At 49.6% G+C, this 138,134-nt stretch overlaps 4 protein-coding genes and 2 long non-coding RNA genes across 20 annotated transcripts in view; 5 read left to right on the top strand and 1 right to left on the bottom strand.

Moving 5' to 3' along the window:
* Window positions 1-8,861, top strand: part of SGK2 (serum/glucocorticoid regulated kinase 2) — a 16,837-nt gene extending 7,976 nt beyond the window's left edge. For all 5 annotated transcript variants that reach the window (XM_083801748.1, XM_083801750.1, XM_083801746.1 and 2 more), the window contains 12 exons: window positions 356-413; window positions 890-939; window positions 1,480-1,537; window positions 2,137-2,220; window positions 2,520-2,651; window positions 3,482-3,594; window positions 4,137-4,173; window positions 4,739-4,825; window positions 6,064-6,159; window positions 6,443-6,598; window positions 6,994-7,083; window positions 7,306-8,861. In XM_083801748.1, the coding sequence (XP_083657874.1) occupies window positions 356-413; window positions 890-939; window positions 1,480-1,537; window positions 2,137-2,220; window positions 2,520-2,651; window positions 3,482-3,594; window positions 4,137-4,173; window positions 4,739-4,825; window positions 6,064-6,159; window positions 6,443-6,598; window positions 6,994-7,083; window positions 7,306-7,461 (1,117 nt within the window). In that variant the 3' untranslated portion in view covers window positions 7,462-8,861. The remainder of the gene's footprint in view (window positions 1-355; window positions 414-889; window positions 940-1,479; window positions 1,538-2,136; window positions 2,221-2,519; window positions 2,652-3,481; window positions 3,595-4,136; window positions 4,174-4,738; window positions 4,826-6,063; window positions 6,160-6,442; window positions 6,599-6,993; window positions 7,084-7,305) is intronic.
* Window positions 8,862-9,145: 284 nt separating this feature from the next.
* On the top strand, window positions 9,146-20,253 carry IFT52 (intraflagellar transport 52). 3 transcript variants are annotated; one of them, XM_083801753.1, is made up of 14 exons: window positions 9,146-9,481; window positions 10,103-10,190; window positions 10,457-10,586; window positions 11,529-11,604; window positions 11,692-11,763; window positions 12,643-12,769; window positions 13,690-13,845; window positions 14,676-14,762; window positions 15,403-15,471; window positions 16,166-16,320; window positions 17,335-17,422; window positions 18,583-18,691; window positions 19,214-19,359; window positions 19,939-20,253. In XM_083801753.1, the coding sequence occupies exons 1-14, from the start codon at window positions 9,357-9,359 to the stop codon at window positions 19,984-19,986; spliced, it is 1,476 nt and encodes a 491-aa protein (XP_083657879.1). In that variant the 5' UTR covers window positions 9,146-9,356; the 3' UTR covers window positions 19,987-20,253. The 3 variants fall into 3 exon arrangements, with proteins under 3 accessions (XP_083657879.1, XP_083657878.1, XP_083657877.1); XM_083801752.1 differs by lacking the exon at window positions 13,690-13,845 and having other exon boundaries at window positions 9,157-9,481; XM_083801751.1 differs by lacking the exons at window positions 9,146-9,481; window positions 13,690-13,845 and adding an exon at window positions 9,584-9,884.
* A 2,531-nt stretch (window positions 20,254-22,784) lies between these two features.
* LOC310882675 (uncharacterized protein) lies at window positions 22,785-24,675 on the bottom strand. 2 transcript variants are annotated; one of them, XM_083801754.1, is made up of 2 exons: window positions 24,524-24,675; window positions 22,785-23,864 (listed from the first exon to the last, which is right to left on the bottom strand). In XM_083801754.1, the coding sequence occupies exon 2, from the start codon at window positions 23,832-23,834 to the stop codon at window positions 23,052-23,054; it is 783 nt and encodes a 260-aa protein (XP_083657880.1). In that variant the 5' UTR covers window positions 23,835-23,864; window positions 24,524-24,675; the 3' UTR covers window positions 22,785-23,051. The 2 variants fall into 2 exon arrangements, with proteins under 2 accessions (XP_083657880.1, XP_083657881.1); XM_083801755.1 differs by lacking the exon at window positions 24,524-24,675 and adding an exon at window positions 24,010-24,507.
* A 60-nt stretch (window positions 24,676-24,735) lies between these two features.
* MYBL2 (MYB proto-oncogene like 2) lies at window positions 24,736-40,516 on the top strand. 4 transcript variants are annotated; one of them, XM_083801743.1, is made up of 14 exons: window positions 24,736-24,888; window positions 25,577-25,670; window positions 26,809-26,880; window positions 27,258-27,350; window positions 29,320-29,540; window positions 29,689-29,845; window positions 30,619-30,888; window positions 31,701-32,087; window positions 33,747-33,886; window positions 34,600-34,699; window positions 35,342-35,455; window positions 36,027-36,143; window positions 37,542-37,688; window positions 39,738-40,516. In XM_083801743.1, the coding sequence occupies exons 1-14, from the start codon at window positions 24,869-24,871 to the stop codon at window positions 39,864-39,866; spliced, it is 2,061 nt and encodes a 686-aa protein (XP_083657869.1). In that variant the 5' UTR covers window positions 24,736-24,868; the 3' UTR covers window positions 39,867-40,516. The 4 variants fall into 4 exon arrangements, with proteins under 4 accessions (XP_083657869.1, XP_083657871.1, XP_083657868.1 ...); XM_083801742.1 differs by lacking the exon at window positions 24,736-24,888 and adding an exon at window positions 24,952-25,092; XM_083801745.1 differs by lacking the exon at window positions 26,809-26,880.
* Window positions 40,517-72,629: 32,113 nt separating this feature from the next.
* LOC310882378 lies at window positions 72,630-126,688 on the top strand. Of its 4 annotated transcripts, none has more exons than XR_014572924.1 (5): window positions 72,630-72,765; window positions 117,561-117,649; window positions 122,081-122,228; window positions 123,223-123,326; window positions 124,306-126,688. It is a non-coding gene; the product is annotated as an uncharacterized lncRNA (long non-coding RNA). The 4 variants fall into 4 exon arrangements; XR_014572925.1 differs by lacking the exon at window positions 72,630-72,765 and adding an exon at window positions 114,376-114,665; XR_014572926.1 differs by lacking the exons at window positions 72,630-72,765; window positions 117,561-117,649 and adding an exon at window positions 121,315-121,849.
* LOC310882379 lies at window positions 95,053-107,350 on the top strand. Of its 2 annotated transcripts, XR_014572928.1 has the most exons (4): window positions 95,071-95,189; window positions 95,535-95,662; window positions 101,544-103,488; window positions 103,729-107,350. It is a non-coding gene; the product is annotated as an uncharacterized lncRNA (long non-coding RNA). The 2 variants fall into 2 exon arrangements; XR_014572929.1 differs by lacking the exon at window positions 101,544-103,488 and having other exon boundaries at window positions 95,053-95,189; window positions 103,729-107,344.
* Window positions 126,689-138,134: the final 11,446 nt, after the last annotated feature.

Below are 138,134 nucleotides of genomic sequence, written 5' to 3'. Positions count from 1 at the left end.
GCAGCCCCGTCCAGCCCTCACCCTGTGCTGCTGCTGGGCTTCGTGTGTCAGTGCCCTGAGCATGGCGTTTGGGAAGGCTGTGCTTGTTTGAGCCCCCTGTGCACCCAAGAAGCTTTTCTCCCCGACCTCCTGTTGGCATGCCCAGTGTGCCCCATGTCCCCTGCCCCCCAGCACGTGTGCCCCTACCCCTGGGGGCAGCCGTGCTGCTGGGGGATATCTGGGGAGCTCAGCTGGGATCTTCTCTGATAAGGGGAGCATGCACTGGTCCCTGGTAGGTTAATGGTGGGAAGCTGCCTTTTATTTTATTTTTTTTAAGTTCTTGTTGTCAATACTTCCTTGCTCTTCTCTTCCCCAGTGCTGAACGAGTTGCTTTTTTAATGGATCGTTCCCGGAGCCCAGACACCAGCGCTCAGGTGAGATCGTGGGTCTGAGCTGGCAAGTCATCCTCACTGGGATGAAGAGGGGGCTGGCCCTGTGGGAGAGGCAAGGAGGAGAGCCTGTGTTAGCATGCTGGGAGGTCTAGTCCTCTCTTGTCCCTGTGGGTGATGCTGGGTGGAGAAAAAGTAGAAGAGGTCCTATACAGATCTTGGGAAAGGCGTAATGCTCCCAGAGTCTGGGGAGAGGAAGCTTCCTGGGGACTGGGAACAGGAGGAAGGCTACGTGCATGTGTGCATAGGTACCGAACTCCTCACTGGAAGAGGGAGGCTGTGATACTGCTGTAGTGCGTAGTTCTCTCCTCCCTTTCCCCTCAATTAGCTTAACGAAGCACCCATCCCATCTCTCACTGATGGGTGTTTCTTGAGGGTGGGGGATGCTGTGCTGAGGCCAGGCAAGCACAACCAGCGGCGTGCTCCTTGTGACTAATACCAAACACCCCTGTCCTCTCCAGCCTCCAACGCCAACTGACAACATCAACCTCGGACCTTCTGCTAACCCAAAGTAAGCTCCCTGCAGCAGCCAGGTAGGGTGTGGAGCTTGCTGTGAAGAGATCTGGCAGGGGAAAGCAGTCAGCTCCTGTGCCTCGGGTGGGTGGCGGTCACGAAGGACCGAACAACTGCATTAACTCAGCCTTTAACCCCGTGGGTAACACCAACCTGCTGGCTTCTGACACATCCAGCTGCAGGTCATCCTTGTATTACAATCGTTCTTCAGTCCTCTGTCCCGTCCCTCTCTTCTGAGGGATACTAGGGGAAGACTTTTCTTATTTCTGTTTGCTCCCTCACTAACTTTTTCTCTGGAAATGGGGATAAACTGTCTTAGCAGGTGGGTTGCTGAGAGGTTCCTTGTCCTTTTCTCAGCGCACTGGCATATGCGGTGTGAGTCCCCAGCTGGCTGGCCGTGAGGATCACCTGCCCAGTGCCCTTTAATCCCTTTCACAAAAGCTCCTGTTTCCCAGAAGGACCACTGCTCCCACAGAAGTGTTGCTGTTGCATGTTTTTTCTCCCAGAAACATTAACTTGCTTCGCTCTTGCTCAACAGTGCCAAGCCAACAGACTTTGACTTCCTGAAGGTTATTGGCAAAGGAAGCTTTGGAAAGGTAAGTGGGTTTGTGCCGGTGGGCTGGAGCTCTCTGCAGGCAGCTTGGAAGATGTCCTAGCTGAAGGAATTTGTCCTTCGCTTGCACCTCTCCTGAGGAACGTGGCCATGTTCGGAGGGGGACTGAGACCAGATGGGACCTGAGAGAGGTTTTCATTGTCCGTTCGTACTTGGAGCTGTCCTGCCATCTCTCTAGACAGAAGCATGGGGGTGTTTCATGCTCAAGGCGGTGATAGCGACCAGCAGTACTTCTTGATTTTTAAAGTCTCAGATGCTTTCAGTTAATAGAGGATGCCCAGACAAGGCTGTGCTTTGTAAAATGGTAGTGATCGTCTTTAAATGAGTCTCTCTGAATGCTCCCAAACCACTTTCTTTTGGGTGTGTAAGAGATATTCAGGGATGCTGCGTACCTCTTTCTAGCAATGTGAAAGTCCTGAGTGTGGGGAGCCAGTGGGCTAGAGCCTGGGCTTCAAGCCTTTGTACCTGACCCTCCAAAGTCATAGTCTCAGTATAATCACTGACAAGAGCGTTCAGCTGGTGAGGAAACACTAACAGCAGCAGAAGATGAGACTCAAACCTGCGTCTGTGACTCTGTTCCAGGTTCTCCTGGCCAAACGCAAGTGTGATGGGACTTTTTATGCTGTGAAAGTCTTGCATAAGAAAACCATCCTGAAGAAAAAGGAGGTATGTCTGCTATCCCCAGCTGCTTCCGCAGGCAGTGGTCAGTGTGTGAGCAATCCTGGTAATGTAATCGAGGCAAGCATTCATGTAGACAGCTCACATGTTAACCATGGATTTCTCTGTGCCATGGGAATATGGAGAAAGGACTGAGATGAATCCATCTGAGAGCAGAGTGCTTCCCTTCCTGGGGCTGGAGATGATCCATAGGGCTCTCAGCTCCTTTCAAAACAGGGGTGAGCCTGTGCAGCAGGCTGGACTGGAGTTTTGCCTGAAAATCTAATGTCTTGCGTGCTTTTTGCTAGCAAAACCACATCATGGCAGAACGCAATGTGCTCCTGAAAAATGTCAAGCACCCCTTCCTTGTGGGACTCCATTACTCCTTCCAGACCTCGGAGAAGCTTTACTTTGTCCTTGACTATGTAAATGGGGGGGAGGTGAGTACAAGCTTTATTTTTAATCTTCTATTTGGTCCTTCCCAGGCATTCTGCTTTACTGCCTACAACTCTTTCTTGTCAGAAGATAATGATGTTGAAGCATAATATTACTTTGCTGGAAAGCACCAGCTAGCAGCAGTACAACTTACCTCACTTATAAGCTAAGTGAAGATGTTGATGAATAGGACCTGTGCCAGCTAATTTTCATGGCAAGGATGCTGAGAAAAGTGTTAGGGACACTTTAATATCCCCTGGAGAATATGGTAAATGCTGATGTTGGTGATCTTCATGGAAAACTCACTTGTGGCCCAGCTCTAGACCCCAGTCTTGTGCTTAGGTGATGCCTCTGCACTGTGTCAGGCTTCTCTTTCTGACCTGCACAAGCTGCTCTCCTCAGCTGCCTCTTTCTGTGCTACCAGAAACTGGCTGGGAGATGCTGTTAACATGGATGCCTTGTTTATATAGGGGGCCCTAATCCATACAGGGGTCTCTGGGTGGTTCAGCTCTGTATGGGTACTACTCTTCATTGCCCCAGTACAGCTATAATGTGCTTTGTAGCAAGCAAAGAGTCTGAACTAGACCAGGAGATGGCCAGGTTTGGGGCAAAGAGCTCTTAAGTGAGATGGTGATATAAGAAGAGGGCAAATGAAGCTGTTTCTGGAAAGGTGCTTAGAGAGCTAAATAAGACAGCATGATTTGGGCTTATTTGGTGCTGTTCATGTGCCACTTGCTGCAAATCAGCTTTCACTTGAGCAGCTGGCTTCCAGGCTTGCTCCAGATACCCTTCAGCTTCTAGAGAAGACATGATCAACCCACTCATTTGTTTTTAGCTCTTCTTCCACTTGCAAAGAGAGCGCTGCTTCCGTGAACCCCGGGCACGATTCTATGCCGCGGAAGTTGCCAGCGCGATTGGGTACCTGCATTCCTTAAACATCATCTACAGGTGAGGCATGTGCCTCTGCTGGGGGGAGCAGGGGCGGTGAGCCTGCCAGCCAGGCTGAGTGCAGGGCTGCAGGGGGAAAGGAGGTCTTGGGGAACTGCAAACACCGGGACTGGGGTAGCTGAAGTTTCCTATCGGACAAAAAGGTGCGCTGCTGGCATTTTACCCTGCAAGAGGTGTGCTGACTGCATGGGGCCTGCTGGGCAGTAAGCACTTCTAGACCGATACTGGGGAGGAGAGAAAATGGTTGGGTGAGAAGATCTACAACACACCTTCTTAAAGAAGTAAGAAACTCAGTGACAGCTTCTGCATGAATGCACGGAGAAATACAGGCTCACAGCTCACCCTGTGTGATGAGAGCAGCCTTTCAGCATTAACATGTGCATGTTAATATCCAACAGTGATGGGAGGTTGCACTTTGGGAAGGTCCTGGTGAGATGGACTGTGAAGTCTTGGTAGCTCCTGTTCTCAGCTGATGTTGTATCAGATCAGGCTTCTCTAAACATCTAGCCAGATCTGCTCAAGCACCCCTTCTTGTCTTGCAGGGATTTAAAACCTGAGAACATCCTTCTGGATTGCCAGGTATGCTCAGCTCTTATGCTGCCTTCCTTTTTGTTTTTAGAAGTGTTTGGATCATAAACAGAGGGCTACAGTCCTGCAAGCCAAGCTATTTCTCCACTGCATGGGTCTTGTGTGTATGTACCACTGTGTTTCTGTGCAGATCTTGTGACTGGGAGCGAGCATTCCCCCCACACAACTGTGTGCAGATCTCTGCCTGTACCCAAGAGCTGGGACCTGGCTTGTTGGGTCTGGAGCTGGGGTGCTAGGAGCAAGTCACTGCTTCTCTGCTGGTGACCCTATGCAAACTGGCTCTGGGATAAAGCAGTGTCAGAGCACAGCAGTGCTGAATGTCTCTCCAGCTATGTAGTTGTAGAGAAACCTGTGTGGGAAAAAGTCTGGATTTATTTTATGTATTTTCTCTATAGGCTCAGGTATGTGCATGGTAGGATGCCCAGAAGGTGAGGGAGGGGAGATGTGTATTTTGGTGCCCCAGTTCATTCATTAGATGCTGTGTTAAGGCCAGTGCCTGGAAATGCTGTTTCTTTTTTAGAAAGAGTGGGCTGGGCTGAAATTCCTCTCTTCTCAGGGCCATGTAGTATTGACAGACTTTGGACTCTGCAAAGAAGGAATGGAGCAAGAGGAGACTACTTCCACATTTTGTGGCACTCCTGAGGTATGGCCTGTGCTGCAGCTTCCCTGTGACCTGGGGGCTGGAAGCCTTCTGGATCCCATAAAGACCCCGTGGCTGCCCAGCATCTCTGAAAACATGAGCTGTGAGAGCTGGCCAGCCCTCAGTTCCTGAGGTTGTCAGCCTGAAGCTGGAGTAGAGATGAGGCCTTTCCTACTCAGCAGGGACTGTTCTACCTCTAATGGCTGGCTAGTACTTTGAATTTGCTGCATTATCAGGACAGGGATCCCTGCTCTTGGAATGGCACCAGGGCTGCTCCAGGTGGTTGTGGAGACAACCTTGACCCTGGGAGCCTGGCCCGTGGCAGCTGCAAGCAGGCTGTTTACCTGCACCGATACCCGGAGCTGCAAAACATGGAACATGCTGGTACTGACACACACAGGCCTTGCTGTACCCTTCGGTGTGTCCTGGGTACTCAGGAGCTGCAAAAATCTCATGTCCTGAGTTGAGGATCTGGCTGTGGGGAATGCCCCCTTGCTGGGGAGAACTTTTCCTGCTCCTTACTGAGCTGGGGATTCTGGCAGCACTTTGCTCTAGGTATTATCCCTGTCCTGCTGCCCTTCAGATGTCTTGAAGAAGGGTCTGTAACCAAGACACTTTGGTATTCAAGCTCAGTAGAAGGGGCAGGGATTTGCTGGTGGCAGACCTTGGTTTACAGTTGGGACAAACTTATGCAATAGTACAGCATGAACCAAGTGGGACTGTCTGAGCTTTGTTTATTTTTTTTCCTGCCTGAGATAGGGAGCCTGATAGCACTTGGACTAATGCATGAGAGCAGGATTGATGTGCTGCTTGCTCTGCAGGTCACTTAAATTCTTGCCTGTCGCTCCTGGGCAGCGGTTATCAGTAGTGTCACTGCTTTGGACAAACCTACTGGGTCTGAAAATTGCACATTTCTCAAAATTACATGAGCCCGTTACAAATGTAATATGTCAGTGCAGGACAGGTTTGCTGGTTGAGTTGGGGTCAATGGCCAATCCTTGTACAAGCCTTTCCTAGGAAGGGAGCACTCCAGCCCAGAAAAACTCTTGTGGTTGTAGGGGGTAGGTGCCTTTCAAACACGTTATTATGAGGGATGTGGAGAGTCTATCACAGCCTAGTAGGAGATGCAGTGCAGTTGTGTGCTTCCTAGTGTATTTGACTGCAACCAGGTTTGTATGCTTATGAAGGCAAAGCCCTTCCTTTATAATTTGACCCCAATATTTACTCCTGATTCTCCCCAGTACTTAGCTCCCGAGGTGCTAAAGAAGCAGCCGTATGACAGGACAGTAGACTGGTGGTGCCTGGGAGCTGTCCTCTATGAGATGCTCTTTGGACTGGTAAGTTTGGGAGCTGTCTATTTTATTCTACGAGGTAGAGAACTTAAGTTATTTTCAAGCCTTATGATGTGACATCAGCCTGGTGTGCCTATGGTACCTGATATGGACAACTGAATTCTGAATGAAATTACCTGGTTCAACACCTGGATCAATCATACCCTTGCCCTTGGAACAGCTAGATGGCAGGTTTCCGTCTTCTCCCTGTGGGACTCATTTGGACCTGTCCTTGGTGGTTCCTTATGCTTGTGTTTTGTCTGGCTGCTTCTCTTCTCTTTCATATTAGCCACCTTTTTATAGTCGGGATGTGTCTCAGATGTATGACAACATTCTGCACAAGCCACTCCAGATCCAAGGAAGCAAGACTGTGGCAGCTTGTGACATCCTCCAGGGACTTCTCCATAAGGACCAGAAGAGGAGGCTGGGTGCCAAAACAGACTTTGTAGGTGGCCTCTCTTATGACTGAGGGGAGGATGGATAGGAAGCCTTTCTACTGAGTCTCTTTCATGCTAAGAGCACTGCCTTGGGAAAAGCTTTCTATGCACATTGATAAATTTCCAGCCCCCTAAAAGGGGGCATGTGAGGTTGACTCCTTTCCAAAGGGAAATGCTGTGGTTCCAGATGTGGTGGCAAGCTAGGACATGACATGTAATGGTATCATCCCTTCAAGGGATTACAGGGCCATGACCCTTATGCATTAAGGACTTGTTACATCACTCCTACATGGACACGTTAGCTCCAAATCTTGTTTCCAAAACTTACTGCTATGAAAGCAGGTGGCAGTTGCTGGAAAAGAAAGGTTTATAGACTGACGCTCCCTCCCCTCTTTCTATACAGCTTGAGATAAAGAACCATGTATTCTTCAGCCCAATAAACTGGGATGACTTGTACAACAAGAGGATTACCCCTCCATTCAACCCCAATGTGGTAAGTGGGTATTTCTGTTGGTATCTACTTTAAATACAAAAGGAATTGGGCCTGTGAAGTCTGAGGCACTTCTCTTACATCGACACTGAGGGATGCTGAAGTGTAGGTTATGCACTGCAAATGTGGTGGTGGTGACTGGAAGAGCGGCTGTGTTAGATTGCATACAGGTAGGAGGTTGGGGTCTGATCACTCAGTGATGTGCCTCTCTGCTCCCTGGTTTAGGCTGGTCCAGCTGATCTGCGACACTTTGATCCAGAGTTCACCCAAGAAGCGATCTCTGCCTCCATCACCCACACGCCTGACTTGGCAGCCAGCAGCTCCAGTGCCTCAGATGCTTTTTTAGGATTTTCTTATGCACCAACTGAAGAGGACTTCTAAGTTTTATAAAGGCTTTGAGAAGCCAGATTTTAACTGAATGGGTTTTATTCTTATTTTTTTTTCCTTTTTGAAAGGAATGGCACTGTCCTTTGCTCATGGTTTATGGGAAGGGGGACTAATACACTAACTGGCTGGGATGGAACAGAGCTCTTAATTTGTGCTGATTGGATTTCCCTCTATATGTGTGTTTCCCTGGCAGGGAAAGTGGGACACCAGTTATTATTATTTTCCCCTGAGTGTCTTGTACTACTTGGCAGAATTGTATTCACTGTGGTTGTATTTATGGTTGAGGTATGTATCGTCATTCACATCACAGCCATATCTGCGTGTGGAACTAAGGCTGCCCAGCTATGTATGACTGCTTTGCTTTCCTATAACAAAGGGAAACTCTTCACCCTACGTGCAGCACTGGCTTCCGTCAAGTGGAAGTGCTTATTTAAGTGGTTGGGGAACAAGTAGTCTGGTTGCTAGTGGCCAGGCTGGAGTTAAACTGGGGTAGTTCAGTAGGTATGCCACCCAAGCCATTAAAAATCTGGTAGCAGCAGAGGTGTGTGTTAGATTTTAATGCTCTGGAGCAGAAATGGTGGATTCAGTGGGTGCTGCTGAAGAAGCAGAGCTGCCCCAGCAGCTGGGATGAGCACTGCTACTTGTGGAAGGAAGCCATTTTCTCATCCTGGGCTCAGACGCTGTTCATCTTTTACCGCTCCAAAGGTGGCTTATACGTTTGTAAACTCTGAAGTGGGCTGTAGCCTTTCATAAGAGCCAGTTTTTGCCACTGATCATTGGCTCTCCCTCTGATTCAGGACTGGGGTGCTGTATGTAAAAATCCCAGATAAAAATTGATGTAAAAGGGGCTGTGTTGCTTGCCAAAATAAAGATTTGGTAGGGGGGAGTGGAGGGTGGGAATCCTTTCACAGCATGTGCTTGACTTCTCTGAGGAACACAAACACTGACGTGAGCGGGGGGGAACATGGGGCGGTGGGTGCTGGATGGTGGAGCCCTGCAGGAGAGCTGCTTCTCTCCTCTCCACACCACTGCAATGTTGGCTTCCATGCTCCCGGGGTGCTCTGAAACTGCCTGTCACAGTTGATCATAGATGTAGAAGAGTTATTTATTCTGCCTTAATTTAAATGCTGGTGTACTTATTGAATGTCACTTCCTTGTCTTTTTTTTTTTTTCTGTCCAAGTCTTTGTCCTCCTGTGGGGAGGAGGAAGGGGGACAAGAAATTGTAACTTATGTACAATGCAGGGATAAACAAGGGCATTTCTAAAATTGGGGTAATGCTCACACCGTTGGAAAGCTTGTCTTGAAACTTTTTTTTTTAAGTACCAGCCTCTACCTTGTACATGCTGGAGTCATTAGAAAAATGACATGGTTTATATTAAAGTGCATACTCTGATGTGTTTCCCTCTCTTGGGCCTGTGTGTAAACAAATGCTGGGGTGTGAGGAGAGGAGGGAGGCAGGTGGGTGGGTGCTGTGGAGTGGTTAATTTTTAATTATAAGTCCTTATTTGGGCTCGGGGGGCAGCCCCTCGGGGTGCGCAAGCCTCCCTGACGGGGCTGCCTCCCCGTCCCGGCTTGCCCGGCGCCAGAGCTCCCCTCAGCGGGCGGCGGGGCGGAGCGCGGCTCCCCCCGGCCCGCCGCAGTAGTACGGCCCCGCCCCCTGGTTTCCCGAGGAACGGAGCAAACCACCGCAACGACCCCCAGCGCGGGGGGGGGGGGCGGCGCGTGCGCGTTGCTGGGCGGCGGGGAACTGCCGGGCCTGGGGCGGCCCCGCTGCGGCTGCGGCCCCTGCCCCCTGCCCCGGCCGGCGGGGCGCGGAGGGTGGCTCCGCTCGGCCGCTGCTCCCGGCCGCTCCTCCCGGCCTTCCCGCAGCTTAACCCCGGGTCGCCGTATGGAGAAGGGCCCGCGGAGCGGGAACGCCATCGTCTTCAACGCGTCCAAGGGGGAGGCCTTCACTCTCACCGGCAGCTACAAGGCCTGGCGCAAAAGGCTGCGGGGGAGCTGGAGGATCCTGAGGTGAGGGCGGCGGGGCCGCCCCGGTGGGGGCCGCGAGGCCTCCGAGGGTTTCCTCCGGCCGCGGGTCTCCTCCCGAGGGCGCCCCGTAGCCCGGTGCCCGCTTATCGCGCCGGCGGCAGGCTGGGGCAGGAGCTTTGCGGCCGCACCCGGCGCCCGGCTGCCTTCGTGTGGAGCTCTCGGGTGGCCCAGCCGTGGGAGGGAGGCCTTGGCTTGCGCGGGGGGCATTGCAGAGGCACGGTTTAGAGGTTGGGATAAAAGGAGATCGGCCCTTGGGCATGTGGTTATCGCCCGTCTGTCCGCGACGGAGTAAGTCCAGAGGGAAAAGGAAGAAGGAGGAGACCTACGTGGTACAAATTTTAGCAGCAGTTGTGGCAGTCTGTACCAGTTCTGGAGCAAAAAAAAAGTATATCTTTAGAGGTTCTTTGCGATTTGATAGGTTCAGATTTCTAAGGATTATTGTCGCTCGAGTTATCAGTTTTAAACCAAGATAAAAGGATGTGAGGCGACTGAAGTAATTTGCTTTATGTTTGTTTGCTGGTTCTTTAAAAAAAAAAAAAAGAAAAAGTTATGGTTCAGGACCATATCCCCAAATAACGTGTTTTCTTACTGATCTATTTGTAGCTTAAAAGATGAGATCACATCTGAGAAACTGTTTGGGGTAAAACTGTGGATAACGGCTGGTCCAAGAGAAAAGTTCAGTGCTGCTGAGGTAAGAAGTCAGTGATTGTTTGCAAGTTTGTTGTATTTAAGATTGGCTTAATGTGAAATAGAAAAGAACAGCAAAGAAGACTTTACAATATTACTACTTTATCCGAATTTACACAAATTAAGATTTGAATGCTTTTCTCATAGGATCATTCAAGTTCATGGCAAATAGTCAGAATCCTTTACCTTCCTTCATCCCAGCACAACTTCTTGCAGTCTTGCTTTTAGCTTCTTTCATGTATGTTTTTCTGGATGTTTGTTGTCTTTTAGTTTTTGGTTCTGAAGAAATTCCTGGAGGATGGTGGAGCCATCCTGGTGATGCTAAGAGAAGGCGGAGAGTCCCGATCTGGCACCAATATTAACTTTTTGTTAGAAGAATATGGAATCGTTTTCAATAATGGTAATGGGGCTTACTGATACCTTTTATTCTTACATTTTCAGCAAAATCAAAAGGGCAGGTTCAGTCTTTGTAGGTATGAGCCTTGCAGATCCCTCTCACAAAGTATGTTTTTTATCTTTTTGAGATACTGTCTTCCGAAATCAGTATGTACATGGAAGCCTAGTAATGAAACACACCAAGAGGTTTCCATTGGCGTGGAAACTTGACAGCAACAAGTGGCTTGGTGGCAACTCAGTCATCTCTGTGCCTTTGCTATATTTGACAACGTTGATGGTATTTACTAAAATAAAATTACTACTAATGACATTTATTGGTTGAAAGGCCTTTCACTTTAGAAATTTGTTTCCACACGTTTTAATGAGTTCTCCATGCTCACCCTAAATCAACAGTGGCACTTTCCTTTAGCAGACCAGTAAAATGCCATTTATTAGGTTTTGTACAGCCAAAGTATATAAATCAGATGTGTGTCTCAGTGTACATGAAATATTTTTAGGCTCTTTGGTGGTATTTGGTCCCTTAGACTCTGTTTTTTGTTTGTTTGAATCAACACTATGAGCTTCGTGCTTTTGAAAGGTAGATAAAAATAGATAGATTAAAAAATAATTTGAACTTGACAAACTTGATATGTATTCTTTTAATTTGATCTTTTTTTTTTTTAATGTGTAGAAATGTGGAAGACATGGAGATGTTTATTTTTCATATTTTTATTTGAACTTGCAAATGTATTCCTGTTCTAACCCCTTAAGTGCAAAAGGAAGTGGTAGTGAAGGCTGATCTGAATGCTGGTCTGAATTCTTTTGAGAGCTGCATGCCAGTGTTGTGGTTTTAGAAGCAAACATCCAGGGAAGCCAAGAACTATACTCATTTTACATTGCTGTGTCTGGCATATTGATCAGTGAAGATGTAAATTTACTATTTTTTATTTATTTTTTTTAATCCAAGATGCTGTTGTACGAAACGTATACTACAAGTACCACCACCCAAAAGAAGCTCTTATCTCTGATGGAGTTCTGAATAGGTAAATATTTTGGCTATATGGACCTTTACAATGAACTCTGTTAATCCATCGTTTGTTCACTAGGTTCTGCTTTTCAATATGTTTTAGGGGAATCAGTGAAGCTGCAAGAAAAACAGCACTTGAGACAACAGATGAAGATGGAAGCGGACACGACTTGCAGTGAGTGTTTTCCTTTCAGGTAGCTGGTGTGAAAAGATTTAGCCTAATTCAATTAGCAGACTCGTAATCTAGCAGGAGTTTATTTCAGTTGTGTTGAAGTTTTCTAATGTGTTTATGTCAGCTTCTTGCTCCTCAAGGTTATATCTGGAAAGGAGACTGTTTAGTAACTCTTGATAGCCACTTAAGGAGCAGGAGTGATAGATTTTGGGGTGATTTTACTCTCCTGACTAGATCCTTTTTTTTTTTCCCCTCATCTGTAGATTTGAATTTTATTAAACAGCATAAATGTGAATAAGCTCTAGATAGTGGGTGGTCTGGCTGTAGACAAAGGAACCCTACAATTTTTAGAGAGTTTTACTCCAGGGTAAGATAGACATCTGTTATAATTTTTAACTTTCTGTCCGTACTGCTCTATTCTGCAGAGAAGTGAGGAGGCATTGAGAAGAATACAGTTTTTCCATAAATAATTTCATATGTTTGTATTCTTTCTTGCTGCTGGTTTATAGACTAATAAGTAACTGTGTGGTTGTTTACAAGGAAAAATGTAAGTGTAAAATATAATTTAATATAGTTTTGTTTCAGAATATATATTTGTCTGTGAGTTAAGTAGCCCTGCGCTTCTCTCGGATACAGGAGTAGGCAAACAGAAACCAAAAGCAATCTTTGTTATGTGAGACGAGTTGTCAACCTGGGAATGCCTGTAGAAGGAGACTAAAATGTCATTTTAATGATCTGAATTTTTCAAAGCATGGCTTTTGACATTCTACCACCAGTGTACAATTAAACTGCTCAGTTTAGGCAGATAAACTGAGTCTTATAAATATGTCCAGCCTACCTGATACGTGCAGGTACTTCAGGATGTTTTGTATTTCTTTGCAGAGCTCTCACTTTTGTGTATCCGTTTGGTGCCACGTTGAATGTGATGAAGCCAGCGGTGGCTGTTTTGTCAACAGGATCTGTCTGCTTCCCGCTCAACAGGCCTATTCTTGCTTTCTATCAGCATGAGGTATGATTCTTCATGAAACGAACCATGTATTCTGCCCCCGCTCCCCGCAAAAATTGTGATTTTTTTTTCTGGGAGCACTAGGGAAGACTATTTGGATGCCAGAGTGGTATTTTTCGTTCTTCTGTAATGTTTCATTGTTTGTTTTTTTCATAGTTTTAGTGACTGTTTGATGAGATTATTAGTTTCATTAATACCAAGTTAACAAAGAGGATCTGTCCTTTGTTAGCTTATTAAAAATAAATAAAATTTGAAAACTAAGTAGTAGTTAATGGGTACAACAAATTAATATTGCTCCTGGATATAATTATACTAGCACACATTTTACTGTGCAGATGAGTTGCTAACACTACTGTGTTTTTTGATATCTTAGGCAGGAAGGTGATTTTTTTTTTCTGAGGATGCCTTTATTCATTCTTCATTGTTGTTGCTGAAATGCACCCTGTAAATCAAAGACCATGCAGCAGCGTGAAGTGAATTTACAAGTACGCTTACCGTTTGCATTTTATCTGCAGTTGTCAGAAGATAAAATCCCTCTCCACACACAATATTTGTACATAGATCGAATGGGCCTGTAGGCTCATGCCTAACCTTGCACCCATGATAATCTTGAAATGATTTGCATTACTGTAAAAAAGCTGTCTTTGTAATGTAAGTCATCTAGGTTATGTAAAGCCATAACTTTAGAAGTGTTACTAAAAAAAACTTTAGAAGTGTTAGAAGAAAGTGTTTTCTTCTGAGAATTGTAACAACTACATTAGTCTGAAAGTCAAATCCACACAACTCGTTTGTACCTTCAAGAGGTCTTTTGCATGGGTTGATCACTGAAATGGAAACCATTACACATCATGCAGGTAGTTCTTCCTGTAATAAAATACTATGATGTGAACATCAAATAGATGGCATCATTTTTCCTTGTCTAGTTTGTGGAAGTTGTAGACAAAAAGGTAGAAGATGAAGCCAGAGACAGAGGTTCTCTTTCAGGCAGAGCCGAGAAACTTGTCAGAAGGAAAACAAAATCTCTTGGAGCAAAGAAGAGATACGGTAAAGAACAGCAACAGAAAGTGAAGGAGTGGAAAGGAAGAGCAGAGGATGCTGTCCAGTTATGCTGTTGTGGATAAAGTGTGTAGAATTCAAGTTAAAACTTTGTTTGCGAAACATGGAGTAAGAAACATCAGAAATTGTTAGACAGGCTGGAGCTCTGTTTGAGGTATCTTCGAACTCATTACAGTGGTCTTTATGGTTATATTATGCTGCGAGTTTCACAGTTGGTGCGGGGAGCATACAGGCTTTTTTGTTCTGTTGAAAACTTACTATTTTTTATATGTGTCCTTGTGGAAGGATTAAGGGATAATCTGGTTAGAGAAGAATTCCAAAGATGTTTCATGAATGCATTTTCATGCATGTTTGATTTAGCTAAATGAAAATATAACAACCAGAATATTTTGCATTTTCATATTAGAAATAGTGAAATTACCAAACTCTTCTCTCATTAACTGATGTGCATATGTGCTATATTGATGTGCACGTGTCATTGTCCTTCAGGTTTGCATTCATTTACTTAATTCTTTTTTGCTTCATGGAAAAAAAGTATTTTTTTCTGCAAAAATAACTTCTGTGCGGCTACTGTTGATGATACTGGGATTTTGTTGATTGCCAGCCAGTTGTCTTTCTAATCTTATGAAATGCAGATCAGTATTTTTTGTAATTTGATGAGCCTTAAGAGCATATGCTCTTTTAATAATGCTGTGCTCTTGTGAGCGTGCCACGTTTGAAACTGCCTTTGGCACTACTTATTCCAAAATTTCTTATTTCTTTAAATTGCTTTGTAATTGGATGCCATTAACAATTGCCTCGAAAACTATGATTTGGAAGGATTTTTTTGCTATATTGTATTCTTTATTGATAGAGTCAAGGTGGAAAGATGGCAGCATTGGGATCTTGCCACATGTTCAGTGATCAATATTTAGATAAAGAAGAAAACGGTAAGATCATGGTAAGTTTAAAAAAAAAAAAAGTTTTCACAGCAGTTCTAAAGAAATCCAAGCTTACCAGGTTCCTCTTAAAGCTTAGAGCAAGACAGCTATGAAATTGATTCAGTGCGGAGATTCTGACCCTGTGCTAACATCCTGGGGACTTGGTCAGAGCACAAGTAACAGGAGGACTTTTTAAAGACACAGCTTTTGTTATAGGACTCTGAAAAACTTTTCCTATTTCTGTTCACCACTTTATTGTTATTAAAATGGTCAGTAGATCTTTTGATTTATTTATTTGTTACTTTTTCATAGTTTCTTTAGTGCTTGATTATTGCGTTATGATTAATAAACCTTTGTGTGTATAGCTCCTGATACGTGGCGATCACAATGCACTTTCCAAAGTGCACTGTATACCATTATGTGTAAGAAGGGTGTTCTCCTGAAAGCATACATCTCACACAAAGTGTGCTCGTTGTCATGACTCATTGCTTCCCTAAGTAAATACATATAAAGTTTGTATTTTATCCCGAGATATTATTTGACTTATTACCCATTTTTTCTTTTTCACTGTATTTAATTTATTAAATTAAATTACGAGTGTTTAAGTATTATAGTAGATTACTCAGACCTTCCTGAAATTAAAGTTTTACCCTTCCCCAGGACGTGCTTTTCCAATGGCTCACAACATCAGATATCCATTTAAACCAGATGGATGTGGAGGACCCTGAGGTAAGAGAGATCCGTCACATGGAAGTAAATAATAGTGTAAGCCAGCAGCACCTGTTTTGCCAAAACATGCATTTAGAGAAAAATGTCTAACAGCTAGGTGAATACTGTTGTTGTTACACACCCCTTATTCAAGGTATGAGGTTGAGTAGACAGATGGACTGGGCATAAAATATAAATTGAAAAAATGTGTGTGTTAGACTTAGATTGGTGCTTATTCGTACAGTTTCAATTGTGAAAGGCTCTTCCCAATTTGCCTGTGTTTATGAGATTATTTGCTGTTCCAGGTTAGTAAGTATGCACTTGAGTTTATATCAAATTTAGTTTAGGTTAGTTTTTTTTTTTTTACTGGCATATGCAAATGTTATTTTTCTTTGGAAATACGAAAAAGTGTATACTCTTTATGCATAAAAAGAACAAGTCTTGCACAGTTGACTAGTAAGGTGTCTTTTTTTACTTTAACAAGAATTAACAGAAATTCAGACGCTCCATTCATGTGGCAAGTGGCTCTACAGCTAATACAGCAGAATTTGCAGTTTCCTGATCTAGTAATCTGCACTGCAAAGGGTCATACCTGGCAAAGAGTGAAATAATTACTTATGGATGAGATTTTAGGTGAGGTATAAACTAGAAAGAGGCTATGTAAATGGATTGCTCTTTTTAAATCATAATGGTGTGTGTCTGTGCGTATGTTCAGATTTCAGACTATACCATGCTCCCAGATACAGCTGCGCTGTCTGAACAACTGCGAGTCTGTCTGCAAGAAGGAGATGAGAACCCAAGAGACTTCACAAAGCTGTTTGATACATCCCTTTATCAGCTGGATACAACTGCCCTCCCTGCAGTTATCAAGTCAGCAGCTGTGAATTTTTTATTTAATTATTCTTGCATTCTGTATTCTGCATTTTCTGCTTGTGTGTACTGTGTCTGCTTAGGAGCAGAAGAGACTGAGCTGTAGGCAGCATTCTGAATATGGATATACCAGGGGTTTGAGCATGACATTGGTTTGCTTCTTCTCTTAGCTGTAGTTTCTGATGTTCTTTTTTTCCTTTTTCTTACTATTGCTGACTCAGTGAACTGATATTTTTAGTAGAACTGTCTGCAGCGACGTTGGGTACTTTCTGGAGTGATAACTGAGAGCTAGTAGTTTTTCCACGTATGTATTACTTGGCATTGACTGAAGCTGAGTTTCATTCACCTTTGCATTTCCCAATAATTCCGGCTTGAGATTTATCTGTTGCTGAGTTTTATCAGTTTTGTAGCACTAGCAGCTTTGTCCCTTATAACTCATGTTATCTAGGTCACGTATGAGCACGTTGAATAATAGCAGGCTTAACACAGATTTCATGAAACTCCACTCTTGCAGACACTTTCTTCCTGCTCCATATTTCTTGTATTTTCAGTAGATGCGAATTCATCGCGAGATGTTTCTTCTGATCCCATAACACATAATTTTTTAATGGCTTTTGGTTAGGGACTTTCTGTAAAACTTCTTTGAAATCCCCAATCAGCTTTTTTTGAACTGGATTACTTTTTCCTCATGCACGTTCATCTCTTTAAAAGTTGTTTGAAGAATCGAGAGGTGTGACTTCCTTCTTTTTCCTCATCTGATATATCCAGCTATCATTAATGTCTTCTCAGTCGTAATTTTAACTAACTTGTTTGCTTTAGAAGTCAGTTATTACCGATATGTAGTTCTCTGGGGTCCTTCAAAAATTATACGTCCCAGTTTTATGCTATTACTTTGTGCAAAATGTTGACCCTGGTATTTTGTAAAAATTAACTTCTATAGCCTTTAATGCGTGCAAATGGAAACGGATGGTGTGTTATTTCTCCTGTCATGCTGTGTCGTCTTCTGTGCTGCAGAGCTTATGAACAGCTGAATGTGAAGCATGAACCTCTCCAACTTATTCAGCCTCAGTTTGAGACTCCACTACCCGTCCTCCAGCCAGCTGTAAGTAAAATCTCCATGCTGATAAAGGATATGGAGAGTCTTTGTTTAATGTAAAAACTCTCATTTCCGTATTTCTTTTAAACAAGAGAGGGAGAGAAATGCTGTAGTAATAATTAATGACTTCGGAGATGAATACATTGCAAAATCTTTTAAGGAGTTCTTAATTATGCTTTTCAAGTTCTGTTGCTAAGAATTCAAATGTAGCATCTGGTACCATAGCTTAACTTTCCTAGAGAGCTCAGAATGCCTTGCATGTATAATCCCTTCAGCCAACTAGCTGCTCCCAGTCCTGTGAGCCACTGGGGTTTGGCTTTTACCTTTTACTGTGAAAACAGAAGGTGGCATTTCAGAAAGCGATGTATTGTGAGCAATACACTGACTGCTGCCAGGGGAGGTGCCAGTCTGTCCTGCTATTCTTCGATCTTCTGCATCTGTTCAAGAAGCAGAAAGTGAAATAGCTTTTTTACAGCAAAGGCTGGCCAACCTTTTACCAGCAGAGATTAGTGCTGGCAGCAACGGGAGCTAGTGCAGTGTCGAACTTTTCTCAAAATGCAGGTATCTGCCTTTTGCCATCATGGCTCCAACCTTTTTTGGCTTGGCCACTGAGGAAACGTTACTGTGATGCTGACAGCTGCAGGGATGCAACTGAAAGTAGTGTCTCGTGCTGCTTTTTTAAAATGTGTTCATTTAGAAATAAAGTACTCTTTTAAGCACCTGTAAGCCCTGTTAATTGCACAGTTACACTTGTGGCATAAGTGGTGACTGCATAAAAAAGAAAATACCCTTACCAGAATTAATGTAGATACGTTTCAATGTGAGTTGTTATGGCCTGCTTAGTGCCTTGACTATCTGAATACTAAACTGAATCACCCGTATCTCCTGGGACAAAATTAAAAACAAACCGTGCAAATGCAGTATGTCTAGTTGTGATGCTAGGTGATAACTCTGGCATACTCATGACTAAATTCTTTTGGAATATTCAGTTATTTTTATGAAATACAAACGGAATTTTTAAAAGGTTGTACCTTTGTACTCTGGGCTTTGGAGTTGCTTTTGACTTTATAATAGGTTTCTTGAAGTCCAGTCTAAAACTGTTATCTTAGAGATTTGTGAAGTATAAGAAAAATAATTGGCAATAAATTGTGCTGATTCTCTTCAAGGTTTTTCCACCTGCTTTCAGAGAGTTGCCTCCTCCCCCTCTGGAGCTGTTTGACTTGGATGAAACCTTTTCATCTGAGAAAGCTCGTCTTGCAGAGATTACAAACAAATGTAAGCGGAGCAAACTGATTGTTTACACACACAGTTTTTGGAGGGAAATAGGTGTTTCATGGAAATCCACAGTTGTAATTCTGGGCCAAGATTGCTCTGAGCCTTGGAAGTTGATACATGGTTTACTGGTCTTGAAAACATCGGTTAGCAGCAGTGCAGTTTCATTTTCCTTTCTGTCTATTGTTTTCCTCGTTTAAGTAGACATATGACTTGGAAGGCGTGCTGTTAGAGAGTTGCTGGCTTCCTTTTCAGTTATTTTGGGGAATGCTTTTTGAAGTTAGCAGTGCAATATCTCGTACTATCGGTAAGTACCTGTTAAGATTATGCTTAACACACCTTAAATTGAAACAAGAAGAGAAAGTACTAGCTGCAGAAATACATCACGGCTAGCCCTCTGAACTTACTTGTAAGATTCCCCAGGATACGAAAAATGAACGGAGATTGGTATTTAGTATATTTTTGCCCAGGCAGCATGGGTATGTGTGATGTTCACCTGCCTCCTTTCTTGGGATGCTTTTTTAGGTACTGATGATGACCTGGAGTTTTATATACGAAAATGTGGCGATATCCTAGGAGTAACAAGTAAACTCCCAAAGGAGAAGCAAGATGCCAAAAATATACTGGAGCATATCTTCTTCCAAGTGGTTGAGTTTAAGAAACTGAATCAGGTATTTTTAATAACAGAATTACAAGTGAATTATTAGTAGCATCAGCCAGCACTGAAGCTGATGCGTCTTCGTAGCACCTGTGCTTGTTACGCTCAGGCGGCACAGCAGTGTGTTGAGGCATTTGATGTATGATAAAGTAAGCCAGTGAAGTTTGATCCAGAACGCTTATGTCTGGTAATCTGTATAGAATGCTCAATTTATTAAGTCTCCCATTTATTTTAATCGGGGGATTAATACATGCAAGTGTAGTTTGGGTAATTTCAGCTAAATACAGTTCAATTTAATTGTGCAGTATGATAAAGCAATGTGGCCTCACCGATGTTTGCAGTGCTTGCTGATGCTACAATGTAGATGTGAAAGCAGCATTGTTACTCCCAGGGAGCATTGTGTCAGGCAGTCAGTTTGATGCTTCTGTTTGGCAGGTCACATGTTTCTGCTGAGTATTCCCAGCTTCTCAAATAGTCTATTTAAGGTGAAAATCTGAATTTTTATAGTTACACTTATTGTATACAAATTATTATATACAATTTCTATAGTTAAAATTCTTCTGGTTTTGTTTCTGCTTTTCCCTTCCCTAAGGAACACGATACTGACACAAGTGAAGCTGGATTCCAGAATGGGAACTGAGAACTGGCTTTCCTCAGATTGAGATAGATCTAGTACAAACATGCTTATCACCTTTCTTCAACCTCTGTGTTCAGTGCATTGATTGGACTGTCTCGGTAGTTCACGGAAAGTTTGGATCAGTTCTGTGTGGTAGTTTGGACAACTAATGCCTTTTGAGGAGGTGTTTGTATTTTACAAGCACTTTCCAAATAATTCCTTATTTTTCTACTTCTTTATTTAAACTGTAATTTTGTAATATATATATATATAAAAATCTTGTGCTAAGAACATAGTTTTGGTCCTTCTTTTATTTATTTTTTTTTTGTAGCAGGGCTTACTGTGGGTTCTTTTGGCGTACATGTAGCCATTAGTTGCACTGTGGGGAAAGTTTGTTGGTTTGACTTGTGAACTGGAGAAGAAAATACAGCCATAAATTCAGGAGATGCTGAAAAGATGCTGCTCTGTCACCCTGTGGCAGTCACCTTTTGGCTTTCTGCCAAAGTCAACCAAGGGGGGGTGGGTTTGTTACTGTAGGAGGAAAATATTTCTTGCCAGGGAGGGGAGGACTTGAAATTCAGCACTGATGACATTGCTGCACATCACTGCCTCATGCAAGATTGGAAAAACATCGTGAAAAGGAGGGACAGTGTTTGCATTAAAAAGACTTTAAGATTTGACAGCTCACTATTACAAAAGTGTGATACTGTGCAGAAAACTCAGGAATATTTTTACTTAAAATTATTCCCAGAGACAGTGAGCCAGGTATTGCATAAAAATGGAAACTCAAGTGAAATTCATTGACCATGCCATGTTGAAGCTCAGTGCACGGCAAAAATAGAGCCAAGGGTATGAATGGTGAGAGGAACACATTTGGTGTTAATAATATTGACAAGTCTCTTTGTTGCTAAGGTTTTTTTTCTATCAGCACTGCGAGATTGCCCTTTGGCATCCAAAAAAAATTGTATTTAATCTGAACCCAAACTGTGAAACTTGAATTTTTCCTCCACTCAGGCTTTCCATGCAACTTTTGTGAGACTGTGCCTTATATTGCTCTGCCATGTTTTTTAATGTCAAAGCTGCTTTTTTTTTTTTCCCAGAAGATATGTACATCTTTTTTTCCCCTTAAAACCCACACTTACATTTTACATTCTTTCATGTTTTGGATGCAAACGTGGTACAGACATTCCTAGAGCAGGTTCCGCAAAGCATCTACTCAGTCATTAATGAGATGTGCCAATGTAATATTGACAGAAGTGGTTGTATCTCTGCATACTTTGCAGACATTCCTTTGTCAAAACAGCATGTTTGAAATTTTTCATTTCTTCCTCTTTCATTTATTTTTCTTTAGTGACATGGTTGTGCTTTTCACACACAGCAGCACTTCGTACATTCCAGCTACAGATTTACATAATAAGCTTTATCTTTCCCCTACAGTATCAATACCAGCCAGTCAACCGGCACAGACTGCAGTTGAACCAAACAACTGTGTGATCTTCTTGCTAATTATAGATCTGGTTTGTACTGTTCTTTGGTGTTTAGACTTCAAACTGTAAATACATTCTCTCTCTGTGTCCCTTTTCAGAGTTGTTTTGTCACCTGTTCCTGATGTCGTAACATGTTTTTTTAGAAAAAAGTCATCTGAGCAGCCAGAGAAGACAAGCAGCTCCCTGTTTACTGTTTGTCTGTTGTGCTGTTCTAACAGTGAAGTAGAACAGCATTTTTCAGTGAATGAAGGTTTTTTGGGGGGGCCAAAATCTCTAGCGTGAAATATGTGCAGAGGCAATAGCTAGCTGCCTTCTCTCTTTCAAAACCGTCCCTTTGGCCCTCTGGAGGTGTTTAAACTGTTATTCTGAAAACAGAAGTGCTTGCTTTGCTCATGAAAATATGACACACACTCCTTGCTGAGTGACAGAATTTTGAAGGAGTTTAAACAGGTGAAGGCTGTCAAGAAGTGAAGTTGGGCCAAGGGTGAGTTAGGCACCCAGCTCGCCACAGGCTTAACATATTAATGAAATTATCGCTGCACTTCAGAGAAGTTGGGTGCAAGTTACTTTCCCCTTTTTCCTGTATTCTCTCATGGAGTGTTTTATCACTTCGCCTTTAATTTATCCCTGAAAGAAGAGGGAAGAAGAAGAAACTGTATATTGTTTTCTTCAGCAACCTCTAAATGCCCCGGAAAGCTGGTTTTGACAAGAAATTCTCCATGTCTCCTGTAAGCAGCTAGCGGAGAAGGGAAAAAAAAGAAAGAAGTGGACGTGTAAGGTGGGGGCAAGAACACCTTTGGGAGGGGGGCGATGGGTGCGCTTCTTCCCCGGGGACGTGGAAGCGACCGAGCGCGGGCACAGCAGCTCCGGGCTCGCCGGGCTGTGCTTCTCCCCGCGTGCCAGAAGAGGGATCCCCAGCCCCGCCGCCGCCTCCCTCGCCCGAGCTCCCCGCGGGCAGCGGCCGGCCCCGGGCCGGGCTGCGGGGCCGGGCCCCGGCCGCCGCTCCCCTCCTTGTCCGGCCGCCCCCGGGCCCGGCAGCCAGGTAACGGCGGGGGCGCGCGGGCGGGCTCGGCCCCGGGCCCGGCCATTTTGTGGGCGCCGCGCCCCTCCTCGGCCGCCGGGCCCGGCCTTGGGGCGGGGAGGGAAGCGGCCGGGCCGCGGCCCGCTGGGGGAAGGAGGAAGCGATGGAGCCGGGCCCAGGGCCCTCGGCCTGCCCCGGGATAAGCCCCGCGGGCTGGGGGCGAGGGTCGGAGGGGGTCTGGGTGCGCTCGGTGCGAGGCTCGGCGGGCAGGCGGAGCTCACCGGGCACAGAGAGCCAGAGACCACGCGGAGGAGGAAACTTAAATCTTTATTGCGTTAATACAAAAGAAGGGGAGGAACGGGGAGTCAGGCTGAGCACCGGCAACAGCAGCTCGCAGGGTGCTGCCACCTGGTAGCGCCCCCAGCCCTTTCCCCTAAAATCTGGCTCCAGCTGGGGGATGCCGAGCTTCACCTCGGTGCCTCACCACCAAGCAGCAAGCCGGCCCCAGCCATGTGGCTCCCGTTGTCCAGCACAAGCTGCCCACATCCCGCAGAACTCACTGGAGCTGCCGGTGGGGCAGCTCACGGCAGCGTCTCGGGTCTGGAGCCTTGGCAGCAGCAGCAGCACAGGGCTTGGTGCGCAAACGCAGAGACGGGCTCGAGATCGCTCAGCTGGGCCTCGTGGGTGGCAGACCCGTGGGGCAGAGCAGGGCGCCTCTTGAAGGTGCAGGGCCAGGTCAGAGGAATGATGACGGAGGTCTCCAGGGATGGCGTGTCTGGCTTGGAGCACCCCAGCAACCTCAGCTCCTCGGTGCTTGTGTCAAGGGACAGGCTGGCATCCAGGGGGGCTTTTATTTCTGAGATCTCCCATCGGGGTCCTGGAGGCTTCCCAGGGGTTGGGAAGTCGCTCAGGTGCTCAGTGCTCTTGGAAAGCAGGCTCTCCAGCGGCTTGGGGTGCTTTTCTTTCTTGCATGGTGTGGAAGTGTTGTGTGATGCCACATCCATCAGGCAGCCAGCTTGGCTGGGCAGCCCAGAGAGTTCGGAGGCAGCGTGGCCATAGGGAGTCTTGCAGAAGCAGACGAGGCTGATATCGGAGCTACCCTGGGTCAGGCTCTGCAGCTCGGCCTTCACGCAGCTGCCCAGCACCTCTGGCTGCTTCAGGACACACAGAGAGCTGCCTTTTGTCACGCTCTCCAAGTCCACCAGAAGCTCCCAGGTGCTTGGTCTTGAGGCAGTGCCGGAGTCCGCGTAGTAACTGCGGACAGGAGAAGAGTGGGTACAGCCGGGGGCCGCCGCCACAAACCCATTTTCCAGGATTTCCTTTACGGTCAGGATGCTGGCGGTGCGCCTCTTGGTGGACAGCATGGTGCGGCGTCCCGCCGGTGCCGGGTGTCGCTGTTAGAATAAAGCGTTCGTGTTCGCTAGGGAGCTGCAGGACAGCCGTGGGGCTGCGTCACTGCTCCCACTGCCAAACCCATCCCCTGGTCCCACTGAGGGGCTGTGGTGGGTCGGGGCAGGTGGGCACCCGGCCTGTCCTTACCTCGTGGTGTGACACCACCGCACCACAGCCCGTTTATCGGGTCCGTAACTGTGTCAGCCATGGGGGAGCGGCTCACCCTGGCCCTATGTCCTCCTCCTCACCGGGCTGGGGTTGGGGGAAGCACCCCCAGAGCTGCTTTTTAGCAGCTTCAGCCTGTGTGGCGCTGCTCTTAGCGGCCTTTTCTCGGGTGGAGGGGCCTCCGTAAGCCTCCCCATGCGCTGGAGGTGCTGGGCCGGGGGCGAAGGGCACTTTGTGGGGCCAGGGCAGCGCTGAGCCCCCCGGCAGGGCGCAGGGCGCTGCGTGACCGCGCCACCCGCTGAGGGGACGGAGGCGGTCAGAAGTCACCCTCTGCACCAGCCGCTTTAAAAACTGAGGCGGAAAGCGCCCGAATTGGCTTTAAGGAGGTCAGCCTAGAGAAGAAGCCGCCTCCGAGCGGCTAAAGCCCTCCGCCCGCAAGCACTGCCGGCAACCCGCCGCGGAGAAAAACGCCCGGGAAATACAAAGCGCCACTTGCCTTCAGCGCAGCCTCCCTCGATCCGGGCCTGCCGCCCTCGCCTCTTAACGATTTTATACCCCTGCTAATTAATTAATTAATTAATTAACCCCCCCCCCAGCGGGTGCCGTTCGGTTTCTGCCCGCCCGGGGGCGCGGACACGCGTGGGGGGGGGGGGGGCGGGGGGCGCCCTCCCGCGCGCGCCTCTTTGTGAGGCGGCGGCGCGCAGGCGCGGCCCGGCCCCGCGCGGGGGGGGGCCGCCGTTGGCGCGAGATAGGAAAAAAAAAAAAAAAAGAGGGAAAAAGGGGAGAGAAAAAAAAAAAAAAAGTAAAAACCGAGAGCCGCCGGGCCCGGCCCGAGCCCGCCATGGCGCGCCGCAGCCGCGGGTGAGTGGTGTCCCCCCGCCGTGTCCCTGTCCTTGCCCCCCCCCCCCCCCCCCGCCCCGTGTCCCTGTGGGGGCCGCCTTCCCGCCGGGCTCGGGGAGCGGCCTGCCGCTGCTGGCACGGGCGGATGGACGGGCGGACGGAGCCGCCGACGGACAGAGGGACCGGGCCCCCCCCCGCCCGCCCGGGGTCCCTCGGCGGCGCGGCGTGGGTCTATGAGGGGGAATTGGGGGGGGGGGGAGCTGGGTGAGGGGGAATGGGGGGAGTTGGGGGGGATGGGGGGGGATGAGGGGGGGATGTGAGGTAAATGGGGGGAGTGTGAGGTAAATGGGGGGAATGAGGGGCAAATGTGAGGTAAAGAGGGGATCTGGGCCCGGGTTTTGCCCCCCTGTTGGCAGCACGGTGACAGCGGCTGCCTGCTGCTGCCTCCCCCCCCCCCCCAGGAGCGGAGCGGTGCCAGCCCCTGGGCACGGCCCTCACGCAGGGACAGGGGCTGGGAGAAGCCCCCCGCCTCCTTGGTGAGTGGCAAAGCGCGGGCTGGGGTCTGCAGGGTCCCCTCCGCCGCCTGGGGAAGGCCTGAGGTGACAGGGCTCGGCTCGGGGGGGGGTCTGGAAGGGGGTCTGGGGCTCTGCGTGCTGTGGCCGCTCCGTCCGCTGCGGTTCTCTGAGCAGCGCCCTGTTTGTTTCGGCAGCGAGGACCAAGATGAGCTGCACTGCCAGGACACCGACTCGGACGTGCCGGAGCAGCGGGACGGCAGGTGCAAAGTCAAGTGGACGCAAGAAGAGGTGAGTGAGAGCCTGGCGCTCGCCGAGGGCAGGTGTTTGGGGCAGGCTGCTGGCGTGGCTCCTGCAGCTGTACTCCTCCACCCCAGTCCTCGCCCGCTGGCTGCAGCCCCAGCTCGCGTTGTCTCGCTGCTGGAGAAGGCTGTGTGCCTGAGGTCTTAGTGAGAAGAAGCTCAGGTGAGTTTGAAGTACAGCCTGGAGAGCAAGGGCTCTCACTGCTTCCACACCTCAGCCTTGAGTGAGGCGTGTGCTGCCTGTAGCTCTCTAGTGGGGCCCTGGAGGATGGCTGAGGTCTTAAGCGAGCTGACTCACACAGTGGATGTGCCCTCCCTTTTCTGCAGCTAAAGCAGGGAATATTGAGACTGTTAGGGTCGTGGCTTAGTTGTTCTGGCTGAAAGCCTGAAACTGTTTGGGGTGTTTTCTGCCCTCCTCCCACTTCCTCCATAATCCTTGTGTTTTGTGTGAAAACTACAAAATGTTCTATCTCCTTTGGAGGCTGAACATGTGTGAGAGTGGTCTTTGTGCAGAGATCAAAGCCTTAGGCTCCTGTTGGACAGGGAATTATTTCTTACCTTTGCCCAGCCAGAACACACAGGGAAGGAAGCCTGTAGCAGGCTTTGTGTGAGCGGTAAGAGTAGGCAAACCTGGGCTGTGACAGGGTGTACGAGAGAGAAGATGTAGAGACTCTCAGCGCAGGAAAGCAGTAGGCTGTCTGGCCAGTGGTGATGCACTTCCAGCGGTTGGTTTTCTTGGCCAGGCAAAAACAGTGTCTGAGTTGGGAGATGGGCTGCCTGGTCAGGGGCATACCGGGGCTGGATAAGCCCTGGCCATGTAGTTTGAGCCAAACTGCCCTGGGATGGAGATGAGATGGGCCTGGGTGTGGCCACAGCGACTGAGCTCATGTTTTGTGCTCAGCTCTTGTTGTGCACACACTCGTTCAGAGCCCTGAACCAAACAGCTGGGCTCCATGCACCAAGGTGCCGCGAAAGGGCAGTGAGAGCCACATTCCTCCCCGTAATGCAGACGTACACACCTTGACAGTTAAAAATACCGAGATTGTTCTTGATGCTGTCAGCCCAGGAGTGCCTGTGGCATGTTTTGCCTCAGTGTATGTGAAAGTGGATGTCTTTGTTCTTTGCAGGATGAGCAGCTGAAGATGTTAGTAAGACATTATGGGCAGAATGACTGGAAGTTCCTGGCCAGTCACTTTCCTGTAAGTGACCCCTTGCCCGGTTGGGAATCGTAGTGTTTGCATGTTGTTTCTTGTGCTCAGGGCGCTGGTTCTCTGTGTGCAATGCCTTTTGCAGTGGGACTCTGTGCTGTGGCTGCTACTGTCAAAGAAATCGGTGCTCCTTCAGGGCAGGGAGACATTTCTTGCTTAGAGGACTTTCAAGGGCACGTCTGTTGGAGCTGGGACGAGAAACTGAGGTTCCTGTCCCTGTCTTCCATGCCTAGTGCCCTAGTCATAGTATGCGTTCTCTGTGCATTTGCAGGTTTTCCAGGGGGCAGGCTGCGTGTGTGGGGAATGCTGTTACAGGGGCTTGCGGAGCCTCCAGTCTGATGCATGGCTACTCTGATTCCTTTCCCCAGAACCGCAGCGACCAGCAGTGCCAGTACCGGTGGCTGAGGGTGTTGAATCCAGACTTGGTTAAGGGCCCTTGGACCAAAGAGGAGGACCAAAAGGTAAGTCCAGGAAGGACAGGGTCTGAGCTGGGACCCTCCGTGGAGAGGGCGGAGGTGTCAGACCCGCAAGTCTTCCTTGAAAACAGTGGGCGGTTCTTCCAGTGGTGGTACCCACAGGAGCAGTACTCTGAGCTGTTCTGAGCAGCTGTGGCCGTGATGAGCAGAAGCAGCCTCTTCTAGGCCTCTTCAGCTAAATCATAGAATGGCTCGGGTTGGAAGGGACCTCAGAGATCATCTAACTCCAACCCCCTGCTGTGGGCAGGGACACCACCCGCTGCATCAGGTTGGCCACGGCCCCACCAGCCTGGCCTTGAACACCCCCAGGGGTGGGGCACCCACAGCCTCTCTGGGCAGCCTGTGCCAGGGCCTCACCGCCCTCTGAGTGAAGAGGCTCCTCCTAAACTCTCTGTTTCACGCTGTGCTGCTGTAGTAGGCTGGCAAGGGAGAGAGCAGAAAAGGGAATTAATTCATCCGGCTGCTGGTAGATTTCTGCCTGACCTGGCCATGTTGGGCCTGAGAGACAATAAAACTGGCTTTTTGTGTACCACAGTAGACAGCCTAAAGTGGATCTCTGATACGGGCCAGGTGAATTGTGACTTCTGAGAGTGTTCCTCCCTGCTGATTCGGGAGTGAACTGGGAGTGGCTAGCTTAGACACACATCGTCTTTATGTGCCTGAGAAAATTTGAAAATAATTCCTAGTCATGTGCTTCCTGATGCAAGATTTCTTGGTTTATCAGTTTTCCTGCAACGCTTCTGCTCTCCCATTTCTTTCTGTTTTGCTCCTGCTACAGGCTGTTGTGGTCCGTTCTGCAGCCCGGGCTTCCTATCCACGTGTTACATCAAACGCTTCTTGAGGAAGCTTATCACGATGCCCTCCCACCTTCCGACAGCAGAGCAGCTGCTGCCTGCTCTCCCCTTGCCCTGTCGTGTCCCAGCTGCCACGCAACTTATTCTTGATGCCCCCCTACCATCGTGGCAGGGCTGGGCTCCAGCTTTCTCCTGCTCAACCTGAAACAGCCTAAAGCTTTTCTCTGCAGCCTCTCCAGCTCCTTGGACTGTGCCGCATCTCGGTATCTTTGGCCTGTTTGTCTGCCCCGGACAGTCAGTCTGCAGCAGGGTTGTTAGTTACGAACCCTGTGGGTGTGATCCGTGAGCCGCCTGCTACCAGCACCTCTCAGCTAAGCTCAGCTGGGCAGGGTGAAAATGCCCCTTTAGAGCCGTCTGGCCTCCTCTGTAAGATTTTGGCAGGCTCGGCGTTGCAGGCAGCAGGTTATGTCGTAGCGATTTGCCCTGACTGTTGCCTGGATATATTTCAGGGCAATCAGAACAGGTTCCCCTCCCAGAAACGTTTGCAGTGAACCTCAGGCAGAAGTGACAAAGCCCTAGGTGAAGGGGAAGTAGCAAAGTGGATGGCTTTTAAGTGAATATTGCCCATTTCTGCTTTGGAGCTTGCACTGCGTGTCCCGATGTTAGCGGAGCATGTAGCTGTGGGCCCTGGCATGTCCTGAGGGTGGCACCCTCTGTTACAGGGGGGCTGTGCCACGCTGTCCCTGCAGGCAGAGCAGTGCGGAGCTGATGGGGACTCCCTCCACGCGGCCAAGGTCTCGGGAGGAGGGAGGGCAGAGTAGCCTTGGAGCATGCGTGTGGGACTTGACGCTTGCTCTGCACCCACTGCACCTGCCCTTCTCCATCCCAGTTCTCTGCGAGCTGTCGCCTGCGGTCATAGGCGTCGTGTGGCAAAGGGGCTGCACGAAAACAGCCTCCTTCAGAAACACGGCTAGATTTTGCTCACAGAAGTGTTCACCTGACTATCAGTGCTGGATCCCTCCAGCTTTTTTCCTAAGGGGTCCTCCTCTGTCTGCCCTTACCCGGTCCCCATACAGGTGAAAAGCAAAGCCTGAAGATGACTGTATTGACCCTCCCCTCCTTTGTTCCATTCCCTTATTTCCCTCCTGCTCTTTTCAAAGGTAATTGAACTGGTTAAAAAATATGGCACCAAACAGTGGACTCTGATAGCCAAGCACCTGAAAGGGCGGTTAGGGAAGCAGTGCCGGGAACGCTGGCACAACCACCTGAACCCTGAGGTGAAGAAGTCCTCGTGGACAGAGGAGGAGGATCGCATCATCTTTGAGGCCCACAAGGTCCTGGGGAATCGCTGGGCTGAGATTGCCAAGCTGCTGCCTGGCAGGTAGGACCTCTTTGCTCACTGGTACCTTCACAGCTGGGTGGCTGGTGGAGATTCACGTGCTGGGCTCACCGGCTGGGGCTGGGGAGCTCTTAGGTGTGCTTTAAAGCTGTGCTTAACGGTGGTTTGTTTTCTTCTGCTCGCTTTGCAGGACCGACAATGCTGTGAAGAATCACTGGAACTCCACCATCAAGCGGAAGGTGGACACGGGCGGCTTCCTCAACGAAACGAAGGAGTCCAAGCCTCTGTACTTGCTGGTGGAGGTGGATGACAAGGAGAGCCAAAGTGGATCGAGAGCTGGGAGCCAGGTACTCCAGCAGCACGTGGGCACTCGGGTCTGTCCTCAGCTCCGCTGATGTGCGTCAGAGCAGTTCAGCCACCCTTCCGCTGCCTCTAAAGCTGCCTTCACCACAGCCCGGTGTCTGTGTAGAGTCCGTGCCTTCCCCCAGCCTTCTCCAAGACACTGACTCTTGACAGATCTCCCCCTCCGGGAGCTAGAGGTATAACGTGTGCCCGAGCGTGTTATCCAAGCGGAGGACGGCAGGCTGCTAGTGCTGTCGTTATCTTGCCACCCCCAGCGTCAAGGCTGTTGGAGAGGCTGAAGATTTTTTTTTTTGGCTCCATTGCGCTGTTGCTGGTGGGAGAGGCTGCTCCAGACAGTGCAGTGAGGGGGGCGTGGAGAAGAGGGGTTGTGTTCCCTTCCTCTAAAGCAGAGAGCTGGGATTACACATAACTATTTGTGTGAAGAAAGCATGCAGTTTTTAAAGGTGGGCTCTCGGGAAGTAGGAAATGCAGAACTACTGCTACCTGTTCAGCCTTCATTTGACTTCCCCCTGAGATGCTGTTGAGAGGAATATTCAATTAAACACTTCTGTGCTTATTAAAGTGGATAGAGTCCTGTTTCAGGTGGTGTATGGGACAGAGCGCTGAGGGAGAACAGGGATGTGAGACGAGCCAAATGGTTGGTGTGAAAGCAGGAGGAGATGAATGGCTCCCAGGATCTGTGCTCTCGTCCCCAGGCCTTGACCTTGTTTGCTCGCTTCCTGCTAACGGCTGGGCTTTCTTTCTTGTTTGTGAGAAGAGCGTCCTGCCCAACTGGCCGGTCGATGTCTCTGAAATAAAGGAAGAGGACGTCAGCGACGAGGAGGTGACGGGCGTGCAGGAGCTGCCCTCGGAGCTGCCAGCTGCTGACCTGGCAGAGCACAACGGCGAGGGGACCCCAGATGACATGGTGCCTGAGGAGGACCCGGCGTGCGTCCCGTCACCGTACAAGTGGGTTGTCGAAGCTACCAACTACTTGTGCCCGACGTCTGTGCCCGCCTTCAGTGAAGCTCTGGACATGATTGAATCTGTAAGTAACACACCCTTGCTCCTCTGGCTAATGGAGGGGGGCTGTGGTAGGGCCTGATTTCCACAACGTTCCCATTGAGTGAACTTACTGCGTCCCCTTGCTCGTCGCCATGGGCGTCCTGAGCAGGGCTGGGTGGATTCCTTTAGGCCCGCCTTCAGCTCGATGGCAGCAAAATGCTCTGGTGATGTATAAAAGGGCAGTGTCCCTGCAGCCGGGTTTATGAGATGATTATCAGGGAAGGATTCACTTTTCAGGTGTAAAGGAGATCAAAGACTGTGCCCGAGGCTTAATGGCCCATTTGTGGGTCCTTAGAGGCCTGCCTGTAGGGTAGTTTGGGTATTGATGGGGCTGAGCTGTGACGGGGTCTGGCTATTTTTAATCTGGTTCCAGCAGCGTGCTTTGCAGCAGGGCCCTGTCTGCACGGTATTGCTGTGACCAAGCCTGTAGTTTGGTGTCAGTTGTGTCATTCAGCCCCTGTCCCTAGCCACTTCTGGGTTGTCCCCTGTGCGCAGATGCAGCTGTAAGTGCAGCTGTGCTGTGAACTGAGCTGAGAAACCAGCCTAGCATAAATAGAAAACCTGCCCCGTGCAAACAACGACTTTCAGCCGGATCGGTTCCCTGCCCTGGCTCTCAGCTGTGCTGATGGCAGAGGGGAGGAGGGCTTGGGCTCTCCTCTAGCCAGGCTCCTTGCAAAAGCTGCTGGGGTCTCGCACACCTGCTTATTTCGTCTCCTGGTTGATCTCCGCATCTGCACCACTCAGCTGCTCAGCCTTCCTCCCCGGGCGGTTGCTGAGGGCTTCCTCTGTGTGCAGGACCCAGACGGGTGGTGCGACCTGACCCAGTTTGACCTGCCCGAGGAGCCCTCCGCTGGCAGCAGCAGCAGCAGCAACAGCCCCGTGAGGCAGACGCCCAGCAAGCCAACGCCGTCCCTGCCCAACGTGACCGAGTACCGCCTGGACGGCCACACCATCTCCGACCTGAGCAAGAGCAGCAAGGGGGAGCTCATCCCCATCTCCCCGCACGCGGAGGTGAGCTTTGGCACGCCGCCCTCCGTGCTGAAGAGGCAGAAGAAGAGGAAGATCTCCCTCTCCCCCGTCACGGAGAACGCCCCCAGCACCAGCCTCTCCTTCCTCGACTCCTGCAACAGCATGACGCCCAAGAGCACCCCTGTCAAGACGCTGCCCTTCTCTCCATCTCAGGTACGGAGCAACGGCACAGGCCAGCCCGTGCTCCTCTGCGTGGGCTTGTTTGTGACCCAGTGAGCGTGTCAGTACTTCATCTGCTTGCCTCAGTGCTGTGTGTTCCCCTCAGCTCTGCCAGCTTTGTGACTCTGCTCCCTGGGAGGAGGCAGTGCCAGTGCACGGGGTGCGTGCGCCTGCCTGGTAAAGCAAGGTGCAGAGCTGCCTGCTGGCACCGCGTGTCTCCGGCACTGCCCTTTCCCTGGGCGCAGCAGCCCGCGTTGGCCTCAGCAGGAGCACTTGCAGCACAGGGCAAGCCCTGCTGGCCTGAGCGATGGACAGGGCCGCTGCAAGGACGGAGCAGCACTGTGCAGATCCGCGCCTGCCTGCTGCAGGGGACAGCGTGGTGCTTCTGTCTCTGGGCTGCTCTGTGCAGGGCATTACTGCCCTGGCAGGGGGGTGGCAGTGTGGCAACAGTGCGGGGGGCTGTCCCGGGGTATTTCCAGTTAAATCATCCACCTGGGCTGGGCAGCGCATGCTGGTGCACGTCTTTGAGTTGCTGTGCTTGGGAAAATGCTGCTGGGCCTTATCTTTGTTGCAAAACAAACTCAGAACGGTTCCATTTTACCATCGTTCTTACAATGTCTGCACACGTGCATGCATGGTTTCCCAAAAAACACCTTGCTGGAGCGCTGTGGCATTCAAACACCCTGACTTCTGCGTTGATGTGACGGAGTTCTGCCTGTAAAACAGGATAAGTCACCCAGCGCAGCTCCCACAGCTGCTGTCGTTCAGAACCCATCTCCCTGTGCCACTCGCTGGCTAAGCCGTTGTATTTCTGCTGTTTCTGCAGCCCTTGGTGGCACATGGGAGAGCCCCGCAGGACACTGACACCCAAGTTCAGGTGGACCTTGAATGCAGGGCCGGCAAGAACAGGGAAATCAGAGTAGGGCCTGAAATGTGCAGTTGTGCAGAGCGAGAAGCCGAGAGGCCTGGAATCAATCCGAGAAGACAAAGTGCATCTCCTGTCTCTCAGACTGAACTCCAGCCATCAGTGAACGTAACACAAACAGCTCTTCTCTCGCAGTAGGTTTTTGGGTACAAACCTCATTCCTTGTGGGAGGAAAGCTGTCATTTATTAGCTGTCACGAAATAAAATCCCAGCAGAGATGAGGCAGTCAGTGGTTTTCTTTCAGTTTAGCTTGAGGACAGCTCAGTACAAAACCTGTCAGCTTTTATGCAGCCGACAGACTGTTGTGTTACTTGGACTGACCTTGTGTTTGCTGACCTGAGCTCAGAGCAGAAGTTTGGTGTGCAGGCAGTACCCTTCCTTCTCCACTTCTCTTGGCGTTATCTGGACCAGTGCAAGCAGAGACCTCCCTCCACCTTGTAGCTGCCCAGAGTTGTATCTGCTTTTCCCTCTTGGGAACTGAATAAACTTCCTAGGTGTGAGGCACCCTCATGCACGTGCCCGCGTACAGGACGGTACCACAGTAAGTCCCGGCTCATACAAGAGTCATCCTGATTCCTTCTGGAACAGATCTGCCGGTGCCACTTGGTATGGGAGGGTTGTCCCTCTGTCAGGCTTTCCGCTTTGTTTAAGTAAAGATAATGACTGGTGATTTCATGTTAGGAAGTTTGAGACTGACTGTGCGACTCTTTCTTTCCTGTGCTGTGCAGTTCCTAAATTTTTGGACCAAACAGGATACGCTAGAACTGGAGAACCCATCTCTGACCTCCACGCCTGTGTGCAGTCAGAAGGTGATTGTCACCACCCCTCTGCACAGGGACAAGACCCCTCTGCTCCAGAAAAACTCAGCGTAAGTCCTTTCTTTCTCCTCACCCGTTCCCTGATACCTGGACATTGTCCTTTCTCACACACGAGTTTGATCCAAATCAAGCGTACCTCCCACGGTACTTGTACCGGCAGCACTGAGAGAGTGGCAGGGCGGTCTGGGGACTTCCTGAAATCAGTGTTGTACCAGCCAGGTGAGGGAGGGTGGCCTGCACAGCGAGTGTTTTTGTCTCTGCACGTCACTACACTGGCGTGTGGAGGTGCTGGCTGCGGTTCCAAACCTGGCATGACCCGGAGCAGCTCCCACATCCCGGTGGTACGACCTGGCTGCTCGAAGTGGGTGCGCCCCAGGGACTTCCACCAGTCCAGCTGTGACGGGCACCAAGCCCCGGCTGGCCCTGAGGAGCTCCGCCAGCAGAAGCGCTGCGGAGTAGTGCTGGACTGCAGGGCTCTGCGATGCCTGTGTCACAGGCGTCGTACTGCTTTCTGACAAGGGTGCTGGAGCAGCATAGCTGGTACTTCTGAAGGACATTTTCCCTACTGAAGGCTCCTTGGTGCCTGTTTGCCCTGCTTATGCCCCAGGAATGCTCCAGCCAGGCAGACGGTTCTGCCGTCACTGTGTGAGGCTCTGCAGGTGGCTCGTGTAATAAGAGGGTTTGGAAGGACGGGCTTTACTGAGTGGTTTATACCATGTTAATCCTTTTTTTCTTTTTTTTTTTCCCTATTTTCCGCTGCCAGGTTTGTCACGCCAGATCAGAAGTATGTGGTGGACAACACTCCTCACACCCCCACGCCTTTCAAAAATGCCCTGGAGAAATACGGACCAATAAGGCCTCTGGTACGTCACAGACAGGTCTGCGGCTCGCTGCTGGCGGTGCTTTGCTCCCAGGACACGTGGTGAATACAAAAGGGGTGTGGGCACAGCTGTCATCCGTGCGGTAACAGGGTACGGTCTGGTAGTGCCAGGCTGAGATGAGAGGGATGAAGGAGACCTTGTCAGTGCGAATATGGTGTGGTGGGGTAGCAGCAGGACTTCCAGCTCCTCTGCAGAGCTGCCAAAATAGCAAAAACTGCCCTTGAGTCAGGCTGCAGTGGCTGGCTGCTGATGACCTTGAGGAAGAGCAAGGAAATGCTCTGCCTTTGTGTCTGGGTCTCTGACATGGACTTAACACAGGTGCTGGGGGCTGGCAGCTTCAGTATGCCACACCTTCAGTGCCCGCTGGTCTCTTGATGGCATATTTGGGATGTAGCTGGTCAGACATTCTCCTGTGTATGGAGATCTTGTAAATCTGTTAGGCTAACAGAAATCTCGTCATGTCTTTTCCTGCTGGGAAGTAAATCCTTCGCAATGTCTGTCTTCCCACTGGGAGCTCCCGTGGGCTGCTCTGGCCCTATTGTCTGTGGAGGGAATACTAGGAAGTCTGCTCAGTGTGCGGATGTTGACTGTCCTATGCTCTGTCTTCGTGCCTCCTCACACCAGCCCCAGACTCCTCACCTGGAAGAAGACTTGAAAGAAGTTCTCCGAAGTGAGGCTGGCATCGAACTGATCATAGAGGACGACGTGAAGCCTGAGAAACAGAAGAGAAAACAAGGGGTGAGCTGGTTTAACATCCAGTATCTGCTTTCGGGCTGTCCTGTGCTGTTGAGGGGTGTCTTTGCTGGTTGAGTTCATCCTACTGTTGATGCCAAAAAGCTTTTCAGCATGTGGCTGCTACCTTTTAGTCAGTGAGGCTGCTTATGTGCCTGAAGTTAAGACCTGCTTAAAATACTGCCAGCTGTGGCCTGGTTTATGCAGAACTCATGTCTGTGCTAGGAGATGCTGTCTCCTAACGTACAGGAGAGACTCGTGAAGCATTTGTGGCAAGCTGGGCTCCCCAGAGGCTGAGGACTGGTGCACAAAGGCTCTTGGCTCGGTTGCCAAAGGTGGTGTGGCCTTCCCTTCCTGCTGGAAGGGGCTTTCCCTTCTAAATCAGTGGCTCTCGGTGCCAGCGAGGAGAGCCCTAGAAGCTGCTGTGCCCTGTGGTGGGGAAGGATGCAATACATCTTCCTGAGGTGCTGGTACAGCACAGATGTGGGGTGACGTGGGCTTGCTCTGCACCCTGGCCCTTAGGATGGGAGGTCACTGAGTTGATTCGTGCTGATGCGTGTGTTTCTGTGTCCCCCAGCTGCGCAGGAGTCCCATCAAGAAGGTCCGGAAGTCGCTGGCCCTGGATATTGTGGATGAAGATATGACACAGAACGTGCCTGCCCTCCCCAAGAATATCTGTTTCAAAAGAACCCAGGTGAGGGGTGCTGTGAGCAGAGCAGGGAGAGGTCTGGCTGAAATGGGGCTGAGAGGTGACCTTGGCTGCTGAGCTGTTTCAGCAGGGGATCTCTGGCTAGGGATCTGGGCTGGCTGGATCTGTAATTCTTGTTCAGGATCCTCCACAAGCTTTCTGGAGAGCTGTGGGGGGAGGGTGCCCGCCCGAGAGGTTAGGATGGGTTTTTAGAAGGAACTGTCCAGAAGGCAGCAAGGTGGGCTTGGTACCAGTACCGTACCGTTTCTCCTCCTTGCTTGGCTGCCTGCAGAACCTGCTGCTCTGCTTCTTGCTGCTGTCAAGCTCTGCGTGTAGGTGAGGAAGCGAGGGGCTGTTATAAATCTGTGTTCTCCAATACCAAAGCACAAGCATTTCACCGACATGCCGCGTGCCCACAACTCTAAACATATTGTGGCCCTCTCCATTCTCATCCCACCACATACATTTGAGTCTCAAGAGTCTGGTTTAGTGAGCTGATCCTGCAGACCAGTATCAGAAGGGGAAGATGATCACTTGCTCTTGGCCACTTTGGCTCCCTAAATTGAGTAGCCAAGGGAGAGGATGAACCCTTGATGCAGCACTGTTGCGAGGAAGGAGGAAGCAGATTGCTCCTCTTCCACCAGCAGCTGTTCTGTAGCATCAGGCTGTTACTGAGAGCGTTCCCAGGCATCTGTGCTGCGCTGCGTCTCAGTGCTGCTGAAGCAGAGGGCTTATTCTGCTCTTCCAGCACTTCCCTGGGCTTGGCTGTAGGCTTCTTCCCACCACCGCTGATGCTTTTGTTTGCTGACTTTAGTGACCGTGGGACCTCTAGCCCCTGAAAGCAACAGGAAGACTTTTCATTTTTTTCTCCTGACAGTAGCAACTTAACATAGGGTCTACAGGGTCCAGAGCCCAGGCATGGTGTGGGACTGTAGGTGAAATGAATCACAGCACGAAGGGGAAAGACACTAGGTGAATAGAAACCCTGGTGAAAAAGCTGCCTGCAGAAGTAGGTGTGAATTCCCTTCTCGTTTGACCACGGCCCCGCTGCTTTTCTGCCTGTGAGATGGGAGAAGCCTTACGTGCCCTCAGGCTGCCCTTGCCGAGGCTGGCCGTAGGGGGGAGAGGCACCTTCCTGCCTGGAGAAGACGAAGGCTGTATTTGAGCACAGCCGCTTGTTTCTTGCATCATAGCCATTTGTGGTTTTTTCTTTCTCTGCAAGCCCGGCATGGTTAGTAAGCTCTCCAAAGGAACCCCGTGCAAAGCAGTGGTGGCTCGGCCACCTGCCTTTGGACACGTGGATGAAGCGGTGGATTTGTTAGCTGGCCTTTTGGCCAGGCCAAATAGCAGCATTGTTGGGGCAAACCGACTTCTTTCCTCATACAGTTTTCTCTGCCTTCGCAGCCTGTGAATTTCCTGTCGAGGTCCCTGAACCTTTCCTCCTCGAGCAGGAAGAACGACTGCGGCTTGCTCAATAGAGCCTTCGTGCAAGTGCAGTCGGAGAAAATGTCCTACAGGAAAATGCCAAGCCATTTCAGACCGCCGGCACCGGTAAGCCCTGCAGCCTCTCCCGCCCGTCAGCGGGTGAGCTGGTGCTGCAGCCCTTGTCCCTCCTCGCGACCAAGCTCAGGAGGAACACCGAGCGCTCTTGCGTTGGGCGTCTGTGTGCTGTCAGGTCTCTTTGCACCCAGCTTTGGGGATGCTGAACCAGTAGCGTCACGCTACCGCTCCCTGCCCTCTCCCTGCAAGCCTGCCCTTCTGCTGGGGCTCAAAGCCCCGTGGCTCATCAGAACTGTGGCCTACGCAGCATGGTTGGCCCTGGATTTCCTCCTGGGAACCCGCATCCTGTCCCAGTCCGTCCAGGAATTTAGATGAGGAACCCAGTAGTGAAGTAAACCTTCCTCTTCCCAGTGAACGCTCCTCGTGTGGACAGCAGCAGGTTAATCTCTTGTTTCTCTGACCATAGCAGCTCTGTGAGGTGCTATATAAGTGCTAAACAAAAAGGTACTTTCCGCCCCTGTGATTTTAGGGTATTTCTGAGTTGTGGTGAAGGCTGTGTGACACAGCCAGCATAGGCTGCGTTTATCCTGCTGTTTACCTGAGCGGAGGCATTGCAGAGCTCCAGGGGATGGTGTTTTCTTGCCCCTCAAGCATCCCCTGTGCTGAGGGGCTGGTGCCCTTATGGGTATTTGACTCTGTGCGGCATAAATGGTTTCTTGTGACCTCTGTAAAACCCCAGGGTATCAGTTGCTGTACTTGCAGGCAGAGTGCAGAGGTGCATCCCCACTTTGTTTGGGTAGGGTGTCTTACATGAGAAGGGCATGATTTTTGCAGGTGTTTGCCTGGGCCAAGCCATGAGAGCTCCCTGGTAGCTCGGATGAGGATGGAAGTACGTGTTTTCCCTGGTGAGGGGTGAAACTGCAGCTGGGGGCTGGTGTGGGGCAGGTTTCAGATCCTGGGAAGGGCTCAGGTGCAGCGTTGTCTTTTCAGAACGGCCTTGGCTCTGTCTTCAGCTAAACGCAGCATCCATCCCTGGATTAGAGCTGTCTGTTGTGAAAGCTTTCTTCTGACAAATAAGTACTCCTCAGCCAGAGTAATTCCTTCCCCTTCTCAAAGTAAACCCTACTTAAACACTTCCATTTCTCCTGCTGTCCTAGGCAGGGTCGCACTGCTCGGAGTGCTAATAGATCCATATAAATAAAGCTCTGCAAGTGACTTGAGGGTGACAGTAAGGCAGCTTGTGCGGTGACAGAGTACAGGTGTGCAGTGAAATCCCGTTGCCCGAAGACAGCAGAGCTGCCCGTGGCGTTCCGGGGCTCTTGGGATTTATTGTACCACCCTAGTGCTGCCAGCAGTGGCAGTTATTTATTATTCCCACTTAGCTGTGGGCTGAACCTAAATCAGCCCCGAAGCCGTGCTGTGGCTGTGTGGGGCGTTACTGTTAGCAAGCACTGAACGTCAAGCTCTGGCTCTTTGCAGCGCACGTGAGGGGATATTTCCAGTTCAGGGCACTGTCCGTCTTCTGGCTGCATTTATCAGAGCGTTTGCAGAGGCTAGGAAAGCCAAAGCACCTCACGGGAGCCCCTCTTACACACAGTGACCGAGGCCCACCTGATTTTCAGCTCTTCCTGCGTGCTGGGAGGCCAGGCAGTGCTGAAGCTCCAGGCACCGATTACTGCTGAGGACGGACGGGCTTTCTGACCAACCTAACCCTTCAAGGTCTGGGGCTGAGCAGCTCCTGTAGGAACCGAGCTGATTGGGAATAAACCCCAAAGCTGGTCTTGAATTCCTTTCATCCCTGTGGGCTCCATGGTGAAGCTCAGTGGGGTTGTGCTTTGGGGTTTTGGTCTCAACTCGAGCAAGGGAAAGCCCTCAAGGGGTCCGTGGGTGGTTCTGCAGCGGAGCGCTTACCTGGGAAACTGCTGAATGTGGTCCCCGTGCTAGAGGTTTTTATTTTCCATTGGGTAGCAGGTAGTTTTATTTATTTTCACATGCTGTTTTAAAACAGGTGTTTGTCCCACTAGGACATAAAGAGTAGGGTGCCCAGCCCCCTCCTCTCCCTTGACCGTGTTCTACACCTGCTTTCTCTTCCCTCCGTAGATGACCAGAGCTTGGAAAGCGGTGGCCTGCGGTGGAACTCGAGACCAACTCTTCATGCAGGAGAAAGCACGCCAATTTTTGGGCATGTTGAAACAAAGTCACACATCAAGGACCTTAATCTTATCATGAAGGATTGTTCTGCTCTTTTTATTTTATTTTTTAAATTTTTTTTATGAGTGGAGGGGAGGGAACCACAGAGGGGCGAGGAAAATGAAATCCTCTGCAAGGCCGTAGCCTTTAGGGGTGAATTTTTCCCCTCTGTTCCCAGGTAGATCTGCGTTGTATTAAATGGGGCTAACTGCTGGCTAAAGTGTGGGATGCGAGTTCTGGAATCATTATGGAAAGGCAAACGAGGGAGGGGTGGAGAGCTGAGAGCAGGAGCGCTCTGCAGGACCTGGGCTCTGCAGAAGCAGAAAGCTGCGCTCCGCCTTGGAGCCGCGCGTGCACTGGGTGCCGGACGCGGACCTTGTCGGCTGCCTGGATTTCGTGCTGCCTGCTCTGGTGCTTTGGGAATGGCTTTTGTTAAGGTTCCTGCACGCCTCACATCCCACTTCTGTCTTTCTCCAGGGGATGGAGGGGTTCTCCTGTGTGCCAGGACAGGGGAGGTGTTGTGCTCTCGTGGGGGCCGTGCTTTGGGGTGACCCGCAGCTGGAGCCGGCCGCCCGCTCCCCGCAGGGCTGCTTTGTGCCGCCGTGCTGCAGGGCGGGAGCGGCGGGTGCCTCTTTCCAGGGATGTGCTCCTCTTGAAATAAACGATGGTGCTAACAACACCCTGCCTGACCCTGTCGTTCAGATTCGCTTCGACTCTGCCTTGAGGCCTCAGGACGCCCGGAGGGAGGCGGTGCTGTGCCGGGGTGGTGCCGGGTAGCACGCTGTGGACTGCAGCGTTTTGGGGGCTCCTGAGAAGGGGAGGGAGCGGAGAGGGGCAGCTCAGGGCGACTGCAGCCCTCGGGCAGCTGCTGGGTGCCGCTGGCCCAGAGGAGCCTCTGCAAACCTCGGCTCCTGGGCGGTGGTACCTGGCTCTGTGCCCCCTGGGGAGGGGGGAGGCTGGTCCAGCTGACCAAAATGCTCAAAAATTAGAAACTGGTGGGGCTTAACGCTGGAGACTGGGCCTGTGCGAGACCCGAGGGACAGTGCTGCTGCTTACATGTGGCGTTTGAGATAGGCTGAGGTCAACTGGTGAGCAGGGCTTGTTATGGAGGCGGGAAAGCCAAGATAGCAGGAAACACATTTTTGTGTGGGATCTGTTTCCTGTGGGATTTCTTCTCCCCATGTGGGGGAGAAAGGGATGGCTTCTTCTCACCCCCAGAAGTTTCATCAGTTTAGGAATATATTTTGCTGCTTTATGGGAAAGTGAAAGAGTGGACGGAGGCTGCAGGGAGCGTGGCTGGAGAACAGCACGCGGAGCACCTGGTGGAGCAGAGCCTCTTCTGTCCTCCTTCCTTCAGGGGCCGGAGCCGCGTGGGTGCAGCCGTTGCGGTGAATTTTCTTTTGATGTAGCCGGGGATGAAATGCAGCGATGAGAGCAGCACGCGACTGCAGTGGGAAGCTGCTGGAAACACTGACGAGCAGCTCACTGGTCAGACTGGCACACGAACGGCTCTGTGAGAGGGCCGCTGGGTCTCTGTTGGGATGTGCTGTCCTTTGGGAGCCAGCAGCGGCCTCGTGGCAGATGTGCCTCGGGTGGGTGGCAGCACAGCAAGGGTGTCCGCGCACCCCTTCCCCTCTTCAGCAGGGGCACTCTCCGTAGTCCCTTTGCAGGCTGGACAAACAGGGGAGCGCTGTGTACGTCTTGTTTTAGGCTGTCGTTGACGTTGGAAATAGAGAGCCAAAAAATCCTTGCTGACAAACTTGTTAATAAAACCTTGGATCCTGGGAAACAAGGGAGTGTTCAGAGCCTGGCTCATTTTTCATTTCTACAAGCTCTGGGCCAAAGCGAATTCATGAAGTCATTTTTATTTCTGTTTCTCAGTGCTGCAATGTTTGCTTTGGAAATACGGCTGGGACCACTTGTCTGAAAGCCTGGCTGTGGCTGTTTGAATTTTCTTGTTATTTTAACAGAAATCATCACAAAACCATCCATCCCTGTTTGGCTTTGGGGGGCGAGCGGAGAAGCAGCCTTTGGGCACCTCCCAGGTATTTTTTTCCTAATTGTCTTGGATGCATCCCAAGCTGATTCTTATTTTCTTTCAAGCCCTTAGCGTTGTGAATTTTGATTGAGATCATCCACAGCACTGCTCTCCGTGAGGACTGCCTTGTCCCAACGACTCTGCCGCGTGGCCAGAGCTCCGGCATCTCCGAATGGCGTTTGGCTTTCCTCTGTGGGAACAGAGGACGCTGCTCTCTGGGTTTAGAGGTCTTGCTCATTCCTGTCCTGGGTGTCTTTTAAAATAATATTAAAAAAAAAAAATTGCATTTGCTTTCCTGTGCTGACGTGAGCTGAGAGTGGGTGCTGCCAGCCGCCACTGCAGGATAAATCAGCGCACGAACCTGGCGCGTTCGTTTCAGAGCTGCCCCTAAATTAAAGGATTATGAGGCTGAGAAGTATTAACTGCTGCCCGAACGCTGTAAATCCAAATGGAGCTGGGTGTCCTGCTTTGCAGATGGCTTATTAAGAAAGATCGAGGGGCGGAAAAATAGAGAGGAAAATGAGTAAAGCTAGCATGTTTAATGAGTAAAGAGACAATTAGCTTTTAATTGGAAAATGGAGCTCCTTGCGTGGATGTTCCCAGCCCGCCTTGGCCATCCTTGGACCTGGGGCCGCTGCTGTGCAGCTGGGGAAAAAAGCCAGACTTGCTTTAATTCAGATGCTCCGGTTTATTTCCAGTAAAAACCAGTTCAACTCCCCCCTGGCTGCCTGGGCCCACCGGGGCAGCTCTGGGCAGGGTGGCTCGGAGATGGGGATTCCTCTGTCCCGCGGCGCTGGTCCCAGCAGTGTCCCCAGGGCTGCTGTCCCTTCGAAGTCTCTGCAGCAGTGCGGCCACCTTGGGCCACACAACCCTCATTCACAGAGACCTGGAGATTTAATTCAGCTTTAAACGAAAGACCAGGAGGGCAGTGTCCCAGGAGGCATGGTGCTGGAGGGGATTTCTTCCCCTCTGCAGTCCTACTGCCTGGGAAAGTGTAAAACCGCAGGGCGCTGTGGGCTTTTTTTTTTGTCAGTTTTGTATTTGCTTTGGGTTTTGCGTTCCTGACTTGAGGCAGATGCCACCCTTGTTCGAGTCTGGGCTTGGAAAAGGGATTGATTGTAGCGGGGTGAGAGGGGAATACCAGAGCTGGCGCTCCTGCGGTGACGGCAGTGCTCAGACTGCCGCCGGGACATTGTGTCCAGCCAGGACAAGCCCTGGCAAAGCTGAGGAGAGCAAAAATATCAGGGTAAGGAGAAAAAAAAGAGGGCAGTAAGACTTTTAATTGCCAGGGTCTTTTGGGCATGGACCTGGGTAGGCAGCATGGCCCGTGGATGCCGGTGGCCACCAAAGGGCTCTCAGGTCCAGGCCTCGTTCCTGCTGGCCGGGGGTGTCGCGGTTTGTCCTGTGCTGCAGCTGATGGTGCTGCAGCGAGCAGCACCTTGGGTAGGGGGGGACCCTCGGTGCAACCTGCTGCTTGCACAGAGCTCGTCCCTGCGTGCAGACAAGGAGGGAAGCAAAGGGTCTTTTTTCCTCTTTCAGGTATTACCTGTAACCAAAGGAATTAAATTTTATGCAAGTACACAGCAGGTGCGGTGCTGCCAGAGAGCCTGAACTGCGTGCTGATCTCTGCACAGCGCACATCACCCATGGAGCCTGGGCAGAGCTGAATTACCCTGGAGTTGGAGGGGGAAAAAAGATAGAATTTCCTATTGGTGGCTAAATCTGACTTGCACACCTCCAGTGCCTGCAGGAAGGGCGGCTGTGTTAGACCCCAAATGGGATCTTGCGATGGAAAAAAGCCTGGGGGTAAATGGGGGGAGCTGGGCGGGTGGGGGACTCAGCATCGCGCTGCTTCAGCCCCAGGGATCGCTCAAAGCAGCGCTGTGCCTCCCCTCCCGCCCTGCTTGGGTTATTTATTGATGTTATTTCCCACGTGCCTTTTTTTTTTTTTTTTGACACTCTAACCTGTGGGTTTAGAGGCTCAGGAAATTAAAAGGACAGTTTTAGGCTGGGAGATGCATGCTGAGGATTAGCTGAGTAGCTCCTGGATTTTGAGGGAGCTGGAGCCCACTCGAGTCAAGGCTGGCTGTAACCAGACGGGAAGCTAATTGTGCTTTGCAAAGTGCAATCTTTTTCCCCCTGTTTCTGGACCAAGGAAACTGCGATTTCTCATCTCTGCTAGTTGAGAATAATGAAAAGTTTAAAAAATGGCGCAACGTCAGGGAAAACATTTTTCTGTGGAAGCTGAAGGGATCACAGTGAAGAAACGTGTTTTCATTTGGAAAACACTAGAAAAGAGAAACTTGGGGGTATTGGAAGCCCCTGCTGTAACAAGCCTCAGCACAAGTGCCTGCAGGACGAGCTCCGTGCGGCTGCGGAGGTGAGCGCTGCCGGAGAGCCTGGCTGCCATCCGCTGGGCACTGATGGGCACGCAGCAGATCTTTGGGTCTTTAAATACATATTTTGGGTCTTTAAATACATATTTTTCTTCACAGGCAGACTGCTTTAGTGTTTATGGGGAGGGGGGTTATTTGTAAATGTGTTACCTGTGCCTTGGGCAAAGACGCGGGCAGCACCTCGCTGCTCCAGCGCCTTGTGGCACCGCCAACCGTCATCGTGGCGGTGAGCAGAGACAACTCTGTGTCCACTGCTTTCTGGATCTCAGGGGGGAACTTGGTCTGGTAAAGCTGTGTTTTTACCATCCTGCATTTGCAAAGCTGTCACGGTGGGGGCCTGGGGGCACGGGCAGCAGCGGATGGCGCTGGGGGAGTGCCTGCGCCGGGGAGACCCCGGCCGTGGGGTTAGGATCTGCAGCGCTGGAGAAATGAGGGCTGCTAGCTGTGATTGTGCAGCAGGTAACGGGCACCAAAATCGGTGTCAGATCTGCCCAAAAGCACTAGATAAAGGAGTGGGAGGGGGGAGGGAGAAAGTAATAATTTTAGATTCAATTCGGCTGATGCACTCGTCTATTCCCAGCGTTAGTGTAAATCAGGGTTTGAATTAAGCCCAAACAGCCACAGTTGCTGTCTGAATCTGCCATTTCTCAGGCCCTGCAGAAGCAGACAAACACAAAATCGATATTTCTTCTAACTGTTGCTAAGTTTTCCTTACAGATTATTTTCTGCCTAATAATCCCTGCAGCTGCTGCCCTCCAGAGCCCTCCTGCCCAGGGCCAGATCCTGCCCCACACTCCCTCCCGATTCCCAGCCCGGGGCGTGCAGGACTCCTCTCTGCTCCCAGGGCTGCAAGAAAACACCCTGCTTTAAGTCGAGGGGAGCACAGCACCCTTCCCTGCAAGGAGGAATGCCTTTTTTTCCTCCTTTCTTGATGCCAAGCTTCATTTCAGGGAAGCCTGGGAGAAGCTGGGGCTGTAAGCCACTTGTGCCGCTAGCTCCATGGGTGTGAGATGGCTCCTGCCCCACGCTGGGGAGCAAAGGGGAGAGTGACCTGAATTTCAGAGTTGCTTAGGGCAATGAGGGCAGGTATTTGCCTTCCCTTCCGACCAAATGCATCTGATGATTTGGATGGAGAGACGGATTGACCCAAGGAGCTGTGAGGCCTGAGGAGGTGAGGAAGAGCAGGCCGAGGATGCCGGCTGGTGGATGAGCACACAGCACTCTGGTGGGACGGCCTTTCCTGCTGTAGGAGCACGTGGATCAAGAATAGAATAAATACTCCAAAATCTGAGATGAAGTTGGTTGCTCCCAGCCCGGAGAAGAGGCGTAAATGGCTCTTAGTCACCTGCTAGGGAGGTGCAGCTCAGGATCTTTGAGTGCTTTCGGGTGAGGTAAGTGTTCTGCTGTAGGTGTCGGGTGGGATGATATTTTCTCCTTGTCCTGGGAACTGATAAGAGAGCCCCTGCGCCACCTCCCAGAACAGCCACCCCGTCTCGCCTCACGGGTTGCCCCGAAGGAGATGCGATACAAAGGAGGCTGCCTTTGCCTTGCTGAGGTCACTTAGACCAGGGGGTAATTCGGCTCTTTCCCTGGTTAAGACCACACTCCCTTTGCCTATGAAATGCAGATAAATCCATTTATCTAATTTATTTATATATTTGTACCCCTCCCTACAAAGGGTTTGGGGATCCACAAATGCCAAGCATGCTTGTTTATAGCTTGCTAGATTTAGGGTTGTGAGTTTTCTTCCAAAAAATATGTTCTGTTTTCTGTTTTTTATTTCATTTCAAATGTCATCCTTTTTTTTTCTTCTTCTTCCAGGGCCACCCAGGGATTTTATTCACAGAATTGGAATGAGCTGCAAAAGGGATAAAGATCATTCACTGGAGCCTTGAAAGAATTGCCTGAGCTCCATGAAACGGAGATTAGAAATAAAGCAGGGAGGTGAGGCCCAGACTGCAGCACGGACACCTTACAAATGCCTGGCTGTGGAAGTGAGAGCGCTGCCCCCCGGGCCTTCTGTGAGCATGGCAGGAGGCGGCTCACGGTGGAATCTGGAGCACAGCCTGGGGCAGGTCAAAAACGGGGGACAGCGGGTTCTGCCACGGCTTATTTTGAAGTTGGTGCATGTCCCCAGGAGGACATTGTGAGGAATGCCCTCGCCTTGCCCGAATTGCCACTCTGGCGCGGCCTCTCCCTGCCCATGGGCCTGGAGGCCGGCGAGAGGCCTGGGGCACCTCCAGAGCGAGCAGTGGTACCGGCAGCAGGGCCGTACCCTTGGGCTGCCTTCGAGCACGTCCTTCTGGTGGTTTTGGGCATAAAATGAAGGCTGACCATGATGGCTGCTGCCCTGCGTGAATGGGAGACCTCAGCAGTGGCTGGGCTTTGTGTTGGCCTTTGCCTGGTGCTGCCGGTATTTTGGGGTGGGCTGGCTGCATCTGGCTTGCTTCTGGGTCTGAGAACCCTGAGAGTTCTGAGAGGCTTTTTTTTTTTTTTTTTTTAATTCTTTTTACTTTTACAGGGTTGCTTGTGAGCAGCCCTGGCAGGGCTCTGGCTTGCCTTCCCCTTTGTGCCTGCACAGCTGTGTGCGGTTATATACGTGATGTGCCCAGGAGCCCACTGTATATGGGCTGAGGACCTGGGTCTGATGACTGCCAACGCCTGTCCTGTGTCTGGGCTGGAACCGATGGCTCTTGTTTTTCCTATCCCATCAGCTGTGTTCCTATAAAGCACTTTCCTCTGGACTGGCACTGCTGGTATTTGCCCCCTTGAACCCATGCAGAACCCGGACCTCCTGCACTTCGGCATCCAACCCCCATGCAGGTGGCGATGTCTTCTCATGGCTTGGTCCTGGCCCTGGATGTTTATTTAGGTAATTTCTGCTGCTCCAGCACAGTTTGCCTTGAGGTTAAACCAAAGAAAAGGTCTTGTTGGAGGGTGCAGGGGTGGCCAGTCCCTGTGGCTCTGGTCACAGTGGGGTGCGGTATCCTATGTCCTCTGCCAAAAGCTCTTCTGTGTTGACGAACTTAGTTAAAAGTCAAGAATTGTGTATGGCACAGCCGAGCAGCTCCGGCTTTGGGTGTCTCTGGCTTGTGCCTCTCAGCATGACGCATGGCAGAAGGCCTGGAGATCTGATTTCTTCCCTGTCCTCCTCCTCTCTACCCCCAGGCAACCGGAGGGAGGACGTGGAACTGGAGGGGAAGGCTCAGGGGAGGGTGGGTGCTGCCATGTGCTGCTCTTGGCTCCCCTCGAGGTGCTGGGCTGCAAATGTCGGAGGCTTCTGAGATCCTCCCTGGGTCCCTGGTCACAGACCTGGTGACAGATCTGCTGCTTGTCCCCAGACAATTCGCTCTGGCCTTGTGTTAGAGGCAAGGTATTCGCATGTGGTGATTATATTAGAAAAGATGCACTAAAGCATCAAATGTGTGTCTTGTTCCTTCTGTTGCTTTTTCTGGGTGTGTAGATGACCCAGAGAGGTGTTTTTAAGATAAAGTAAGGGGAGAGGACCCCTCTTTTTGCTTGATTTTGCTTGATCAGTCAATCCGTGTCTCGTGGGTGTTTTGGAGTGTTCTGTGGTCAGCTGGAGAACTGCTAGGCCTCTGATCTCTGTTGGCAGAACCAGCTGTAATGAAATACAAAGCTTTCCCCATCTCTCTCCCTTATCTCGTCTCAGGCTGGAGTTTTATCAGTGCCCTTCTGGCTCTGGGCTGGCTGCTTTCCTCTCCCACCCTCGGGGCCGTGTCTGTGGGACAAAGGTGATGCCAGGACATCAGAAGGCCGTGGGGAGGTGGAGATGACCAAAGGCCAGGTGGTGGTGGGAAGCTGGTGCGAGTGCAGCAAAGTGGCTCAGTACAGACACAGGGCTCCAGCTCTGCACCAGCCAGCAAAGGGGAGGAAGGCAAAGCTGCTGTTTCTGAGGATAAGCAGAGTCTTGGTCCTCCCTCTGAACAGACGAAAAATAAAAGTCATTTTGGGCATCACTGGTAAGGAGCCAACTAAATATGTCCTTTCTTGCCCCCATCCTCAGCTAGGGGCTGGCACACAGGGCTTCTGCAAGCATCTTGGTGGAAGTGCTTGGAAAACGCTGTCCTTGAAATCCTCAATAGCTTTGTTTAGGAATCATGCCCCAGGCGTGGTGTGCAGGCGTGTGATCCAGCTGTCCTCCCCAGCTGGAGCTGCCTCCAGTAACGCTCCGTTATCACCCAAAGTGCTCCCTTATCACCCAGACCGTGAGTAATGCGAACCAGACGCAGCACCAGCCTGCCTGGGCTCACAGGCAGCCTCGAACCACGGGGTGAAAAGTGGCCCCACACATCCTGGGGGGCTCCCCATGGGGACAGGGCTGCGTGACAGAGCCTGGTGCAGGTGGGACAACCTTCCAGGCCAGCTTTGCATCTGCCTGCTCCTGGTGGGCCTGCTCGTCCCCTGGGACTTCTCCCTTGGGTGAGGTGAGGTGGAGAGGGATGGGTGTGTTGTCAGCTCAGAAAAAAGGAAATTAATTTCCAGAAGCAAAGCTGGGAAAATATGGAATTGCAAGACTGTAAAAGCTCTGCCGCGGTTGCTGAAGCGCTTTTCTGTCATGTAGGGCTTGCTTCTGCCCACACACGCTTCTGAATAATCACAAGTTTCTTCTATAACCGTGTTTATTGCATGCTTGCCATGGTGACGTGCTGTCCTGTGCTGCAGACGTGACAGCACCCAAGCTGCAATTCAGGCCTGGGGGAGCAGCTGATTCCTGGGGGTGCTGATGGGGCATGGGAGGGAAATCCTCCGGCAGTCTTCTGCCCAGCTCCTCAGCCCCAGGCGGCGATGCAGTAGATGTACAGAAATTACTAGCACGATCATCTTGTGTGTTTTGGTAACTGAGCTAATTAATAGTGATGGGTCAACAATTTTTAGGCTTTTAGGATTAGCACCAGGTTTAGAAGAGGGTCACACGTGTCTGAGCAGCAGTGCACAGATGTAGGCAGAGAGGTTGCAGTAAGTGATGCATGATTTATTTCCTGAAGTGGTTTTTTTTTTCAGGTTTATTTCTTGTTTATGAAGGTTACAGACTTAATCCTCTTCTTTCCTAGCTGCTCCAACTTATTCAATCTCTCTTATTTAGGCCAAAATAAAGACCTTTGCTTTTTCAGGTAAATGATTACTTTGGGGTGAGTTGACCCAGCTCCCTAAGTGTCACGTTATTGTGTGAATCGCCTCCTTGATGCATTGCAGGGGGAACTGGTGGCAGCTGAGCAGTTGGTGCCATCTCATGTCCCAGCAGAGCTGCTGAGCCTCAGAGACCAGTGGTGTAAATCTCTTCTGATTTGTTTGACACTCGCTTTTCTCCTTCTTCTCCTTCCATAAGGCTGAGCAGGTTCGAAGTTTACTCACGTGACAACGTCAAAAAAGGTGAGTACACCTGTAAAACACTTGAACGTAAATCAAGGGGGACCTGCAGTAGATAATTCCTCTTATAAAAGAGTGGGGGAAATGTAACAGAGAGGGCAGGACCTAGGTGGCTCTGCATTTTCTGCAGGCCATTGCCAAGGACGTTGCTCGTCACCTGTGCTGGGCAGGGGCTGCCTGCAGAGCACGGCTGTTGCTTTGCCCCCAGGGCAGAGATGGCCAACCATTTTCTGCTGCCGCTGTGGGGATGAGGGTGGCAGCGGCATCCCAAGGCGTGGATGCTGCTGAAGCTCCGTGTGCGTTTGGGGACGGGGCTGGCCTGGGCTTCGCCAAGTGTTAGTGAAGGGTTTATTTGTGAGCTGCTTCATGGGGTTGTAGTGGAGAAGTAGGTGATGTGAGGGGAGCCGAGGACCCCCTGCTCTTCAGCTCTACCCACAGAGCAATGCATCCGCCCCTCTGTAACGGGACACTGGGAGTCGGGACAACACCTGTGGAGGAAAGCTGGTGTGTGGAATGGGATGGGATGCCTCGGCTTTGTTTTCCTTCCCCAAAGGGGTGATCTGCCAGCCGCTGCATTCCTAATGGCTTCCCGGGGCTGTTCATTAACCTGCCAAGTCGAGCAGCGAACCTGGAGCAGTGACTCCAGCCGCTTGCCAGGACGTCTCTTTCTACCCCAATAAACTTCCCGTTCGCAGAGCTCAGCTGATGGATCTACCCTGCAGAGCAGACAAGGGTATCTCCAAAACAATGAATCCCTGTCAAAAGATTTGTGAGCAGCCAGCCAAACAATTCCAGCCACAGAAAGGCAAGAGCAAGAGCATCGTTCCCAAAAGCGCTGCGTTATTGATTAAGCATTTGTGATCTGTAAAATAGTGTAACGACGTGGGGCTGGCTGCAGAATGAGTCCTGCCGAAAAGATCTTTGGTTATTGCCTCTGATCCTCAAGGACAAGGGTAAAATACATTTGGTACAGAGCAGGAATTAATTTCTATAATAATGGTTTTTGATGACTTGTAAAGGTTATTTTATGATTAGCCATCTAATTATAAAATGGCCAACAATTTCATCTTACCCGAATCTGCATCAGCTAAATTATGAAATGCCCTTGTTTTATGCAAATTCTGGAAATATTGCTTCTCTAACCTTCCAACCCCACTGTCTGTCAATAAGGCCTGCGTGGAGCATAAATCTTAGGGCAGTGCCAGGGCTTGATTCAGCTGCAAATAAACCATGTGAATTCTGCGGGACCCCAGGAGGTGGGGAGGTGGGCAGCGGGAGGCCGCTTGCTTCTGGAGGAGGCTTCTTTGGCCACCAGAGGGGCTGGGCTGGAGATGTCCTCGCGCTCAGGCGGTGCAGGAAGACTCAGGCTCTTATCCCTTAGAAAACAGCGTACGGGAATGTGTGCGTGTGATAGACCTGTGCAGGAATTGCAGGGCTGTGTCCTCCCTGTGCTCCTGGTGATGCCGCGGGGTGGCGGTTCTGTGGCTGGAGCTGAGGAGCCTCCTGTGCCCCTCCGGTGGGCAGGTCCCAGCCAAGGGGTAGGGAATGGGCACGGGAACCTTCAGAGCTCTTGTAGGGACTCTCTGAGCATGCCATAATGCTGCTTTGCTTGAAAGAGATGCTGGTTCCTCCGACCTGAATGTGGTGGAAGAGAGGTGTTTTAAAAATACACGTGCATGTTCCCTTTTGACAAATGACAAGGCAAAAGGAATGTTGCTCCTGCCTTTCGGCTACAGATCCCTAACGCTGAACACCTCAGCTCCTGCTGGGAGCCAGCACTTTGTACTTTCCTAGGTTGCCACTCCTAGCATGGAGGAAGGCAGTGCTGAAGTAAAAAGCTGGGACTGGTGCTTCTTGCAGAACAGGATGGGAAAAAGAGAACACGTTTGCCATTCGCCAAATCAAGTGTGGTTTTATTTTTTATTTTTTTAATATATATATATATTTTCTTTTTGCTACCATTCCTCTTCCTGTTAACACCTTTATGAGGGACTGTGCCGGTGTCCTGGGGCCCATCCAGGGCTGGGTGAAGTCCTGCAGGGCAGTGAGGACGTGCAGTGGGGAGCTGGGGGGGATGCCCCCAGGGATCAGCGGGGACACCTCCAGCTGGGAGTGGCTCCAGGACAGCCCCGTCCCCTCTGCGGCTGGGGAGCAGGCTCTTGGTGCTGCAGGGAGGGAGAGTGGCAAAGGGGAGAGGTTGGGAAAGGGGGAGGAAAGGGGGATTATAAACATTAGGTCCAATTAGATACGTGCACAGCCATAGGATCCTATTAAACACTCCTGGTTTAAGACCGGGCCCTATTATACGGCTGCGGCATCCAGACAAAGCCCTGTTAAGGGGAGCTGCTTTGAAATCCAGACACAGCCTCATGAAGCTCTGGCCCCGTTGCAATTCACAGCCAGCACCCAGAGGTGATGGGTGCCTGCGGTGGGCTCCGGTCCCCCCTGGTGGCATGCAGGGTGCTGCTTGGTGCCCTGGGGTGGCCCCGGGGCTGGGCAGAGCCGTTTTCTCCCTGTCCCTTCTCTGGTACAGGTCGGTCAAGAGCCCTCGAGATGCTCTTGCAAATGCTACTGGCGTCAGTGCGATTTGTTTCCAGGGGCTGTGTTTGGTGCTGAGCCTTGGTGGCGTCAGGTAGATCCTAACTGGTGCCGGCTGCTTTCTTCTCTAATGGAGCAAGGGGATTTTGCCACTCGAATGTTAGCATGTGAAATGTTAGCTTAGAAAAAAAATATTAAATAGATATCTATTAAACATTATATAGCAGTATCCTATTAATATTAAAATTTTAATACAATGTAAATGTCAGAGTGAGTTGTAATGATGAAACCCAGATGAAATGTATTTACCTTGCTGTTTCACTTACAATAGCAAAAGATTTCCAAGTCAAAACAGATTTTTTTTTTTCTTTTCACTTTTCACCAGAAGCGATGGTTCTTTGTTTCACCACCAACCCTTCTGCAGGAGGCTCTGCTTCTCCCTGCTGCCGACCAGCCTGACTCAGAGACCCGGGAGCCAGCAGGTCTCAGTGTGGGGCTTACGGACACCAGGCTTCCCTCTACTTTAATCTCTCTATCTGCATCCTTTACTGAGGGAGCAGCAGATGAAAGAGCCCACCACTGGCATCAAACCCCTATCAAGTGCATTAAAGGGAATGCTTTTGGCTCTATGGCTTGCTTTGAAAGAAAACAGTGGTCAAGTGAGCTAGGAAGGCACAGAAAAGACCCCAGCTAGCTTTGCTGCATTTGCAGTGTCCGAAATTTGCTCTCCAAAGTCATTAAGATGCAGGTGCTCCAAGAGGATGTGCGAGGTCCCATCAGTGCAGCACACATCCTGCAGCCTCGGGGCTCCTGCGTAGCCGCAAACGGCCCGAAATCCCTTGTCTGCTCCAAACAAGGCACGGGCTTTGGGGCTGGCAGGGGCAAAGGCAGGGATGCAGGAACGTTTCAGAAGGAGAGCCCTGAGCTGCGGCATGCTTCAGTTGCTTGGGAAGTTGGAGACACGAAGGCTAGCAGCAGAACTGACGTCTCCTGAGGTGGGGGGTACAACGTGGTACAGCGTGGTGGCTTGCACCTGGAGCTCAGCTGGGGTTACAGGGGAGCTGGAATTGAGCAGCAGCAAGGGCAGGGCAGCCAGCAGCACACAGCAGATTGAGCCAGGCTTTGTGGGAAGCTTCGTGTGCGTGCAGGGTTGCTGGAAAAGGTCTGTTTTAAGGCTCCCTGCCCTCCTGCTGGTGGGTTGGGGCCAGCTGGGCAGATGTGCATGGGGCAATGCAGCTGCTGCTGCCAGGCTTGGCCCTGAGCAGGCCTGCTGCTTTGATTTCCCCCTCCTCACTGCATGCCATAAATCAGATGCATCAGGAGCAGGAGCATTGCTGCCTGGGTTTGGCCCGGGCTGGTGTGATGGCAGAGCAGGTCGATGCGCAGCGTGGTGCACGCAGGGGCCGTGCTGCATCCCTGGGAGCAGAGAGCAGGAGGTTGGCTGGGCTCTCCCACCTTCTAGGAAATTGCTTCCCCTGTATCAGTCTCCTTGGCACCAGCATTTAATAACGGGGCAGATCACACATCATGATTGCAAATATCTTAAACAGGGAGATGCAGAGATTTCATACTGTACTGTGTGCAAGCTATAAATCCCAGCTCTTGTGTCCAGACATGCGAAGGTTGGTAAAACCAAATAAAAAATGAAGTCCGTTCAGCAGAGCTGGCAGCGTGAGCTCGGGCGTGCTGCAAACCCCGGGGGCAGGGGCTGCTGCTCCGTGCTCTGTCCCTCCCTGGAGGCTCCCGGAGCACCACGGTGGGAGCTGGGAGGCAAAGCTGCTCCAGGGCATCGCGTACCGAAATTCCCTGTTGTGAGTGTATGCTAGGGAGGAGGTGAGCCGTGCTGGTACCTGGGGGACCTGCTCTCCATCACATTGCAGCTGGATTCGGGCATGCAGAGGGTTTAGCACACAAAACCTGGCCACCGGGGCCAACATGCAGCAAGTGCAAAACTGCCAGGCAGCTCCAAAGGATGCTCGTTAGCCTAGTGCTGTTCTCTGGCTGCTGCAGTTACTTTTGGGCCCTGTTTCTCTACTGCATGACCTGAGTTTTACCACTTGAGGCAATCAGACTGATGAAAACCCTCCTGCAAGGTTGTTTAAACCCCAAATTAAGTGGAACAAAGACTGCTGAAAACCAGCCATCTGTGATTTCCAGGATCTTACTTTGCAGCGTGCTTTGAAAAGTCGAGGCTGGCCGCACGCCCCCGTGGCTTGTCCCCGTGCACAGAGGTGGGAAGATGCTGAGGAAATATTTGGCATCTTTCACCTTTTTGTGCTCCCTTTCCAAGTCTGTAGCAGATTGTTTCACCTCCACAGGGGCAGCAAAAGCCGGTCATGCGCTGTCAGCTGGGGTCACCCAGGGGGATGTGATGGGAGAAGAGCTGGCCCTGCGGGCGCCTGTGCTCCTGCATGCACCAGGGAGGATGTCCTCGGTGCCGGTCAGTGTAACTCCACTGCTGTCTGACTTCTCTGTGTATCCTCTCGTCCTTGTGCTGCTGAGGAACTGCAGCCGCCAGCTGCTGGTTGTGACAATGTCTGGTTTTCACCTGCTTAGTGCTAACTTTTTTTCTCCTCTTTTTCTCTTTTCACTTCCTGATAATTGGTGGTGGGTTGCTGGGGGGAAGCACCTGCGTGACTGGGGAGGTTCAGGCAGTCAGTAACAGACGGGATGTTATCCGTGCCTGGTGCTTTAGGAGGCTGAGATAACCCAAAGCTGATTATGGCTGGGCTGGTGCAGCGGGGAATTTGGGACGTGTTGGGGCAATGAGCGGCCCTCTGCTGTTGGGATCGCTGCTGCTGGTCGGCTTTGCAAAAAGAGATGTGAGAAGGAGGAGGTGGGGAGCTGGGTCCGCATCGGGGCTGCTCCTGCAGGCACAGGGCAGGAGTTGCACAGAGCCAAGCCTGGCACCATGGTTCTGTGCTGCCCCTGTGAGTAACGCAGCCCCTGCAGGCCAAGTGGGCGATGTACCCCTGCTGGTGTAGAGAGGTGTCCTTGCTTCTGCTGTGCTTTATTAACAGGTATCGGGGGTCTGATCACCGCCAGCCCCACACATCACCCCTGCAGAGGGCTGCTCGTTGCTGGCGGGCAGCGTGCGCACCGAGCAGCAAAGCCCCTGCCCTGCCACAAGGTCGCTGCTTTGTGAGGTCGCTGCTGTCAAATGGGACCATGCAGAGGTGGGAGACGTTCCCTCGGGTGAGAAAGCATCCCGAGGGGATGGCTGCCCCGTGTCTGGGGGGTTACTGTTTGGGGTTATTGTTTTACTGGGGGTGGCAGTGGCTCTACAGGCTCACATGTGCTAAGGCTGCCCCGCATCGAGCTGTGCTATTGATCATCGCTTTGATTCCTGCTGGTTTATTTACTTGCTTGGTAATAATTTGCTTAATAAAGCCCTGCTATGGTGATTACTGAGACCCAGAACCTTTTGATTTCCGATTGCGTTCCCAGCTCCAAAGTCACTGGAGTTTCTGCATTCCCTTTGGGGGTGGTGGAGGGTTCACTTGGCACGATTTGGGAGCTCACCTGTGGCCGATACATCCATAGGTTGCAGTAGATGAAGCTGGCGAGATGGTGCAAGTCAAAGTGCAAGAATTTAATGCAAGGTGAAAAGGGCCACGTTTCATCCTCCCTGGCCCCTTTTCCCTGCAGGTGTTGTCAGCAAAGACTTTGTCAGACAAAGGCTTTCCTTTGTGTCAAAGAAAACCACGCCAAAAGGAAAGTCAGATCTGCATCAAAGAGCACAGCCTGTCTTTGGGGGCCGTTTCTTTGCGGGAGCAAACGCCGTGCGATTGATGCAGAAATGCTCCCAGGTGGGGACAGCTTCCTTGGCAGCCGGGCAGCACCCACAGGTAGGAACTAACGCCGATAAAAGAAGCAGAACTGGAGCTCGCCTGGTGCAGGCATGCTGGGCATTGTCAGGAAAGGACGATGCGACGTACAGGACCTGCACGGGGTCAGCAAGGGAGTGGAGATCATCTCCAAGTCTTTAACCAGCTTTAAAGGGTACAAGCACAGCTCCATCAATTGCAAAATCGGCTGGCACAGGGAGGCGCAGCCCAAGCCTGGACCCCACTGGTGGGCAGCATTTGATATTTTCTCATCTCATTTTCACAGTTAATATTTTTCCTGAATTTTCCATTAGCGGGGGAAAAAAAAAAATCCTATTTAGCTGTTTCAGTCTAATTTGGGATGAAAATGAAATGCTGAAATATTCCTCTGCCCCGAGGCGGCGGCTGGCCGCTCTGTTACCGGAGCTGCTTGCGCGCTCACAGGCCGGCTGAGTGCCAGGGCTGCGCCCGATCTCGGTGTCCAGCCCGTGTCCCCCTGACCCCAGGAGCTCTGCGGGGCCGGGGAGAGGCACAGGGGCACGATGGAGTGTCCCCACTGTGGCACTGGGGTCTCTTCCCCCAAAATGCCTGGGCCGCATGGCCCCTGGGTGCTGTGCAAAGCCTGGGCGCTTTTGGATGCTTTCTGGCGCTTCGCTGCCTCTAGATGGCAGTGACCCAACGCACAAGGTTTGGAAGCAGGACTGCTTCTGAATTAATTTTTTCCCCCCTTTTTGGTTATTTTTGTTTCGGAATCCTGTAATAATGGATTTTTCAGTTACGCCAACGAGGTGATCAGCAGATCACAGAACTGATCGATGTCGCTGCAAGTAAAGAGCCGCTCGGGGCCAGGCTCTGCCCCGCTCTCCTGCCGGGTCCCCGTCCCCTCGGGGTGCGCACTGAGCAGGGACGTGGGCACAGGAGGCAGGGGTCCCGCTCTCCTCGAAGCCACCATCCTCCCCTTGTCCCCGGTTCAGTGGTGAGAAATGCAGCGAAGGCGGCAGCGGCGTGGGCAGCGTTCCTTGTTCTGCTCTTGGTTATCCCTGCTAGCAGCTTTGCTCTCCAAATCCCATTTTCCGCCTATTCCCACGTCCCTTGAGTCAGGCAGCAAGGCTCTGCCTTAAATCCTGAAGTAATGGGGGATCTGTGGAGCTTGGGGATATGAGCACGAGCAGGTTTTCCTCCTTCCTTTTCACAGAGCCCTGTTTGAAAACCTTGTTCTTGTTCCCACTGCTCTGGCACGTTCACGACCACACAGGGCTGTGTGCTGTGGGGCTGGGGCACCTGGGGGGCTGCACGGTGGGATGACGGACTGCAGGGATCACAAGCATGAGGAGGAAGGAGGAACATTTCCCATACAGGAGAAAAGAGAGCTCGAGGGGAAAGGGGATTGCAAGTGGTCCATGAGCCCCATCCCGTCCCCTCCCTGCAGCATCCATGCCCCGAGAATCCTCCTCCCCTGCAGGGATGGAGATGTGCTTATCCCAAAGTGGGTCTGGCCTCTGGGGAGGACTTTATCATGAGACCCAGGCATCCAGGGTGCTGCAGGGACAGGGGCAAGGACCTGAGCAGCCGCTGCAGCACCGGAGCCCGGCGGGTTTGGCCGTGCCTCCCGCTGCCTCCCTGCCCCGCGAGGCTGCAGGACTGCTCCAGCCCGGGGGGATTACTGCTGCGATGGGAGATAAAGCCCCAAGGTCACCCGGGCTGACAGGCTGCTTACGCTCCCTCCTAGGAAATAATCCCAACACTTTCCGTAGGTTTTTGTCTGACCTTGTGGATAATAACGTGTGGGAATGGAGCTCAGTGACACCAGCACGCAGCAGAGCAGCTTCCCATGGGTTTGTTTGGGATCTATCGGGGTCCTGGGGGGGCAAGGAGGGGTTACTGGCCTGTCCCAAGGTAAGGTATTCATGGACAGGGGTTAGAAAACAGCTCTAATTAAATGCCTGCTGTTTTTGCTGGGCAGCTTGGAGTGTGAGGTGGGGAGGATATATTTGTATTCCTTAATATTTTCCAGCAAGCTGCCTAAAGGACACCGTGGCATTGTTTATGCATATTTTAAAAGACAAGCCAGGGGAGATTTCTGGGAAACTGGGGCTATTCCCCGTGCAGCAATGGAGGGAATACTCAATTCCCTCCTTTCTAGCACAAATTAGCAACTGCGTGGTGCCTGAGCAGGAGGGAATACAATTTGGATGGGAAAGTTTTATAAAGCAGGCGGCAGCTCTTCTCCCAGGGATTGCCGTCCTCATGGTCCCCGTTTTTTGGAGACGGATGTGTGCCTGGCTGCCTCACGGCGATGTGCCCCTGGAGCTGCTTCCCCAGCACCCCCGGGGCGAAGCGAACCCAAATCCCAAATTCTACCGTGGGCCATGGACAGGAGCGCAGGCAGGGTGTGGGATCTGCATTTGTGGGGTTATGTGAAAGCCTGCTGGGCTTCTCCCCCATCCCATGAGCTCTGGAAAAGTCTGATGGGTAGGCTTTTAACTCTTGGAACTCACCTCATTGCCTCCAGCAAGAAAGAATCACTGAAATGCACATTTTCAGAAAGGTTTGGGAAGGGGCACGGATGTCGTTCTAAGAAACACGGATGCTTTGCTTGGATGAGGGCTCATAAATTGTCTGGGGGATGGATGCATCTACTGGGAAGGAGGAATGTGGGTAAACCACTTGCACTATTTTCTATTTTTCAGACTTATCAAGGACCCCAGAAACATTGCTGTTAGTATATGCAGTACGTATTTAACTCTTCCTTCGGCGAAGCTCAAAGGAAGGGAGCGGGCTCGCTGCGTGTCCCAGCACAGTCCTGTGGAGCTCAGGTCCCTGCTCTGGTCCCAGTAAGGTTCCTTCTGCTCTGCTGATTTCCTGCTCTGGATTTTTTTTTTTTTTTTTGCAAGGTCTTTCCCTTTCTTGGAGATGTGAGGCCTCATGAGCTGCAGATGTTTTCCTTGCCACCCCGAGAGGTGTGTGCCCTCGGGGTGGTCCCACCACTCCTCTGGCAAGGCAGCAGCTGCCGAGTTATTTCCAGGGCAGGGTGTGAGAAGTGCCCTAAAATATCAGGTTAAAGCAGCCAATGGTTAATGGCTTGCTGGTAATTATGCAAAATAAAAATAAAGAAAAGAAAATAAAGCAGCAGAAGCAGCGGGTTTGCCAACCTGCCGCAGCAGTGGGAAGTTTTTGGGGCAGCATGGCAGTGACAGAGCTTTGAATGAAGGTTCAGTGCCCTGGGCTCACACAGGGAGAAAAAAATCCTGCAGCCACAGAGTGATAAACACGAGGAAAACCAAACCGGAGTGTTTACATTGAATCGTAAATAAGCAAGCATGGGCGAGCTGTCTACACAGGTATGTAGCTTTGTCAAGAGACGCCGGTGACGTGCTGATAATGGCTTGCGTGTAATAACAGGATTTAACAGCCACAGAAAGGGGGAAGGCAGTCCTCTGCTGTCAGGATGGCGAGGCAGGTTCTTCTTGCAGGTTCTTCTTGCGTTACACCTTTACAAATCGCTTGTGAAAGGAGGTGCGGGGCAGGGCTGGCACCCTTGCAGCTGTGGGGCTGCTCCCTTGGGTGCACTCTCAGACCCATTCCCAGCTCGTACAACCCAAAATACCCGTCTCGGCCAAAGTGGGCGCTTGCTCGATATTTATCTCACTGCCCATGGGGATTTCAGACCTTCCCACCCTGCTATGCTATTGCAGGCTTCCCTCGAAGCTCTGCGTGCTCGGGATGTACAGACATCAGTAGCTCCCCCCTTCACAGGCTCTATCAAAGGGGTCTGAAGATATTGTGGTACCCACAGGGGTGAAACTTGATTAGCCAGGGCTGTGATCAATAATTAATGCTGGTTATTTATTATTTGTTAAGTGCCAACACTTGTGTTTGCTTCCAAATCCCCCGACATATATATAGCCTTGTTCTGCATCCCTCAGTTGCATTTTTATACTGCTTGTGGGTCAGAAAAGATTTCACAGAAAGAATATTTAAAAAAAAAAAAAGGTAATCCTTTGTACAGAAAGAACAGACACATCCCACTACTGTAAAATGAGCTGTAAGCGGGGAGAAACGTTCTCTTCTTTTTCCTGGCAGTTGGATTTTAGAGCCAGCCCGAGATGGCCTAACCCGTGGCTCAGAAGTTGCTGCGGGAGCTGCACCAGTTCATCCCTGCCCTTCCCCTGCCTCACGTGAAGCCGGGGCTGGATGTGCCTCAGAGCAGGGCAGCGAGGGGTGTTACAGCTGGGTTTATAAGATGTGAGTCCTTTGGGCGCTGGGCAGAGCAGATCCGGTGCCTCTGAGGTCGTGCCAGTGCTGGGGGCTTGCGATTCTCCCTGGGGCAGGAGGTGCAGGAAGGACAAACAGGGCCAGCGCGTGATGGATGCAGCTCGCAGGTGCAGAACGAATGCGGGCTGGGCGTCAGAGACGTTTGTTACTGCCCGACTACGAACAAATCCCAATTTTAAGCAAACCCTCAGTGCTCCGTGGCCCTATTGTTATCTCGCTGGTGCTGGCGACTTGGACAAATCACTTAAGCTTTGTGCTTGTGGTTTATAGTTTGTGCCAGCGAGCTTTGTTAGCATCCCATCCGATCCGCGTGTCGCGCAGAGGCAAAGTTAATCTCCTCTCTGTAGAGAGAGCATTTGGTATGTACAGAGCATTATTTGGCACTGAAACACTCTATTTAATCCCTGTTTTGATGCAACAAGAGGGGGAATGAAGGGTTAATGAACCATCTCCTGAGAGATTAGTCTGGCGTTTTTAAGGCTTCGTTAGTCCCGCAACATCTATTAAAGGCTCTTTTTTGTTTTATTGTTGTAATGCTCCATTCAAAGAAATCCCTCCTGGAGAATTCTTCCAATTTGATCTCCAGCACAGAAATAAACTAGCTTATCTGTGATCTTTTAATATCATATTCAGGGCTTTTAATAAATGTGAGTTTCATTGGTGCCTTTTTTGTTACATTCTTTTTACTTTTTTTTTCTTTCTTTCTTTCCCTTTTTTTTTTTTTGGTGAGATAATTTAATATTAACACATCACACCTTATCACCCAATAACACTTAGTCCCTGTAATCTTATGACAGGCTAATTTCTGCAGCAACATCCCCTGTGTCAAATCTGCTCCGTTCCATTACTACCCCGGCTGCTCGCGGAGCCCGGGTTGGTAATGAATATTCTGGCTTCTAAGCTTTTATCTAAGGATTATGAAATGAATTTGGAGTTTAGCTTGAGGGAGTTACAGCTTCATCTTGCCTACTGGAGTTTGTTCGGATCGTTGGAACAAATGGCAGCTTTTAATGCTAAAAATATAAGATGGAGAACCAATAATATACATGCACGAAATCCCCGGGATGGGCTGGGGCGTTGAGCGCAGGATTTGGGAAAAAGGGTTAATTGAAAAGAGAGCTGGGGAGGGGGCAGAAGGTGCTGCCTGGGTCCTGGGGAAGGTGAGCGCGGTGGTGTAGCCTAGCTGGGAGATGCAAGGTGAGGGTTTGGTGGGGGGAAGGAAGGGAAAGGGTTGATCCTGGCTCTTTCAGGTGGCTGTCACCCGTCCGGTAGTGGCTGGGTGTGGGCAGGGTGGTGGGGACCCCGCCAGTCCCGTCCCCATCCCACTGCGTGGTGGCTTGGTGCCGCTGCCCCGCTAACAGCTCCCACTTAATTTAATGCGTGCAGCTCAGAAGGCTGGGGCTGAGGTGAGCTCGTTTGGCATAATTAGCAGATGTGTCAGGGCTGTGAAATTCCAGGCGGCGTCACTGTCCTGGAGCCATCACACCTCCGCCAGCCTGTTGGCTGTTGATGCTGCGAGGATAGGAAATGCACCTGCTTCCTCAAGCAGAAAATAGACTGTTAAAAAAAAAAATTGGTGGAGGATAAACTGCCATCGTGTCTTTACGTTCAGCATATGCTCCCCGCACGGCGTGGCGGTGCCACCGTGAGCGGGAGGGGGGCTGTCCTTCCTGGCCTGGAGCTTGGGCAGGCACGGGGGTGCCCTTGCTGCTGTGCCGACTGGTGCTCTTCTTGGGACAGGGGAGAGGATTAAGCTGCTCCTGGTGTTTCTGTGGAACTTCTGGTTTTCCTGTCTGTGCCCCTCACCTCTTGTCTTGGCACTGGGAGCCACCCGGCTCCGTCCTCTCGCCTTCCTGTGGGTGTTAAGGGACATTTAAGACCCCCCCCAGGTCTCTTCTCAGGCTGAGCTGTCCCTGCTCTCCCAGCCTCCCCTCGGAGGAGTGCTCCAGCCCCTCGGTCAGCTTGGTGCCCTCCGCTGCCTGTCCCCCCTGTGCCCAGTCCCTCTGGGCCTCCCCAGGACAAGAACTGGGCACGGGTCCGTGGTTTGTGGGGCAGAACGCCAGTGGCTGTGCATGCTGGTGCGTGCCTCTCGGGGTTCTGTCGGTGGTGCCACTTCAGACCTCCCAAGCAGACCTTCCCAAGCTGGTGTACGTGCCTTCCCAATTCTTCCCGTGCAAATACCCCACGGCGTGTCCCCATCCAGGTGCTCCCGGCCAAGGGCACCCATGGGTGCACGTTGGGGGTGAGCACAAGTGCTGCTGGGCACCCCTGCCTGGGAGCACCCACTGGCCGCCACAGGCAGGAGCAGCTCTGCGGGGAGATGAGGCTGAGAGACGGATGGGGATGGGATGTCCATGGCAGAACAGGGCAGGTTTTTGTCCCGTTTATGCCCGAGGTGCCAGAGGCATTAGCCAGCTCCGTCCCACTCATCCACACCGCGGAGTGCCCAAACCCACCGCTGCCTGCCTCTGCCTTCCCCAGTGAAGGCCGAATAATAAATTCAACAAAAAATAATTACCTTACCATAAATTAGGTATTAGCATATGAATTAGAGTTTAACATATGAAAGGGCTTTTGATGCCGGATAAAATTAATATAGAAAGCGACCGTGGCGGAATAAAAATCATGCCTTAAAAGCCAGCTCTGCCCAGCGCGGCTGGGGGCTGGGAGCGGGGGCATTGCCCCTGACCCCCCCCCGTGGGATGGTCTGGGGCTCGGTGCTGCTTTGGACGTGGCCGTGGTGAGTGCATGGAGACACCCTCCTTAGGGCACAGCAGGCTGGAGATAATTCATGGAGATAATCCCCCCGTTGGTACTCTGGTGCTTGCTTCTCATTTATACGGCCACGCGGTGCTTTAGTTTTGGTCTGCAGCTTTTGTCCAGAGCAAACCAAGCTCTCGTTAGGCTCGGAAGGCACAGTGACCCGAGGTGGTTTGGGTATCGAGCAGTTTAACGCACTGCAGCGTGCTGGGCTGCACGTGGGCGCTGGGCGCGCTCCTAGCCTGACTCAGGTGGACGAGTTCTCCGCAGCTTCGGTTTCTGCTCTAAATTGCAGGAGAGGTCCCCAACTATTGACCACTTCCAGGCAAATCCCCACGTTTCTCAGTCCCTGCAGGGTTCTCCGCTGCATCTTCAGCTCCCTCGTAGAGTTTTGCAGTAGATACCAGCCTCCCTCCAGCTGTGAGGATCTCCTGGACATTATTCCCCCTCCGTGCTGGCCTGGGTCTTGTTCACATTGCAACAAGTTTGTGGCTTCATGGCTGTTCCTTTCCTCTCTCTTTATCTTCTTGTCTTTTGTTTTGGAGTCTGTGTGAGATCAGAAATCCCTTAGGCTATACGTATGCCTAAGATAGTAACATAATTACACCTTCCCAGCCGCTGTCTCCAAGTGTGCTTGCCATGAACATCCATTGAAATAAATGCAGATTTGGGGGAACTTAAAGGACAAACAAAGCGCTTTTTGTCTGGCTATCAGCCTGGGTGCCACATGCTGAGACCACGAAGGTGTTCTGCGTTTATGACCTGTATTGGTGCCCTTGGCAGGGAGAAAACCTCGGGGGCTTTGCTGGGATGGCTTTGAGGGGCTGGAGGGGGGTGTTTGCTGCCCTGCCCAGCCCCTTGCTTCACCTGGTGGGGCTGCCTGCTCTGGCGGCTTGGCATGAAGCAGGGATCTGAAGAGCTCACCTGAAAAATTCACGGCCAAGGCAGAGCAAGCCAAATAGAGACACCCGCCTTCTGCCCTCAGGGTTAACTGCCTGCCGCTGAAATACTAATTGCAGCGAGCTGTGTCTATCAGTTAGAGCAAAGAGGGCTCGCTTGCTGCAAGGATGAAGGCGGGGGAGAAGCTTGGATCCTCCGGTGAGATGCTGTGCAAAGGAGATTTCTGCTAATCAGCAGAGGGACAGCACGAGCGGGACCGAGCGTCCCTCATCTGCCTGCAACCAGCAGCTCCTCGGTCACCCAAAGCAGCCGGTGGCGGCCGGGGGCTCCGGTTCTTACCCGCAGGACCCTCGTCGTGGCTGCCACCAGCAATTTTAATTGCAGTAGGGTGATAGCAGTGGCAAAAAGTGGGACTTCACGCTCACGCCGGCTTTGGGGATCTGGTGTTCAGGCTGTTACCTCCCTTTTGTTCCGAGGAATGATTAATTGTCTCCTTGGACAAGGCTGTCCTCTAAATTATGCTAAATTGGTGGTAATTTATGTTTGTCACTCTGTACAGCAGCGATTTGCTGTTTGCAGATGCTGCTGCCTGAGACTGCTTTCGGGGATGCTCGGCTCTGGCCGAGGGGTCCCCAGGGACCCCACCTGCATTTTTCTTTTGCAAGCAGGAAGGAACAGGTCTCTGCCAAGTTATCTTTTTGCTTTGTGCCTGCCTTGTTTCCCTAAACTCTTAAGTTACCCCTTACTGAAGTTACCAAAGCACTGTATAAGCACCGTGTGAAGTCACATCCCTGAGATACTTCTTGCCACCTGGTTAAATACTCCAGGATTGAATTTTTGCAGACTTTTACCCAAGCTCCTGGTCAACATATTTCATGGCAGTGTTGGGTGAGCATCACCTCGATGTGCACAGCCTGGTCTTCTGCTGGAAGGACTGTCACAACCACAAGACTGGGTCAGACGTGGCTCTGTGCAGAGCATCCAACCTGACATTACATTGTATGTATTCGTATTTTCTTTCCTTTCCTTATTTATTTTTTTTACTCTTCATTTTCTTGTTTGATCAAATATTCTCTGTGAAGGCTATAGGATGTTCTCTCTCCTTTGCTGCTCTGCTATTAAGGGTTTTGTTTTTAATTTCATTCAGTCCAGACTTTTTTCACCTAAACCAACAGGAGAAGTATCTTTGACTGGTGCTTGATTAGAGCGGCGTTGCAGTGAGACAAACCCTCTCTACCAAAATTCTCTGTCCACTGTAATTGTGTTTCATGCGGATGCGTGGCAGCCCTGTGTGTTCACGCAGGCAGGCACATGAGCAGCCTGACTCTGCCCATGCAGGAGTTTCCCCAAACCCTCTTCATCCGATGGCAGAGGGTGTTTTTCTTTTCTTTGGCAGGGGATTTGTTTGTGTTTCCTCGTCCTCGTGGAGCTGTGACGGGGCTCACAGGTGAGTGATGGGTTGTGCTGACCCCGTTGTGCTGACCCTGCGTCAGATGTGCAGGTGTGTGGTCGTGTGGCAAAAAGGTACAATTACCTGGAGTTTAGGGCTACTGCAAAATATTGCAATTTTCCTATCTCTTGCCCCCTTTGGAAGCCACGGGCCACCCACAGGTCCGAGGTGGGACCTCAGCAATGCCATGGGGTGTTGGAGCTGCTGGGGGACTACCAACTCAACAGTCCAGGCACTGGTTGCTGCTCCTTTTGAAGACAGGGAAGTGGCACAGAGCGGGACTTGGCTGTGAAGCCTGGGGCGGTGCAGGGAGGTATTGAGGCTCTGGCACCACAGGACCTGCTTGTCCCTGTCGAGGAGGTGCAGCGTACCCGGGGGGCCTGCCAGGCACAGCCACCCCCCTCAAAGGCAGCCACCGGCTTTGACTCCACGACGAGGATGCTCTGCTATTTGTAATTTTTTTTTCCTTTTATTTTTTTCCCCCTTTTCATTGGAGCCAGTTGCCCATGACGGCGTTTCTCCCGAGCCCCTTCCCACTGCCTCTCCCATCCTGCTTTTGCAGCCTTAATTCCTCATGGCCGAAAGCCGACGTTAGCAGCAGTCTCCTTTGATCAAAGGGAGCCTTATCTGCTCCCCGAGACAAGCGCATGCTGGGGAGATGACAGAAATTAGGTCAGCCCGCGTCGGGCGGCTGCGGCTGCCTCCTGCCTCGCCCGGGGCATGGGGCTGCTCTCCTCCACCTGTCGGCCTCCCCGGCTGCCTCCGGTGTCCTCGGGAGCTGGAGGCCAGCCCAGCTCTTTCCCTTTTCTCTCTGGGTTATCAAACGTCCTTGTTAAGGGCGATGCTGCGAGGTGGCGGGATGGGGCTCACTGGGCTGGCAGCCGGCAGTGGGCTGGGCTGGAGGAGGCTTGCGGGGGTTTAACGGGGAGGCTGCACGTCCCCCTGCCTCGCCCGTGGGGATTTTCTGCGGCCCCTACATCACGGCTTTGACCTGAGCAAGCTGGGAAGGCCAGGGGTCTGATAGATACGGCTGTCTTACATCTGTGGGGTGGCCGTGTGCCTTTTGGGGTGCTGGGGCCTGCAGGGAGGAGGGAGCCAGGCCTCAGCTCCAGGAGCCCACCACAGCCCCTGACCTTCAGTGCAGCTCATTAACAGAGACTGCTAAAGAGAAGGAGGGCAGAGCCATTATGGAGCAATTTATATATAAATGCCTGAAGGATCAAATAAAAGCAAGCCCACTGGCATTGATTAGTGAAATAAAAAAAGGTCCATTATTGAATTTTCCTGTATATATTTGTGGTTTTTGTTTGTTTGTTTGTTTTTTCTCTGTCTTGGCAAGACAAAGCATGCTGTCAAACCACCTGTACGGCTTCTTGATTCTCCAGCTGCATCCCGGCATGGTTTAGGGCCAGGATTTCCCCATGTTGGGTGCAGAGGGGAGGGTCCGGACTCTGGGCTCCCTCGTGTCCCCTGGGAGGGACATGCCACCTCTGCTGCCTTCCTGGGACACCAAGGCAAGTCCCCAGGGAGCTTTTGCTGGCCCTACACAGCACTGGGTGGGCACTGGCCTTGGACCTCATGTCCCACTGGGAAGGGGTTATGAAGCCTTCATCCCTGAGGGATTTCCAACCTGCGGTGTTTCTGCTGTGAGGTTTCACCTCGCAGCCGGGGTCTGTTCCTTCCAGCAGCGACACAAACGGGGTGACACACGTATGAGCTGTGAGTGAGACCATTTCGGTGATGGCCCCAAGTGGTACAGCTGGCGCCACTGCCGCTGGAGTAAGCACGCCTGTGTTGTGGTATACTTGATAAAGGAGCTGATTTTCTCCTCCCAGTGCTGCAGTATCTCTTGGCATGCTCAGGCCATGCACAGGTGAGTTTGGGGTCTCAAGCTTCAGCTGAGGGCCAGGGGAGTGCCTAGCTTGTGTCACAAGCCTGGATGCAGCTGGATTAGAGACAGAAAAACTCAGCAAAGACTATTTCTGGACTTGTACACAAGCAGAAAGAGCTTCCTACAGTAAAACACACCCGTAAGCAAATGCTTTTGCACCAGCAATTGTGTCAAAGCCCTAGATCCTTATTCATCCACCCCAGCTGCTTTGCGAAGCTGCCCAAACCCATGAACCCCCCCCCCCCCCAACATCACCAGCACCAGCTGCAGCTGTGGTCTGGTGGAGCACGAGGACTGGCTGGGGAGGTTGAGGGAGGATTTTTGGCCTCCATCTCGCAGGTCTGTCCAGCTGTGTGAATGCACTGCGGGCCATCCGCAGCCCTTCCCTCCCGCAGCGCAGTGCCTGGGTTCAGCGGGGGAAGCAGCAACACAACTCCGGGCTTGGGACTGTGGATAGCCTTATGCAAATTCATGTAAATGGAATGAGACCTGCCCCACTGGAACGGTGATGGAATCCGTGCCTTTGTCAAATGTTAGCTCCAACACGGTGTATTTCTACCACGCTTCTTGACACGGGGTGTCTGGAGGATTCTGAGGCAGACTTTCAGCAGCTGTGCGAGGGAAAGCTATTCAAATGGGAGTGCAGGAAAAATGGAAAAGCACTAACATTATAACATCACTATCAAATATGTAGGAACTGGAAGAGATGTGTTCATTATCTCTCAAACCATTCTCCCTGTATCAAACACAGGATCTTGCTCCAGGATGCTCATTCCCATGGCCAGGCACTGAACGGCCAGGCACTGAACACCCCGAGGAGCCGTGGTGAGCAAATTCGTGACCTTGGCCCTCCCCATCCTGTCCCCCTAACAGCCAATTTACCTGTTTTTGTAGCTTGTACCAGAGCTAGAATTAATTCTCTGCCTCTCCAAGGGGTGTGCTGAGAGCGAAAGCGAAGCAGAGCCACTGTCCGGAGCTTCAGTTTGCTTCCAGGAGCCCCCACCTGCTAGGAAAAATAGTGAAGGGCAGGAAAAAAAGAATTTAAAACTTGCTTTTTGTGTGAATCTGGAGTGTGCAGAGCCCAGGGGTGTTGGCCTGAGCAGGAGGCAGGGCAACATGCAGGGCTGGTGTGTTAATGAGCTGGGTAACAAGGAGCCAGATTTCTCGGGGGCTTGGGCACTTCTTCCCTGTGTACCTGCATTGAGCCTCAGAGATTAGCTAGAAAAAATCACAAGAATTCAAAGAACCCATCCCAGAGAGAGCATTCAGGGCAGAAGACTGAAATGATGACACATAATCATGTAAGGCAAGATGTCAATAAAGAATAACGCAACACAGATCTGGTGTGGTGAATCCATATCTGAGCACAAGCCTCCACTTTTATTGTGTTCTTAATATATCCCAATCGATACAAGACAGATATGATCATAACGTTTAATCCTAAGGAAATAAAATAATGCCTGTTGACAAAGTGGTGATCCTGCTGTGATTTCCGGCCGTCTGCCCATGGGAAGCGCTGCCCGATCCCGTCCTGGCACACTTTCTGATCCTAGAGCTTTCTCCTAGCTTAACTAAAGCTGAGCTCACCTCAGTGTTCGTGTAAGCTGAGTGACTGCTTGCATCCTGCTCTGTCTCCAGTGGTTACCTGACGCCATCTGCTTTATCACACCAAGTAAAAACCTTCGACTACAGACGTGGAGAGGACAAAACGCCCTCAGCATCCAGCTGAGGTTTGCTCCTGCCCTTGTTGTCCCTGGAGGGGTGGGGTGACCTGCTGCAGCATCCTCCTCTCCTTCATCCCCACCCCTCATCTCCCTGTCATCCCCCACGGTCTCCCCATTGTCCCCCTGTTGTCCCCGCCAGTGACAGGTGGCAGAGCCGTGGCAGGTCCCTGGGGCCACCCAGGTCCCAGGAGGGGATGAGGTGAGGGGAAGCTCCACGCTTTACTTCTCCCAGCTGATTTCCAGCCCACAGTGGGGGACCTGGAGCGGTTCTTGTCCCCAGTGCGGTACCTCCTGGGGCACAACAATCAGTCAGTCCCCAGCTGCCATCTACCTGGGAATTAGCGTGTTTCCTGAGGATTAGCCTAATTGTCTAATTAAGTTATACTGTCTCTCCTCCTGCTCCGCATCCACTGTGAGATTGTTGTATTTGTAAAATAACTTCAATCTCTGGTATTTAAAGGCATTCAAGAGGCTTGTTTTGCTTTTACATCCATTCCTTTTCCAAGCAGTCCTTGCCGACACAAACCTCCCGAGAGCCAGGGCTGGGGCTGTGGCCCTGGGGTTTTACCTCCCTCCCTGCCTAGGTGCCAGCCTCTGACCCCGTCGTATCCCTCTGCTCGCCTCGCCTGGCTGGCTTCAGAGAGAGAGCACAAAGGGGATGCTCCTCCAGAGAAGATGCTCTATGAAAATGCCTCAACAGGTGTTTTGGGGTTAGGGAAAATGCAATTTTCTCCTCCAGTGAGTGTTTAACACCTATATTTGCAGAATCCTCTCCTGCAGGAGGCCGCAGCTGGCTTTTATCACATCTTATCTCTTATCTGGGAGCTGCTCCGTGTTGGGATGGCAGTGTCCAGAGTTAAATGGGAGTTTAAATATGCGTCCTGGTGAAGACAGAGTGCTTGCTCTTTACTCTTGGCCGAGGACCTTTAGTGGTCGTGGTGACGTTGAGGTGGCAGCCTGGCAAAGCTGCCACTGTCACCCAGGCTGAATCGCTGCTGCTAATGATCTGTTATTGATTTTTGGTTTGTTTTTTAAAGTCATGTGAGATTTTTTCTCTAAGCAGAATGAGAAAATCTGACCCCCCAGAGGATTCTTCTCAGAAAAAAAAAAAAAAAGGCAGAAAAATTAAACCCATGAGCAAACCATAAATAATGGGGAGAGCTGGCTGAGAGGGCTTTGATGTTAAAATGCTCCAGATATTTGTGTTCCTTGCCTTGCAATTTTCCTGTGCTCCCTTTGCTAGCCTCTCCTGGGCAGGATTTCAGCACTGTGCATGGCTGGAGCGGGTGGTTGCATTTGTTGGGGGCGTGCTCCTGTTGGAGCCTTCTGGGACAGGCCAGTCCAGTAGGGCCTTACCTACGTTTTGACGAGTTCCCAAAATACGTGTGTGTGTGCACGTGGCTGTGTTAGACTTGGATGTCAGGATGGATGGAGGCAGGGGGTTGTGAGTGCCCACCTGGTGGCTGTAACTCCGGCTTCTTGTGGAGCTAAAGGATTTCAGAGAAGGAACGAGTGTGTGCATGTGTGTGCGCGTGTCCACACACGTGGATGGGCTCTGCACAGCCCGTCTGAGTGCAGCCTCTGCATTGAGAGCCAATTCCAAGCTGCATTGGTGCTGTTCTGCTCCTCCGAGTTGGTCACGCAACTAAAAAGATGATGGCATTCAAAAGAAATAATTTATAAACAGCAGATATTTCATAAACTATGATAAAACAAACAAACAAACAAACAAACAAAAAAACCACAAGCAGAACACCAGCCTTCCCAGCGTGTGCATGTGCCTTGACTTGGAAAAAGGTATCTAGACGGAGCAGCTGCTGAGCGAGCCAGGGGAGGTCGGCTCGGGACCAGCAGGGAGATGCTCACACGGTGCCAAACGCCTAATGAGAAACTTCCAAGTGATACAAAGAGGGCAGCTGAGGGAAATTAAATTCATGCTTTTTTTTTTTTTTTAATAAGCAGTGGGGTGGTGGGAGGGGGGGATGATACGGAGTGGGGAGATGCACAGTGCGGAATGCGGAAGGATGAGGGAAACAAGAGCGAAGACCTTAATTTTCACTCCCCCTCTATGCATGCCCCGGGCCCGTTGCGGTTTTGTTCTGCAGGCTGTGCATTTGCAGGCGCTTTATTCACACTTGCTGCTTGCAGTTTCCTAGAAAGACAAAGGATTCCCACAAACCTGCTGCTGTCGTGCCCAGGGTCAGGGCTGAGAGCTCACGTTTGTATTCAGCACCGCTCCTGGGCTCCTGTTTTTATGGCTGAAGTGCAGATCGGAGGCTCTCCTTGGAGAGGTGCTGTGCGTCAGAGCTCTGTCAGGCAGGATTGGGGTTGTTGCTGTTACCTGCTGCTGCTTAGGATTCAAGCTTGGGCCTACATGGAAACGTATTTCTCCTGTTCTAAGGAAAACAGATTCCCAGCCTGAAGATATCTGTCATAACTCTGTCTGCTTGGGCACAGAAGGAATCCCTGCCTGCCTGCGACGCCCATGCACGGGTTGCATTTTGCAGAGCTGCTGCAGGACCTGGAGCAGCTTCCCAAGTTGACAGATTTATTTATTTATCTATGCCCGTGGTTTTGTCTAATTGCTTTCTGAATTTCCGGATATCCATTTGTTAGCCTCAGCCAAGGAAAGGTTAATGAATTAGAGCCTTTATAAGCACCCAAAGGCCTTTAAAATAAAGTATTCTCTAACATTCGCTGGCCGTCATCAAGAGCTGCAGGGTTGCTTCGAGCCTGGTCCGTGAGAGTGTTGGGCTGCCAGCCCTGTCCCCTGCCGACCCCTTCCTGACCAGAGAAGTGGGGCAGGCTTCTCTGGATCTGCCCAAACCCTGCCATTCCCATGAAAGCCATTTTGTTCTGTGTCTGGAGCATTTCATTTCCTTTTATTTAGTTATTTTCTGTCAGACGAGAGGTTGGACTTTTTATTTATTTATTTTCCCCGCATATGCAGCCTGTAATATAACAGCTGCGTATTATGGAAGAGTTTCACAGGGCCCAGAAAGCGAAGGGGAGAAGAAATCCAGAGTAGCAAAGCTTGGCAAGGGTGGGAGTGCTGAGCATGAAGGCAAGCCCACCGGAGGAGAGGGCTCCCGAGGGGATGCTTTCAGCCACATGGTGTCGAACACCAGAGGGGACAACTTACACAGGGAGCTCACGGGTGAGCAGTCAGCTCCCAGACCTGGAGGTTTGGGGTGTAATTGGGACGTTCTCCCGGAGCCCCCCATGATGGTGGTACCCTGGCTCCAGGGAGGAGGTATGGGCACACAGCCCTCCTGGTCTGTACAGCTGCAGGAACCTTAATTGCCTGTGCACATTTAAATCACCTTTAAATGCACTCTATGGCAAATGCCATGGGTCGGGTGAGGTTCACGTTGCACAGCTCGTGCTCGGCTCTGTCAGCCTGGGCAGACAGCAGCGATGCCCCAGCACCACAGCGAAGGGGCACAAGCCCTCAGGACCACGAAGACGACGTCTCCTGGAGCCCTGCGTGTCTCTCCAGGCTCTGCTCACCCTGATCAGCCTCACCTGGGCCTCCTGCCATCCACCCACCTCCAGCCCTTGGCCTGGGGCTGTATTTAAGCTCCCAGCTCTGCTCCTTGCCCTGGCTGGGTTGTGCTTGGTTGTGCTTTGTGGTTGTCTTTGGAGCTGCTTCATTGTGAGGGATGTTCCTGGGGACTGTCATCATCCCAGAACCAGCCCTGCTTGGCTCCTGCCTTCCTGCAGCTGCTCCTTGGCGTTTTATCCCCAGGTAGGTCAGGCCGGATTTTGTAACATCTGATTTTTGTTTGATACCTTTTAATGGAGCGACTGCTCGTGGTGCCCCTGCTCCCTGGAAGGAGGAAGCTACCCAAGCAGGGAAAAGCTTTGGCTCAGGTTTCTTCCCCTTATTTTCCTGCTGCTGTTCCCAGCCTGAGGATGAAGGGGTTAGCTGCTCATTCCCATCCATCGCTAAAAATCCTAAATCAGGAGCTGATCTTCAGGGCTCAGAGAGAGATTGTGCCTCCTGACTCCAGCTGCTGGCAGAGTTTTAAAGCACCAGAGGCTGCAGGGACACACTCAGCAACATGGCTGCTGCTGGGGGCTGGGGCGCACCATGGGGAGAGAGCTGAAGAAGCACAGAACGTGACAATAAAGATGAGGAACAGAGGTAAGGAGAGCTGGAAGCAGCTGGAGGAGAATTGCAATGAGGTGACAAGAAGCCAGCGCTCAGCAGCTGCTCTGTGCACCCAGTGGCCCAGCACGCTGCGTGAGGCGCTGTGTGCGTCTGGCTTGGTTACTTTAAATAAGTATTGTAATAATGTGGGGGACACTGCTCTGCAACACACGGTTAGACGTTCAGGTGGGACGCTGGTGTTCTAGCTGGGGTGCTGAGGTGCTGTTTGGGGAAACCTGCTGTGGTTTTCATGGCTGCACCAAGGCTGTGACCAGCCTTGAGAGTGGCCACAGTGGCTGTGCTCAGCGGCAGGCGACCCCTCTCCTGGGACACAACAGGCTTGGAGACCCCAGGGATCTTAAAGACAAGAGCTGGGGATAACGGCCAGGTGCCTGAAACCACAGGGGGAGGTTACGTGTCCCAGTAGCACAGCCACAATGAGAGGCAGGCCGGGTGCCTTGCTGCAGTACAAGTGTGGGATCGCTGCAGGCTTTATTGCTCCTCCGTGCCCCCCTGCAGGCTGCTGTCCTCCTCCTGAGCTCTGCCACCAGCTGCAAAACCACCTGCAGGGGTTGAGGGGAGCCCGGAGACCAGTGATGAGTTAACCACAGCTCCTGGGCCTCTGCCCATGAGCACAGCTCTGTAATTCTTCCCCTGCAAAGTACTTGTTTACAGCCTGATTTTTCACCACGTTATCTCTGGTGTCTGTGGCCAAATGCTCACAGGCTTTACTCCTCAGAGCATGGTCAAAGAGGTGATCTGCCTGTTTCTGCTCTCTCTTGCTAAGGTGACAATTTTCTTCTGTAGGAAGAATACAGGTTTCTGCTGCCAGGGATTTACTGGGAAACTGAGCTGTGGGTTGGCCTCCAAGAGCTGGGAAGGCACCATAAAATTCCTCCTTCACTGAAATCCCCATCTGACTCCTGCCAAATGCATCCAGAAGCTCGCCAAGCTTGCCTTACACTCCTTTCCACGCTGTGAGAGGTGTTTCGTTGCACAGAGCTCTGGATGCCCAGTGCCTGGGTAGGGATGCTGTAATGCCACCAGGGCTGAGGGGTGGCTTACCCTGTGACTTCAGAGATTTCTCCTATGCCAGCTTTGGAAGTTCCATGCTACCAAGAAATAATGAGATACTATCCAAGTCCCTGGTGCAGGCAGGGGTTAAGGACTGTTCCTGCCCCAGCTGAGCCTGGAGGGAAGCAGGGCTCCCACCCAAACCCTGCTGTTCACTCCAAACCTGCCTCTGGGATGTGTTGTTCCACTCCTGAAGCTGTTTTGCCCCACTTCTTTCTGGGGCCTGGGCTCTGAGCTGGAGCCCTTGCTAGTGCAAGGGCCATGTTCTCCCCTGCACACCCCCGTGGCTCTCTGCTGCCTTACCCAGGGCTTGGAGATGCGCCAGAGCAGCCTTAAAATAGAAGGTAAAAGAGAGAAGGTGCAAAAACTCTTTAAACCACTTCTGCGTAGCTTGATCTATTTTTAGTCACAATTTGATAAATGAATGTAGGTCAAAAAGTGGGGGTGTTCGCATCTTTCTTGCTTTGCACAAAATTCAAGAGAAGTGGAAGAGCTCAGGAAAGGACGAGATGTGCAGCAAGCACAGAGTTTGCTTCTGCCTGAAGAGCAGGTTCCTCACGTGGCAGGCAGGGATGTGTCAACTTGTATTTCCTTGGAAAATTTTCCCTCGTACACTTGTGTATAAAGTGTTACCCAAACCACAGGTTTCTACCTCATTTATGGAGATGGTACAGTGGTGCAAAGGTAACTTTTGAGCAGGATTTGGGTCTGGTGCAGACCTGCGTTGCCTGTGGCCAGCAGCCCATTACCTGACTTTGCTCTGAAAAGCAGATCAAGCTGCATGCACCAGGGTGGCAACCCCAGAAAGGGAGCTGAGGGTGGGATGTGGCCCTCAGCCACAGAGAGCTGCAGAAACCTCTCCTCGAGCCACCCCCTTCCAGCAGGACCAGGTGTTAGTTTGCACCAGCAATAGCTTAACTTGCAGAGTCAAAAATGAAGTTTCAAAATTGACCTGTGAGCAGCCAGACTGTCCCTCTGCAGCCTTGGGGTATGCATTTCAGTAAAATAAGGCAACCTAGAAGACGGAGTGCTCCTGCAAGGTTTGTGCCAGGCTGGTTCCCCATGCTGCTGCAGGAGTGCCCCCAGGTGGGGCTGGGACCCTCGGTCCTCTCCCGCAGGGCTGTGATGCTGCTGGAGGGACCTCAGCTAGTCCAGCCTGCGTCTGCTCAGCTATTAATGCAATTAACCATCTGGTGTCTGCGATGAGAGATCATGGGCTGTGTCCCTCTTGAGAGGGGAATGTCCTTTAGCAGACCAGGGGGGCTTTGTGTGCTCCTGGCTCTCCCCTGGGGGTGCAGGGCTTGGGCGGACGTTGCTCCTGGGTGCGAAGCCAGGCTGGGAGGGGGCTCAGTCCAAGCAGCTCTCCAGTGGCTAAGGAAGAACAGCAGCCTTCCCAGTACGCACAAGTGTTATGTTCTTTATTATACCTGTTAAAAGTTATAATTTAACCTGCACTTAAAAAAAAAAAAAAACAACTCCCTAGAACGGAGCTAGACTTGATCTCTTTTTTCAACGTGTTATTACTTGAAGTATAGTGCTGTTTGCTGCAGAGTGTTTGAGACACCGAGCAGAGCCCAAAACGTGCTGAGGAGCATTCCTGGGGCAGGGAGGCACCAGAGCCTCACGGGGGGCGCTGCAGGGGGATGGATGGGGGGTACGGTCCTCTTCCTCTGTGGAGCACTGAAGGAGGGCCTCGGTGTGCACCAGGCTGGTGAGGGGCCTGCTGAATGCACATGGACATTCCCACCTGGTGGACACAAATATAAAACTGTCTGGTTTATTCCTCCGTTATATGTTTCTCTTCCCCGGGGAAGTGTTTGAGGGTTGAGTTTATGCTGAGGGGCAAGAAGTGGTAGAGGGAGCAGGAAGGTGAATTGCTTTGAAATGGACATGAGCTTGATGTAGCCTCAGCTGGGTATAGAGAAGGTTTTTCACCAGGTTTTCTTAGTCTTGGGGTCCTCTGGAGAGAAGGAAGAACAGCGGTATTGTGAGGGAGAGCAGCTGCATGAGGGACACCTGTGCCTCTTGGTCAAGAGGAGACCTGAGGATGGGTGTTCCCCTGAGAGGGCAGGGAACGAGCCCTGAGTGCTGTGTCCTGCAGTGATGCTCAGAGCTGTGTCCCTGAGCAGCCCTCATCCCATTGCCCCATCCTGCAAAGAAACACCTGATGAAATACCTCCTTTTAGCACTCCGTCGCCTTCAGGATGCTCGCTTGTTCCTCTGCTAGCTTTCAGGCATATGTAAATGTAATTAATGTGCTCTAAATTAATCCTGAGCGCACACAGGAGTGAAAAGACACTGCCTTCTCCCAGTTCTCCCCAGTCCCCTTCCACCTAATGATGGTGTGCAGTAACAGGGCTGCGGGAAGGAGCACCGACACCCAGCTGTGCCATTAGCAGGCGTGCTCGCAGCTCCCCGCGAGGCAGGGCAGTCGCTGCTCTTGGACTCGGAAGTGGCTGGGACCTGCAGGAATCCTCCCGCCTTGCTCAGGCTCCAGCAAATGTCACCGCCGTGTGCCTGGGGAGCTGCGTGTCCCTTAGCACCTTCCCTGCTGGGGTTTCTCAGTTGATGAGGAGCCATCAAAGTGCTGAATGCCCCAGTCCAATGCACTCTGGCTGGGGATGCATGCCAGGAAACCAAAGAACAGATAGAACAGATCTCTTTTCATTTTCTTTTTTTAAAAAAAGACCATTTGATGGGGGCTGATGCAGTCCATTCCCAGCCAGCTCACGGCCACCTTTGCTGGTGGGCGCAGTGCCCAGGCGGTCACTGCAGATGTGTTCAGCCTGCCCTGAGCCTCCCTTCCCAGGTCAGTGCTGCTGCCTTGTGGTGCCCAGTTGTGGGGCCTCTTGTCCGCGCTCTCACAGTCGTGTCCCGAGCTGCCTGGTGGCTCTGGGACCGGGGGAGCACTGGGAAAGGCAGCAGCCACGTGAAGTTGGGCGGGAGGATTCAAGAGCAGCAGACTTTTTCTGCTTTGTCTCATTTGTCTGTGGCCACTTAAAAATATTTACGTATTGGGGACATATATATGTCACGTTGTTGTTGTGTGTGCAAATTGCATGCTTAATTATGCATTAACCTGCAACAATGGCTTTCTATCTAGGAACACGAAAGCAGCTGGGGCGGGGAGGAGATGTGTGGCTGTAAGGGTGCAGGGTGGCACCGTGGGGACACGATGCCACACGGGGCGGCTGCTGGGGGCAGCCACCTCCTGCCCTCACGTGGCTGGGTGAAACCACTGCCCTCCGTGCATGCAGCAGCCTGGTGCTGGGTTGCACAGACCTGGCCGCACAGCACAAGCGAGAGCCGGGGGCTTCCTCGCTAATCCCCCCCTTCGAACACTCCCTCTTGCTCCCTCACAAGGTGTTTTTCCCCTTGAAGGGGCAAATACAGATGGCCCAGCCTGTGTGCAGCGTGGTCTCGATGCATCCTCACAGTGTTTTCTATAGATGCCCATACAATGAAAGCCTCTGCTCATGGATGCTCTGTGCAGGTGTTTGCAGGCTGCTCGCTGGCCGCCGATGGCTAACAAAGGGCTCAGAGGTGTCACCAGCGATGGCACATGCCTGTCTGGTGGCAGGAGGTACTGCCTTGGTCTCTCTTTTAGACTCAGCTAAAGCAAGATGAATGAAAAATCAGTGTGTGTGCTGTAAATTCCGTGTAGTTAATACGAACAATATTTAAAAAGTACCAAATAATAGAAAAGCAAGTAGGGTAAGAAGACAGTAATTGATGGATTGCTTTTGAGTTTTGTAGAGAGAATAATTGTGTGTGTGTGTGACTCCGAGATGAGGCACTTAACAAGCTGACATCGTGTTCTGCAACTCTTCCATCCATTTAGTCATGAAAATCACTGTTTTCGGTGTACCTGGAAAGCTGCACGGGAGAACAGTGCAGCACATTCATTATCGAGCCTTGGAGGTGCTGCTGTACACGAGAAGCAGCAGAGGAGGCTGCGGATGGGACTTGTAAAATGCTAACCCCGTGGTTTTTGGAGGCAGGTGCTTTGTCATGTCCTCGGGTGCCGGCTCTCTCCCACTGCTACCAGTGCCTGCTAGGGGGTAGGACTTGCTTCTCTTGGCGCTAGGAGATCATGCTGCCCTGGGCATCACTTTCTTGAGGAAAGCATGATGAAGAATGGTGCACTAGCTGCTAAATTCATGAAGTCTCGTGGGATCTGATGCTCTCTATGCTTAACGCTTTGAGCGTAGCCTACCGGGGAGTGCCTGCCCGTCCCAGCAGAGCCCTGCTGCGGGGTGAGGAGCATGATGCATCCCTTGTGTTGGGCTGTCTGCGGTGAGGGGAAACACCTCTGACCCTGACAGCCGGCAGTCTGGGTGAGCAACGGGGCGACGTGCAGGTGGTGTGGGGTGCTTTTATTGCCTGTGGTCCCAGGACCGAGCTGTCCTGAGCCAGGCAGCGATGCTCCCTGCAGGGATGGTGGTGTTGTGCTGAGTGCTTTGACGCCCAGACAGGGTAAGTGGCTGGCAGGGAGACTTTTATTTTATTTATTTTAGTTTTCCCCATCTCAGCTGTCCTCGTGATAGGGTGGTATTTACCAGCACAGGAGGACTTCGGACCTGCTGACACTCACATCCTCAGCCTCACTGAAGGAAGCACGGGCATACGTGCAGGCTCGCTGTGTAATGAATACTTAAATTTCAGGAAGAAGTTCCCCCTGGAGGCCCAATTTAGTCTCTAGGAGTTAGTGTACAAAATACCGTATTCTGTGATGGGTGGCAAATGAAGAGCTCTGACAGCTCGCGGAGCATGGAGGTCTATCAAGGGAAGACGCAGTACTCAATTTTCCCAACTTAAATGAGTTGCCAGACCTCCCGGGCAATGATCTCGGTAACTGGAGCCACACGAGCATCCCTCAGAAGGCAGAGCCATGTCCTGCTGACCCCGCCTGAGACGGGCGGCGGGGTGAGGTCCCACCAGCACCTTCCCGTGGCAGAGGAGGGCTGGATGGGGGGGGGTCCTCCGAGCTGCCCTTCAACCTGGGCCTGGCTCCGTGGGAGCTGCTGGGACTTAGAAGTGCCGGCACATCGAGCCCTTGTAAGCGAGTGCAGGCAGGTGTGGGTGTTCAGAGGCCTCTCAGAGGTGTGGGAGCCAGGGCAGGGCCTGATCCACGTCTCTGTATAGGAGCCAGCAAGCTTGCATCCGTGGAGCAGGAGCGTGGGATGAAGACCTGCTGAAAACTGCACTCCAAGGAGCTGCTTTTAGAAAAAAAAACAGGGCACTCTGAGAATTTCAGGCACAAGAGCAGCTACTGCACGGACACCGCTGCTCCTGGAAAGGCTTGTCTCTTCGTTTGAGATGGATTACCCCACCTCAGCAAGTGTTATTAAACACAAAAATACAAGGATGCGAGGGAATAAACTCTCGTGTAAAAAAAAAAAACGAAGATTTATGCTTGAGCTTTTCCACCCAGCCTCCGTATTTGTTTTACTGCTTGCCTGAGAGGTTCAGTTATGGCCTGGGAGAGCGGGGCAGGAGGCAGAGGGTGGGGAAGGAAGCTGGCAGCGGTGTGACAAGGCACGGCGCTTTGCTGGGGCGATGCCTCCTGGCAGCAGTGTGGGGCCGAGGGATGGCAGCAGCAGCCCTCCTAGGGCGTGTGGGGCAGAGGGTGAGGATCTAGGGCTGGGATTTGCATGCGGGGACACACGTGCCTTGTTACCTGGGTGCTCTGCTGTTCCAAAAAAAAACCCAACCACCACCACCAAAAAAAAAAAACCCTTAAAGAACAAATATTAGCAATTCTTAGTGGAAAAGAAGAATAATAATCTCAGTGTTTTTTTTTTTAAGTAGAGAATTTGAACTTTGTAATAGAGCAGGTAATGGGGTCTGAGTTACAGATGTCCCCTGGACTCGGGGTGTACCTTACTGCCTTAAAATCATCTCAGTCCTTCCTACAGCCATAGGGGAAGGCGGTGTGCTCTTCCCATCGTAAAACAACCCCTCATGGCAGGAAGAAATGCTCTGAAGTAGCCAGGTCTGCGTGGGGAGGCGGCAGGAAGGGGCAGCCCCTGGGTAGAGCCGCTCCTGCTGGGCTGAGCGGGATGGAGCGGCGAGAGGTGGCTGCTCCTGGCCGCTCTGCCCAGCCTCGGCCAGGGGCTGGGGGCCCTCAGGACGTGGCCCCACGGGGACGCATCCTGGGGCTATGTCCCCCACTGCCAGAGCTGGGCTCTCTGTTCTCCCTTTCCCTTCCTCTGCATCAGGAGGAAATCTCTTTGGTGCAGCTTTGGGCTAGAGCGTCATCTTGGAAGTAATATAGCCAGCCTAAGTGATAACGGGGAGGGGAAATATTTAAAAAAAAAAAAAAGCCAAAAACAAATGCTCAAGATAGGACTTTCTGCTGCTGTTTGTCTGCACAGCAGCTGCGTTTTGTTCTGCATCCTCCCGTTTCCCACCTCCTTCATCCAACAGTAATTTTCCCGAGGTTAAAAAGGTGGTTGTTCCTGCTCTATACAAATGTACTTCTGTCTTTCAGGCTTTCACTTTTTTAAAAAAATATATGTAATGGAAAAAGCACACGGAGTAATTTATTGCAGCTGTTTCTGTCCTGTCACCAGGGAGATGCTGTGAGAAGAGCAAGAGTGGAGCCGTGGGGAGGTGGGAAGGCTGGGGGAGAAAGGGAGAGGGAAGGAGTGGGTAAAGGGGGCCCAAAGCCCCCCACACCTGTGTGCGTGTGTACATACGTGTGTCTGGGGCTTGTCTGTGCCTACATCCACATACACGTGCGTGCCGTGTTGTATAACAAATATCTAAGCACGACAGGCCATCTCAGAGTGCGTTTATTATCACTGTTATTGGCAAGAACTTTTTCTTCCTCTGGTGCCTCTATAGCAAAGGGGGGAAAAAAATCTATATTATTGTTTCATGCCATGTTGTACAAGATGCCAGTACACAGGTTAATGAAAAACAGGCATGAGTTTGGATAGATATATAAAGGTCCCTTGGGTGTTCAGTCATAAATCTTTGTAGCTGGCAGGCAGAGCAGATGTAAATAGGCCCGATATAACCAGCTGTTTTACATACAAATGAACGCTTGCCTTTTATTTAGGTGACAATATTATTATTTTGAATCCAGGAAGAATATTAAGTAAATTCTGTTACGCCGTCTCCATTAGGAGTGATCCTTGATCTCCAGACTGACTGTGGTGTTGCCTCTGGGCTCCGTGTAAGGCTGTACAGGGAGAGGGGGTGTGCGACGTGTGTGCGTTATCCCTGACAGCAGCAGGGAGCTTTTAAATATAAATAAATCCTCCCTCAACGCAAGCAGCGGGGAGTTGCTGGATGCTGGCATTCTGGTCTGCTTTTGGAGCCCCAGCCCTGCTCATCCTGCTATGGGGCTTCCCTGCGGTGCCACCCCGTTCCTTGTAGCTGCTGGGAGGCCCAGAAACAGAAGAAGACCAGGTGTTTGCAAGTAAACCAGGTGTTTTTCTCATTGTCCCCTGACCCCAAAGCTAGGAAAATAATAATAATAAAGCACTTAGTGCGCTTCGCTGTGCGTGGACGCTCTAAATGTGTTTTACTGCAAAGGGTAAGCAAAGTGATAAGGCTTATTTAGCACGGCTTATTGTGTGAAACTGTGGCAATTACCAAGACAAGGGGAAAGTTTTTGTTTATTGGCTTTATGTGGGTTGTTCTTTGAGCCATTTATGTATCTTTGCATAAGTGGTATTGAAATGACTCTAAACACTTTTATTTTTATTTTTATTTTTTTGATAGCTCACTGACCACTGCTACTGGGGTTTTTTAATTGCAGGGCACAGCATCTCTGTGCTTTTCTGGGAGCTGGGGCTGGCCATTGCTCAACTTATTGTTTTAATGTGTTTGATGTTAGGTCACTCTTAGCACAGTCTGGCATTTTTGAGGCTATCTAATAAGGTCCATGGTCTAATATCATCTCTGAAAGATTGAATGCGTGGTTTCCTCACTGTCCTAGTCTTCATGCCCACGAAATCCATAGCTGGTAGAAAAGTTTAATTCTCTTTGCAAATAGTAAGAAGAGAAACTTGAGTGATGTGGTTGGGGCTGCACAGAGGATCTGGGGCAAACCAAGGAGCTGAGCCCAGTTCCCCCCCCATCCAGGGCCCAGTCCCTGCCTGTGGGCCATCCTCCACCTGCAGCAGTTTGTGTGATTTCATTTTCCCATCAAGCTGTCTTTGCCGGGATACCACGGTACCCAGAAGAACCCGTGCAAGGGACTGAGCAACCCAAGGAAAACTTTAAATCTAAGAATCTATTCTAAGCTATTGCTGTGTGCTGAGGGCGCTGCCATGTAGAAAGGATCTTGTTCATCCTGACTTGCCACTGCTCTGTTGGATAAAATAAAGTAAGCTGGGCTGCCTGAGACTCCTTGAATCCTCTCTTTCTGCCCCAGCAGTGCCTGCTGCAGTGAGCTGACTTTTTTTTTCCTCCTGCCCACACCTCTTCTTGCCCAGCTCATGCTGGGAGGTGGATGTTGTGCAGGAGATGCCCTCCCTGCTGCCTTTTTTCTATTAGCACTGCCAGACGCTGCTTTCCTTCCCCAAGCATAGTTCAGGCTATTTCTCACCTCTTCGGGTGCACAAAGCAAAGCCCGGCGTAGTTACTTTGCTATGGGACCTTGGGGTTATTTTTTGCTCTTGGCTCACCTGAGCCATAGAGATGTAGCTATCGAAATCTATATGAAGGAGAGCTTAATTTTAAAACAAAGACTTCAAACAGTCAGCCAGCTAGCTTAGGGGACTGTACTTTCAAAGGGGGGGGGGGGCCGAAAGCATTTGAAAGCAGGTCTCCCTGATTCTATATTAATCTGGAAAATCATGATAAAATAATTCTGGAGAACTGCAGTATTCTGTCAGAGCTGAGGAGCTCAGAAGTGGAGAGTGCTCCTGAATCTAAAAGCCCTGGTACTTCTAATTTTTTCATTGGAGTTTTGTCTGTTCAGACAGCACCAACCCGGAGGTGGGAGGCGGGCTGGGGGCTCGGCCATCGCATCCCTGCGTGAGCAGCTTTGTGCTGGGGCTGAGCCCCCTGCTAACAAATGCTGGGAGCTTTCCTTTCCTGTTGCGTGGGGTCTGGGGATGCATCACCCACCGGTGGGGCTTGGCCTCGGGGGGGTTGTCTGGTTTGGCTGTGCTTCGTTGGTGCAAGGGGAACACAAGCTGGTGATAAAAGGGCTGGCAGGAGGAGAAGATGGGGGGAAGAAGGCTTCATATGGGTATGCCTAGCCTTGAACTAGTAATAAAGTACAAATAAAGTAATGAATCAACCCTTCCTTCACCTCTTGCTGGATGCTCTTCCCACCTGTGCAGAAAGTTTGCAGAGCAGCTTCGCTGAGCGTGCTGCAAGGGATTGGTGGCCACAGCCAATGCTCTGTGTGTCCCTTGTGCAGTTTGGCAGCCGTCAACAAGGAAAACCCAACGGTGGGCAGCGTCGGCGCTGTGGCGTGTTTGCTAATGTGCAAAGTGATTATTTACACGGCTCGTGTTTGCAGCTCCGAAGGCAGAGGGAAGAGCCCCGGGAGCTGTGTGGTGCTGCAGGAGCCTTGGTGCTGTGCTGGGCAGTGCCCCCGAGGCCAGCACCACCTTCCTGGCACCGGCACTTATTCCTCCTTTATTTGCGTTTAATGTGCTATGGCTGAATAGAGATGTGAGTCTGCGTAATGAGCACAACTGCAATCTGTTTGTACTGCAAGCAGGAGGGGTATTTTTTTCCCTCTTATGGTGCCCCACGGCTTCATTGCACGGGGTGCTCCGGGACTCGGCTTCGCGGTTCCGCATCTTCTGCGGGTGCTTTTCTGTGTCTGTCGGCACTCTGGTGTGGTTTCAGCCCTGGGTTTCTTGCAGATTTCCCACAGTAGATTTCCTTTGGTGCCCGGAGTCCTGCCCCTGGGCATGCGGGGGGGAAGTCTGAGCATTGCTGGCGTGGAGCAGGCGGTAGTTAAGGCATCGGGATCTGTGCAAGGGCCGCTGTCACTCTGCGGGGAGCATCTGCTGGCATCACTGGCTTCTGCTCTTCTCTATCACATACTCCCTGCTGCTGGCTTCATTTTTTTCATGGGGTGAGAAAAGCCCAAACACCACTTTTGGTGGTGACCCTTCTGTACCCCAGCAGAGCTCATCACTGCGGGAGCAGAGCCAGGATGGTCTCTGGGCGCTGTGTGAGTTATCTGCGGGTGCCTGCCTGGAGGAGGAGGCAGGCAGGGCGCTCTGTGCCACGGGAGTTAAATGCTGCTCTCGTGCACATCGCTGTGAGCACGTGGGGAAGAGGTGAAGGAGCTCCAGCAGCTGGAGCCCACAAAGGGCTGCTGCAGAAGCCTGTAGCTGAACGGGAGCTGCTGGCATCAACACCTGCAAGTGGGTCAGATACGTGGCTGGCTGATGGGAGGTGTCCCTGAAGGGAACAGCAATCAAAGCCTTTATCTGAGACTCAGAGGCAAGGGGAATCTCGATATCCTGCCCAGAAACGGTGAGAACTTCTGCAAGCTCCAGGAAGATCAGCAGGGCTCGCGCCACGCTGGGTGTCCGCACAGCCGGTAGGGGGGCTCTGGGTGCAGCTCCCCTGCTGCCAAAGGGCCAGGGCTTGGTTATCTCTGGCCGTGCTGCTGTTGGTTTGGCTGGGGTTGCCATCCTTGCTCCAGAAGTGATGGGTGTGGATGAGTTCAGAAATTAGAAAACGCATAATTCACTATTTAGTTTTTTGGGGGGTGGAAGAAGTCATATTTACTTGTGTGCTTTTCTCCAGCAACAGCTTTTTTTTGCACTGAAGATGGGCGCTCAGGGAAATGAGGGGCTCCTCCACAACCCCTGTCCTCCTCGTAAGTGAATTTGGGTGATCTCTCCCGCATCCTGTGTTGTGGTGGTGCCTTTCACCAGGGAGTTCAGTGCCCTGATGAGAGGAGGATGATGCTTGGCGTGTTTTGGTGGTACTGGAGCTTCCCTAGATGTGCACCAAGCCAGAGGGTCATTTGTGCCCCTGTGGGCTCAGGGGCTGAGTTAAGCAGGAGGGGAGGGAACACTGAAGTCACCAGAAATTAATTTTTATTTCTAGACCTATCTGGTCCCCAAGCTAGGTGACTTTTGGATGTTGTGCCAGGCTGCTCAGGACCTGGGTTGTAGGTTCTGCCTGAGCTCCCTCCCAGCCCTGTTTTTGTGGGTGTTACTTGAAAGGGCGCTATAAATTGAGCAGTTACTCATGTCCAAACCAATTTGCTGTATTGTCCATTTAATTTTCTCTTCCAAGACGATCAGCATTGATTTCTGAGGTCACCCTTCACTCCTCCAGTGCTGTGCACATGCACGTGCCTCCAGTGACTTCTGGAACAGGGTCTGAAGGAAGACTTCCTTCACAAAACCTTGGTTGCTTTTCTTTTTTTTGATGCAAATTATTTTTCTGATAGATCTCAATGACCTGGCAAAAAAAGCTTCAGACTTCAATACCGTCGCTTAAAGGCAGCAACAGGCTGGTGCAATAGCAAGAGCAGAGTGCAGAGCAGGGCTTGCTGCCTGCCTTGGTTGCCCCTTGGTTTCCACCATTCTGCAAATTCAGATTCGGGCAGGCAGCTCAGCTGGCTGGAGGCCTCTTAAGAAAAATCTGGGGTTTTGCAAAAAAGTATCAGCAATTTGACACTGTTCCTCCTGGTCCAGTGTTGTAACGATGCATCAACAGTGTTGTTTTGTTTTGTGTTTGTATGAGGAAAGCAAAGCTCTTGCTCCTTGTGGTGTGAGAGGTGCTGTGGCTGTTTGCAGCAGTGGAGGCACAGGGCTGGGCATGTTTTTCCTCCCCTGCTCCAGCAATGGGCAAGCACCTGGCGGTGCTGCAGCAATAAAACCGAAACCTCTCCAACCTCCACTTCAGACAGGGAAAGGCACAACAAGGCTTTTGGTCACTTTTAAAGCACAAAGTGTGGGGTTGTCACCCTGTTGCTGCTGCCTGTGCAGGGCAGAGAGGTTGGGGACTTCCCGGTGCGCGGCGTCCACCCATCCTTGGTGGGATGCAGGAGAAACGTGGGGTGGGGGGATGAAGGTGGTGCTCTGCAAAGCATTGCACTGCACAGAGGGAAGAAAGTTAAATTTAAAGTTAATTTAAAATTCGTATATTAGGGTTTAATAGCTAAAATTAAACTTTCAGGTGCTTTTGCACCTTTGCTATCCCTCTTGGCCTGGGTGCAGCTGCCCTGGCTGGTAGAGCGGGCAAACACCCAAGGCATCCAGATCTGGGTGTTGGATTCTCTTTTCCTGACAGCCCCAAAGTGTGTTCTGTCTGCAAAGCAATCTTCACAGGAAATGTGGCAGATAGAAATAGATTACTATAATCAGATTAAAAAAAATCTGAATAAAAAAGTAAAAAAACAAACAAACAAAAAAACAAAACAAACAAAAAAACCGAAACACACACACAAAAACAAATCCCTATTCCCCCAAACCAGGAACATGGTTTTCCTTCCACATTCTCTGAATAAAAACCTGGTGCAAGAAGATTTTAACTGTTAGCTCCAACATATTGGTAGTCTTAGCCCCACTTACTGGAAACAATCAGCTCAATTTTACTGACTGCATATAATTATTCTTTCGTATAGTAAATCAGATTTAAATGCAAAGCATGTTTTAATAACAATATTTTTATTACCTAGCACACATGAAGAACCTCTAATAGAAAGTTATATGAAATGCTGATTTGTTCATTTGCATTCGGTTCCAGCTTCTGTCGAAATACAGTTTGACACAAGTGGGAAAAATAAAAATAAAAAATCATTTAGTAAATAGTAAAGGCATCAATTCGCATTGATTGTCATGGCAAAAAAAAAGGTAAATTCTGACTCTGCATGAATGCAGGTATCTTTGTTGGCTTAAATGCCTACAGGTGCAGCAGGCACTGCTGGCTAAGAAGCAGTGAATTGAGTGTAAAGGCAAGATTTAATTGCTGTTCATTTTAACGATTTCCCACCTATGAGAATAAGCCTTTCTGCTGAACAGTAACTCAAGAGTGCAAACAGAAAATGGTACTGAGACCAGTGATGCTTGCTGATTTGAAGCACTTTTATTTAAATCAACCCTCCCTGTTGGGAGGGAATAAAAGCTCTCTTGGTGATCGGTGCACGCTGAGGGCTCGGGGCAGCCGCGGTGCCTCTGCGGGTCGGCAGGGGAGGGATGAGCCTCGGGGAGGATGCTCCTGTCCCCTCCATCCAGGGCTGGAAGTGCCACATTTTCCCCAGCTCCGGGACAGCAAAGAAGGGTTCCAGCCCTTCTGAGGGTAACCAGGGAGAGACAGCAACTAATCAAAGGGTGCGTGATAGATTGCTGCTAAAGGAATAGAAACCTGCCCGCACTGATGATGAATATTGCAGCTGCTTCCAAAGTGCCTCCCCAGGGCAGCTTGTGCAAACTTTAGGTATGCAAGAGAAATAACTGCGCCCAGCAGAGCCAGCCCATGTGGTAATACCCAAAATAAATAAAAAAAAGATAAAATTAAAATGATAATAATAAAAACAACCGAACCACCTCCACCAAACAAATGAACAAAGAAAAAAAACAAATAGAGATAAGGCAGTGCAGCAGAGTGGAACTGGTCTCTTATGGCTATTGCCAAGGACGTTGTGCCTAAGTGACCTGGAGGTGCCAAGATGGGAAAGTCCAGCTGGGTTCAAGCATCAGCTGCTCCATCCAGCTTGTCCTCCTCGTGTCCTCCTTCTGCCTGTTCTGGTTTTTGTGTTACGTTTGGCCAGAAATTTCTACATGTGTGCGTAACTGGAAGGAGGAAGGCAGCCCATGGGGCAGCTCTAGCACTCTCTGTTGGTCGTGTACCCAGTGCTTGGGGACGCCGCCCTCGTTGTTTCCCCTTCTGCTCCTGGCTCCCTGCAGCATCAGAGGTTGGGATCTGTGTGCCTTGCTTTCCCAGATGGTTTGATAGAACAAATATCAGCTGGGAAGCCTCCTCGCCGGAGGTCTGGGAGGCTGGAGATGCTTGGGGCGAGGCAGGGATGAGGCTTTGCAATGACGGCTTTGTACCTCGTCCAGGTATAGAGCAATTGGGGGAAGATCCTGCAGCCCTTTTGGAGACTTCTCTTCAGCATCAAGAGTAAAAATGGAAAAATGTCTGCTCGCCTGTCCTCCCAGCTCCTTTCCTTCCCGCAGCAAAGAAGCTAAGGGCTTTTCCTCCTTGGAGCCTCAAGCACCAAAAGAAGTGCAAAACGGAATGAATCACACAATCGTTAGGGTTGGAAAAGACCTCCGAGGTCATTTGGTCCAACCAGCCCCTGCCAATAGCAGGTCCCTCTCACCTGCCTCTCCCCCCCACTTCAGGAGGTGTTTTTGGAGGCTCCTCCTCCTGCCCTAACAGTTCAGTCCCAGGAAAATTACATCCCCTAACGACGGTGCCTGTGAAATGCTATGCTTAATAAAATGTGTTGCACATCAATAATTTAGCTGCTTGTGACAACACAGCCTGGTATTCTTGGTAATTAAAAATGGATGAGATGGCAAAGTATGGTAGGTGTTACTTTATTTCAGATTTCACTGTATTTAAAACAGGGGCTATCAATTTAGAAATACCATAAAAATTGAGCAAGATTGCGCTATTTTAAACATATCTGATATATTGTCCCATATATTTTAATTATTAATACGCAACACAGCCTACAGGAGTCTAAATTCTACCCACCACAAGCTCTAGGCAGTCATTATAAGGTGTTTTGGGTAAGCTACGGGGGAATGGAGATAAACCTCAGCTAAGTAATCTGCTTCCCTCCCCAGGCGTGAGCCCCCTCTGCCTCGCTCCACGTGGAGCCGTTTACACCTGCACTAAGCGGGGATAAAGTGAAGCCAATCTGAATTCTGCACTGCCTTGTCCTCAAGGTTGCATTTTACATCTGTTTGGCGTTTGCAGAGCCCGGCTGCAGCCTTATCTCAGCTGGTGGAGCCCTGGCATTGCAGCAGGGTGGTCAGATCCCGCATTTGAGATTTGGGGCTGGGGGAACGGGAGTGGTTTTAGTGTGGGAAGAGGAAAAGAAAATCAGCTGCTCCGTGCCTGAGTGAATGCAAAGCCAGGAGCTGCTGCTGAAGCCCTGCTGAGATGGAAAGGTAGGGAACAGACGTGTAAACTGAATAAGAGAAAGAGGAGATTTGGGCCAAAACCAGAATTTCCATCAGCCACACAGAGGTGCAGCATGCACGTGGAAATGTGCAGAAATTCTTGGAGCTTGCTCCCTGTCGGCAGTTCCTCGGCTGAAGTTGTGTTCTGGGGTCAGTGCTTCTCCCAGGGTCACCGACATCGGGCTCCCTGCGGTGTCTGCAGAAGGTGGAGGCTTGGCAAAGCCCCACGAGGTTCAATATTATACGAAGGGCTAAAATAAAACAGTATGTTTCTTTTTCTGTTTTTTTTTTTTTTTTTTTTTGGTCCTTGTTCCAAGCTGTGTCCTACTGCTGTGGCCCTCTGCTTTGGGATGAAACGTGAAACGAATGGGTATCTAATATTTCTTGGGGTTTTTATTTAAGGCTGCCCACGGGCTCAGGAGGTCATCACCCCTGCGTTAATTCAGTTTAGTTTTGCACGCGGGCCCTGGTGGTGCTGCTTTCGGGGCCGTGTGTGTGCGGCGCTCGGTGCGCCCAGCCAGCTGATTCCTGTGCTCTCCCAAGGAGAGTTCATTCCTGGCGTGATGCAGGTGGGTGCTTGGTTTATGCCTTCGTGCCCGAGGATTTACAGGGCTGTGCTATTAGGGGAGCTGTGTGCGCGGTCAGAGCAGGCTGGATCCCATTGCTGTAGGGAGGAGCAGGAGGAGCCCAGTCCCACCTCTTCCTTTTACCCCTTTTCATATCTGGGGGGTGATTCGTGCCCTTTCCCCTGGGCTGGCCCAGCTGCACACATGCTGCTGGCTCTGGATCAGCATGCCTGTTGCTCCTCTGAGAGCGCCGTCTGTAGGTGATGTTCTAGAGAAATCAGTACGGAGTGAAAATGGGTAGCTTTGGCTCGGTATGTAAACGACAAGTGCCTCATTATTGGCCCAAAGCTGCTTTATTTTTTATTTTTATTTTGGAGAAGGGGTAGAAAATGTCAATGTTCTGCTTTTCTTTTTAAATGGCCTCACATTACTGTGGCAGTTTTGGAAATGTATTTTATTTTGTGTTTAGCACCATCTTCATTAGGCACCAGAGCAATTCTCTCGATACAGCCGAGCACATCACAGAGAATTAATCGGCCTGTTCAGAGCTCGTATTTTCAGAAGTCACTAATAGTGATGACTGTGATGCTTCCTTCAAATGGCTTTATTTTTCCTCTAAGAAAAATAAAAACCAGTAAGATAAATAAAGGAAGTATAAGGTAAAGAGCATCCTCCTGATGTGCAGTGCACGCCTCACTGGGCGGCCAGGCAGATATCTGGGTGCAAGGCTGGAAGTTTGGCATCCTCTCTGGGCATTGGTTTTGGTACTTTGAAAGCCCTCAAATTCAACAGGTTTTATTGACGCTTACCCTGAATGCGCGTTGCTGCATTTCAGACGTTCGGTCTCGTTTATCATCTCGTTTATCGTTCAGTCGCCCGTTGCCTCCAGTGTGCTTGCAGCTCTTCCCCAGCTGACGTTGTCTCCAAACTGTTTTATCAGGTCAAACAGTGAAAATAGTGGCCCGGCGCAAATCCTCACCCAGTGCATGCCGCTGCGTCCCTCCAGTTTGAGGGAACATCATTGAAAACTGCTTTCTGAGCATGTTTTCCACCTCCTGCACAACCGCCCTAACTGTACTCCTGTGGCTTGCTTCAGACAACGTCCTGCCAGCCAGCCCCTGGCTGGGGACAGCATGTGTGACAGCCGCTGCCTGACCTCCCTGCGAGTCCTGCTGCCCTGTCGTAGCAAAAACACTCAATTGGCTCGATGTGATTTGTTCTTGACAAATCCGTGTCGGCTGCTCCTCATTGCCTTGTTATTTTTCAGATGCATGGAGAGTGTTTGTCCGATGATTTGTTCCAATATTTTTTCTGGGAATTGGAGCTAAGCTGGCTGGCCTGTAATTCCCCACTATGTTTGCCATTCTCCGCTCTTCTGGGACTTGCCACTGTCCCTGAGCTTTCAGCGATAAGCGCTAACAGCCCTGAGATTGCCTTCGCCACTTCTAAGTACCTGGCAATGAACCTCAGCAGAACCAGCTGATTTTGAAAACATGTAATTTATATAAATATCTTCCGGACTATTGCTTCCCCCTTGTAGTCTGAATTCTTACCTTCTTGTCATCAGTAACAACTGAAGTATCTGTATAAATGAATCAGTCACTTGTCATAGGGGGGCATTAGCCTTTGCGGTGACGGCTGGTAACTGAGCTTGGCTGAGTTACAGAGGAATTCTTCCCTTTGCTAATGCCTTATTACTAATTACTAACTTATTATTATTCAGGTTCCTTACAAGCTCTATAGAACTGTGTATCTGGACCTGTTTTTTTTTTTAAATATATATATATATATATTCATAAATGCATGTCCTATTTGTTTATACTGCCCATAGCCATTTGAATCAGTTTTTACAACCTATGTTCACCTGTCCTGCCTGTGCTCCAGGATGTCATCCTCGCCAGCCGCTTTTTGATAGCTTATATACAGGGTTTTTTGTACTGTTTTTTTAAGGTTCAGAAGCGGGTGGGCCTGAGGGTGGGAAGATTTTAGGCTGGAGATGGCAGGAGCGCCCTGAGGTGCCCCAGCATCTCGGCAGTGCCCTGGCGGGTGCCGGCAGCCGAAGGCTGGGGTGGGCTCCCTGCCTTACCCCACCAGCCACAGCACCTCGTGGGCAAGCTCATGGCAGCGAAACGGGCTGCTCTTCTCGAACACCTCACCTTTCCAGGTGCAAACACGCCTTTAAAATAGGCTGGAAGAATTTTCACTTTGGAACTCCTTGAATTTGCTTTGTATTTGTCTACTGTTTTGTGACACCGTGTTAATAGTACAGAACAGATTCCACCAACAACGGCGTACTGTGACAAGCTGTTAAGTGAATCACAGTAATGTTTTCCTTGCATTAAGGATGGCTGGGATCTGGCTTGCTGAATGAAACCTCAGCTTTTTCCCGTGTTTCAAGGCGTTTCCCGTCTAGTTTGCAATGAAATGCCTTGACAGTTCTCAAGCAGGCAGCTCTTTGATCTGTGTGTCAGCTTGCCTCAGCTTGCTTCGGTGGAACAAACGGGAGATGTTTTGTTCTAGAGAAGCATTTGGTGTGCGCCATCCCTGATATTTTAGAAATTGATAAGTAAAAAGCCAAGTGTTTCAAGTCATACATTCTGTTATGGCAGACTTGTCAGTCACAGTAACGAGTAGTATAAGGTATAGTGGACTTGTCAGAAAACAGCAAAAATACAAACAAATCTGTAGGACAGAATGACAATGAAGACCTCACAATTCTGAAATGAAGTTTTTAACAGGAAATTTGAGACTAGGTGCTGCCATGTCATTTCATGATTTCTTAATGGCAGTGACAGAAAGGAAGATTCTTCAAACCGCTTCAGTTTCAGTAAAACTGAATCTTTTTTAACAGAAGAACATTTAGATGAAAGAACAAAACAAAGAACAAACAAAGAACAAACAAACTGGTTCTTGCCTCCATCATGAGATGGGGTGTGACCACTGAGAGGCTATGGGGGTGCTAATGACTGGATTGTGATGGGAAATGATTTATCCTGTGGCTCACCCTCCTGCTTTACACGCTCACGGGAAGAGCCCAGCTCTCCATGGAGCTGCCTTGCTGCTGAACCAGGTGTTTCCTCACCCATACGAGTGCTGCCCTTGGGACAGAGCCAAAAGAAGGCTCAGGGCACTGACCTGGCTGTCCTGAGGGTGGTGGCACCATCATTTATACCTCTGAGGTTGGCAAGGTGATCGCATTTCTTTTACATAAGTCTAAGCGTTGCCTGTAGCCACCTTTCTGCAGGAATCCCAGCCTCTGAACCGCTGCCTGCTCGTGCCTCCTGGGACCTCTCGGTGGTTTTCCCTGGTTGGGAGAGGCCTGGAGGGAGAGAGGAGAGAGCTGAGAGAAGGGGAAACATGAACACAACACCCCAAAACAAAGGGAAATTGCCCCGTACTCCAGTTTGGTGCCATAGGAAAAAAAAAAACAAAAAACAAAAAACAAAAAACCTCTGATGTTGTTCTACAAAGGATGGTGATCAAGTAACTAATTAGTACCATTTTAATATATTTCTACAAGACTGATTAAAAGATGAACCCCACAGAACTGATTCTTTATCTCTGCTTTTTGCAGCTCCTACACGTTGCAGAAATCCACTGGATTTGTTCGATCCCTGCCCCACCTGGTTGCTTGTGCCAGAAAAAATGTGTGTTTCTTTGCAAACGATGTGCATTGGAAGGTGGTGGTTTGATGAAATCATACTCTTCTACATGTGCAGCATGCAGAAATGGTATTGATTTGACAATTTAACTTCTCAGGAAAAAAAAAAGGCAGTATTTTGGAAGTTGACTGGATTCAAATGACAGGTTTTGATATTTTTAGTTTGAAATAACCTTTTATTTCAAAATACAGGCAAGCGAGAGGGAGGAGTCGTCAAGAGCCAAAACTGAAGAGAAACATGTCAGTTGACATGAGATTTTTTTTTATTCCCTTTGGAAGGTATTTCACCATTTAACAAAGGAAAATAAAAAGATTTCTAATTTTCACCTCGGACAAAAATCCCAGCTCTGTCTTTGTGGGGAATGGCCAGCCTTACACAGGATGTTAACCAAGAGCAAAAGAGCTGCAGATACAAAGAAAAAGGGTTGTTTCTGTGCTGTAAGCCCTTCCTTACCCTTGTTTTCCATGCAGTTATGGAGAATGCTTATTTTGAGAAGCCGTCAGGATGGATTTAGAGCTGTTGTGACCTGGTGGCCATCCTTGAGACCCCAAGCAGCCCCCTTTGCTCCGAAGCCTGGCATCCTGCGGTCATGCTGCCAGCTGGATTACAACTAGTGCAAAAGTCTTCAGCTTTTTAGGCTTGGCACGTAGCGAGGCATTCTGGGGTTTGCATGGGAATAGAGATGTGGTAACGAGCGTGTGCGTGAGCATTTGTCTCGTGGGTAACCGCTCAAGCCAGCATCAAGCTGCCAGACGTGTGCTGCGTTCAGGTTATGCAGGGTTGGGAAGGATCGGGCCTGAGCACCACCGCTGGTGGGACTCCGCACGGCCCATCTTAAGCTTGCAGGCCGGCTGGCTCTGTAAGCAAAATAATAATGAAGATAATTGCTCATAATTTCCACTGTCTTGTTGGTATCCAGAAGCCAAGCTGAACAACCAGAGAATCCTAATTTCCTTGGTACGATGATGCCCTTGTCAGGATTGGGTAAGCAGTGCAAATTGGTTTCCTTTCCTATTCCAGTCAGGCTCCTAAAACAGCTCCTCTCTGCTCTTACCTTTGATGAACAGACCGTCGTTATTAATACTGATGCTTGTGGTGCCAAGGGGCTTCCGCTGAGCAGGGCTGCTTCGTGCTGAAAGGGGCACAGGAAAGCCTCCGGTGGCGCCTTATCCCTGTCCTGTCCGGGGCCAGGACCCAGCAGAAAGCTGCCCCGCTGTTCAGAGGTGGGGTTCTTCGTGATGGGGTTGTTTAGCCCAGGCTCTAGCTGCGATTTGCTTGCAAAACAAATAGCGTGGAAAAATAAAAAATAAAATAAAAATGCACCCCTCCTTTGAGATGGGGATGGGGGATCTGGGAACGAAGCAATGGCTGTGGCTGGCTAGGTGGGGCAGAGCTGGGACAGCTGGGACCAGAGGGGATGGGGCTCGTCTGGGTCCTGTGTGGCAGCACTGCAGAGCACACAGCTGCAACCTTTTTCTTATAAGGCCAGAAAGGCGTCCCCTTCTTACAGCGGGGAAGAGAAGCTGTGAGCACCCTGCTGCAGAAGGGCACGTGGAGATACGGCCGTTTGCTGGACAACTGGTGTTGGGGTGTGTTTGCTCTGCAACTGGGGGGCGCACAGCCGCTGGGAGCAGGTTTGCACTTTACACCCTTCCCCTCTATCTGCTGCGATGCCAGCACGAGATCAGTTCCCTTCGGTCTTGAGAAAAGTGCTGCGGGCTGATTGTGAGCCATCAGGAGAGCGTCCTTCTCATAAGGGCTTTTCTTTGCTATAGCTCTCCAAATATATTTAAGATCTCTAGCTCTTACCTTTGACGGTCTGCCTCCAAAGCCCCAAACTAGAAAATACGTAAGTGTGTAAACAGCCTCACCCACACGAGGACTTGTGTGCATTGAGACATAACCCTCAGCGAAGGGTTGGGCTCTGTTGGGGTGCTTCTGGGGGCCGTGGGCTGATGCACGGCTGTGTCCTGGGACAGATCCCCCCTGACTTAGACCCTGGTGCCTTCGGCTTGGTGAAAGGAGCTCATCTGATTTACGGTGCTGGGAGATGGAGCAGATAACCACAATGAATAAACAGGCTCCCCTCTTCCTTGCCTAGCTGGAGGTATGAACTCATTTTAAGTTATGCTTTCACTGCTGCCACTGTTGTTTTTTTTTTTTAATTATTATTTCCAAACTAAAAAGTATAACAGGGGAAAGATAAAGCCTGAAATCCATTAAAAGCTTTTTTTTTTTTTTTTATTCTGTGGACTTTTAAAATATTGTCTCACCTTGATGTTGTTTGAGTTCTTGGTGGCTAAGCTGAATTCTAATTGTGCTCTAGTATCTCTGCTGGCCAGCTATATCTTTCAGGCTCATATCACATGGAAGATTAAAAAAATCATCCCGATTTCATTTTTAATCTCCCTCTCACTTCAAACAATTCATCCTTTTTGTGATACCTAATTACCCAACCCCTTTCAGATAACCACATGATGTGTGTGTGTGTTACATCTGTGATCGCAAACAGAATATCCGATCCCCATGGAATAATCCATTGAGGAATGAGGGTAATTAGTCTCTAACAAATACAAATTTGGAAACATCTGTGCAGGCTTAAGCTTAGGGAACTGGACTTGGGAGCAGGTTTCAGCAATGGAAAGAGAGTGAGAAGGCAGAGCTGGAGGTACCAGGTAAATATTGCAATTAAATTAGTCAGCTTGAGGAAATTAAATCAAGGGAAATTGGAGTGTGTCATATTTTTCGATCTGGATTTCTGACTGTTATGAGATTTTGAAGAGAGGCAGTGAAGAAAATAGAAGCTAATAAGTTTTAATTCTTTTCCCAGTGACTCAGAGGAGGGCTGGATGAAGCCCTTTCTCATTTTGTGATAATTAATGTGACTCCCATGGCAAAGGGAAGTGCAGAAATTGCTCACAAGTCAGCTGAACAGCAGATTTTCAGACAACTTCTCTTTGTTTCAGCTTGCACAACGGTGTCCTATCTACAGGGCAATCTTTGCTCCAGAAAGCTGGGGGCAAACTTCTGGCAGCTGGTGAATGTTGCTGGAAGGGGCAGATCTTGGGCTCAGGTGGAGGTCGGCATTAGCTAATAAGCACAGCTGGGAGCTGGAGAAGCAGAGACACCTGAACCTTCTGCCGTCTTTTAGGAACTGGTGACTGCCAGTAGGGAGGCAGGGTCTCAGTTTGCTGGAGTTGTGTCTGGGGGCGGTTTTGGGGGACAGGTCAGAGTTGGTTGCTGATGAAAGCGCAGTGCTGCTTGCGCCCTGCCACCTCTTCCCACAGCTCACCTTGCACTAGCTCTGGGATGCGTTGTACGCCTCCAGGAACCAGTTCAGCTCATTAAAACAGCAGGAAAAACTAGGGCTTGGCAGGATAGGTGAGCTGAATCAGTTGGGGAGGGTGTGAGGGCTCCGGGGTGTCCTGAGATGGAGGATGGGGCAGAGCAGAGGGGCAAGTCCTGTCAGACTTTAAGGAAAGAAAGAACTTCCCTGACCTTTAGAGGATTTAGATCAAGCTCTTTTACTTGTGTATCAGCATTACTTATCTGACTGTTTGCCAAGGTCTACATAGGGAAAAGTTGTTAAGCATGTGGTTAGTTTAAAGCGCGTGTTTAGGTATCGATAGATATGAATAGATGCCTAGGGGCGTTCATGAAAAGGGCACTTCTGAGTTGTGAATGTGTGGATCTAACTATCCCTTTAATAAAAGGTGTATAAGCTGCAACGAGTGCCTTTGTAGCAGTGCCCATGTAGCCATAGGTAAGTCATATGGTCAAAGCTGATTTTAAAACAGGCCGAGGAACTTCTCTTAAAGATTTCTGCTTTCAGTTTCTAATGTGACTGAAGTTTATGACAGTTTGGGTACAGCTTTGGTATCGTCTTGCAAGCCAAGAGGACCGTGGGCTCCCGTTGTAACCCACGGCTCCTGGGCTCTTAAACTCTAAAGAACGGAGCAACACTTCGTTAGCAGTGCAATTCATTTCCCTGGTGCTGTACAGGAGAAAATGGCCTGATGTCCCCAGCAGATTTCAATTCAGCAGCGAGAGAAAAGGAGGCCAAAGGGCTTTACACAAAGCAGAGGAGTTACTGCTTCATTTTTTCATTATTATTCAAATAGACAACGCCGTGCTGACAGTTAATATAGAAAATGGGGCATCTCCTCCTCCATGGAGAGAGGGGCTGAGGAGGGACGGGATGTCAGAGACTCTGGCAAACCCAGAAAAGCAGCAGCTTTTCCTGTTGCTGTGCACTCTGGTTAGACCAAACGAACAAGAGAATTTGTAATTGGTATCCAAGGAGGTGTAAATTAGCCTTTCTGAAAAGTGTTACCACCAGCTCCTTCCTGAGCCTCGTTTCTTTTTGCTCTGGGATGATGTGGGAGAGGAAAACCACTGATGTACGTCTAACAGCGTTGTGCCTCCAAAGACCCACAAGAACCAAGCAAAAGTAGCATGTAGCTATTCTAAAACTGCAAAGCTGCTTAAGTTAGAAAGTTGGCAAAGCCTGAATGAGCTTGCTGACAGAGCAGGGAGAGGAGAAGGTGGCAGAGCGAAAGCAAAGGCTTAGTGTCTCCCTCTTCCAAGCACCCAAGCGGTGGCACCCAAGAGCTACAGGAGAAACGCAGTGGAGTCTTGCTACCTATGCACTTCTTTTGCAGGAGGGGGAGAGCAATGCACGGAGATATTGGGTGACCTTCTGGTGGGCAGCAAAGCAGGCTGTTCTCCCTTAAGTGTTTTATTTTCACTTTGTTTGTTAAATCTGTTGATAATGTGAGTGGAAAGGCTTTCAAGACTTCACGTCTACAAAAGGGAACTCACGTTCCTTAGATGAAGCATGTGCTGGTGTTGATTCTTTGATGTTGCTCTTGTTCACTTCTTGGCACAACCTGTGGGTAACTGTGGGTAAAATACCTGAAAGGCAACTTTGGGGTATTTTTGCACTCTAGAGGAACTTTGCTTTTGGGAAGAATAGGCTGGAAGAAACTTGAATTATTATTTTTTAAATGGTCAACTCAATCTCTTAGACTTTTTATTTTGAAAAGACCATGATTCCAAAAAAATGTGTGCAAAATCTTTCCAAAACAAGACATGACCTTGGCTGGGAGCCAGATTTGTCTTGCCCAAAGAGATTTATGTCATTGCCTTAAAATGAACTAGATATGCTGCTTCTTAATCACCAAGGTAATGAAATGCTCACTTCCACAAGGTGACGCTCTTTCTGGTCCTCAGCTGAACTTGCAGGGAGAGCAAATAGGCCCAGATCCCCTTTTAAATCGACAGCAGAGCAGATGAGGACGTCTGCTCTTTGTCCTAGTGTGGCACAGGGCAGCAGTGACGTCCCTTTGTTCCTTGCTTTTTTTATTCTTTGCTCTGGGGGAGCAAAGCATGGACTTCAATTCCACAGCTTCCTCTCATGTGCCCCTTGTTGGTCTCTGTTGTGATAAATTGGGACAATCTGGGCTCTGAGGTGGGTTAGCACCTCTTTTGAGCAGCTGAGCTGGGGGGCCACCAGCTTGGTGGGGTGAGGAAGATCCAGGCTCCCTCTCCAGCCTTGACTGGCACTTTTTATCTGATCCCAAATCTTTGCAGGCAGCTGCCTAGGTGGAATCAATTTTGGTATCCATTATGTGCTAACTCCTGCTTGTAGAAAAAGAAAATAAATGCTTGTGGGATCACTGTGGAACAAAGTGAGGGGCTAAGTTTGTTTTCATGCTGCCCCAATGATTTAATGTTAATACATGCCATGAGATTGCTATTTATTTCTATTTGCACTTTACTGCATCTCAGGTATTTATTACAGGCTCTGAGAGCTATCTCTAGCTGCTTTGAACAAATGAATCACGCATTGTCTGTGGGATGCTCCCCAGGGTATGGAGCAAGCGAGGTACCATGTTCAGGTGGTGTAGGTCCCCGGGCAGCCCGCTGATTGATTTCTGCAGTGCTGGGGATGAGCAACATCCCTGCGCTGCCGGCCGGGGCAAATGACCTGTCAAACTCGATGCATTACCTGGTGGAAATGCAAACCACATGGATGCGCAGAGAAGGCTGGGATGGTGCAGTCATCTGGGAAGGGCAATCTCGCTTTTGGAAGTGTGTTGTTTGGTTTCTCCCTGCAGGCTGAAAGCGAGAAGGTTTTCCTATGGTCTCTGAAGTTCTGCAAATGCCTCTGTTAGTTTGGGCCTGACTTTCTAGGCTGGAGGAAAGTTAACGTGTAGCGAATGCTGCACTGAGGAGACAGAAGCAGGTGAATTCCCCAAGGAGACAGTGTGCCTAAATGAAACCAAAGGCTTAGTTGAGACAATTAAATGGGAAAGAGGAGTCATCTTCATTACTGGGAGTCTTTAGGATAGGTGTCCTTTGGGAAGGATGGTTTAGTGTGCTGTCTCGCATCAGGGCATCAGAGAAGGCTGTGGTTCACATGGCTGCAAGCAGATTTTGTGCTGAGAACTGTTCTGTCCCACTATGAAAGAAGGAATTTCTGCTCGTTGCTGCTCTTCCCTTGTTCCTTGGTCTTTGGTAACTAAAAGTGGTGACATTGGGAGCAGGAAGAACACTGCATGCTTCCCATCTCCTCCACTTACAATGTCATTTCTTTGTGAATGTTTGCAAGTAAAAATAGAAAAATAAAAGATGTTGAAGCGAACCCTAGATATGATCTGTAATTAGATTAAGACCCACAGTTATGGAATAATAAATTATCTAACTACCACGGTACAGCTTTACAATGCTTTTAAGATTGATTTTTGCCTAAGGCCCTGGGAAAGTGACTTCAACAAAACTTAAAGAGATTAAGTCTGATTATTAAGTAAAAATACTTTTTTGATGCCCATTCCAGACTCACAAGCAACTCTTAACAACCCTGTTAAAAAGTGATGCTCTGTGCAACTTTGGCAGCCGCGACATTGCGTGGAGCATGGCTTGGATATATGTGGCCAGGCCATGGGGAAGCAGAAGTCCCTGGGGAGCTGGGCTAGTCATCTAAATCTGGGTGAACTGTAGCATCAGTGGGTGCAAGCAGCCTGTTTGGGGCTGGAAGGGGACCAGGAGACACGTGGATGGGTGGCTGGCTGGGTAGTGTTATTTCTTGTCAGATAAGATTGACTTGAGCCAAAGGGTCTAGTCTTGCTCTTTAGATAGAGATAATGCCATTTTCATTAACAACCCGTAACTCCAGTCCCTCTATTTTTTTTTCCCATTATCTTTTATTTTTATTCTGCTCTGAGAACAAGCAGACTGGCTGGTTTAGGACATGCTTGCCATCCAGCTCCAGCCTAGACACTGTGGTGGTTACACTTGTCAGGGTCTCACAGAATTCATAACTCAGGGCTCTTTTACATGTGCCCACAGCAGGAGTTAGCAAGTCAAATGCTGACCTGGAAATGTGATGTTGAGATTTTTTTTTTTTCTCCTCTTTCAGTCCTTCTAAATTAAAATGCATGTCCTGGTGTTTCAAGTACGGGGACTCTGCAGTCCTGCCATTGTGTTACCTCTGTAACTCAGAAGTGATTTGCGGCATTGTCATCTCCAGCCTGCTACTCCTTTCAGGCTGAGCCATGCAGGGTCTGTGGCTCACCGTGAGATTTTGTTTCATCTCCCCTCTTTGTGATGTCAATCAGCAGCACGTTTGTCCCCAGCTGCTTGCTCTCCCAGCCATGCCAAAGGAGGGCTCCTGGAGCACAAACGGGGAGCCCAAACCCTACAGGTCACTGCATCGCTCTGTGCATCGCTTCCCCCAGTCTCCATCCAGCTACTGCCCAGGCACCCGCTGTGCTGGAAGGGTGCTTGGGTGCTGCGTGCGAGAAGATAAACCCCTACTTGGAGTCTCCCATTTTCTGGTGGCTTTGGACAATAGAAATATGTGCCTGGCTCATAGAAGTGTTAACAAGCAGTAATTAGACCATGTTCGTGCAGGGCTTTGAGAGCTTGGTGCTATTATTTCTCACCTGCGGTGTAGTTAACAATCCATACACTTTTTTTCTTCACAGCACACTGCAAACAACGTTTAGAAAGAATTCACTATCTGCCACGCAGGAGCATTTGGAAGCTATTATTATTAAATTAATCCAGATGGCTTGACAAGGCCACTGCGTAGTGCATTGGCCTCTTACCTCTGGACATGCAAGAACACTCAGTCTCATATAAAAACACATTGCTCCCTATCCATCTTCACTGTGAAACTCTTGGGTCTTGCCACTGTCCAAAGCCAGCCTGGCTCACAAGAGCAAGGGGAACCAGCATGGGGCAAGACACGTGGAGAAATGGTCCTGCCTGGGAGCTGTTAGCAAAACTCATCCTGATGTCCACACAGTGGTGACTTCCAGGGTCCTGCCTTGAACCCTGGGCTCTGACCACAGGTGCAGTGTCTGACAGCTAAATGCAGCTTGTTAATTGCCTGTCAGCATTCATTACTTAAAGGAGGTGAGCAAAGCTCGGAATAGCTTCTTCATGGAAAATCAGTCAGTAGATGGAGCTTTAAATGTACAGCAGGTATCTACGGGGGTTGGCGGATCTCTAGGAAGGCAAAGGGGCTTTGTTTTGATGATGCTCGCTGCAGAGTCTGGCAGGTGCTTGTGGCTGAGCTGTACGCAGGCTGTGTAGCACCTGGCAGCAGAGCGTGCGGGAGGGGACGTGGTTTTCCTGCTGGGCAGGGACTGTTCTCCCGATCTGTAGTACTTAATCATGGCCAAGGAGTCAGCAGAGCCATCTGAAAACAAATCTTTATCTGTGTATTATTTGACATTGGCAAAAGTGACTTTTACCACCCTGCACACCCAGCTGAGCTTGAATGGTGCCTCTGAAACTCCCTGGCCTTTTCCAACAGTTGGTAGCCCCAGCAATTCCGTGTCACCTCTGGATTTGGCCTCCCCAGTTGTAGCCCAGGAGACAAGCTTGGTGGTGGAGCACTGTGCTGTTGCTGCCCTGCCGTGGTCACTGCTGCCAGACCCGGGAGAGGAGTTAAAGTAAAATAAAGGCTGTGGCTGTGAGGGAGGGCAGTGGGCGATGGAGGGGTGGTGGGGCTGCCCCACGGCAAGGCAGAGGCTGGTTGGGCAACTGGGCCCTTTCTCCTTCAAGAAATCAGCTCTGGCCTGGGGCTCTGTACACCTCAGAGCCGTGTCACAGCAGCAGTCAGGATGTGGTGCTGAAGACAGTGTAGGTGGGCTCAGCTGGGTGCACTGCAAAGCTGCTAGGAGCATGGAGAGGTGTGGGGCAGAAAAACCTTTGTGTCCTGGTGGCACCTCAGTGTCCTTGCCGGGCTTAGCAGCGGTGGTGGCAAGGCCGGTGCTGGCACCCCTTGCACAGCCCAGGCCAAAGCAACTGCTTGTGAAATGTGGGTGGTTTTCTTTGCTTGCTGGTGAAGAAATTCCAACCTGCTTCTGCCAGGATCCACATCTCCCCGCCTCTCAGGCGGTCCCATGATGGGGTTGTACACTTGTCAGTCACAACTTGCAACGCCCAGAGTGCTTGAAATGGAGAAAAGTGCACAAATATCCCTCTGCAAATAGTTCCCAAAGGTGTTGGCAAGTTTGTGGTGAGAGAGAGCATGTAATTCAGGGGTCTGTGATTCGGTGGTGTGGGATTTAGGTACAGTGGTCAGTATGCGACGGGCTGGGGCAACGAAGGCCCCAGGAGGAGTTTGAAGGCCTCGGTCCTACGCTGGATGCGGCTTCTGCCCGCGTGGAGCTGGAGCGAGCGTTTCTTTTTAAGCAATGCTGAGGACAGGCAGGTGCTAGCAAGTCCCTATGTGCTGCCTCTCCCAGAGCGTGTGGCCTTCTTCACAACTTCTAAGGGCTGTCACAAGGTGGCAAAGCCAACGTGGAGGAGCGGGGCCCTGCTGCTGGCAGCGCTTGCTCGAGGCTGCTGCGAGCTGTCACTGAGACTCCTGCCTCGCTGCTGCCTGCGCGTGCAGGGGGAGGATGAATTGCTTTTTCTGTGAGTATTAAATATTTTATTTTGTGACCTTCCTCTAATCGGATGCTTTATCTCAACCATATATTAAAAGAAAAGTAATAAAAAAAGGATTTTAATAAACGTAACCTCCTTAAATTGTGTAATTGTCACTTTCCTAGGACATTAGGGAAGCTGTAAGGGGGAAAAAATATGTACAGAGCAGTTTTTGGTGCATTGATAATTTATTATCTAATAATCTCTTCTCTTTCTTGCTATTCCCAGTTTTCTCATTACGGGTACATAGCAGAACGCCCTGTTGCTAGCAGCGGGTTGCCGTGCTCCTGCCGAGCCAGATCTGCTCTGTGCCGGTGTCAGGTGATGTCCAGCCTTCCTCCCCAGCCGTGAGCAGCTTTTCTGAGATGTAAAAAGGCAGCAGGAGGCTCAGCTCTGCGCCCTTGAAAGCCTCCCTAGAGGAGCACAGGTTGCCCCCGATGCTCTTGGGTTAAGATGCTCTCGGGACCACACGTGGTGGGGACTGGCCATCATGTGCAGCGCTGTGTCCAGGCACAATTTCCCTTCCTGTGGCTGTTCCTCGCAGAAAGGTTTTGCGGGTGCTTTGCAGCCTTGGGAGGAGGAGAGGAGCACTCCAAATGCAGACCAGGTCAATCTGCACCTCTGCAAGCCTTGCGGGGTCATGGGAAAGGCGAAGCTCGACAAGAATCCCCTGGGCTACATCCTAGTGTCCTGGGGCCATGGCCGTGCTGAAAGGAAGCACAGCTTGAACTTTGAAAGAAGTTGTGATTCAGGGGGTATAGCACACCCTGCGTGGATGTCACTGTGTAGAGGGCAACTGAGCATGGAAGCAGTGTGTGACTCTTCATTTGTTCCATTCCTTTCCCCAGCACTCCTATCTGGGCATAAGCAGGGTAGAAAAATGTACCAGAGCAGCTCCAAGTGTGGTTAGGCTCTGATCCTGAGCTGCCAGCGGGCAGGACTGTCCCCAGCTGCGATGAGCATGCATATCCTCAGGAATGCACTGCATGCTGGTGGTTTCTGGGAAGCTGCTAAGCTAGTTAAGGCTTGGGTCTGGATCTGTCCCTGTGGAGCCCCTGTTTCTCCCAAGGAACCTGTCCCAGATGAGACATCCTTCAGTTTAAGGTGACTAATCTGACTGATAAGGATGTGAGTTTGTCTTCACTGTGTCAACCATTGCACAGACACATAGAAAGCATGACATGCCTGCTTGGAGAGCTCATGGAAACCCCAAGCACAGGCTGTGCATCTGCTGCAAAAAAGCTCATGCTTGGGTGGAGGCAGAACCTGAGATAGCTGGGGATAGCAGGATCCTGGAGGAGACAAGGCAACACTTTTGCTTTCTCACTGCTGGCTCCTGGAACTGCCTGGAGGAAGCTGGAATAAAAGTGACCTGCTTTGGTCTTCACAGGGATGTGGGTTTACCAAGTTGTCTTTCAAAATGTAAAAATGTGTCTGGTTTTGGAGTGAAGAGGTAGCTCCAAGACTGGTGATATGACAGGAAACGGAGGTGCAGATTGCAGGTGTGACTGCCAGCTCCCCATATTTTAAAGTGGAGAAGTCTCTCCTTTTACAGTTTACCTTCATATGAGGATTTGTGTGACAGCTTTACCTACCCCAGAGAGCTTCTCCCAGAGTTAAATACATGCAGCAAGTCACTTCTAGATCAGGAGGTTATTAATGAAGAGTGAGCATGGGTCAGATAGCTGATGCCTGCTGCAATTTGCTATTATTTACTGCATTTGGGAACTTACATGAAAGTTTTACCATCGTTAAGCTTTGGGCTGGTCAGATTGATGGATATGATTTGATTGAAATTGTGTAGAGGGTGATTACAATAAGGAGCTAGGAAATTAAATGAAAATGCTACTGGTTAGGAACAAAATGCAAATGATTTGCTTCTGTTCTTCAAAGCTTTATGTAGGCTGATTTGCATCAGCATTGCCAGGGAAGGGCATGGTGCACAGGAAACAGAAGATTACATGTGCTGAAGGCAGATAAATGTGCTGCGGCTGTGAGTTATGGAGCAGGAGCTCAGCTTTGACTGCCAGGCAGGCAGATATTACTCTTCAGAGAGCAGAGCCCGATAGCTGTGCCTATCAAAGAGGAACGCAGGCTGGTGCAGGGGCTGGTGGGGGAACTGGGGGACCTGGGTTTTGGCTGTACCCCGCTATGTGGTCACCGGGTGCCCCATCCTCCCCCAGTGCCTGTGAGCGGCCTGCGGGGCTTGGTGAGCTGCCGGTGCTGGTGGCAGCCCCTTGGCTGGTCCTGAGGGACTGCAACCTGGCCTACACCCCTGCAAGCACTGGGCTGGGAGATAAAAGCTCAAGGAGCCTTTAGATCAGGTTGTATAGATTCAAGGTAGCCATTGTCTATGTTTTCTGAGCAATATTAACGAATCGAGGTGAAGCGTGGCCGTGATTTGGTTATTCTGCTGTGGTCCTGAGATAGGAGTTAAATTAAAACAAAGTCTTTTTATTAAAATAAATCTCTGGATTTCAGGTGAGCAGAGATGTGCTGAAAGATGTGCCTAGCTCCGTCCTCAGACTGACTTCTCAAAGTGGTTCTCAGTTTGAGATAACCCCCTGGAGGTACACAAAAGCGTGAGCTGGTAAGGACAGAGGTGTCCCAGCCCAGAGATGTCCCATTGCCCTGGTCACAGGGATAACCAAGGGACAGGGTCTGTGTGTGCAAGCTGCTGGGGCTTTGTGGGGGTTTATTTAGGTGTTATGCCTTAAACACACAGCAGGCAGCCTGCCTGATAGCTGGGGAAATAGTTGTCTCAGGGATCTGCTTTGGTTTGAAGGCACAAGTGGATCAGTGGCCAAGTTCAGACCCAGACCTAAATTCAGCTGTGGGGTGAAAGGGCTTGGACCTTATCACTGCCCAGCCTGCCACAGAAATTGCTGCCTCTGCCCCTGCCCTGCTCTCCCCTCCGTTCTTGTGATTTTAAAGTATGAACAGCCTTATTATTCATGAGAAGCTGGGATGTCTCTCCCCACCAACAAATGGGATGCTGATAAAAGAGTCAATAAGGCTAATGTTGTTTTCAGTCACTAAATTTGACTTGAAGCTGGCCTAGGAAAAAAGGAATTCATCTCTGAATACATTAGTTGATGACTGACAGGAAAATATTGCAAATGATGTAGTTGGCGTGTACGACCTGGCCGGGCACCTCGCTGTGGGGTGGGGGAGCAGCGGCCCCACGGCCACGTAAGGGAGGTTTGCGGCTGGCAGAGCCACCCTGCAGCTGGTCTGGAGCAGGGGAAGAAGTCTCCTGGAAGAGTCAGTGAGAATGACAGCTAGAAAAGGTAATAGATAATATCGGCAGACGAGAGAGCAATGGAGTAGGAAGAGGAGGAATAATCCATGAGGCAGGTTGTGATGGAGACGGCGGGTCTCGGGGGATGGCCCAGCCTGTGTGGGCTGGATCAGCTCCTTGCCAGAAGGACCCTTTATTGAGCTTAAGACTTACAGAAACAGCTTTCTTTGGACCCTGGCCCCATCTGCAGCCAGGAGGGCAGCGGAGCAGTAAGGTTCAGAACAGACCTGGAGACTTCAGGTCAGATTTTCGCTCGCTCCAGTAAGGGTTTGGTGAGCTGATTCTGCCTTGGTTTCCCAGAGGAAAGATGTGATGTTTCTCCCTCCCTTTAACGACCTGCTTTGCATGCTAGGGCTATCAGAAGACCTAAGATTTCTCCAGAGAGCCCCAAGGGAGAGCCAGGATGGGCTGCATGCCCTGCCTCGTGGACCAGGGCACGCGCTCGCTCCTGTTCCTGCTGGCTGGATTCCCAGCACATGCATTCCCCGAGGCTGCTGATTTCTTCTCCGAGCTGTGTCCCCTGGATCCAAAATGAAAGCAGTGTAATTGGATGCACCACCGTAGTGGCCAATGACAAAAAGCGTTTTTCTGAAAGCATTTTCCCCCCCTGTTGCTGAAAGATTACATCTGATGTTATAAACCAGCATCGCTCCCAGTTGGTACCACCGCTAAGTAATTTACCCTTCTGGAAAAGCTTCTTGTTATTGCAGCATGTTCACTGCAGCCATCTAGGTGAAATTATTTCTTTCAAGCTAGGAAAAAAAAAAGTCAGAATTTTTGTCTTGTATTGTCCAATATATAAAAACCCTTGGAGAAAAATGAGATATAGATCCAGACCAAGAGGGGTGAACACCCGTTGCTAAGTTTGGCTTTTAAAATAAGAGAGAAGCCAGGGGAGCAGGGTGCTGGGGGCAGAGGCGTGCAGGCAGCCCAAAGGGATGCTGACCCTCCTCGGAAGGAGCCTACGTCAAGAAACCTTGAATTATGCGATGCCAAGTAGGATTAGTGTAGGATTTATTCCTGACCACAGGTGGGTGTTTCAGAGGAAAGAAACCAAAATATCATCAAAGTTGCCTCAAAGGTTTGGTGAATGAATGTTTGTAGGAGAGGGGAGGTGTGATCTGATTGCATCTGATTGTCCTTAATTTCACCTTCCTTCACGCAAAGAGGAAACTTTTCTCTTTCCTGCAGACTCTTGTGCTTACTTTCTCTGGCTTTGCTTTTCCCCTGGGGACCTGGACGTGATGTGAGATGTTTGTAGGAGGTGTCCGGCCGTGCCTACCTGATGCTCACAAATCTGACGCTGCCCCGGGTTCTGCTTTGGGGGCAGCAACCCAAAAGCAGCTCGGTGCTCAGCGCCTGCTGCTGGTGCTGAAGTCCCCTAAATCTGGGAGTCCTCCAGGACAGGGCAGATGGAGCCAGGGTACTGGGGCCAGATCCAGAGGAGTGCAAGACCCGATGTCGATCCATATCAGGGTGCAAACTGGAAAGGCTTCTCTGGTGCAGAGATGCTGAGGTCCCAACGTCTCCTGTGCTTCCCTCTGATTTGGGGTTGCACCCTCACGGGGCTGATTTCAGCTCTGAGCCCCCAACCAGACCTTGCTGCTCGGGGCTGCTGCCCCTGGAGTACCAGCGTCGCCAGGCTGGCTGGGAGGTGTGTTGGTTGTGGGTTTTGTTTTGCTTTTGGTTTTGCTATGCTTCCGTACCAGCAAGAACAAAGGCTGTGTGAATACTAAATGCAAGTGTGTCTGCCTGTCAGGCTGTTCTTGTCACCTTCTGAACAATTGGCCAATTTTAATGCGTTTTGACAGGCAAGAGCTCAGAAAGGTAATATATTTCTGAAAAGCTCTGTAAAAATAGCTGGACAGGTGAAGAGGCTCTTCCATGGGCTCAACAGAGAGAAAACCTGCAGCATGAACTCGTGTCTTGGGGGCTGTCAAAAAACCTGTTTGGGGCTTTCCATGAGAAAGTAGGACTTGGTCATTCTGCTGGCTATGCAGGACCGTGGTAGTTACCTAAATTAAGGTGGATACTGATAGGAAAAAGAATCAAGAAGGGGCAAGACCATGTTCACTGGGACGGGGAGGGAATAGTGGGAGTAAGTAATTTTAAAGGAAAATGAACATCTTGCAGTTCTTTAACCCTTCCCGTTCAAGGACTCTGTGTACCTGTTGTAGGAAGCTGCTGCGTATCTCTGTCACCTCTGTACAAGTGCAGAAATGGAGGCAGAAGGGCATGGAAAGTCTGTGCCAGCATCTGACATGGTTTCTGAGCACCCCGGTTCTCATCTCGGAGCCTCAGCCACAGGACACTGTTTTCTTGCAGGCAAGGAGAAGTTGGAGGTAGAGGAAATGAAGAAACTGTTGGTAGCTGCCATTTCTCATGAAAAAATTGAGTGGTGTTGTCTATTTTTATAATAGGTTTTTCAGAAAGTCTGCCAGGATTGATTTCAAAACTGTAGAATTAGAGAATCTCTGACATTGCCAGGTCAGTTGCTCCAAAGGTTAATAATTTCTATTAAAAACAACCCTTTGCTTCTCACACAGTGTTTGGGGATGGGGAATGAAGGCACGGGTCTGCTCTCCTCTGTGCTCTTTGCTTTGCTGGCTGCTAAAACCAGAATTTCTTCCAGAGCCTCCACATACTGACAGTGCAAGTGCACAATTCAGCACTGCTCCCAAATGCCCAGATGTGATGGGAGCTGACCTCCCCACCTAAATAAATCTAAATAAATCTCCTCTGCCCTGCTAGGAGCTCACATGTGAAATCCCTGCAGCAGGGCCGGTGGCAGCCTGCCCTCCTAGGGGAGTATTTTGCAAGCTAGAAAAGAAAAGCTTAAAACCATCAGGATGTCTCACTGTCTGAGAAAATCTATCTGAGATTATTCCGAGCCTTGTTCCCAATCAACCCGAGGCGACGGGAGAATTGCATGCTCCTGTGATTTAATCAAGAAGGACGCAGCGTGGTCCAGCCGCTGTTCGGCTGCTGCTCAGAGCACAGTTGTGGCAGCCGGGCAAGTCCATTCCCAAAAAGCAGCAAACAGGCCCGGGGGGATCAACCGCCTGAAAAAAAGCTTAGGCTGCACCCTGCTTAGCCCCTCTGCTCACAAAACAGCCAGCTAATAACAGGCAGATCCTCAAATCACCATTGAAGGTGTTGTGAGGGAACGGCCTCACTCTGCTAACTTTCAATAATCGGCGAAGCACCAGCAATAGAGTTTGTGCACTGCGGTGGAAGAGATCTATTAAGAGTACTTTCCAAGTCTGTGCTGCTGGGGAGAAGAGTTAATTGAAACTATAGTGCTTATTTTAATTGTGTCTGTCCATAAGCTTTAGCTGGGATTGCTGTGCCGAGCTGGCTTCCCCACTCTGATGGCTCCGGCTGATGGTACAGTATCAGCAGCTTTGGATTTATTTTCGTAAAGTGCAGCAGGACTTCAGGGCCGACCAGAAATTGGTCCTTGCAGAGAGACAGGGCTGCCTTCATCCTTTCCACAGTGGGCTCTTAGGGCCGTGGGGTTTTCCTCCATCACCGCTCCCACCCAGGGGCAGGGGGAGAGGTGGGCAACTAGCACCGAGATGTGCCAGCCGGGAGCCAGGCACAGCGTGGTTCTGTGGCAGGTTTGGGCTCACCACCGCCAGCTTTAGCTGCTGGGTGGCCCCGGCTGCTCTTAGCCCAGCACCGAGCTGTTTGCCGGGTGGACGTAAAATAAAAAGGAAACCCAAGTTACAGTTCCTGTTGGGAAACCCCAGTGCCGGGGAGGTCGGAAAACAGGCTGCACGGTCCCTGCGGTGGGGTCCGGGTGGGGTCCATACTGATCTACGGGGAGAGGCAGCTGCTGCATTGTGATACCTACAGCGGTTACATTAATGAGTGAAGTCTATCAGTGTCCCGTGCCAGTCCGTATCTCCACGTCCAGCCATGCCTCCCTCCAGGTAAATAAGGATTTTGCCCTCCAGGAGGGTCTGGCTGCTGCTGTGCTGCCCAGGAGTGCTGCTCCTCATTTCCGGCCAGAAAATATCCACCGTGCCGCGGGGTGGCCTTTGCAAGTCACCTCAGCCCTGCCACCTCGCCAGGTGCCCGCCGGGTGCCTTCGTACCCCAGCTGTGCTCCTCGCCTCCCGTGCCCTGCAGGGGAGGCGACGCTGTGCAGGCAAGCCCTGTGCTCGCTCAGCCTGCGCCGGCACGGGGAAGGCAACCTTGTGCAAATCGCACCGAGTGTAAATTATCCCGATTTCAAAAGGGCTCTGCTGTGCTGAGAAAACATAAACCGGTTTTAAGGCTACACGGGAACCAAGCTTGCTGTTTTAAAAATCTGATCACCTTGAGCTCGGGACCCCTGGGAGGTTTCCAAAGTCTCCAGCAGAGCCTTGCTTTGTTTGCGTGGATTAAAAATGTAAATATATTTAGGCTATGAATGCAGAATGGGGAGAAAAGAAAAGATTAAAAAATATTATGCATTTCCGATTTTTAGATTTATGCTCTTTCTCATAAAAGCGTGAATGACATTTATTTGGCTGGCTGCATAATCCATGTTAACAAGACAATTAGTATGTGCTGAAAGTTATTATTTTCCTCGGCACGTCAAAGTCAGGACTGCTGCTGGATTTGGAATGGAGCCTTGATTCATTTCTTCTTTGTGGTAAAAGATAATATTGAATTTTTCTCCAAAGATCTTGACAGCATGTAATTAATACTTTTTTTTTAACTTTTTTTTTTTTTTTTGGTCTGCCTTAAATAAAATGGAGCAAAACACAACAACCTAGCCGGGGAAAAATTCAGACCAAAACGAACATTTCTTTCTTAATTGTGTATTGAGTAAATTCCTTGCTTCCGAAAAGCAGCAGATTGGCAGCCACGGGTGGCTGCAACTCCCTCCTCGTTCCCTGTGCAGGTACGGGGCCCGTGTGTTCTCCAGGCACCGTGGTGTCCCTAAGGGATGCCTTTGCTGGGGTTGCTTTGCTCTGCTGTAACCAGCTCAAAAACAATTCAGTGGCTGAATCTGGAGTCTGGAAAAAAAAAACAACTGGCTGCTGCCACGTTAAGTGATTGTGCATCATTTAAAGGAGCACAGAAATCCTGCGGTCGCTGCTCGCTCCTGCCGAGGGGAGCAGCCGCTGCTGGGGTGGCCGCGGGTTTCTCCCCGTGCCCGGAGATGCTGGGGCTGGATAAAAGGCCAGGCACAATGCCTGGGGATGCAGGCACTTGTCTGAGAGCTGCTCTGAGCAGAAAGGTGTGGGGATGCTGGAGAGCACCTGGATGTCTGGTCTGGGGGTTTCACGTTCTTTTTTAGTATAAGGCTTTGCTTCCTGGTGGTAGGGGGAAGCGAAGCCTGGCTTGGCTGGGGAGCGGTGGTGGCTGAGGCCAGGAGGAGGCAAGCGCTGGAAATCCAGACATGTTCCATTTAACTTCTGTTTAATCTGACAGCACTGACCTGTGCCGGTCCTTCCCAAGACCCTGCCCAGAGCAAGAGCGGCGGTGCTGAGGAAGGGAACCCAGCCTGGCCAGCAGGCGAGTTGCTGCATGAGAACTTCATATCAAAAGGTGGAAGGGACATAGAGAACAGGGGGTTTATTCTATGCGAGGGTCTCCCCCTGTCCCTGTTAGGATGCTGGCTCCACCACCACTGCTGGCTCTCCTGGGAAGAGGCAGCGCAGGGCACTGCCATCCTCACGGCTGCCGAAGTGGGGCGAGATGGGGCCAAGCGCCTCTGGCAAACAGCAGCTGTGGTGGGGAGATCGATGAGAAACTTCAGGGAGGTGAGAAGACTTGGGGTTAAGGATGACAAATGGGAGTGCTCCTGGCAGCACGTCAGTCTTCACAGCCATATTTCAGTTCCCAGATGGGCGCTTTTTATTTAGGGCCACCGGCGTTTCCCAGCCTGCCACCGCTGCGGCTCGCGTGAGCGTGGGGCTGGGTTTGCCCCCTGGACACCCAGAGGGGCAAGCAGAGTTGCAGCCTTTGTTTTCTTGTGGGCCCAAACCAATTCTTTTATCCATGTTCCCTGATTTTTCTGTGAATCGTTTGTTGATGAGGGATTTTCGTTGTCCCAGAGTGGGTGCCCTGGGCGCAGCTGCATTCCCCCACCTGCACCCCCGGCTCCGTGCAATGAACTCGGTGAGGCTGTACCCCATGGTGGGAGGAGGCACCAGCCTCTGGGAAAAGTTGTGGGGTGACAGGCACACATCAGCCCCGAACAAAAATTAGTTGCATTCATCAGAAGTCGAGGTTAGGCTACTTCAGCTGATAGCCGTTGTTGTGTGCTGTGTCCACCCCGAGCATCCACACAGACCCTTTCAGGAGGGGCGATTTCTATTTTCTCTTGCTGTCCAAACACAAGAATAAATTAGACCCCAACAACCATAAATGTAGACAATTCCTTCAGTGTTTTTCTCATATCTCAGCCCATCTTCGTTATTATTTCCGTAATGAGCCATTCTCTGCCTGCTGTATGGAGCTAATGCCTCGCTCCATCAGTCGCTGTCCCACCTTCCTGCAGCACCTTGGCAGCAGGAGCCTGCACGGTGAGGCTGTTCTCCAGGCGTTTAGGCACCAGCTTCACGTGTCTGTCTGTCCATCCTCACCTGGTCCACCCCTGCCTCATCAGGGGAGACCTGGGTGCTGGTGGGGATGAATCCTGCACCTCGCCACGCTGGTGTTTCAGGGTGTGCCTGGGCAGAGCCACAGTGGCATGGAAATGGCGGAGGGGGGCTTTGCTCTCTGGTTCCTCTCCTCCCCACAAATCTGAAACGTCTCTGCAAAAGGAACAGCCGAGGAGAACGCTGCAAGAGCAAGGCAGCCACTTGAGCCATGCTGAGGGGTGGGCAGGGGAAAAGCCCCTCTTTTCCCATTTATGTGATGATAGCTTCCAAAGAAAGCAGGGTGGGGGCAAAGAGCTGTCAGGTCCCTGCTGGCTGCTCCAGGAAGGGTCAGTTGTTGTTGCCCCAATTGTTTTAAATGAGCAGAATGCTAGTAGTGTATTTTTTTTTTCTCTTACATTTTCACACTCTGGCATCACTGTAAAGGAGCATGACCAAAAGCGAGGGCAGGGTTGCCGTGCACAGACCCTGTGTGGGTGAGCTGGGTTTAAACGCGTTGCCAGCCACAGAGCCTGAGCAGCAAAACCTGCTGCAGATTTGGACAAAGAAAGCAGAGCACGGAGCAGCCCTGCTCTGCCTGCCCGGCACCCAGTGGGGCTGCTCAGCATCCCCAGCAGCTCCTGATCCATCCCACCTCTCCCCAAAGCTCGTTAGCACAGCACCCAACCTGGCTCAATTAAAGGCACTTGGAGCAGCTCTGCACAGATGTACCCTTAGGGGAAAGCACTGCTTAGTTGTTCTGTGCAGCAGTTTGGATACCTGTAAACAGGCATGCATCCTGCTAAATGCATCCGTGGTAATGAGCTCTTACGTAATTAATATTTCAAGCATTCCCATGCTGGATTGATATACTGTAAATGAACAGTGTCAGATGACAACGGAAATTAGATAAGGAGCAGCTGGAAGTGATCTGCATGTAGTTAAGATCTAGCCCTGCTAGGAAACTGCTTTTATTAGCAGCAACCTGAAAAAAACTTCAGGGATTTTCGGAGCGGTGCCTTACCTGCGGGGCGAGAAGGGGGGCTCGTCGTCTGGCTCCCCAGTGCCCATCATCAGGACCAGATCCTTCATTAGCACCAAGCAGCATCCTTTGCAGCATGGTACCAACCATGTTCGTTAGCTGCTTGTAATTGGCCCATGATTTGGAAATTGCATGCAGGATATGGGGGCAAAAGAGCTTTTTCTGAAATTCATGACGAAATGAGAAACTGGGTAGCTGAGTGCAGGGATTTGAATTTCAAGTGTGGATGCTCTGCTTAATGAAAGGTAGGATTTCTTCAGTGACTCCTGAGGGTTACCATCCGTGGGTTCCCTGGGCAAAAAATACAGCTGTGCCACCCGCATCCCAGTGACAAATTTGCCCATTTCTCTAAGTTATTACCCACCTTGGTGTATGGTTTGCAGTTCATTTTTGACATGTTATTTGTAGACTGTGGGTTTGGTTCTAGATCTTTGATTGCTAATAGATTATTCGGTTTATTATCGTGTTTTATGTTGTGTGTGTTGTGTCTCCCTTGAATATTTGCCAGATTTCCATTATTTATTTCAGAGGAGATGCTATGGTCACTTCAACATGAGTGGTAAACAAAAGTTTGAAGGCTGGCTGATTTGTTTCTGTTAGGATGAGAAAGCAGAGATATGTAGCAGCTTCATTTTTTATGTAGTCTTCTTTTTAAATCATTCATTTTTTTTTTTAATATATAAAAAAAAAGGCACATCAGTCTTGTTTCCTTATGCACAATAGGGATAATTCAAGCAGATTTTCGAGCCAGAATTCAATGTATCTGCCACACCAGCGAGTTCTGTGACAGGAAAGTTAAATGGCTCATGCCCCACACCTGGGACTTCCCTTGTCTTACTGCCCCTGAAGCGCGGAGCAGAGGGGCAGCATCCTGCCCCTGCCTGCCTCCTCCCACACCTCCGGTGGTCTCCTGGCCTGCAGGCAGCCTGGCAGGTGAAGAGTGCCCGGCATAGCCTGAGTCTGTCTCAGAGACAGGCTTCAGGGTGCTCGTTTTGTCCCAAATTTTGGAAAACGCAGCTGGAAGATGTGATTGTCCCATATGATGCCATCTACAAGATGGGATTTATGTCTCAATGGTCAGACCTGGAATATACGGGAATCATGATCGCTATAGGAGGCTAGGAGCTGCCTCCCACTTCTCTTCTGATAAAATATATTCTGTTCAATCTTGGAAATGTATGTATTCTATGCAATACATGTGTAACATTATGGGCTTCAGGTGTCTGTGAGTATTCCTGGGCCCAAAATATACCTGGTAGCAGCCATTAGCCACCTGGAGCTCATGTCCTGGTGGGAAGCAAAACAATTCTTTAGTCCTTCACAAGGCATGGTATCAAAAAGAAGTAATTTATTTTCAGTTTGGATGAAGAACGCTTGCAGAAGAGAAACCCCTGTGATAGTAAAACTCATTTCACCAAAAAAAAAAAAAAAAAAAGGAGAGAGAGAAAAATGTTCCTTGTATAAAATGTAAACTCCTTGCTGTGGAAAACTATTGAGGCAAGTAGATGAGTAAGATTATAAAAAGGATTAGATACGGATTATCCAGGATTAAAGCAATGAACTCTCTTGGATAAAATTCAGAAGAGGTTTTCATCCTAGTGTGTTTAGGTCCTAGATAAGCTATTACTTCACGTTAGGAAAAAACACACCTCTCCTGCATGGCAAGGATCAACAGATTGTTTGGGTTTTCTCCGTTGCCTCCTTGAAAAAAAAAAAACAACCACCAAACCCTAAAGTGAACAAGGGCTGAGTATGAAGAGGCAGAACATGAGTGAATGGCAATACGGTACCTGGTGGCATTCAATGTAGTTCAATCTACAGTGAGCACAAGGGGGTAAAAATACTGTCAGCTGGATGTGTGTGGGTGTGTACACGTATATTTACACGTGTGTATGTGTAGCGATGCACTCTGATGGGCCTGGACCCAACCAGTGGCCTGGGATGCTGCGTGTAGAACAGGTTGTCCCTGAGAAAGAGTCAGCTTGGTGCTCAAAAGCAATCAAGGAGGTGAATCAGGTGCAAGGTGTCATTGAGGAAGAAGCAGAAGGAAGCAGGTCTTCTCCCCACTGCAAGAGCTGCTGCCGCCACCCCTTTGCCCACCCTGCTCTGTGGGGTGCCTGGTCCAGGAGTGCAAAGGGCACAGCGGGGCTTCTTACCCGGGGACTAGCAGTGAAGGGGCCAACAAGTCCAAGCTGGGAACAAAAAGGTGGAGGGGAGATCACAGTAGTGCTTGAGAAAAAAAGTGGCTTGACTTGGAAAGAGAGGGTCGCTGCCACTTCTAATGCTGTGCAGACTGCAGGTTCCCAAAACCGCAAAGAAGGGGCTGCTGCAGGCTGTGGATTGCTGCGGTGTGGAGCTCCTGAGCACAGACATCACGATGTGAAAACCTGGCACTGAATTTAAAAGGCTGGCTAGCAAAAATGTACAGAGGAGATAAATCACAAAGGATTTCCCAGCCTAGAGGGCCGCGGCCCCTGGCTCAGCAGTCCCTTGAGCCAGAGGTTCAAATAAGCCAGAGGCTTTGCATAAGCCATTCTCCAAGGCTTCCAGCACTGTCCCACTAGAGCGAAGGATGGTTTTCTGTGCAGGTTGATACAGAGCTGTAGTCCACAGCATCATCTTCCCCAACTGTTTGCTCCTGGAACTGCACTGGTCCAAGCCATCAGCTCCATCCCCCTGTCTAATAAAGGAGCTGTTGCCTGGTTGTAGACAGCGAAAAATAATTTTCAGATGTTGCTGCTACTCTCAGCAGGGTGTAATAGAAACTCATTACCGTTCACAAGTCTAACTTAATTACATTTTTTCTTGAAGGATGTTATGCTGGCTCAGCAGGAAAGGGGGACTCATCTGCATACGTTCAGGGTCTGTCTTCTCAAAACTTAGTAATATCCATGGTAAATGCTGAAGAAAGGTGGGAAATGACTGTAGGACCTCCTTCTGATCAGTGCAAACTGTGGCATGGATCTGCCAGACTCACAGGAAACAATATCCTGTACCCAGATCAACTGAGAATGAGACATCACCTTGCTTCTTCTATGGTTATTGTTTTCATCAGACAGTCGCAAAAACTGAAAATTAGTGTTTTCTCCATTGCTTAAAACTTGAAGGCTTAACCTGGTTTGTTCTTATTTCCTTTGCAGATAGAAATGGTGCTATTGAGAGGAGAAAAGAAAAGAATTGGAATTCCACCTGGGGTGATAAAAGCAATCTCAGGTTACCTATAGATGACGTGAGTATAATTTGGCTTTGTGTGTGTAAGGCGTGTTCTGGCATCCTGTTGGGCACTGACCATGGGGTGCATTGCTGCAGGCCCCTGAGCAGCCGGGAGCGGGGAGCCCTTCTCCACGGGCAGCTCCTCCAGAGGCTTCACCTCCAGTGCTGCTGCGGCATCTGGCCCGGCTCGTTGCAGCTGGGAGATGAAAATTCCCGTGCTCACAGTGCCTGTGAGCATTTTATTGATGGTTGCCTATTCTGAGGGCCGGCACAGCCCCATGAGGAGCTCTCAAGGTCAGCCCAGGAGGGCTCCGAGGTCTGGCCTCACTCAGGGAGGCGATTGCTGCATCACAGTGCATGGGGCGCAGGAGATGAGCTTTGCTCGCAGGCTCCAAGACAGGAACAGAAAGGAGGTGAGAGGGGAAGAACCCACCCCTATAATTAGCTATGTAATTAAGCTTCCTCTTGGGCAGGGAGCGCTGGGCCAGTTCTGCCTCCCATGAAGTGCGGTGACACCTCCGTCACCTCTCACTTAAGAGAAACAAATCGGTGCCCAGAAGGCTTTCTCCAACAGGGCACACGGATACAAAAACAATTCTTGTTGCAGGCTTAGTAAGTGTATTTGGGGTTAAAATGGATGGATTTAGCCACTGATATGGGATAGGGGATTGCCTAGTGATGCATGAGGTCCCAACGGGGAAGAGAGAAAGTCTGAAACAAAGCAAAAGTAATTAAATAGAGGCAGAGCAGGCAGCACTTCTGCGCTTGATAATCTATGCAAACTACAAGGGTTCTTGTTCGGACAATCAATAAACCAGCCCGTTTCATTTTATTTTTGTGTGGTTGCATGTACTGGCTATATTGTGGTGGAAACATTGTGAAGAATTGATTCACAGATAGAAATATATGTGGGTTGCTTGTGGTTTATTAAGAAGATCAAGATAACAAGTGCTGCATTATTGATCAAACCCAGAGGGACACTTCCTTTTTTTCTTCTTGTCGATGAAATCCAGTTGTAATTATTTTTTCCTTTTTCTCATTCTTCCTTTCCTCTCACCCCTCCCTAACCCTCTGGAGATGCAGTAATGAAGTAAGTGCAAAAAATGTCAGTCAGGGCTGGCAACGGGCAGGAGAGGGGTAGAAAGGAGACAAGCAGAGAGATTGGGAGGGAAGAAAGCATTTGTCAGCGTGTATGAGAGTGCTTCACTGCTAATGTTCCTCACTGAAGCTTAACGGGGACAGGAGCTTAACAGGAGCCCAAGCAGCCTTTTTTATTTGCACTTTAGGAATCTTTTACCGTGGACTTAAATCGTTATTTATAGCACAACCAGGCCTGCCCACTGGCTCCTGTGCAGAGCTGGATTTACCAAGGATGGGCATTGCTGTGGGCAAGGGGAGGGGACAGCTGGTGTTTCGGCAGAAGAAAATGGAAAGTCTTCTCCTGGGGCCCTGCAGAGACTGGCCGGTGTGTGCTCACCCCTCCCGTGAGCTGGAGACCAGCAGATCAGAGCAGGCAGACCCTACAGCTTTTCCTTTTCCATCTCTAATTCTTGCACGTAGCTGTGGGTACCTCGGCTGCTCTGCAGTGATGGGCACTCCTCGGGGACAGCGTCCAGCTCAGCCACAGGGCTGCTAAGTGCCAGTTATGCAGATCTGCTGTGAAGAAAACCATCAGGCCTTGGGACAGACCATTTGTTCCTTCTCTTCTGTCTTTGCTCCCCCTTGCCTCCCTCTCCTGGAAGCAGAGGAGAGCCTGCAATTCTGCTGATCTGTCACATACCAGGGACACTATCAGCTGGGCAGCTCACTGCTGCTGTACAGCCCCTGACCACATCAGTGCTGCTTTTCCAGCTCTCATGATGAACCTGGAGCCACAGGTGGCTGGGCACTTCACCGTCACATCCCACCAGGACTGACTGCTATTCCTTCTGCTCCTCTCTTTGTTGCCCAATTTGTACAGGTTCAGCTCTCACCACTTACATCCCACAGCCCCCTAAATTTGATGAGACTCGGCTGGGTGTAATTGGGCTGAGTGCCGTTTGTATGTCCGCACAAGCAGTACATGCAAGATACCAGGGGACCAAAGTCAAGTGTAGCGGTGACAGGAAAAGGCCAGAATTAAATTGGTTTATATGCCTGCCTCGTTCACTTAAGTGTTATGACCATGGTCATGTTTCAAAGCTCCCTGCTAGCACTTTGTGTCCCTGCCAGGAAGGATGAGATGCTCTGACACTCCCAGGGAGAGCATCACCAGCTGGTTTGGGTTTATTTTTAGCTTAGGAGTGATTTTAGCTTAGGAGTTTGTTTTTTTCTTGTTTTCTGAAATACCTGACTCATTTTGGCTGAGCTATTTCAAACCTCTTCAGCCTGATCTGGGCACTCAAGATAGAAAATGTTAGCCTCGCAGAGAATTTGGCATTATAATGCAAAGCAAACAGGTCTAGCAAGGCGCACTTCTACTGGGGTGGTGGTTCTGCTCCTGGTGGTAATGCTTGCAGCCGAAATGTGTTTATGTATAGAAAAAAAAAAAAGGCAGATGTTGGTCCTTAAAGTCCAGAGTTCCCTTCTTACTTGAGAGCAGATAGCGAAGTAGCCAAATGCTAGAGTAAACCAGTGGCCAGGAGCTCATAACACGACAAAGACAGATGGCACTGCACATTAACCTTTTTGTTGGGCTCAGCTTTGGCACGAACACCTAAAAGGCTTAGGAGAGGTGTTAAGACCCAGTGGTCACTCGAGGTTTGTCCTACTGACAATGAAGAACAAGGCAAATCCTGGAAGCATTTCAGGCTTCCTCTCCCCAGCACATTTACGCTCCTAATTTAGGTTGCAGTCCCAGGAAGGTAGACTTACTTTTGCCTAAACAAAATGACTACAGCATGTCCTATAGCAGCTCCAGCATCACTAGCAGAGGTGGGAGAGGGCATGAATCAGAGAAGATAAATTTTATATTCAAAGGTAGTCTAGCAAGTTCTTATGGCACTTAATAGCTGGCATACTCCCACTGCAAGGGAAGCAGAAAGCAAATTCAATCATTTTTGTTACAAAAATCCCACCGCTCTTTATTATGTGCACAGATGGTGTCTCAGGAGCTTTGCTGCCAGTGCTCTGCATGCCTAATGCCAGGCAGGGAGCATTGCTTTTCCAGCCCAGGTGACAGTGGGAAAGCTTTTTTTTCATTTGCTCGAACTGTGTGGATTTCCATGCACTCCCATTTATACATTTAATCTAAACCAAGCAAAAAGTCCAAATATTACTGCGGACCATATTTAGTGGAGATGAAAGCAGAGACACAAATGAGAACCGATTATGCACCATGGAGGTGAAAAGCTGTTGCAAACAGAAAAACAAATAGAAGGGTATTGCAGGACAACCAGTACAATGGGAAATGGAGTTGCTTTATCTTAAATCCTTCCACATGTATCCTACCCGTAAGGGTAAAATGTGGAACCAACTAGACCTCTGGAAATGTTTCTACTCCAGAAATGGAATAATCTCACTTAAATGCCTTCTTGTTTTTGATGGAGGCTTCTTAATGCAGCATTGCCTTTTGCAAGAGGCTGCATTTCTGCAGCTATTTATAAATTCCCCTAAACTGGCCTTTTCTAAAAAGCACCATCTCTTTTGAGCTGGTCACTGTGTGCTGTAGTTGTGTGTCATGAGTTTGTGTTACTTCACTGCCAGCTGGGCTTGGGATCTTCTTCTGAGTAAAAGTTAGAGGACTGTAGAAAGGTCAGATCTGCTCAGCCTCTTTTTTAAAGTGCCGTACAAAGACTACCATTTACTTTAAGCAATAAAACACTCTGTAGGTTTATGCATTCCCCCTCCAGCCTGAAGCTCTTCTAGCACTTAACAGCTGTTGTGTTATGATGTACAGCACCACTAGGACACAGCAAATCACTATCCCAGGTTCAGAGGTAGGAGAAAAAGCCACAGAGGACCTGACTGGCTTTTGAGAATCACGGATCTTATCTCAAAAATGCTTTGGGCCAGTAGGATCAAACTCCAAGGTCCTCCAGCTGGCAGAATTTGCCATAGCTCCATCTAATTGTGTGCTGGTAGAATAACTACTGCCAGCTGAAAAATGGGATGGGCATGGCTTTTCTTCTTTTTTTTAATTTTCTTTTTTTTTTCTTCTTCCCCTTCTCCTTCTCCTCCTTTACCAGAGGAGATAAATACCCTCATGCTGTAGTTGGTGGGCTTTGCCCTTGGCTGTGTAGGTTGTGTGTTGTTGAGTGGAAATATGCTTTAGAGGGGAAGATGAAAACAGTCAAAAATCCAGGCTATATGAGTAGATATTTTGGGTTTTATGCACATGCCTGGAGTATCTTTATATTCAGGAGCTGGACTCGATGATCCTTGTGGGTCTCTTCCAACTTGGGATGTTCTATGATTCTATATTTAATATGTTGGAGGTCATACATTTAATATGTGTGACATCTTACAGGACCGTGGCCCAACTGAGATATACTGACTGCAAATGATTTCAGGTGGAACACCTTCTGTTGCAGAGCTTTTGACCCTTGGTCAATTGAAAACCAAAGGATGTAGCACAGAGCCTCTGAGCTGCCTTCATCGCCTACAGCTGGGCCAAGGTAAAACTGAGCTCCTTGGGAACTTTAGATAGAGTTTGAAAAACAGACCTTGAGTTTTTGATTCACCAGGACCAGTGCCTCTGCTTCCTTTAGCATGCTCAAGAATTCAGGTTTTTCTCATAAAGCAGGCCTAATGGTCTCCAGGTTGACCAGCCAGAAATGGCAATATTAGAACTTCCTGAGAATTTTGTCCTAGATATTTTACTACCAACATTTGCTTCCAGATTGCTCTGCTGATCTTAATCAGTTAATCAGTTCTATTAGACAATTGCAGAGCACACTATGGCTCTGCAATCTTTTTGTGTTTACTGCAATGTCATTATGCTCAGTGCTTTATTTTCCTCTTGGTCTTTCTTTTTGTTTTCTGTTGTTTGTGGATTAAAAGGCGTAGGACTTGTTAGCTGTGCTCAGTTTGCCCTGCCCTGTCTTGGAAAACTGAAGTGGATGCTCAGGGAATTGAGGGGCGGTCATTTGCCTTAGCATAATTCTGCTGACTTCTGAAAGAAGTTTAACATTCCTCGCCTTTCACCTTCAATGCCACTAGCAGAGCTGACCTGAGATGCTGGCCCAGAAGAAGTTAATAAGATAGCTTGCACCACGAAGCTAAAGGAGTCGATAGTAATGAATATTTAAGTGGTGGAATTTTCCACTGCCATCACTGAACTTTTTTTCTACTAATTACTGCCATTAATAAAGTCCTGCCAACACCTGACTAATGAGGACTCAGCACCAACTTTACTTAATCTATGGCCTTTTGTCTTCTTGGTTGTGCAATGCGTGTGACAATTGCCAGGTTGCTGAGACAGCTTAAGGAGAGTTTGGGGATGGAGGTTTTTAGAGAGTTTAATAGAAAGCAGAAGCTGTCTTGCAAGAAGTCTATGTTGATGAAAATTAAACTTAAATTAAAGCTTTCTAGAGTTCAAGTAAATGCTAGCTCTTCTTGTCTCCTGTCAGATGTTCAGAGAGATGGCTGATGTTGTTTTCTGCTTTCTAGGATGACTCTTGATGTCTGAAAGAGGAAGAATTTCCTGAGTTTGCTCTCTGCTCCCGTCCTCTCCCTGCAGACACCTGTGAATATCTGCTCCAGGGAGAAAAGAGGTGAGGACACGCATGCAAGGTTGGTGGCTCTCTACTGTATGGTAGCAAATGGTGAGGAGATGGAGCTCTGCTTTCTGCTGTCAGAAATCAGAATGGAGTCTTGAATTCTTTCGTTTCAGTTTGATTTACTGTACGTGCCAGTTAAAGAAACGAAGTGCTCCCAGGAAGAAACAATTCTCCATTTGCTTAATTCAGAGCTCTAGGTTGAAGCTCTTATTTCATTTCCAACCCAACTAACTCTTTTTTTTTTTTTGAGAGTTTTTAGGCAGAGGTGGAGTTCCTATAGTGCATGCAAGATCTTCCCCTGCCCCTAAAGATGCCTTACCACAAAAGTTGGTTTGTTGTGTAAAATTAGCATAGCTGCAGTTTATTGGTGAATCTTTTCAAAGAGGCAGTTTGTAGCTGTAGGATCATGATTTTTCTCATGCTGTTAGCTGGTACGTAACACACTACATGCAGTCAAATGCCTGGTATGTGATCCTCATAGGGAGGATGCTCTGTTTTGAAGGATGTGGCAGCAACCTGGTGGGAGTGCCTTCCATCTGAATTTTGGATGGCTTTAGGGGAGGCTGTGAAGAGCAAGCTGAGAGATGGAAGTCAATTCCTTCACTCGGGAGCAGGTCTAAATCGTCTGAGTATGTGGAATCACTGCCACCTTTGAGAAAAGCTGGGGGTGTAATTGCAGAACTGAAAAGCCAGCCTGACTTCACGAGATGGGGTTTGGGACTGTGAATTGCAGTCGACACCAAGCTCTGACTCCTATCATTTTAGAGTTGTTTCATGTTTAAACACCGCAATTGCTGTTAAATGTGAGTTCTCTGAGCTTTAATAAAAATAGCATCACATTAACCTAACGAGTTTTTACAGACGAGATTGATAACATTTATTAAAGGGCTTATATAATGCATTTGTCTGCAATAAAGGATGATAGGACTCTATGACCTGAGAGGTCTTTCTACTCCCAGTGTTTCTCTTGCAGGTGGACCAGCCACGAGAGGGCAACAAAGGCTTGTGGGCTGTAAACAGGCTGTAATTAAAAATAAATTAACATATAACCAACCTGTCAGCTCAGGAAAAAATATTGCTACTGTCCACTGGAAGCTGGCGTGACAGCCTCCCTTATCAGCACCTCTTCACAGAGGTGGTGCCTGTGGAGAACGAGGCTGGGTGCTGTCTGGAACTAAGAAGGAAATGGGCATCAGTCATCCTTTTCGTTGCAATAATTACCACTGGGAGCTTTGGAGAGAAATGCAGTCCCTGAAGTTGTCTTCTCCTTTTCAGGGGGTGACCAGAGTAGTGTATCCCAGCTTGTGAGTCACTGCCCTTAGAAAGCAGGAGGGCTAGAGAGTGGAGAGCCATGAAGTGTTTGTGATGATTTCCAGCCTTGTTTTCTCTTTAGTAATAATAATCAAAAGTCAAAAGACGCTTGTAATTGAAAAGAGCCTGACGGTGATGGGAGATTTCGCTGGATGCAGTGGAGCACAGGTCAGTGGTAGCAGTGTGGTTGTGGCTGGACCCTGTAGTATTGCCTCTATAGCAATCATGTAAGGTCTCCCTTCACAAATGCATTGGATGTTTTTGCATCTCTGGAGTCCTTGGAGGTAGCAGTTAAAACAGCTTTCTGCAACTGTTGGTGCTACAATTTCTTTAATCTCTGGATTCGTCTCTTCAGGTTAACATCCATGTAACTTTTGGGTTTTCTTCCCTGGATTCAGGAGCCCCATATAATTTCAGGAATTCCCTCCTATACTTGCCAGCGATTTGTGTGGGCTGCTGTGATATTGCAGTTGTTCCAAATCCCCATACGGGCTGCAGTTGCCAAAGATGTTACCCTGAGGTGCTGGAGGATTTTATGGGGTTTAATCCTATGCATCCTGTTGCCTAGCCTAAGCGCTGGAGAAGTGGTCAAAACTTGCCTCTGCTGTGCTAAAATACTCATTGCTAAGGCATGCACTGCTACTGAGAGTTTGTGGCTTGCATCTTGCATTTTTCTCTGGTGTGTTTTGTTGTTGTTTGCTTGGGTCCCCCCCCCCCTTTTTTTTTCTTTTCATGGAGCTCAAATGATTATCTCCCTTTGAATTTCATCAGCAGTTAATGTACAAGGATTGCCCCACAGTCTAACCACCTAACAGCTCCTTGCTCGTTGGTAGCTAGAGTAGTGGCATGAGGCAGGTCAGAGGGTTCCTTAATGGACTTAAAATCCATTTTTTGTCAGAACTGAATAAAATGTACGTTAACATAAAATCACTGGAACAGCCTCGTAAGGGCCGTGGTAGAATCCCCATCACTGAAAGCTTTCAAGATGCAATGGGACAGAGCTCTGGAGAATCTCGTCTAGGCTTCTTTTTCCCACAAAAGATTGGACTTGATGATCTTTTGAGGTCCTTCCAACCTGGGCTGTCCTGTGGGAGAAAGGAGGAAGATTGTAGGGAAAGGGAGGACAAAGAAAGGGTGCAGAGGGGGAAAGGTGGGGACTGTTGCTTGGGAAAATGGGGAAAGTAGCTGGAAAAGAGGTGGTGGAAAGTTTATGCATCACGTGGTGAACACTTTTCTGTCCTTGGTGGTCCAATGATGAGCAAAGTATCTGTAAATATTTAATATGGAGGGTCCGGAGGGGAAATTTTCTGCAGCCTGTTTGTCTGGGGCAGTATTTGACCCTCTCCTAACGCAGTATGAATGCAGACAGCGTACTGTCAGTCAGCTACCCGCGGCCAGCAGGGAAAGGACGTGACGAGGATTGTAACTGCAAAAGCTAAAGATGAAAAACTACTACTTCCACAGACTTGGAAATAAAAGCTTCATGTGGCGTTTTTTATTTCCTTGTGCTGTGTCTTTGTTTTTAGAGGGGGAGAGAAGAACAAGGTTATTTGTGAAGGTGTTAAGCAACTGAAAAATCTCTGACTTGGAGTTGCTGCTAGTTTCTTCTCATTTTGTTTTTTTGACCCTGACACATTCCTCTCCAGCATCTTCATAGGCTAAGGAATAAAACATGACATAACTAAGATGTACAGTGTGCTTTTTGGCTAAACCGCGGGGCTGGCAAAACATTACCATCATTTTTCTGGCTTTTATTTGAAATCATAAAGAGTTAAGCGCATCAGTTTGCTGTGGTTATTTTTTCCTTCCTTTCCCTGAATAAAAAATGAAGGAAGAGCTTGGCAGTTAATTTAATAGTTTGTTGGGAAAATATACTGATCTATGACATCATTAATTGAAATGAAGGGCAGAGAACACTCAGAGCTGCAGGAAAAAAATATAAAGGAATGTTTGGCAAATGACATAAAATAAAAAATGAGATCTTGGGGCTCAAAGTTACTACTAAGATAGTTTTCCAAGACTGTTCAGTGCTGAATGTGAAGGGGCAGGAAGCAGAACAACAGGAAGGGCTTTGGTAGAGGTTCTGATTTTGAGGTTTATTTTTTTTTCCACAGAATATCACAAATTAATAGATATTTGTCAGTTAATATTCACAGAACCCTTTCAAAGTAGCAGCCTTTCCCTGTTTTAAGGATTACGCAGTAGTTGCTGAGCCAGTTCCAAATGCAAGCATTTATTAAGGTAGACACTAAATCCATATGTAGATACTCAATATCTATTTTCAGTATTTTACCTTCGAAGAATGACTGCAAATAAATGATAAAAGGTATCTGCAGGTGGCTGGGATGGTTCTTTGAGCATAGCTTTAGACATGTCTGAGGACCTCAGGTGCAAGATAGACCATGATGGGCTCATTTATTATAAATCACATCTGACTAATAGTACTGTAAATCCAAAGTGCTGCTGTTAAAGCTGGCTTATTCATCTTCACTTCTTTTGGTTATTCTTAATGGTGCTATAGGACTAAATAGAGAGTTCTGTGGTTTCACAGTACCTGCAGCCATGTAACAGTTCTTGTTTTTCCATTAAACATCGTGGAAGAAGGTAGCATCTACCCTTAAGACTTGGTGTCATTTTCGTGAGTGGTATCTGAGCTCAGGGAGAGAGGGAGGAATATTCACGTGGTGTGAAGGTGAAACACGTCCCCATGGGCCAGCAGCCCGGAGCATTTGTTGGAGGTTTAACATCGCTGCCTGCGAGCTGAGTGCTGCGACCAGAGGGGCTGCTTGGGGGAACCAGGTTCCGCGATCGTGTTCCCAACTCTTCTGACTTTGAGGGCTTTATTGTCCCACTTCAGCGATTACTGGCGATGCTAGATGTCTCAATTTGTTTTGATAAGTACTGTGCCTCATACTTCAGTGGCACTTCTTGTCTAAAGGCACCTGTACCTGGGCAGTAGCACATGAACGGCTCTTGTGTGCAGCCTGTGCCTTGCAGACAGGGTTAATGCCTACCAAGAGTAGATGGAGACAGATGTCTAGGAAACATAATTGTACACCTGTGTATCTTTTTCAGAAGATACTCTCCTTTGAAATTTAAAACTTTAAGGGGTAGGATGTTAGCACAGAAATTAATTTTTAGACATCAGTGCTATCTGGTTAGAGTAATTGCTTATTATCTACTTCCCTGGGGTTTTAAGCTCTTGGAAATGACTATTTGCATCTCTGTGCGTGCTTAAAGGAAGGAGAAAATTGCACTCTATCATTTCAAGGCTCTATTCTGGCTCTCTGATATGCTAGGAGGAAAAAAGAATTTAGAAAAATCTTTCTCCTGACCCATCTGTTCCAAGGAGTAGCAGAGTCTGACAAATTTCTTTGACTGGTGGGGATGGTAGCTAGTGGACTATGAGATTTGCCATTATACCTGGCCTATCTTGGCTAAGCCCTGCTGGCAGCCCGAAATGATCCCCATGAGCCCTACTAATACGTTTAATACGTTAAAAGTTTTTTTTTTTTTTTTTTTATATAAAAGGCAGATCAAATCATCATGCAGGTACTGTGGAAACTTGTCTCATCAGAAACCCAAGACAGGCAGAGAAATCTAAATTAGGAGCAAGCATTAGGCCTCTGGATAGGAAGGTGATGGTTCTCCTTGTGTCATCAGCAACTCAAATTTGCAGCGGGTAGTTGGAAGAGAGTATGAGATCCTGTTTGTGTATATCCCAGCCCTGGTGTCAACCGGGCTTTCAAGCCTTATGCCCAACAGGTGGGTGGCTTCTGGTGGCTGTGTGGGAGCTGGGTTACAAAAAGAAGATGGCTCAGACCATTACCACCAGGCGCTCTCAATGGAAGAAAGTGGAGGATAAGGGTTAGTCTCAAGAATTGTTTGCTGAGAGTGCTGATAGAGACCAGAAGCAGGGTCAGGACCTGAAGTGCCATCCAAATGGATAAGTCAGAGAGATAAAAGTGTCAGCTGGGGAACCTGAGCACACAGAGGGAGAAACCGCCCCCAGATCACACGTGGAGTCTGCGATGTAGGGAAGGGATCAGGATCTGCATCAGGATCCACCAGCTATCCAAGGCAAGCCATGCCCCGGGCTCACCATGCTTACTGCAGGGCGTGCATCCTGGGACATGAGGTTGGGAGTGATGTGGGACACAAACCCTGTTGTTTCCTCCTGTGTTGCACTTTCAAGGTCGGAATCCAGCATCGTTTGTGGTCTCTGATTTTTAATGTTGTTTAAGCAATGATTTAAGCACGGTGCAGGTTTGTGGGCTGGAGCCCCACTGGAGTGTGGGTAATAGAGAAGTTTTTGTCTTTCTTTTTGTCTATTTATTTGTTTCTCAGTCTAGAGTAAACACTGCTATAAAATATGCTGATGTAAAACAACTGCAAATTGAGGCATTATTTCATGGTATTTGTACCACAATTTTATTGCATTCATAGTTATTTACAGTATGTAAATAAGCTTCGCAGTGTAGAAAAATGTTCTGCTATAACTCAGTCGGTTGAGCATTTTTAAAAAAAAGAGGGGGGGGGAATCAACCCAAACCCTTAGATGCAAGTAGCAAAACAAGATTATGGACAATATTATGGATGTCTTTTTTGTTACGGGATTAGGTCTGTTTGAAAATAGTACCCATTTCCTGAAACGCTGAAATTTGTGTACTTCAACTACCTGCATTGTGTTATAAATCCATAATGACTATTTTCCATCAAATATTGTGTTACAATTTGAATTATTAAATGCTAAATGGCTGCGTATAGATTGCAAAGCAATGAGAATTTCCTTCCAGTTGAAAGAGAGACCTAGTGTGGGTAAGAATATAGCTTTTGATGAGCATTGCAGCATCTGTAGACTCAAGCAATTATATGCAGATGGTGCACAGGCAGTACAAAGATAAATGCAAGGTCCTTTTAAATCCTGCTTGCAGTATTCCCTACATGAATATGGACTGCGGTGTGATTGTCTGGCTTTCTTAAGGCTTAATTTTCATCCCACTGAATGTAATGGCAAAACATCTATTAATTTCAGTGGCAGCAGGGCAGGGTACTTTGGCTCTAGCAGTCTAAAAAAATTGTGGAGAGAGAGGTAGCAAACTACTTTGGCAGAAGAATATTGCTTGGGTGGCTGTAGTTTGAAGAGACTGTTCAAACAGGGAAGAGGCTTCTGTGTTAGCCCTTGTGCTTTGTATTAGCAAGTTGGGCGTATTTCCAGGACCATGATCTAGGCTACTGTTAAGCTTTTCTTTTTCTCTGCAGAAATCATGATGTTTCACAAATATAGCATGAAAAGAAGCCATTGTAATGCAGCAGAAATGAGAGATCCATTCTGGCTGACCCGACTAAGGGAGAGTTTTGAAAACTAGGTGAAGTTTGTTTGATGGATCCAGTGCATCTACTGCCAATAACGGACCAGGGACCTCCAGGAGGTCTGTCCTGCACAGCCATATGTGTTTGGGGGAGCAAGTGGCCAACCTGGAAAAGGATGAATGGTGTGTCCTGCAGCTCCATGTGTGTTCTGAGGTTGCAGGAGAGTGAAACAGCTGCTGTATGGGATCTGTGGGCAGTCATAAGAGTGTGTTTAAGGAAAGCAAAGTAGCACGCCAGGCTGTCGTGGGAGATGCTAGATATCCTTCTGGGGTATCCTCCAGCCACTGCGTGTTTCGTGTGCTCTGCAGGGGTACAGGCAGGATGTGGTTGCTGTTGAACATGAGCACAACACCATCCTGCATGAACTTTCAGCTTCCCTGCAAAATATTTAGAAAACCAAACAAATCCCTTTTGTCAAATTTAATAAGTAGCCACGGTATGGAGATGGCTCTTTTTGCCACCTCTCCTTTCCATTTCTCTCTGCCTTGCCTGCAGAGCTGACCCAGCATGCCAGGAGCGTGCTGGAAGCTGTGCTGTCTTGGAGGGACTTTGAGCCGATAAATCTCCTTTTTGACCAGCAGCTTTCCCACTGCTTTGCCCACCGGCTGGATGAGCGCACCTGAGCGCAGCGTGCTGTCATGCTGGTGGTTCTGGCTGGGAGTTTGGCACCTGAAGGTCATTCCCTTGGAAACGGAAAACCTTGAGGGCCTGAAAGGTAGCAAGAGCAAATGTGCTTAAAATTCAGCAGGGAGAGCAGGTGGAGATGGCTCTAGGGTCCCCAAGGGCTGGGAGGGTCTGCCCCGTTGTTCTTGTTTTAGTCCTTGCTATCCTTCTCCCCTAGCTTCTGCTTTCAAGCCCTTTGTGAAGTGCACAAGATGCTCCAGTGGCTGTGCCGTGCCCTAGGACAGTGCCAAATGTCTTACACCAACTCTGCTTCTGAACTTGGCTTCTAATGCGTGGAGGTGGGTGACCTGTGATGTATTCATGCTGATGTCTTGAAAACAAATATATATATATTTTTAATGAAATCCTTCTGGATAAAAAATATGGAAACTAAAGAGCCTAGCCCTGAAACCAGCTTCCTAGCCCCTCGTTAGACTTGTCACCGCAGCAATGCAGAGAAGAGTTTGAAGTGGTTTGGAGGCAGCCTTTGAAGTGCAGAAGGAAGCAAAGCCATTCCTTCGTTAATATTTTTTCATGTGGCACCTAAATGGCCAGCTGCAGGGCTACGTTTCCTTTCACCCTCAACTGCTTTCTTCAAATGCCTTATTTTCTTCCTTTCCCTGGTTCCCAAGAGTCAGGGAATGCACCCTCATTCCAAACCCAGTGTGCTGGGCTCTTAATTGGTACCAGAAAATAAAAAAGCAGAGTAAGACGAGCTCTATCCAGGGTGTTTCTCTTTGTGTTTTCAGTGGTTGTCATGATCAGACCCCCAGTAATGTTCAGTAATGAATCAGAACCTTGCAGACGTGAAATAAATTAGACTTGTGAAAAGAACTTTGCCATAGAAGCAACATAAACTTTGCTATATTACCCTGAGGTGCCCGGTAATTGCTGTTGATTGTGGGGGGAAAGTCATCCAGAGGAGAAATGCAATTTGTTGCTGTGGCTACTAGCTCACAGATTTATTATCTCTCCTCTTTCTCCCTGAGTGTTGTAAAATACACCACAAATTCAGCAGCTTCAATGGATTCTTTTTCTTTAGTGGCTGTTTTTTGTGTGTGTATTTTAGAGTAAATTCTGTCTGCAGATCCACGGCACTGGTGAGCGCAGCATCACTGTGGGCTTGTGCTGTCATCGCTCAGTGCTTGGTGCTGGCATCTGTCAAATGCAAAGGGACTTTGGTCCTTGTCCCAACATTGGTGCCAGCGCTGGTGTAGCCAGGGGCTGGCGAAGCAAGTGTCCCTGGAAGCCAGCCCTGTGCCGACCTCTTCCCTCCTGGGAGAAAAGCACTGATGCTGCCTTGTGTCCCCTTCCCAGTGCTGAGGCTGCCAGGGGCGGGTGGGTGCTGAGGAGCAGGCTGGGTGCCCTGGCTGGGTTTAGGTCCATCTCTGCTATGCCTCCTGCACCTCTCAGTTTCCCTCCCAAAAGGCTTCTGGATGATCTCCTTGACCTGCTTTCTGGCTGGCTGGGGAATACCTCCTGTGACTCTTCATCGCCAGGGAGAGAAAGGGATAGGAGCAGACGTAGGAGTCGTTTCCAGCAGTCTCCTGCAGGCAGAAGGGGAGCGTTCCTGGTTGGTGGGACTGAAGCAGCCATTCCTCTCTTCCTACCAGCGGCTCCTCTCATCTTCCTAATGTCACGTTACATTTTCTGGAGCGAGAACCACTGTACACAGTGGCATCCCACACCGGTGAAAGGGACCCACTGCAGCCCAGGCTTTGCCACTCAAACACTAAGTTTGGTCATAGCAAGAGAGAATTTTCAAATTTTCAGAAAAAGGTGATTATTTCATTTTGCATACTTTTATACTTTGTGTGTGTATATGAATATATTTCAAAAATAAATTACACGTGCTCTATATTTTAGGCATATAAAACTGGGAAGGCAGCATGAGACAGGGAATGTTCTTCCAGTGTGGGACAGCAGCATGTAGCACCAAGGAGACAAGGGGAGCCATTCCTTGCAGGATTTCCTTGCCAGGGAAGTCCCAGGGCTGCTTCTCCTGTTCCTCACTGGGATTTCTGGGTGCTCCTTGGTGAGCCCTTTCAGCCCCTGTAAGGCTGAGGAGGGTGACAGCACTGTTCCTTCGTGTGCCGCGAGGTGGCCAGGTGTTGCTGTGATGGAGTTAAAGGTGACAGATGGGCCATTATGGATGTTATTGCTTTTCTTTAATCTCATAAAATCATCTCTGGTGTCAGAAGATGACAGCAGTGTATTTCTCCTCTTCCTTCATCTGGATCTGCTTTCCACTGTTATGATTTTGCTTTTCATGGGGTGAATCTGAACACGTCCCAAAGATATGGCCCACAGGATGGAGTCTTGTAGAAAACACGGCACAGAAGCTGTCATACCAGGAATGAGAGCTAATGCATCAAGAGAGCATACTGTTTTCTTCAGAGTCCAATTTGTAGCACAGCAAACAGGGAGAAGATGCTGTAGGCTCTTGCATGGTCTGGGAGTTGGGAAGTCTTAGAGATCTCCTTGCCAGGAGCCTGGGAAACTGGCTCTTGATGCAGGAGCCCCCTTGGGTCTGAGACTTCTAAGAGATTCTCACTGCTTTAGTAGTTAAACTCCCAAGTATAATATCTTGACTAAACTTCCTGAATTATAGTTTTATTAAATGTAATTTCTTTATTTCCCACCCTTCATTATGGAAGAGAGTTTTTGGTTAGGTTGCCTTTGGAAGAGAAATCCAGTAGGCTGCAGGGAACAGCAAAAATGCTTCTCATGGCAGCTGCATAACTTGGCTGGAGATATGGGAAACAAATCTTTCCTGGATAATGCACCTAACTTTCCCTTTATTGCATGTGAGCACTGGGTTCTTGTCAAAACATCCTTCATCTTCATCTGTCAAAAGCAGAGGCTAAAATCCCCCTGCTTGCCACTGTCTCATGCTGTTTGCCTGTTGTTTCTTTATGGTTTCTTACTGTTTCCTGCCTTGTGGATCCCAGCCTGAGTATACATCTGTTTTCAGGCAAGTCACGTTTGTTGTATCGTATCAGCCACTCTGTGACCTCTGTCTCCCAGCCTAATGCTTTCATCCTCAGTCCTGTTGCTTTGTGCAGCTCCCGGTCAGGTCAAGATGTGCCATTTCCAGCACTGCAAACAATGAAGCTTTTGTCTTTTTGCAGCCCACTCAGCACTGTGGCTGCGTGCTCCTCCTGGAGAGCCAGGCTTTTGTTATTTCACTAACCATGGGGCTGGGTTTTTCCAAATGATTCAGATTTTGAACCGGTCAGGCAGCAAGAGAAATGCCAGTTTGTTGAATGTGCTTCACCTGTTAACTCCCTACGACAAACTTTATAGACAGGTTTCCAAACACCGGGAGCACAAGGGAAGTTTAAATGTGTAGATTTTTTTATATACATGAAATATGATGGTGATTTGCTCTGGTATCTTCATGGCAGCATGAACTTTTCTGCAAATGCATTATAGCCACTGAGTGCTGTATACTTGCGGAAACATGAGTGTTGATATGAGGCAGGGAATGGCTCTGCCACCCACAGCCAACATGGCACGTTGACTCATGCATGGGAAGTTCACGTGAGCCAGAAAAATGGTCATCATCACGGTTCACTAATTATCCCAATTACTGGGAAGCTTCCTGATTCAGCGCCAGCTTTTCAGCTTGCTCCCTGATCCCTGTTTAATGATGGTGTGCTCCCGTAGTTAATTTTATATTTATGGCCCCTGCCATCATATTCCTTGGGTCTGTTAAATTTTACGTACTCTCAAACTGTTGGGTTCATGGTGGCCTGCGTGTTACTCTCGTGGTTGTGTACAACTGTATAGTTGGGTACTGAAACTGGAACCATCCAAGGATGCTAGGTTCTTACAGAAAAAGATCATGAAACGTAAAACTCTTGGTATAAAAACTTGAAAGTTGGCAAACATGGGAGGTGTCTTAGGACTTCCCCCCCTCTCAAGAATTAGTGTCTAGTTCTGGTTTAGGAAAATGCTCTTAAAGGTTACATAAAAATCTTTTTCAACCACTTAAAATAGGCATTATTTTTTGTAGGAACTCAGTGTAAAAATCTGTGCATTTTGTCAGCAACCTGGGATCTTTTAGATTCTTGTTTGGCTCATAGTTTTTGTCAGATACTAAGTTTAGCTTTTTAAAACAGTGATGACATGCTATAATTTATGTATGGTCATGACCAAATACTATTTAAGTTGCAGTGGTTGTAAATTCTTATTTAATGTATATAAAAACAATGGCTTTTGTCTCGGGTCTTGATAGGTTCATAGGAAGAATTGCTGTTATAATTAAAATGAAGGCATTTTTTTCTATTCCAAATGAAGTTATTAGTTCAGTAATAGGTTTTTAGGAGAAACAGAGATTACTGTTATAAGCTGGACTAATATCTTGTATAACAGAAGTCATAGGATTTCACTCGGTGTTATATCTATCCCAATAACTTCTGGTTGACCTGGAATGAAAATGTGTGTATGTCTATATAAAATTCAATCTTCTTTGAAAGATATGAAGTGATGGAAAACCTACCACATCCCTCAGCAATCTGTTCCAATTTGTAAAAATAAGTTCTCCTAACTCTTCTTCCAACCTTCATTCAGATAAGGTTGGAGCCATTTAAACTGCCTGACTCATCACTCCTTTGCCTGAAAGTGTTTTGTAGTTGCCAGCACTTCCAGCTGCTGTTCAGGTCGCTCTTATACTTAATTTCAAGTGTTCTCTGGAACGTCTCATTCTCTGTACAGCCTCTGGGGTTTTGTCATATTTGAAAAAATCAAAGAGTATTCGATTAGATTCACTAACAAAGAAAACGTCATACAAGAAAACAGAGGACATCTCAGCAACTATCTGAAGGTAGAAAAACGCCAACTAACCCTGAACACTGCCGGTGAGACGAGTAGCAGAAGTGCTGCTCGTGACTGTGATTTTCCAACTGTAAATAAGAGTTGCTTTTGGAGGCCATGCCTGATTAATCCCAGCATCTCGAGCTGTGCCTCGGTGCCTCCATCGGGGAGGCTGCCCTGGTTCCTGGCTGCTTGCAGGCTGCTCTCTGCACCGCGGTGTTCCCCGGAGTCAGGAGGGGAAACTGTTGGCATTGGTATTACTGAAGTTGCACTGCACTGCGCTTCACACAGCTCCTGAGGCTGACCCCACCAACATCAGCATCACGCCTTCAACTGCCGCGGTGCCGGCATGCCTGCTCTCAGTTTGCCCTGCTACCCCTCGAAAGCAGAGCTAGGTCACTTCATTTTATTGCACTCAACATTTTGCTCTGCACTTTTCACTTCCTTCTGATTCTCTCCACTTTTCATCTTTGCTTTGCTTCCAGGCCCTCCCCCTCTAGCCCTACACTTCTACTTATCCCTTATCCTCGTGCTCATGCTAGCTGTCCTTTGCCTTATTTTTCTCATAGTTCAATGTTTCCTTGTACATCTGTATCAGGTGATCTGTGCCTGCCTTATGCCTCCAGGCACTTCCATCAGCGCAGTTTCTGAAAATTTTGTTGATGCTTCGATTGAGTTACCCAGCTGATGTGGGAGCTCGCTACATGAATTTCTTGTGTCTTTTCTTGGCTGGTCGCATTTTTTTTGCTAAGCGTGTAGGGAAAACAAAAAAATTGTTACATGGCACAGGTGTCAGTTTGTTTAGTCGTCTTCTACCTGGCTTTACCAATCTCTGTGTTGGCCGATGACCATGATAACAACATCTGCCTGATTCTAAAGCTGAGCATGTTATGATCTGAAAACCTGGGTATATGGCTTAACAAAATTTTAAAATGCTATTTTGTGTGTTTGAAGCAAAGTGTTTTTTTCCTCGAGCACTACAATTCTAGAACTAGAAAAACCCATCAATAAAATATTTAAACCCATAAATTATGTTGCTACCGAAATTGGTAGCCACTGCTGCTGCATCCACATGAATTGCAGAGCAGCGATGCTTGCGTTAGTTGACGCAAGACCTGCCCAATACCACATCTGCCAAAATTCAAACAACGCTCTTATTTAACAATATGGAACTGTCAAGGGATGTGCTGATGGAGCTTGCAGGCTCTGCATAATGTGACCCTGGAGTCTGATGGGCTCCCAAAGAGCCAGACCTGCTGTAGAGGTTCGGTGGCCCTCCAGGGATGATCGTCGCGAGGAGCGCTGCCTGCAGCCACAGCGTGGTGATGCCTGCAAGATCCCCGTGGTTGCAAGGCTAAATGCAGTTCTGGAGAGGAGGCGAGTGCTGGTGTTTGGCCGTCACCACTGAAGCTGATGGCATCCCTTGAGCTTCAGTATTTAAACGGCTGCTGAAGTATTTTATTGTACTTCTCTGCATCTCTCAGTAAAATAGAGCTGAGACTCGGACTCCCTTGAAGATCCCAGCCTTTGGCTATGCAGTCCTGAAGCGCTCTCCTGTTGATGGAAGTCAACAACAATAATGTTAGAGAATTCAGTGGAGATGCAGCTGCTGAAAATAAGCAGGGGAAGTCAGCACGGGATAAAGATTTAAGGAGGACTTGCTCATTTCAAGTGATAGACTGCTGCATCTCTGGGATTGTGCCATCCCAAGGTACAGTAAAGACTGACTCTGCAGAAGCAGCCATGATGGATGATAATGAATGCTTCTTTGCATAAGGTTTTCATTTTCTAGAGAGAAACATTTATTATTGTGAGTGATAGTGTGGCCTTTGATTTTTCACCTGTTATTTGCTAATCCACTGACAGATCTTAACGCTTCAATTCCTAGCTGTTCTTAATTATCTAAAAGTTCCTCTTCAAAGATGACTGGCATTTGGACAGGTTGGACATCCTGGCCCACCAGATGTGCTGGAAATCTGTTTCAAAGGGAAAAGCAGAAGAAAAGCAGGGAAGGCAGCTTTCAGGTGATGTGGAGTCACTTCCTTTGGACCTTGATGCCAACGTCACCTTTGCCTTTGTTGTTGCAGTCCCCTGGGGCTTGCTGGTGCTGCTGAGATCAGCACGATTCCTGCAAGACCACAGTTAAGCCAGGGCAGGTTCTTGGGCACTTGAGTGGAGGAACTTGGTTCTGGTCTTTGTCTAAAACCCATCTTTTTCAAAGAGACTTTGGTGGCAGCTCCAAAGCTATGGTGTTGCCATCTCAGGAAAGGAAGGGGGGAAATAACCCCCCACTGAATCATAATCTTTAAATCACAAGATTTGGAAAACAAACAAAATATGATGAATTTTTATTCTGTCATTTGGCTTTAATCTTCTTACTCTTGTGTGAGATTATTCTTCCATCTGAAATTAACCTTAACTGCACGTTCCTCTGACGGAGATAAGGATAATCCTTTCTGAGGGGAGTTACTGCACATTAATTGCCTGTCTTCACTCTTTTCCTTCATTTTTTTTTCTCTATGTTCACCTATCTTTTTCGTGGTGCAGAGACCTGCACTGGAGCTACAAAATGTGTCTGCAGAAAATTACCAAAAAAAAAAAAATAGTATAACTACTTCCCACATATTTTCTGATTAT

Source organism: Anser anser, assembly GCF_964211835.1.
Source record: "Anser anser genome assembly, chromosome: 16".
In the NCBI taxonomy this organism is placed as follows: domain Eukaryota; kingdom Metazoa; phylum Chordata; class Aves; order Anseriformes; family Anatidae; genus Anser; species Anser anser.
This window is presented reverse-complemented; position numbering and strand designations above follow the sequence as displayed.

Coding starts and splice junctions, on each gene's coding strand:
- MYBL2 (XM_083801742.1), top strand. CDS start 25,013: ATGGACGGGCGGACGGAGCCGCCGACGGACAGAGGGACCGGGCCCCCC. Junction 25,093..25,576: donor GGGTCCCTCGGCGGCGCGGC/GTGGGTCTATGA, acceptor TTGTTTCGGCAG/CGAGGACCAAGATGAGCTGC. Junction 35,456..36,026: donor AACAGAAGAGAAAACAAGGG/GTGAGCTGGTTT, acceptor TGTGTCCCCCAG/CTGCGCAGGAGTCCCATCAA.
- IFT52 (XM_083801753.1), top strand. CDS start 9,357: ATGGAGAAGGGCCCGCGGAGCGGGAACGCCATCGTCTTCAACGCGTCC. Junction 10,587..11,528: donor TGGAATCGTTTTCAATAATG/GTAATGGGGCTT, acceptor TTTTAATCCAAG/ATGCTGTTGTACGAAACGTA. Junction 16,321..17,334: donor GCCCTCCCTGCAGTTATCAA/GTCAGCAGCTGT, acceptor TCTGTGCTGCAG/AGCTTATGAACAGCTGAATG.
- LOC310882675 (XM_083801754.1), bottom strand. CDS start 23,834: ATGCTGTCCACCAAGAGGCGCACCGCCAGCATCCTGACCGTAAAGGAA.